The following is a 111216-nucleotide window of genomic DNA, read 5'->3' on the forward strand; positions in this document are numbered from 1 at the left end:
GTATCAAAGGGGTGTGCCACCAAGCCCAACCTACACACACCTGTTACTCTTAAAGTGAGAAGACCTCATTTGAAATTACCTCTCTTGGCCAGATGTGGTAGTGCATGTCCATGTGCATCCCTTGTGAGTGGGAGCAGCGGGTGCATGAGTTCAGGGCCAGCATGTCTCCAAAAAACCCAAACCTAGTCAGGCTTAGTAGTAGGTGCCTTTTATATCACATCGGAGGTAGAGAGCTCTGTAAAGTCAAGGCCAGCCTGTTCTAAATACCGAACTCCAAGCCAGCCAGAGCTGTGTAGTGAGAATCTGTCTCAAAAACCAAACACACATACAACCAAACCAAAAACCTACTGCTCTCACACAGTAGAAAACATTAACTAACACGGAACCCACAAACCTGCTCTCCCCTTCCTGTGTCTTCTCCTAAAAAGAACACTTTCCTGAGTATCTAGCAATCGGACGGCTGGAAAATGGAAAGCAGCCAAGAGAAGTTATAATAATAAATGTTAAGGATAGAGAGCTGCAGTCTTTGCAGAAAATACTTGAAGACTGTCATCAAAGTGTTGGGGGTCACTGAACCCCTGAGAGGGTAAGATCCGTGTAATCTAAGGTATGAAAACAATGGCAGGTGCTTTGAGAGGTGGGGCCTAAGGAGTGCATCAGTCCTTTATAGTGTAATTCCAGAAATCACTTTGAAATTCTGGCCTCTCAAAAACAAACAAAACAAACTCCAGGGTTTTTTTTTTCTATTAGTTTTATTATTGTTTATAAATACCTCTCTTTGGGCTGGAGAGATGGCTCAGCAGATAAGACCGATGGCTTCTCTTTTAGAGGACCAAGGTTCAATTCCCAGCACCCAGGTGGCAGCTCACAACTCTGTGTTACTCCAGTTCCGGTGGATCTGGCACCCTCAAACAGACGTGCATGCAGACAAACCCCACCAGTGCATATGAAATAAAAATAAATTATTTACTGGGCAGTGATGGCTTACTAATTTAATCCCAGTACTGGGGAGGCAGAGATAGGCAGATCTCTATGAGTTTGAGGCCAACCTGGTCTACAGAGCAAGTTCGAAGTCAGCCAAGGTTACACAGAGAAACCCTGTCTTGAAAAACCAAAAGTTAAGGATCTGGAGAGGTGGCTCAGAGGTTAAGTCTTGCGCGCCAGACTCGACCAGCAAGAACAACGCTGCAACAGGATCCTTCTGCACACGTTTATTGGGAGAGCTTGATTGCAGAGGCTAAGAGACCCGGAGCCCAGAACTGGTGCTGCTTATATAGGCCTAGGAGAGGCGTGTCTCACACCCGAATTGGTTATGCACTAAGCCTCATTTGCATGTTCCTCATCTGATTGGCTACTCTCTCTCTCTGTACCTCACAGAGCCTCATTATTATTCCTCATTTGCATGTCTCACATCTGATTGGTTATACTCTCAAAGCCTCATTATCATGCCCGGGCCAGGCAGTGTCTTTGCAAAAAACTTTACTGCATATGTACACATTGGTTGTTTGTCCAAACTTATGCGTGGTGGCCAGCAGTAGTCAGTGCCACTCTGCAACGGCACATGTGGCTTCCCACAGTTAAGAGCACTGACTGCTCTTCCAAAAGGTCCTGAGTTCAATTCCCAGCAACCACATGGTGGCTCACAGCCATCTGTAATAGGATCTGATACCTTCTTCTGGTGTGTCTGAGGACAGTGTACTCACATACATTAAATCAATCAATCAATCAATCTTTAAAAAAAAAGAAAACCAAAGTTAATTAACAAATCAATTAATTAAAAATAAGTCTTTCTAAGTAATTCTAGATAGTCTTTTAAGAAAAATATAAATAAATAAGTAAATAAATAAATAGCTACCTGTCTTTAAAAATGCTTGTGCTAAGGCTAGCTGGTGAGATGACGCACCAGGGAAAGGTGCTTGACTGGAACCTTAAAGTCTCGCATTCAATCCCTGGGCTCCAGAAATTGGAAGGAAAGAACTGACTCCCATGTTGCACATACACCCCCAACAAGTATAACATAAATAAAAACGTAATACAATTAAAATCTGGTGCTACCTGGAAGCATAACAAGTAACAGAACAGCCCAGTCTGTTTGTCAGCTAAAGATCAGGATTTTAGTGCTGAAGGAAACCAGCCACCTCTTTTCCTTCTCTTGCTTTTCTCGTCCTCCTTCCCTTCCTTTATTCCTCCCTTCTCTCTCCCTCCCTCATTCCTTCCATCCCTTCCTTACTTTCTCAAGTCTCACTATGTTCTAAAGCTAGCCTGAGACTGTGACCCTGTAGCCAAATGCAACGAGTTCACAGCTTGGTAAGTACAGAGCCCAAACCCACAAATTCAAAGGCAGGAAGATGCGTTACCTTGGATGAGTAAGGAGAGCACAGTTACTGCCCAAAGCAATGGCTTTGTGGCCTGGAGGTAGGGCTGCACAGGAAGCCTGTCAGTACTCAGAAAGTCACTTTAGGAACAGGCATGTCCCCGAGTGTGCTCATGTTACTAAGTCAAGGCTTCAAATGTCCCGAGAGACTAGCCACCCACTCAGCACACCAAAGAGACAGTAGTCACAAAGGACAAAGGATGGAGGCTTTTCACCAACACGATCACTTTGGGGAAAACAGAGAAATGGGGCCAGTGACTCTCAAGTCTGTCTCCAAGACTAACAGAATCAGGGACTTAACTCATCTATAGAATCCTTGCCTTGCATACTCAAAGCCCTGGTTCAGATTCCAGCACTGGAAAGGAGAGAGGTAGGGCAAGAAAGGGGACAGAAAGGAAGGTTTGGGGTCTGTTTAGGGGACAGAGATGGAACAGGTAGTCCTGGTTATGACCAGAGCTCGATTGGTCATCATCTCGATCTGGTTCTACCAGGAACCATAGAGAGGTTGCGATGGCTGTTCTCATTTGCCCAGAACAGTCCGGTTCTGATGCTACGATGCGGCAGCCTTATCGTTGAGGATAATCACCCGCACCGGTGGGGCTAGGGGTTTCTTCTGTAGATTTCTGCGGCTGCTTGGAAGCAGTTTGGGTCATTTGTTCATAAAGATATTTATCAATCATTTCTGTGATTCCTGGAACCCAAGGTAACTTCAAAAGAAACTCAGGAGAGGAAAAAACAATTTAAAGTGACAGAGCCAGAGACAACTGTATGGGATTAGGCCAGCCACTGGTGCTCCTCATTCAACTGTGTGGAATTAGGCCAGTGCTCCCCAGTCAAACTATTTGGTTTTTTATTTTTGTGTGTGTGTGTTTTGAGGATAGCGCCTCAAAATCATTGTGCAGCTGACGATGACCTTAAACTCTTGATCTTCTGACCTCCATCCCCCAAGTGTAGAGATGACTCAAGACTGTTGCTCTCAGCCTGTGGCTCACAACCCTTACAGGGAACTCATATCAGATATCTTGTATTTCAGATATTTACATTACTGATTCATAACAGTCGCAAAAATACAGCTATGAAATAGCAACAAAAATAATTTTATGAATGGGGGTCACCACGACATGAGGAACACCTGCTGTCCTGGGGAGATTGTCCAAACATGGCACTCCCTCTGCCTGCTGCCCACCAGCTTCTGGGAGGTGTTTCACTTCTGGAAATGCCCCTTCCTCTCTCCTTACCACACACATACTCCCCTCCTTGCTTTGGGGCCTTCTTTGCGCAAGCTCCTTTTACCTGGAATTCTCTTCCCCTTCTTTGCTCTGACTAGCTTTTCCTTCTCCTGGGAAGCCCTCTCCAGCACTGTCTGTCCTGTCTCCCAGACTGGTTAGATACCTTTCTGGTTTCCTAAGACACTTTGGTTTTATTTTTTTTAAGGTGTGTGTGTTTATGTGTGTGTGTGTTTATGTGTGTGTGTGTGTGTGTGTGTGTGTGTGTGTTTATGTGTGTGTGTGTGTGTGTGTGTGTGTGTGTGTGTGTGTGTGTGTGTGTGTTTGCTTCACTGTAGCCAGGATGAGGTATTAGATTCCTTGACGCTGGAGTTACACATGTTCATGAGGCACTTGGCGGAGGTGCTCCACTACAAATTCTGGCCCCTTGCTAAAGCAGTGAGTGCTCTTAGCCATCTAGACCATCTCTCCAGCCCACAGGCTAGTTTGTTTTTGAGACAAGTCTCTCTATGCAGCCCTGATCATCCTGGAACTATGTAGATGAGTGTAGCTTCAGACTCAAAGAGATCTACCTGCCTCTGCTTTCTGGGTGCTAGGATACAAGGCAGGCACCACTCCCCGGCTCCATGCTAGTTTTTATTGCACAGTTTCCACAGTCATTCCAACTCTGGGTTTCCCATTTCCTTCTATCAGAGAGACAGAGCGATGCCCTCAGGGATCAAGGAAAGCTGCCAGACCTGGGAGAGGGTTAGGGATGGGGTCGACAGAGTTCGCCTCTGGTAGAATTGGGGTGACAAGTCAATACCTCTGTCACACTGCACCATGTAAGAAGTTGCACTTTATGTGGGATTGTGAAGTTTTAAATTATACACACACACACACACACACACACACACACACACACACGAATAAACAGGGAACAGGGTCTCATTCAATAGCCCACACTGGCCTGGAACATGTCTCTTTGAATTCAGGGCAATCTCTACTCTCAGCCTTCTGAATGCTGGGATTGCTGACATGAACCACCACAGTCCACTGGTCGAGGTGTTTGTTTGTTGGTCGGTTTGTTTGTTTTAAAAATAAATTTACTTATAAAGAAAAATGGGAAAAGAGTTAAAACTAGACTGCTGTTCCCTTAACTATATCTACTGTAAATTCAAAGTATCAGAAATCATGTGTTGTCCCCAAAGACCATGTCACTACAACATAAGAATGCTAAATCATTGGCCCAAACTCTTGAAATGAAGGGGTGAGTGGAAACCAATGAGAAGACACCCTGGCAAGGACACAACATGAGCAGGTGCTTTGGGCGTCAGGCTCTGACTGATGAAAGACTCTGGTCCAACACTGAAGGAGGATAGCTATCTGGTCAACCAGCCAAGGGGAAAGAAAACAACTGGCAGGATTGAAGGACAAAGCACTGTTAGACCCTACAAAACAAGGCTCTATCCTCACTCCCAGGAGCCTGCGCTCCCACACTTCAACATGGTCTCCTTGGGAGTATGTGCTGTCAGTTGAGAAGTGATGGCACGGGAAACCTATAAGAATAGTGCCCACGATGAGGACAATCCAGTATGCCCAGCTACTTTGGCATTTTTGCTTTCTAAAGGATCCTTGTTACCACCTTTTGGTTTAAGGTCACTCGAATGGACATCACCAATGTAGTACTGCTTTAGCATCTCCCTAGCATCACGGGAGTGGCTGACATCTTCAAAGCTTTCGGCTGCAGCAGTACCAGCTTGTTCCAGCAGAACCTCTTCCCCCCCCCCTCGCCCCCATGTGATATCACCATCCATAACTCCTCCTCAGAGTTTAGACTTGTCACCTCCTCCAGCCCGTAGTAGGTGACAGAGGGGTCGCAGCCCTCGCCATTCCCACTGCTGCTGTTCCAGTGTGCCAGGCAAGCACTCTATCAACTGAACTGTAGCCTCAGCCCTTAAATGTCTTTTTAAAAGGTTTAGACAAAGTTGTAAGTCAAGCAGTGGTCAGCACTAAGGAGGCAGAGGCATTTGGCTATCTGTGAGTTCAAGGCCAGCCTGGTCTACAGAATGAGCTCCAGGACAGCCAAGGATACACAGAGAAATCCTGCCTCAAAACAACAACAAAAGTTTAGACAAAGATGTTAAGCTATCTTCTTCATTGGACTCTCTTGTCAGTGACTGGGAAATCTTTAAATTTATCTGCATAATTCTACCCTACCGGCTCTGATTTTAAGCTTGGTTTGTCTGTAGTTTTGTCCTGGGGTCTTACAGTCTATGTTAAATGTAGTAAAACCAACAGCAGCATGACTGTGTGGTTGTAATATGGCTTCCACTGTTGCATGTCCATAGCAGAGACAGAACCTTTCAGTTGGTGACCTTGAAGGAACAATGAAGAGAGGAGCTTAGGCAAGGGAGAGCAAGGGCCTCCAGGGAGTGGTACCTCAGGAGGATGGGCTGCCCCAGGGAGAACAGGGTGGGATGGGGAGTGGGGGTGGGGTGGAGGTACTGGGGACCCTGCAGGCCACAATTACTGGAATTTCTTCCTCTGTTGCAAAGAGGACAGAGCCTGCCTCTAGGCTTTCCCGAGATCTGAGGCAGCTTCATCCAAGCTCTCAGTTCAGACTTAACAGACAATGCCTACCCGTTTCTACTTCTTAGCCTTTTCACTTGATCCTATGAGCAGGAGTGATAGCCAAACTATTTAACCGCCAGTACAACCCAGTGACTGCAACTGGTCTGATGGAAATATAGTCTAAAGAGACACCATGTCTGTCAATCTTACTATTGAAGCAACGGACCCCAAAGAAGTAGCAATTTGCCCAGAAATTCCATACTGTGAGAAAGAAAAGGGAAATCTGGAAAGAGATTTCACAGAGCTTTAACAACTTGACAGCACACTTCACAGGCTGAGGCTGAAGCCTGCATGGCGGGCAGGACCACACCGCATCTTTACTGGAACTGCTTAGATGTTTGTCTCCTTGGCCCTCTCAGGATCCTGAAGACAGACTCCGAGAGCTCACTGCTTTCCTCTGCCCCTCTTTCCAATGTGGTCACCTTGAGAATATCTTTTTCTGCCTCCTAATACATTTGTATTGTTTTGTTTTGAGACAAGGTCTCACTCTGGCTGTCCTAGAACTCACTCTGTAGACCAGGCTGGCCTGCCTCTGCCTCCAGCATGGTGGGATTCAAGGTATTCACTACACCAGCTCCGCTTTTCACTTGTTTTGTTTTTCAAGACAGGGCTTCTTAGTGTAGCCTTGGGTGTTCCGGTATTTGGCCTTAAACTCAGAGATCATTCTGATTTTGTCTTTGCCTCCTGAGTGCTGGGATTAAAGGTGTAAACCACCACCCCCAGACCTGCTTTCCGCTTTTAGTTTGGCTTTTTAAATTGGCCCACTGAGGATGGCTAGACCTGAGTATATGAGTTGGGACACAAGTTGGGACCCCATATTCCATAACGGTATCACCCGGTCAGGAAGTGGGTCATATACTGCCTGACAGGAGAGTCACAGAGACTTTTGCTCATCTGAGGGCCACATGAGTCAGAAAAAGAACACTGAGCCACTCACAGCAGTGGACACCCATAGGGCCAGCACTCAGGAAACAGGGGCAGAAGAATCTCAAGTTTGAGGCCAGCTTGGGCTGCACAGTTCAAGACTAGCCTAGGGCTACATCCTGAGACCCTGTCTCAACAGAACAAGACAACCCTACAAGATGGCTTAGTGGGTAAATCTGATAAACTTAATGACCTGAGTTCAGTCCCAGGAACCCACAGAGAGGAAAAGGAGAACCAGCTCCTATAAACTGTCCTCTAACCTCTCCACAGGTGCACCATGGCACTCAAATACCCCACTGTTACTGTGCAGGGGGCTTTTCTGTGCCAGTTAGAGTTTGAAGGCAGGAAGTCTCAAACAGAACAGGTAGCAGCTTGACAAATCTCAGATAGCAAACAAAACTACCTGGTAAAGACTTTTGCTGGGCACAGAGGTGCACACCTTGAATCCCAGCACTCAGGAGTCAGAGGCAGGTGGATCTCTGAGAGTTCGAGGCCAGCCTGGTCTACAGAGAGAGTTTAAGGACTGCCAAGGCTACACAGAGAAACCCTATCTTGAAAAACAAAAACAGAAACCAAAAAACAAACCAAAACAACAACAACAACAAAGAGTGAAAGAAAGACTTTTACTACCCTGCAAGGCACACAGGAAAAAAGACCCTCAGTAAAGCAGGAGGAAGCCAGTCTCTTCCTTGGGGGGGTGTAGGTTGGTATATGAGGGGGTGAGAGACTGAGAGGGGAGAGGAGGAGTTTGGGGTGCAGTTAAGGGTCTTTGAGAGGGTCATCTTCTCCCAGTTAAGGATTGGTCAGTTTGAACAAAGACAAGAAAACAGTTCACCATTTAGAGTGAACATACCCTAGTCAGGCCTTGAACTTGTCAGACCAGTCCACAAGCTGGAGGCCCTCCAAGGAGGATAAAAGCCCCTTAGGCCTTTGTTTTTATCTCCAGGTTTTGGTCTCAGGCCAAGTCGGTGAAGCCAGCCAGCCATCTTGGAAGTTCAGCATGTTTATTATCTAGTCATGGCTCTTCTCCCTGTCTGCCTGTCAGGGAATTTACCTAATCTCACACTCTGGAAATGACAGCAGAAGGGTCAGGAGTTAATGTCATTCTTGGCTTCCAACAGTTCAGGCCCAAGCTAGACCATAGGAGATCCTATCTCAAAACAACAGGCTGTCATTTTTGTAACACTATTGAGTAATGACTTAGTGTTCCTGAATCTCAAAGAGTAACCTGCAAGGAATTTGGAAACACTGAGAAACTTGCCCTTTTTCATTGTACGCTGCAATTCTAAAATGCATCATTGTTGCTGAATAAATGTGCTTTTTTATTTTGTAACATAAAAGGACAACAGGACTGGAGAGATGGCCTTGCAGTTAAGAGCATTGTCTGCTCTTCCAGGGGAGGTGGGCTTGATTCCCAGCACCTACATGGCGGCTTGAAACCGCCAACTCCAGTCCAAGGAGATCTGACATCTCTTTCTGGCCACCTTGGGGTTTTAGATGTATATGTGATCCACAAATATACACTAAAATTAAACTTTTAAAATACACACAATAACTGCACTCTGACAGACCTATACACAAACCAAATCAAAACCCACAGACAGACATGGTTACTCATGCCTATGGGCTTAGTACTTGGGAGGCAGAAGCAGGACTGCTGTGAGCTTGAGGCCAGCCTGGGCTACACAATGAATTCTAGCCAGCCTAAGCTACACTGTCTCAAAACCAAACCAAACTACCAAACTAAACAAAAAGGGGATTGAGGAGGAGGAAGAAGATATGAAAGGTTCTCATGACAGAGAAGTGGGAGGGGCTGGAAGAAAAACTTGGACACTAAATAGTTTCCCCAAAGACTGATTGATGTAGAACATTACTGCTCTGTTATATTCAAAATCCAGTGACATACTAAACTCACTTGCAGGTTCAATGCTCCTGGGGTGCTAAGTGTACTCAGCTACAGTAAAAGAAAGTACAGAATCAGGAGACCCAGCTGCCCTGGGAAATGGTAGGTCCGTAATGTCCTCTGGAACTTTCTCCACCTCTACTCTGCAATAATCCACTTCCTACCAGGAGAAGCTAAAGTCACTTGTATTTTATGGATATGCTGTGTGGCTACCTCATGCCACTTGAGAGAAGCCTACCCGGGGAAGGCATCTAACAAGCAATGTTTTGCTCATAGTATCTTCTGTCCTTCTCCCTATGTTATATCACTTAATGCTTGATTATTACGGAAACCGAGGTGTTAGGCATTCATTCCCCAATCGGTGCCAAGAACTTTCTAGTTCTTGTTCTGAAATCTATGCTCCTTTCTCTGCTCTTCTTTTCTTAGGCTTCAAAGGCACCACTTTCCAACAAGCCACCCACTCCATAATTCAAATAAGACAGCTCAAAAGATATGTTTTTATTTTGGGGGAGGGGGAGACATGCATACCCATCCCTAATAAACTAAATGCTTGAAATACAGAATAAAAAGGGAATCCAACATGTCTTGATGAGACACAGATATGATTTCACAAAGCCAAAAAATCTTTTACAAAGCTTCTGTTATATAAATATAGTCAGTCTTTAATATAGTTGGACCAAAAAAAAAAAAAGTTTTGATGGCATAAGAAATCCCCTGGGCCTTGGATATACCATAATCTTCATATGTATTCCCAGCCAAATACAGGTGATGACTAACTACAGGATGAAATTATGTATTCTAGGACTCTATATATCCAAATAGAGATTAGACATTATCTCCTGAGCCAACTCTCTGGCCCTAAAGTTTGCGCAGACTACCACAGTCCTGGCTCAAAGACTAAAGCCGTTCTCCCTTGCAGACCTAGTGTATGTGTTCTCAACTGTATGTTCATGGTCAATGATGTAGCTCAGTGGTAGAACACTTTGCTTAACATGTGAGACACCCTGGGTTTCATCTTCAGCCCAGAAAACTAAAATTGATATACCTAAAGTCACAAAGTTGTATGCTTTGAAAGGGTGACTTATGCAGTATGTGAATTATGTGTTAGTAGAGCCCCTGAAATTATCTGAACTTGTTGAGCTGCCAGAGAAGCAACAGGTGAGCCTCTTCCTTTGGAAACCATCCCAGGAAAGAGTAAGGTAGAGGTGCAAAAAGTGCTATCATTGAATCAGTGCTGTTTGAGGATGCTTGGGAGGAAGGACATTCAATTCCAGGATGTCTGAATAAAGAAGTCCAAAGAGATAGACTTTCCCCCATGTCTTCCAGAACAGTCTAAATATCTCCTGTGATCTTCAACACAGAAAGCAGTTATTCCATGGGAAGCAGACATCTAAGAGGCTGCAGGAGACTGGCTGTGAGCTCATGGCCTGGGTGTACATAGCCACTCAAGAATATTCCCGTATGATCAAAGTGCTGAGAGCCACAAAATGAGGGACAACTTGAACTCCCAAAGAAAAGCTTCTAGGTTTGTCTAGCTATCACTGATGCCTTTGATGGCCAAAAGTCATGGCGTAGCTTCACTTCTTTCTGATTCTTAGAAGCCATCATGAGAGCAGCCATGGCTAGTCAGATGGGCAAGCCATTTTGTGGCTGACAAACACCTCAGAAATGCCTCTCTGTCTTATACCAACCACCTGTCACTGGGGGAAAGGCACAGGTGAAGACCATGGGCAACTCAGGCTTGACCAAGAGATGGCTATTCCGGTATGGAATGAAAGAGGTTCAATTCCCAGTAGTAGGGAGGAAAGTTAACTGGAAATTATTCTCTGTATTATTCTATTCTAGGTTTTCTACTGATTATAGCTGGAGTGAAAGGGAGATGGGAAGAGGAATCCCACTCTACTTGCGAGTTGGTACCTAATCTACTTTTCAGAGGGGTGTTGCCAGAATGAGGGCCAGGAGTCTTTTAGATATTTATGCACAAGTGAAATGAGAATAGGCCAGAGCCAGGACAGAGGCTTAGGAGTGACAAATGCCCCAGTTGGGTGTAGGCCTTGTAAGACATCCCTACTTTTTCTCCCTGAAGATTGGTTTGTACCTGCCTGACGTTCAGCTCCTTTCTGGTCAGTCTGCAAGTTTTTAACTTTGTTGGCCTAGCAAGTTAAAGACAGAAACAGATATGACCATAGCTGGTCCATGCCACAGTGGGCTGGAGTCTAATACTGCCCCATCAAACCTTTGGCCCCCTGTGTTCTTTCTAAATAAGATGCTCCATCCCATGATACTCTAGGCCTCTAGGACTGAGGTCCTCACAGATGGGGGTGTTTCTCACTGGCAAGCGTTTATTCCCTTCCAGCAAAGCCAATGGAAGGTATAGCTAGACTTACCTGGTTCTTTCTAGTGTCATAAGGAAATGGGAGGGATATTTGACAAAAACAGTCGTGGAGGATAGATCTATTGGACTTTGGGCAAGTTCTTGGTAAATAACTTCCTTTGCCTTTAATGAGAATATTTATCATTAAAAGAGAAGGAAATGAGGTTCCTGGTTATAAAACAAAACAAACACCCCCCCCCCCCCACACACACACAGACACTTTGCCTTTTTTTGAGTTTTGTGTGTGTGTGTGTGTGTGTGTTTTCTTACACAGGCTTCACCCACCATGCCTTCAGACTGTCCACTGCTCTCTGCTCCAACTTATTACCCAGGAGAAATAAGTCGAGGCTGCCATGAGGACTGTCCCTCAGACCACAGCCCCCTTCTAAAGACATCATGAGCTGAAAGCCTGTATCTGACCAGAAAACCTCCCAGCTGCCCCCGCCCTCACACAGGAGGCTAGAAGCCAATTTCGTACTTATTTAAAAAAAAACAAAAAACAAACTACTTTTACTGAAAACCGCTAAGAATTCTGGGTAGATGAGTCTCCCATGGGTGGACTGTGTTTAGAAAACAAGATGTAAGCAAGGAAACAGTACACGAAGTGTGGGTATATTTGGTAGGCTTGAGGCAAGCGTAGAGACAGGTTTGGGTACTCTATAAAAAACAAGGGTCTGAAATCCAAACTTCTGATAAGGCCACAATGAAGAGATTCCCAGCAGCGGGGAGCGCAGGGTTGCTGGCACCTAAACTGCCACAGGCCTGCAGGGTAGTGTGCCCAGGTGAGGAGGCAGGCGAGGCAGGACGGGCACCTCTCACATGTCCATGTCTGGGCCTCCTGAAGACGTCTTCAGCGGCACCGAGTCAAATCCATCAGGAGTCCTCTGAAAGAGAGATGGTGACAGGAGCTGCCTGCTGCACGGGGACACATTAAGGGGACAAAGAAGAGAAATGGAAAAATAGGTGACAGAGGAACCCTTCTGGACTTCCTGCTTCCGGTGGCTTTGGGGGTGGGGGGACGGGACGACGACGACACAGGAACGAGTAATCCTCTGCCCCTCCCTGCTCTCCGCAGACTCAGTCAGAGCGTGAGAGCCTTATGATTGCTGCTTTGCATCCTTGCTGAGTTCTAGAAGTTCCAGACAGCCCTAAGAGGTCCCCAGGGTTAACTATCTCTCACTGGTGGGAGAAAAAAGAAAAAAAAAAAAATCAAGGCCCACGTTGGCCAAGGGAGTCACCCTGACAAGTCAGCACAAAGGAAACAAGACCCAGGGACTGGACAGACTGCCAACTCTTCTTCAGCAGGCTTCCTGCCCCCTCCTAGCCGCTGGTGCCCTCCTCATTCACACCTGTTTGAAATACTCCCTTGTGCGCCAGGGTAGTCAGGTGTGTGCTCGGCTCGAGGAAGCTGTTCGGATGCCCTCTGCTGGCCCTACGCCCAGAGACAGTGGTGTCTGTATTGCCTTTATGAGCTTCATACGCACCTACACACCCGCACCACCTAGCCAGCCCGCCCAGTTCAGAATTACATAGCAGCCACAGTTTACGCTTGGCTATGACTCAGCCACTCAGGATGGGGCACACACACACCTTGGGGATAGCACCCTCCACTGGCTAAAGGCTCTGAGGCCCTGGCTTCTAACAGGAATCAAACCTAGAGATGGCTTCCTCTTCACTCAAGGAAAATAAAGAAAAGGAAATTCTCTCTCCTCTCTCTCTCTCTCTCTCTCTCTCTCTCTCTCTCTCTCTCTCTCTCTCTCTCTCTCTCGTGTGTGTGTGTGTGTGTGTGTGTGTGTGTGTGTGTGTGTAACCATTACACACAAATGGTTCAATACTCCATCTGGAAGTTAAAAGACCCTAACAACCCACCCACCAGAATACACACTGGCAGGAAGGAGCCTGGTCAAGAACTGGCTAGGCTCCAGGGAAGAGAGTTATTGTTGAGAGCTGCAGAGGGAAGGAGACACTTTTAGGAGAGGCAGGAGAGTTCTGGGAGTGGGGATCAGAGTACAGGTCTTGTACGGAGCAGGGCCACTCAGTATCCCAGTGTCCACGCTCCACCCCCTGACCTCCCCAAGCTGAGTTCTCATCCCTCTCTACCTTGGAGGTAAAGGATTTGATCTTCCCAAAGAGGGACTTCTTGCTGGTAAAGATGAAGTCATCCTCCACGTCCTCTCCTTCCATGATGGCACAGCTGTCTGCTGCCGGCAGGTCGCAGTCTTTAAGAGTAGCGTTCATTACCAACTTGGAGTATTTGTATTCTAATCTGTGAAACAGGGGAGGGGAGGAGGCAGGAGATGAGAGTGTGGGAGCGAGGGGAAAAGGTTGGGCTACAAATAGATTGAGTCTGTCATAGGAAGGGCAAAGCCTTGTGAAAGGGCGTGGAGGGCAGGTGAACAGAAGGGATCTTGCTTCCCAGGTTAGTGATCTTTTTTCTTCAAGGCTGCTTGTTTCTGCGATATCAAAGGTTAACAGAAATATTGAAATTATAAAGTCATGCCTTGTTTGGTTGGTTTTGGGTTTTATGAGACAGGGTTTCATGTAGCCCAGGCTGTCTCGGAACTGATATGTAGCTGGGAGATGATACTGAACTCTGAGTCCTCTCACCTCTACCTCCCAAGTGTTGGGATTACAGGCATGTACCACATCTTGCTTTTTCATTGTTAATAAAAACCACAAATTAAGAACATTCTTCTTTTTTTTTTTTTTTTTTGGACTTTGAATTCTATGCTAGGCAAGTACAACCTTGGCCCAGGGACCCTTCCTTCCTTCCTTCCTTCCTTCCTTCCTTCCTTCCTTCCTTCCTTCCTTCCTTTTTCTTTCTGTTTTCTTTTGTTTTTGGGTTTTTTTTTCTTATTTATTTATTTATTATATGTAAGTACACTGTAGCTGTCTTCAGACACACCAGAAGAGGGAGTCAGATCTTGTTACAGATGGTTGTGAGCCACCATGTGGCTGCTGGGATTTGAACTCAGGACCTTTTGGAAGAGCAGTCGGGTGCTCTTACCTGCTGAGCCATCTCATCAGCCCTTGTTTTTGTTTTTTTAATTTGAGATAGTGTCTCATTATATAGACCAACCTGGCATTGAACTCTACTTTGTCTCTGCCTCCTAAGTACTGACATTAAAGGTACACACCACCTCACCTGGTTTGATTTTTTCCTTAGAGAATCTTATAGCCATTTTTAGATAGCCATCCCTGCTCAAGAACGAAAGTAACAAAGACCTGCAGTGGATAAGTATCTTTAAAAGTCTCTGGTCAATCGCAGGGTCCATAGCCAACTCTCAGTAATACCCTGCCTGGCTCAAGGCTCCAACTCCGACCTCCCTCAGACCCCAACACCCCACCACGTACTTTTGATTCTTCTTCCAAAAGTAGCAGGTCAGGACAGTAAGCAGGATGGCAGTGCAGGTGCCAGCCGAGATGCCCACTTTTAACCAGAAATCGATCGTTTTGCAGATGGTAACTCTCTGCTCAGGCAGGGAAATGCCCCCAGAGCACAGCTTTGGTTCTCGCCACATGTAAGTAGTCTTCTGTTGGGGAGAAAAACAAGGACCTCAGAACTCATAACCCCTTGTCTCCTGGCCGTTCCCAAGCAGAGGACAGCCTACCTGGATCCCAGCCACACAGCTGCTGACAAAAGTGTGGTAGTCAGAGGCCGAGCAGAGTGGACAAGCGGCCACACTCTCCCACAGGAAGTGGAAGTTACAGCCATCACAGGTCCCATCAGAGCACATGCTAGCAAAGTAGAAAGGAGACCAAGTTGTCACATTGGATGCCTGTGACACTTCATGCCTGATTCATCTTCTCTCTCCCCAAAATGCCTCCCCCAACCTGTCCTTAACTCAGATGTTCCCTCACCCACCTCCTCCCTCCCTCCCTTCTTTCCCTGCTTCCTGCCTTCCTCCTTTCCTCCCTTCTTCCTTCCTATTTTCTTTCCTCCCTTTCTTTCTGAGAAGGTCTCACTCTGTAACCCAGACAGGCCTTACACTCACAGTAATACCCTGCCCTGGCCTTCCAAGGGCTGGAAATGGATAAATGAGCCATCCATGGCCATCTTGACAGTTTAGTCTTCAATATCCCTGCCTGCTTCTGCTGATGTCAAACGAGAGCTCAGCCTAAGATGTCTGGGCTCTAGAACCCCTAGGAGACTCCTGTTCGCCCCACGGACGTGCCATAGTTCACAATGGCATTTTGATACAGCTGCCTGGTTGTGGGATTATGGCCGAGATGGAGTTCAGGCATACATATGTGCTATGCCTGTGCTCGGGTGTGGTTCCTCAGGAGCTGTCCACTTTGTTTTGGGGGAGGGACCTGGGGCATGCTGATTAGGCTAGGTCGGCTTGTCCCGGAGCTCCACAGATCCTGTCTCTAGCTCTCCAACACTGGGATTCCAAGTGTGACACCATGCTTAGCATGTGACGTAGGTGCTAGAGAGCAAACTCAGGTCTTCATGCTTATGCACTGAGTGAACACTCTCACTACTGAGCTATTTCCTCAGCCCAGTGCAGGTGTGTGTGTGTGTGCGTGCATGTGTGTGTGTGTGTGTGTGTGTGTGTGTGTGTGTGTGTGTATTCTGGTTTGTTTGTTTTGTTTTTAAGATAGTGTCTCCTATAGTCCAAGCCAGCATTGAATTCATTATGTAGCTGAGATCAACCTCAACTGGGGCACAAACTTTGGTCTTTATGTAGAGAGAGTGAAGACCAGGGAGAGCTAGTCCAGGCAGCAATGTACTGGCCTCGCCAAAACAAAAAGACAGGGTCATCCTTCAGGGAAGGGAAGGGAGAGACAGATACTCCACATCTCTCCCTGCCCCAGTGTGTAATGGCCCTAGGAATACGCAACACTATCTTGGTCCTTCTGTCTGTACCTAAGTACTGAGGTTCCAGGCATTCACTCCCACGCTTGATTCTTGGATAAGCTTGAGCTTTCCTGTGCATGCTTTTTTTTCTACTTCCACACTATTGATAGAGCAAATATTCTGTCCCTCTCCCCTTTTGAGACAATATGTCACTATGTCATCCTGGTGGCCTAAAACTTGATCTGACTAAGCTGGCCTCACCTCAAAGATCCATTTAACTCTCTGCCTCCCAAGTGCTGGGATTAAAGGCATTCACCACCACACCCTGCTTATTTTTTTACTTTGAGTTAAGATCCAGGGACCAAGACTGTGACCCCAGGAACCCATGAATGGATCTAAAATGATTTTTTTTTCCTTTTTAAAAATAGTGTCTGTGTCTCGGGGTGGCGTGAGTCCCAGCAAGAGCAGGCTGTGGTTGGTGCAGCCTCCCGCCACAGAGATTACCTGGGTAGCCGCAGGGTGCCAGGAGCAGCTTTCATTGGATTGCATCTGAGGCGGATGGTGGTTGATCTTCCAGAACTGCAGGACTGGGTCACATCATTGGATCTGCAGTGAAAGCCAAGGCCTTAGGGGAGGCTCACTCCACTGTCACTGGGGAGCCATTGTGTGGAGTCAACATGGGGCGATTTGAGCATGAATGGACTCAGGTTCTCCTTAACAGACAGGGAGGGTACAAACTTTGGTCCTTATGTGGAGAGAGTAGAGACCAGGGAAATCTAATCAAGGGGGGCAATGCCCTGGCCTAAGAAAGAAAAGGCTAGCACAGACTGGGACCTCCCTCGGGGAAGGGAAGATCATGGCAGATCCTCCATCTTTCTCCCTGAGCCAGTGCACAATGGCCCCAGGAATATGCAAAACGCTCATGTCAAGTTACAGCCAGCTTTTACTGGGATGACTGGGTAGCCTTAGACCTCAATCTTGTTCAGGCTTGACAAGTAGGAGGTGGATTGTGGGGCGGGGTGGGAGGGGAGGGCGATTTTGTGGAAGAGTGTGAGGTTGCTTTAGCCTGGTCTTTCATACTCACCTAAAAAAGAAGACTATGTCCGGAATTCCCGAGGTCTCTGGGTGAAAAAGTTCAACTGGGGAGACGATTCCTTCCAAGGTCATGTCTGTTGACACTCCTGTCAAACCAGAGCTCCCATTAGTTCTTGCTCATAGTGTTAGCTGGTAACTACCTCAATGCTTTCAAAGCCTGTCAACAACCAACCTTTATTCCATCATATTACGGAGTGGCTCATGCAAAAGTGATGCCAGGGGCACATGGAATGAAATTGGAAAATGATCAGGAAGTTGGACCCCTCACATGGGGCCATGTATCTTCCAGCCACCAGCCTCATATTTGGTAACACACACACACACACACACACACAGAGAGAGAGAGAGAGAGAGAGAGAGAGAGAGAGAGAGAGAGACATAAAAACACACACAGGCACACAGAAATCCACACAAATACAAACACAAATACACACAGAGATATACATATACAGAGGCGTGCACACAGACAGAGATGCAAACAGAGACACACACGTACACACAGAAAGAAACACACACAGACACACATGCAAACACAGATACACATAAATACACACAGAGACACACAAACCCACACACAGAGACACACAGAGACACCTACATAAACATAAACACAAACACACAGAGAGACACATACACATATACACAAACAGACACACAGAAACACATACATAGATATACACATACACAAAGAGATGCACATACACTGAGAGAGGCACACAGACACACACACACACACACACACTCAAGCAAGCCTAGGGTAGCTGGCTTACTCACCAACAAGTCGGTCAGCAAGGCTGACGGGCTGTGAGGACACCCCGGCCTTGTAGCCCATCACCTCAGAGGGGATGATGACAACCTGGCAGACATAGGCTGTGACGGACTTAGAGAAGCCGGCCTCACCATCAGGGATCCGGAGGTCAGTGACATTGTCTGTGCACACAGCCATTTTTTTCCCCTGGTAGGGCACACGTGGAAGAAAGCAAATGATCACAGAAGAGTCCCAAAAGGAACAGGGGACATTCCCCATTCCCCCACATCTAAACGATAAGCGTCACCATCCTGTGTTGCAGTAGAGTGATGCTCACAAGAAGACTGAAGTGGGAAGAGGCGGGAGTGGAGGAGAAGGTAAAGATTTGTCCCAGTTTCTAGACACTGGCCTTGTACTTCCCTGTGGTCACCTCGACTGTGCTGGTAGCAGCTGCTTTGGCCTTCTAACCAACAGGTCAAGGGTCCTTATGTATCTGCATGCATCCTCTAGACAGAAGCTGAGCTATGCAACTGAGCCCCGAGGCCAATGGCATTTACTGGAACATTAGGGCTGGGGTTTGCTCCCTTCTTGTTTCCCTTGGGGCTGTGGTTCTGCTGTCTTGGAAGCACTGTATGGACCGACTCCCAGGGGTTCAAACAGAGGAACCCAGTAGAACTAATGATTGCCCTGCTTCATCCCCCCTCCCCAAATACGTGGGATTGCTAGGTACTTAAGGACTCCTAAGTCTGGGTAGTCTTTAGGTTTTGGGAGAATGAACCTAGGGCCTTACGCCTGCCAAAGTGTTCCGGCCTCTCAACTGTTCGCTCTTCTCTCAGCCTCTCCCTTTCTATTTTGTAAAAGAGCGACATAAAACAAAGCAAACTGTGTGCTGAGAAGGAAACTGGCTTCTCCGCTCTGGCTTTTTTTTTTTTTTTTTTTTTTTTTTTTTTGAGATAGTTGCCCTGTAGAGCCTGACCTCAAATACCAGATCCTCCTGCCTCAACCGTCTGAGGGCAGGGATTGTTTCTGTGCCACCCTGCCTGGCACGTCTGGTCTTTACTAACCTTGCAGTGACCAGCCGTGGAGATGAGTGTATACCTTGTACTTGGGAGGCTGAGGCAGGAATAGAAAGACCCCCCCACCCCCACCCCAATTTCCCAGGTTACTTCTTCTAGCTCCCTGAGGGAGGCTGGCTTCAACTATTTAAACCTCTTTAATTCTCTCCTTCCCTGGATGCCTCAGAGATTCTGTGTGTTTTTGTTTGTTTGTTGTTTTTTCTTTGTTTGTGTTGGTTTTTTGTTTGTGTTTTTGTTTTGCCTTTTTATTTTTCTCCACTTCCCAGTGCACACACACTGCTAGCTCACACAGCTTGCTTACCTGGTTTCCACAGAGACTCAGGGTGAAATGATGAAAATACTTCAGCCCCTTCGAGGTGAAGCTCGGCACCCCTGCCAGAGAGACGGTGCCTGCCAGAGCTGAGAAGTTGTAGTTGAAAATCCTGCTGGGGGTGTTTCGGGAGAAGGTGCAGTCGTTGTAGCAGAGAGAGTGGATCTGAGGGGGAGAGGATCCAGTCAGTGGCCAGTCTCAGGCTTTGAGAGCTGCAGTGGAGTAGCGGGCCCCCCCCCCCCCCACAGCTTGTGCCAGCCGGGAGGAAATGAAAGAGGAGGAAGGAAGGACTGAGGTACATTAGATGGAGTGAAGCGGACCCCTAAAGGATCTACCTTGCTATTGATTATTGGCACACATAAGATGAACATGTCTGAAGTGGTGGCCATCATGAAAGACTGACAGAGGCACCAGTGTGCAGACGCTTAAAAGGACACCCCTTGGATACACAAAGGACTTTTACAAGGACATCTGCCCGGGAACTGTCCACTCAGCCTTGGACTGATGCCGCTCTCGTGTTAATCATGGTGGCCAGTGATCCCTGTTCCAATACGGCCAACACACTTTTCATTCATGTCCGCTCAATGTCCCCTTGTCTCAGTCTTTGAATAGATCTATGATTTACTGTGGCACATGTATTCCACTTCAGGACTCTGAGGTTCCCGTGCCAGTATTCACAGGGGGATCTCTGTCTGATTTTGTTTTTAATAGGGCTAGGGACCAAACCTAGAGCCTTGTGCAGGCTGGGCATGTGCTCTGTGACCAACCCTGTCTTTCAAGCAGAAGACAGCAGAGCCTTAACTGAAATAAGGGCTTCTGAGTGGCAAGAAAGAGGCTTCTATTCTTCCCCGCCTATGCGGCGCACACATGCCCACTTCAAACACACTGAAACTTCCTTCCTTTTGCTGGAGTTCTCTGTAGGAAACCCAACTATGGAAGGAACTTTGTTTCCTGGTCCTTGTGTCAGAGACCCCAGTCAGAGGCAGGCAGTCTGACATACTGCCATTCTCCCCTTGCCCCACCAGCAGAGGGCGCTCCAGGGAAAGACTATGAAGAACGTCTCAGGTGAACCCTAAGACAGTGAGTGGTCTTCAACCTTCCTACTGCTGTGGCCCTTTAAGATCCTTTAAGACACCAAACCATAAAATTATCTTGATTGCTACCTCATGACTGTAATGTTGCTACTATTAGAAATTGTCACGTGAATATCTGATATGCAGGATATCTGGCATGCCACTCCCACTCAACAGTTGGAGAACCACTGCCCTAAAAAATTTTCAGGGGTCTGTACAATGAATGTACACCCTTTGCAGATAAATAGAGCAAGACTATATAGTGTTTGAGGTTGGTCTGGACTACATGGGACCTGGTCTCATAAATACATAAATAAATTTAAATAAATGAATAACATCTTATAGGTGTCTTTCTGGTGTGAGCAGTCAAAATACAAATTAATTCTAAATGTTAACAACTATCTAAGAGCCTTTCTTCATATGTACTTTGTTTGGGGTTTTATCTTTTTGTTTGTTTGTTTGTTTGTTTGTTTGTTTTGGAGACAGGGTCTCATGAGTTCTATGCTGATCTCAAACTTGCTGTGTAGGACAAGAGTAACCTTGAGCTCCTGACTTCCTCTCCTCTACCTCCCAAGTGAGGGATTACTGATAGGAGCCACCATGTACATGTATGCGCATGGATGCAAAACTACTTGGGGGCAGTGTCACTGTTGGGCCACACTAGATTCTTCTATCCGTAGAGCTGAGAAGCCCCTTGGATGGATGGCAGCAATGCTGATTAACTGTAGGTACCAGCAAAGGTTGGCTCACCTTCCTAAAACAGAGGGGGCAGATTACTGTGCTAATGAGCTAAACATGGGCCACAGACCCCCACTACTTCTTCCCTTCAGGTCTTTGCACAGATGCCAAACCTCTGGACCACAGGGTCACTGATCTCCACCAACTGAAAATGTGACTTGCCTGCTACAGAGGGAAGACAAGACCTCCTGCTATGGACTCACCACCCACAGACACCTCCTGGTTAGTGTCCTCCACAACAACCTGAGTGTGGGGCTGGGGGTGGGGGTGTTTAAGGGGGGCCATATGGGTTTCAGCCCCTGGAGAATTCCACTTAGAACCCGGCACCTTGTTATTCTTGGTCCCTGGACCACAGGGCACACAGGCCTGTGCACCGTAAGGCTGGTGAGCTTTCAGGATGGTGTTAGAGGGACAGAGGTGGCAGGTCCCAGAATCCCGGTTGATGTAATGGCCAGCAGGACAAGAGGTGCAGGAGGAGCCCAAATCAGAGGCTTCTAGGGCACAGGGACGGCAGTAGGAGGCCACGCCCCCCATGACGTTGGTGACATTGATTGAGTAGATCTTGGCGACATCATTAGTATACTTCCTGCCCTGGAGATGAGGGAACAAAAGCAGAGAAAGGAGAGGCCTGAAGCAGCAGCAGCCATAGGAAGAGCAGAGTTTATTTTCACTTTACTTGTGCATGTACACGTGTGTACGTGTGTACATGTGTATATGTGTATGTGAATGTACATGCACATATGTAAGTATGCATGTAGAAGCCAGATGTGGATATCAGACGTTCCTTTCATCACTCTCCATCTCATTTTTTGAGACAGGGTCTCTCACTGAACTAATTGTCTCATGTCCTGGCTTTTACATGGATGCTAGAGATCAAACCCAGGTCCTCGGGCTCCATGGCAACAGCTGGTACTGACTGAACCACTAGAAGCATCTTTCTCACTTTATTTCATGGTGGCTCTTTGTATGAAAATTAAAGATGAACGATACTAAAAATAGAGAGCTAGGTGGTGGTGGTGTGCACCTTTAATCCCAGCCCTTGGGAGGCAGAGGCAGGTGGAGCTCTACACAGAGAAACCCTGTCTCAAAAAACCAAAAGTTAAGTAAATAAGTAAGTAAGTAAATAAATAAATAGTTTAACTTTAAAAAGAACAATGGCTTTTAAGGTATATTTTGTGTAATTAACAAGACTAACCCATTTTAAGTTCCATGTTATGCGCCATGGGGAATTTATAGGAAATTCTAATATATGGGGGGGGGTCTTTGTCAAAGAAAAAAGAAAAAAAATCCACGTACTTAAAAAGAAATCAAAATTAGGACTGGGTGTGGTCTTACTACCCTAGAATCCCAGCACTCAGGGGCAGAGGCAGGAGGATCGCAAGGTGGAAGACAACCAGCCTGGATTAGAATGGCCTGTCTCTAAAAGCCAGGGACTGAGGAGTGGGGATGAAAATATAGACTTAGTATACATAAGGGATGCAGAGAGGGGCAGAGATAGACATAGAAACAAAGAATGCACACTCTCCAAGATAGTAATTGGGTTATCTCTGGGTAACAGGTTTATGGGTGATTTGGTTTTTTGTTTGTTTGTTTGTTGAGACAGGGCCCACTTTACAGCCCAGGTTGATTTGTTTTCTGCAGTACATCTGTTTGGTTTTGTTTTTTTTTTTTTGTTTTTTTTTTGTTTTTTGAGTTAAGAAAATAAAGCAAAGCTTTTCATCTTAGCTCTGGGAAAGCTAAGGCATGAGGATTACAGGTTCTAGGTCAGCCTGGGTTACAGACCAAGACCCTGTCTCAAAAATGAAAGAAAAACAGAGTGATTATTTTTAAAAATAGCTATATGTCTGGCTTCACTTGTGGTAGAGACTGTAAGGGGAAGTCATTTAGAAAAGGCTCAAGCCCTCAGAGGCCATGCTTAGCATTCCTGCTTGGCTCCTGCAGATTATGAACTCAGAAGCCAGCATGAGCTCACAGCAGGAGCCCTGTGGTCACAGTCTGCACCAGGGACAGGAGGGACAGGAGGGACAGGAGGGACGGGAGGGAGGGGAGGGAAGGGAGGGATGGGAGGGACGGGAGGGACGGGAGGGAGGGGAGGGACTCACTGTTTCATGAAGGGTGGTCCTCTGGAAGGCCCATGTGAAGCTCACAGTAGCATTCTCTTCGATGGTGTAGGTATAGGACTGCTTGCCTTTGGTGCCCTTCCACGTCTCCACAGGAGTATTGGTCCTGGAATTCATGCCCTGAGCCCAGGGGAGGCAAGTGAGGAAGGCGGGATTGCTTCGTGAGGCAATCACTATGCTGTGGGCTAACACACTGGTCAGACCTGTGTTAAGTACTAGGGAGTCCCTGGCAGTCCCTCTAGGCTCTTGATCCGTGGGATCACCATGATGGGTGTCCAGTATACTGCCTCACTGCTGGGCCATGCTGGACCAACCCTCCCATGGAAGCCCCCATCTGGCTAGGAGAAGAAACCTACCACCATGAAGTAGAGCTCACAGTTCACAGAGCAGATGGTCTCGAAGACAAATGTGATCCTGGCCACCTCTTTGTTCTCTGTGTCTGCCACCACTGACTGTGGAGGTCTGTGAGAGAAACACTGAAAGTCATCTCAGAGGCCAGGAAGTGCAATTCGGAGGGTCTAGACAACAGAAAGGGTTAGCTGTGGGTTTGGGGGACCTAGATAAGGCGTTTGTTGGAAAGAAGTGGGAACTAAGTCCAATTACGCCACCCAAGCTATATGACCTTGACCTAGCTCCGTCAGCTACCGAGTGGAGGTGATAAATGTCTTCTTTATCTCTCATTATAGTATTGATATCCACCAGTACACCATGTGTGAGTGTGCTTTATAACAGGGACAGGTCTGCTCAATCTTCTGGCCTAATCTTCAGCTGGTAAAAATGAACTAACTGTATATGAGCTGGAGCGATGGCTCAGTGGTTTAGAGCTGTTGCTGCTCTTGCCAAGGACCCAGGTTCAATTCCCAGAACCTATATGGTGGCTCACAACCATACATAGCTCCAGTCCCAAGGGATCCAATAGGCACACACACGGTGCATATACATATCCATGTAAAACATGCATACTCACAAAGTAAAAGAAATAAGTCTAATAAATAAATGCACAAAAAGTGAAATGCAAAGGGGACTGTGGCCCTGTTTTTACGTCTCTTTTTAACTCTCTCGGCTAGTGTGGAGAGGAAGGATTCAAGCGGCCTGTCAGAAGCCAGCAGGGGCAATACTGTGTGAGCGGAATATTTAGTTATTTTTCTCATTGCTGTGACAAAATGCCTGATGAAAAGCAACTTAAGAAGAAGGGTTTGTTTATTTGGCTCATGGGCTGAGGGGTAAAGCCCACTTGCTGGGGAAGTGTGGCCTCTGGAGCATGAGGTGGCTCAAAATCCAAGATAGATCTTTCTCCTTAGTCAGTCCTCTCTGGTAATGCCCTTCCTGACATACCTAGAGATATGTCTCCTGGGTGATTTCAAATCTCATCAAGTTGACATTCAAACTAATCTACCCTGGGGTGTGGAGTGGGGGATGGGGGCAGGGCTCCGGAGAGACTGCTCAGAGATTGGGGACACTGGCTGGCTGCTCTTGCAGAGTACTGGGATTTGATTCCTAGCACCCACATGGTGGCTTGCAGTTACCTGTAACTCCAGTTCTAGGGAATTCAGTGTCCTCTTCTGGTCTCTCATGGGGGCACATACATACATTTGAGCAAACACTCATACACACACAAAATAAAAATAAATTTTAAAAAAGTAACGACCACTGGTGATAACAAGGAAAATGTTCTGGCGTCCAGTTAACATGGCCACTGTTTGTGTCCCTCTGGATTGATTCAACGCTGGGGCCCTCTCCTCTACCACATTCTGGAGTACATGGGATTTGGATGCGGCCAGGTTGGCTTGGGCTTCCCTCACCTAAATCCTGGTACAACCAGAGTGAGAATCATGAAGTCGTTGTCTGAGGCACCAACAGCTGTATAAATGTGGTCACCAGCCACCTCCCAGCCTGGAGAAGGAGAGGAAAGGGTTAATGCCCCCAGGCATTGACAAATGTATATTGGGTGGCACTCTAGAGATAATAGCCCTGTCCTTCAAGGTATCCAGACCTTTCTTTGCTTATTCTGGCAACTGACTTACTTCGTCCTTTCTTCCCAGGTACCTTCCTGGCTTCCTCTCCATCTCTTTCTCCCCCACCCCCTTTCTCTCACTCTGTAGCCCGGGCTGGCCAGATCTGTGGCAATCCTTTTTGCCTTGACCCCTTTTACTTTATTTTTAAATAATTTTGTTGTTTTGAGAAGGATTTCACCCTGAGGCCAGCCTGGACCTCACTATTGCTTCCTATTTACAGTAATGCTCCTGCCTCAGCCTCCTGAGTGCTGGAGTTACAAGGCATAAACCGTCCATGTTTTTTTTAGCTGTCTCTGAAACTGAGCATCATCGGCATGTCTGCTGTAAGGAGTGGAGCTTTCAAGGGGATGGGTCACTCCCCTGTCAGTCGGTCGGTCGAGTGCAGGGTAAGGGGGGGGGGGCAGTCACCTGTCAGGCCCTTGTATTCAAAGTTGATCCCACTGAGAACCGTAGTTTCCATGTTGGAGGGCAGTGTGTTCCACCATTTGTACTCAAATCCCACGGCAGGCTCAGTTCCTGCTGGGCAGTGGGTACAATCTAGGGGAAGCACAAGAGCGGTTGGCTACCCAGGAGGAAATCGACAGCCGCTGTCTGAAACTGCTGCCAGACAGACAGGCGGCAGCCAAACAGTGGATGATGCAGTGGAGTTGCACAAAGATTTGTCAGTGGGACGCAAAACATATTTAACACGTTCCAATCAGACACACAGGCCAGTATGCCAACCGTCCTTACTTATCAAAACTTCCGTTTCGATGTCCCTTAAATCTTACTCACGTACTTCACGTGATTCCCACGTAGCCATCAACTGCATTCGGATTTGCATGTTCACAATCTCCCCCCCACACACACCCCGCCCCCCGACTCCTTTGTGTAACAAAGGTTCCGATTCTGTCCAGCCTTAGCCCCCTGAACTTTCTACCTAGCATCCACACACTGGACATCTCTGTCCTGAAGACTGAGGTGAGGCTCTTGAGACCCAGGTCCTGTTTGCAGATGGAGTGAGGAAGGAGGAGGGCAGTAGTTAAATCTGACCCTGACCTACAGACTCCTGACCCTGGTCCCCAGAACTGTTCGGCTAGCTATACTGGGTATTCAGGTGGCCCACCCGACAGCCAGCGTTAGGAAGGAGAGGATATAAGAAGCCGAGCGCCGGGGCTGTTACCCGAGCCGTTGGAGTACGAGCCGTATGGGCAAGGTTCACAGGTGCTGTTGTCGGTTTTGAAGAAGCCCGGGTTACAGGGTGGGCAGCGGGTCTTCACACCAGAGGCGGGCAGCTTCACCGCCCCCTCCAGGTCCTCACCGCAGATTTTTGGTATGGCCCATTTGTACATGAGCTGTGTCTAAAACAAATAAATAGATAGAAAAGAAAAAAAAAATGGATTCAGCAAGATTCATCACTTATAGGGTTTAGCCTATGTTTTTAGACACTGGTGCTCAACCTGTGACCCATTTGAGTTTCAGATATCTTGCATATCATATATTTATATTACATTCATAGCTATCAAATTACAGTTAGAAAATAGCCATGAATAATTCTGTGGTTGGCTATCACCACACCCAGAAATGTATTAAAGGGTCACACACAGCACTAGGAAGGTTAAGAACCACTGTTATAGACCCTACCAAAAATGCTGGAGAATACTAGAGATTTGGACCAGGATGAGAATTCTAGAAAAAGTAGAGAATTCAGTTCTGGTCACACATTTGTACACAGTAACTGCCAAATAACACTGATCAGAGGAGAAAGGGTGTATCTGCTGAGGATTCTATGATAGAGGAAATGTGTGCCAGGTGTCTTCAGACAACATGTGTGGAGTCTTTCCGGAAAAAAAAAAACAAAAACAAAAACAAAAAAACCAACAACAACAAAAAAAAAAAAAAAAAAAAACCAAAAAAAACCAAACCAAAAACCAAAAACCAAAAAAAATTTTTATTAGCTGAGCATGGTGGTGCACACCTTAAAGGAGGCAGGTAAATTCTAGGCTAGCATTGTCTACATAATAAGCCTCTGTTTCAAAAAATAATCAAAACAAAAACTCCCCACACCCCCTCAATATTTGTTGACTGTTGAATGGTCTTTTCAAAAAGGCTTTCTCAGACTCCTCATGCCTGTTCTGTTTTTTGGGATTCTCCCAGGCCGTATACATCACCTCCACTGTCTTATGGCTGGCCTCCCTGCAGCCCTTGGAAGCTCTGGGAGAACAGAGATGCATCTCTGTTTTTCTCTGTTCCTTGCCTGACACCTCAGTTCACGCCAGCACTGTTTGTCAGCCCAGAGATGGAGAAAGTACAAAGGGAAGGCTTTGTCCTGAGCCTGAAGGTTTGGTGTGGGTGGGAGCTGGAGAGAAACAGCTGGGACTGAAGCCAGTTAGGCCAGTGGTTCTCACCGTCCCTAAAGTGCATGCGACCCTCTAATACAGTTCCTCATGTTGTGATGACCCCCAACCATAAAATCATTTTCATGGCTATTTCATAATAGTAAGTCACACAGTAATTCAAAGCCATCCTGTAATTTTACTGCTGTTATGAATCGTAATATTAATATCTAAGTTTTCCAGTGGTCTTATGTCGAGGTTTGGCCTGTTGCTATGTATGGTAATACTAAATTCTGTACCCAAAGGTCTAGGCCAGCTTTTGTTGTGCAAACCTTGCTCCTTAATTTAAAACTGTTGGTTAAATAAAAATAGCTACAGCCAGTTACTGGAGGGATTAGAGGTAGGTAGGTGGGTTTTTGAGTTAGCTGGCTGAACGAACGTTTGAGAGATGAGAGAATGAGAAGCAGAGAGGAGAAGGCGCCCTGAGAGGAGATGGACCATGAGCCATGGCCAGGAGAAACAGCAAGGATTTGAGGAACACGGGTGGGAGGCGACCAGGCAGCAGTTAGAAAAGTAGATTAACGGTTACTCCCCAGTAACCATCAAAAACAAATAAGATAACCCTAGTCTGAGTCTCATTTATTTGTTAACTAGTCGGGGATAAGTTTAAATGGGATAAACTACAGTCTTTCCCTGTGAAAGGGTTATTTGATCTCAGAGGGGTCGAGACTCACATATTGAGAAACACTGACTTAGGCCATTTTCCAGAGACTTAGGGGTAGGACAAGATCCCCTCTGCTCTCCCCGGAAGCAGCTAGCGCTTGGGACTGAGTATCACTATGGAATGCAGCCGGTGTAGACGGATGGGCAAATGGGGTCTGGGATTGAGCAAACGGAAGAAACCAAGCAAAAGGAAAAGAACAGTTCTGGGTGACACACACAGGAAAAGGATGCCATGTTCTTGGCCCCCCCCCCCCCCCGGCTAGCCTGGGCTCACCATGCAGGTCTTGGGGGGTTTCTCCAGTGAGTTCACTGACCACTGGGTGTAAGGAGCGGGAAACAGGTTCTCTGAGCGTGCTACCCACCTCTCCCTGAGCATCACAGGCTGTGTGGGTGTAGAAATAGTCCTTGTCTGTGCAGGCTGGGCGCACTTTGCAGGTGGAAGATCCTTTTTCTAAATGACCACAGTGAGAAAAAAATATTTCAAGTTACATAAGAGAGCAGGGCTCTTATCGTAGCCACTGACCAGTGACCGATAACTCCCAAGCCCGTGGGTGTGTCACCACACAAACTTCCAGAAGGTGTTTGCGTTCTGTTTTCACTTATTTGCCTTCTTCTGGTCTTCTGAGACAGGCTGACCTGAGACTCACCATGCGGTTGAGGCTGGCCTCAAACTTGAGGAGATTCTGTTGCTTCATCCTCTTGGACGGCTAAGGCTACAGGTGTGAGCCACCATGGTCTTTTATTCTTTTGTCTTAAGTTTGGCTTTTTGGTTTTCTGTTTGTTTGTTGTTTTTGGTTTTGTGGTTGTTTTGCTTCTTTAGACAGGGTTTCTCTGTGTAGCCCTGGCTGTCCTGGAACTCCCTCTGTAGACCAGGCTGGCCTCGAATTCAGAGATCCACCTGCCTCTGTCTCCCAAGTGCTGGGAATAAAGTGTACACTACCAAGGAATTTTTTTTCTTAAACCTACTTTTACTTATATGTGTAATGCTGTTTTGCCTGCCTGCATGTATGCATGTCTCTGCACATGTGTGGCTGGTTCCCACGGAGGCCAGAAGAGGGTGTCGGATTCCCCTAGAACTGGAGTTAGTGAGCCATGTGGGTTCTGGAATCAAACCAGGATCTCTTGGAAGAGAAGCCAGTGTTCTTAGCCTTTGAGCGATCTCTCCAGGCCCCATCCTTAGACCTCGTCTGAGAGTTCTCTTGCCTATGACAAACGTGAAGAAGGCCATCTGTTACTTCCCCTTCTCCATGAGACCACCCCACACAGATAAAGTTGGAATTGCCATGAACTCAAGATGAAGCTGCCTCTGCCTCGCCTCAGCCTCAGCATCCTAGTGCTGACTCTCACCCAGTTACTTTTCTCCCACTTGGGGAGCACTGGGGTTTGAACCCTGGGCTCCAGGCATGTTTTACCACTGAACCCCATGTCCTTAGCCATTTTATCAGGCTTTTTGTGTTACCCTTATAATGATATAATGTTGCTTCAATACCGTGGACCTTTACAGAAGAACTAATGAACCCTCCTCCTCCTCAAAGCAATGGATGTCATATTTTTCTTTTGTTTTGATGTTAGAGACAACTATAGCCCACCCCATAGCCTGTGCTAACCTGGAACTCCTAATCTTACTGCCTTAGGTACTAGGAAAACAAGTGTATGACATCATGCATACACATATAAAGGGTGTGGTGGTGCACAACTTTCATCCCAGCACCCAGGAAGCAAAGGCAGACCAATCTGGGTTCAGACCAGGCTAGCCTGGTCTACATAGTGAGTTCCAGGGTAGCCAGGACCACAAATGTCTCAAAAGCCAAAATAAATCCTTTTCGGAGTTCGAGGCCAGCCTGGTTTACAAAGCGAGTTCCAGGACAACCAGGGCTATACAGAGAAATCCTGTCTCGAAAAAAGCAAAAAAAAAAAAAAAAAAAAAAAAAAAAAAAGAAGAAGAAAAAAGAAAAAAAAGAAATGCAGTCACTATTATTTGCCTGCAAGCTTGCATATTCTTTTTATTTGAGAACTGTCCAGGGAGATTTAATAGATTATGTGTTTCTTCACCTCCTTTCTAGTGACTTTACTTCTTAATAGGTTCCATCCCTTTCCCAGATGACTTCCTCTGTCAGAGACTCTAAAGATGCCTTGTTGGCCTGTACTGGGAGCTCAGAGACTGAATATCTCCCCATCTCTCTGTCCCTGTCTTATTAGGCTGGGCAAGAAGGAAGTGTTGGGAAACAGCTGGAATCGGCTCAGCGCCTTTATTCAGTAATAAAGGCAGGAGGTTCAATTCCTCAGAGAGGGAACTAGAAACTCCGGTTGGTGACTGACTTGGCCAGGAGAGATTTGGGGGTGGGGAGAGAGGTGCTGAACACGTGCCAGTTCCCAGGGCCTTGTGGATCAGGTCTGGCAGAGCAGAAGTTAAGTGTTAGAAAATGTATTTGGCACAAAGACCTTTGTTCTGCTAGTTAAACATTTGCTTAACCTGACACCCTAGGTCTAAGTTTTAGCAGAAATGGTCCAGCTGTTTACACACAGACCACTGTGAAAATGGCTTTAATAAATGATTAACTGCAATGTTCAGACAGACCTCACTTTCCAAGCACGGGTTTAAACCAAGAGGCTTAAGTTGGGCATTGGTCAAGTGTGAAAAAGTCACCTAGATGTTTGGTAAGGCGAGGGATTGAATGTGGGTTGAGGAGGAACGCTCGTGGGAAAACATGTAAGACGACGTTGATCTCAGGGCCCGGGGTGCTTCCTCTGTACCTACCTTCTCCTGCCGATCTGGCCCCCCTTCTAGTCCAGTGTTCTCTCTGGGGCCCATTTTATCAAAGGAAAACATTTCCTCAGCAGGCACAGGACCCCAGCACACATAAGGGCACAGCTCATAGCAGCTCAGATGCTGAGGTCTTCTCGGAACCTACCTTTCATTTGTAAATGGAGGGCTCACTCCCACACCACGCTTTGAGTCATAAATGAGACAATGTTGTATTGAGTGTAAACTTCTGTACAAGTGAGCTATTATTGTAAACTATACCGAGAACATTTTCATCCTGTAAGAGGGGTATCTGGACAGGCCTTCATTAAAAGAAAGTGAATTAGTAAAACTAACTCTACGGCCGGAGTGAGCAGGGCCAGGGAGAGAGAAGAAAAAGTGTCTGAAGACAGCTACAGTGTACTTACATATAATAAATAAATAGATCTTTTTTTAAAAAAAAGTAAAACAAAACTAATGCTGAAGGGATAAGGTGAACAGGATGGCTCAGTGGGTAAAGGTCCTTGCCACCAAGCCTAACCACCTGACTCCTTCCTGCAAGTTGTTCACATGCACACATGTTCATGCATGAACCCACACATACACACACACATACACAATAAAACAAATAAGTGTAATAGTACTTAGTGCTTAGGCTAGAGCTGAAGCTCCGCAGAGGAGAGCTGGCCTAACATGTGCAAGGACTCTGGGATCTATCCCCAACACTGCAAGAAACATTGTTTAAAACAGTGATTACACAGCACTCAGGAGGCAGGGGCAAGTGGATCTCTGTGAGTTCGAGACCAGCCTGGTCTACAGAGTGAGTTCCGTAACAGCCAGGTCTACACAGAAAAACCCTGTCTCAAAGAACAAAACATAATGAACAAAAACCAAAAAAAGCAATTACAAAATACCAGGCCCATTTCTGGATCCTTTCCTGCATTAGCCAATCCCTGTGGTAACAGTGTATGGTGGACATGATCATCATCACTTCTATTTTGGAGGTAAAGATGTAGAGACATGGTTGCTTCTCAGGCCTCCACTAAGATTGTGTATAGGGACTGCAGCACGAGCAAGCAGTGTAGCCCAGATGTCACATCTAGTGAGGGGTGAGGCTGAGATCTGAACCTGGTGAGTGTGTTCTGGAGTCCCGGCACTGTTCCCTATTGCACCGTGGAGAGTTCCTACATTTGTGTGCCCACATGGGCAGATTTCTCCTATTTGGTTCAACCTGGAGGACAGGCACCAACTCAGGCTGTAGCACCAAGGCTGGTCCTTGTAGGTATTCAAGGTGTGTGTGTGTGTGTGTGTGTGTGTGTGTGTGTGTGTGTGTACGTGAGAGAGAGAGAGAGAGAGAGAGAGAGAGAGAGAGAGAACTGGCCTTTCATCACTGTCTTCGTTCATGTTCATTCCACGCTATGTTCTTATTAGACTCTTTGCATCTTTCCCAGCCTCTCCCCTTGAAAGAGTTGCGTGTCCAATAAATGTGACTGTCTTAGTACTGAAAGTTGATGAGGTTAAGTCAGAGGGGCCGATTGAGAAATTGGTGACTGAAGCAGAGCTCTATGAATTTGGCTTCCTGATTAACAATTTCATGACAACTCTTGGATAGAAATCGGTTTATACAGCATTGACCGAAACAGGCTTTTTATACAACTACCTTGTCATTCAACCCTTGCACAGTTGCAGAACTGGAGCCAAAGCTGGACTAACAAAGGCCACCATTGATAAGAGGTGGAGCAGGGGAGAGGCATAAGGATTAAAGTGGAAAAACAGGAATTTAGATGTTTGGCTAGAAACTTCCTCTCAGATCTAAACTTTCTTGCCTGGCAAAAAAAACTACCCATGTTTGACAAGATCAGGGTAGAAAAGTAGGCCTTTTGTATTAGGAGTGTAGAAGCGAGCCACAGGTCAATGGCTGGTCCTGGGTTAACAGCCGCACATCTTAACACCTGCGTGACACATGGGGAAACCTATAGGGGTGTGAGTCTGTACACACGGGCCTGGTGCTGGGTTTGTACACGTTTCTGTATAAGAAGGGGAAGAAAGAGTTGTGATGAGGGTCCCTACGGAGAGCTCAGAGCAGAACTCTCCTATTTCTTGCTTGTTTCACAGCCTACTCTGAGGTCTAGATCTGGTACCCATCACTGGGCTGTCTCTTTGGTGACATTACCACTCTCACATGGGTGTTCTGATATTTTATTAAATAAATGACCAGGTCTTGTTTTTTCCTTCTCTTGAAAAAAAATAAGCTTAAAAAAAAAAAGTCTGTTTGTGGTTGGGTTTGTGCATGTGAGTACAGTGTCCACTGTGGTGGAAGGGTAGGGTGTCGGGGGTTCCCTAGAGCTGGAGTTACAGGCAGGTGTAAGCTGCCACACATAAGTGCCACGGGTTCTGGGGAACCCAACTCAGGTCACCTGCAAGAGCAACACACACTTCTCACCACTGAGCCATCTTTCCGTTGTTCACATCAGAATGTTTGTGGAGGCGTCTCTCTAGTTTATCTTAGAACATTAAGACTTGTCTTAACAACAGCCAAAAAATGGTTATGCTCGTACTCTGGTCTGACCGTTCTACAAGGTAGGTTGGTATTGAAATACCACACTGTATCTCATACATACTGTTAACCTCAAAGATTTAAGGAGAAAGACCACTGTCCCAAATCACTGAGGCCAAATTAATTAAAACAAACTCTTTTTTTTAAAAGTTGTGTACATGAGCTGACTCCCCCTGCTAAGGCAGGGTTCAAGAGATTGGTATTGGACATGGGCCAGATAAGGGCTTTTTATAGCTCACGGGTAGGGGGTTTCCAAGTGGGGGATTTGGCACATAGGTGAGGCGGGGTTCCAAGAGCAAAACATAACAAGGTGGTCATAATAACTTTTTGAAATAAATGTAGAGTTGCAAGGTGTTGATAAGAACCTCCTGAAACAAAGGCATTTTGGCCATTCCTGCAACAGGCAAGAACAGAACCATTTGTAGTTAAGGTTACAAGTGGGGCACAGCCCCACTTAGAGAAACAGAGATTTAATCGCAAACAGGAATGAACCTAGCTTGTCTTTATTATAAGTTGGCTTTCAAGCCCAAAATGGAAGCAGCTGGGTTCATCAATAAATATGTAATTACTATTTGTTATCGAAAATAAATTTGAAAAGTTTGTGCTTGTCAATATAGCCTCTTGGTTTTCATAGATTAAGTAGATTTGTTTTGTTTTGTTTTTAAACTATTAGGCATGATGGCATTTGCCCATAATCTCAGCACTTAGGAGGTAAAGAGAGAGGGAGCAGAAGTTCAAAGCCAAGCTGGACCTGGCAGCATGTATCTTTAACTCCTGTATTCAGGAGGCATTTGCAATGGATCTCTGTGTGTTTGAGGCCAGCCTGATCTACAGAGTGAGTACCAGGCAGCCAGGGCTACAGAGGATGACCCTGTCTCAAAGAACAAACACACAAACACCAAAACAAAAGCCAGCCTCTGAACCTCTGCCACATACACACCGAGAGTACAGCCAGTACCAAACAGCAGCAGCAGCAGCAAAGAATTATCATCTTTGGGACGGCCAATAGGATGGGCCTCCTGGTTTCCTTTGTGTGTACCCCACTACTCCCCCACACCCTACCCTCAGAAACATCACCTGAGTATTTGTCAGCATCACACGGATGGCAGGACGTTTCTCCTTTGTTTGAGTAGTAGTTGGCTGGACAAAGCTTGCAGAAAGGGGAGCCCTGCTTGGCAGCGTATGTGCCAGGCTTGCAGGGGAAACACTCGGAGGTGTAAGCCACCCCTAGGAAGAAAGAATGGTATAGACGATCAAAGCTTGAGCCCAGACACCAAGGCCCTGGGGACCAAATGCCCATCCCTCCCTAGAAGCCAGGAGTCCAGGAAGCCAGCAGCAGACCCAGATCCAAGCTGTTTTCTGTACCTGTTATGGCGATGTTTCTAACAAGCACGGGCTTGGACACTTTGGACCACACCGAGAAAGCTGTGGTTCTCCAATAGAGGACGTTATTGCCTCTATTTAGCTCAACCTTCAAAAAGGCATAAGGTAGGTGTTAATTCATCACAAAAATGGGCATCACTAACTTGCCTTTTGTAGCTTTGTGTTTTTAACCCTCTCCCACTCTTCCCTGATCCTCCACATATGATCCGTGCATCATATGCACTACAAGCATCTCTAATGGAGCGATCAGAACAGGACCAGAGGGGGCTGGCAGTAAGGGAGACTGACGATTGCTCATTCTTCTATGGTTTTCCAGAAAACACAGCCTCAAAGCTGGAACGCTCTGGCTCCTGGGATGAAGTCATAGGGGCAAACTAGCCACTGTATAGCATCATCTAGCAACCACAAAAAGAGGAATCACTTATGTCTCAGCCTGCCCCCTCCGTTACGGCCCTCGGCCTCTCCTCTGGGATCCCAAGGACGGCTGGTGTGATGCTCACACTGTGGAATTCCCATCCTTTCTCCGTAGTCTTCATCCACCTGGAGTCATCAGCACTGGGCTGGCACTGGTCATTCTGGACCTAAGGCAGAAGGGGGTTGGGAGGAGAGGTTCGGTTTCCTGAGGAAAGGAGGGCCTTATGTCATACTGTGTGATGCTCTCACACTGTTCTCACAGCAGAGGAGCAGCCAATTCCCTCCAGGCCCAAACTGAGAACAAGGAAGCTGCACACAATCATGGCTGAGCATGGGCCTCAGAGAAAGAATTTGCAGCTTAGCCCCTTGCGTGTCATAACAAGTCTGAACAGGATGAAACACCTAGGGACTTCACAGGCTCTGTCCTCCCCATCAGTGTCCTTTGCCTGGGGTCTTCTCTCCTCAGACCCCCAGGCCTGAGCTCATTTTGCTCACAGTTTTCTCTAGAGGGAAAAAAAAAATCTCAGACATGGCTACACTTGTGAATGATCCCTACAAAATGAATCTGAGCCTCGGGGAATCTCAACCTCTCCTCCCCCAACCCTCTCTTCCCTCCCTCCTGCCTGGGAGCTTACAAAAAATTCAAAGATGATGCTGGAGTCCGGGTAGTAGTACTCAAAGTTAACGGTGCCAGACTGCTTTAGGTTGACGGCATACATCAGTGTGGCGGTGCATTCATCTGTGTTGGAGGCGATGTAGTCTCCCCGGGGAACCCACTTGGACCTGTGAAAGAACAAGGACCAAGTGCTGTGGCAGCAGCACACCCCCACAAAGCTTCATGCCACGAGTTAGGCTCCTGTTAGGATTTCAGGGCGGGGGTGGGGGGATTCCAGACTTAGGAGTCAAAAGCTGAAACTTGTTCCTTGTGGTTTGAATGAGCAAAGCCCCCAGAAGCTCATATATTTGAAAGCTTGGTTTCCAGTTAGTGAAACTGTTTGGTAAGGATTGGGAGGTGTGGCTTTGTTGGAGGAGGTGTGTCACTGGAGGTGGGCTTTGGGGTTTCTGAAGCCCACACCAGGCCAGTTCTCCTACACCACCTCTATCTAGGCTTCAGATCAGGATGTAAAGCCCTCAGTGACTGTTCCAGTGTCATACCTGTCTTCTTTCTATCATGATGGTCAAGGCCTAACCAGGATCCCAATTAAATGCCTTCTTTTAAGAGTTGCCTTGGCTGCATGATGGGGGTGCGCACCTTTAATCTCAGCACTCTGGTAGTGCTGAGGCCGAGGCAGGAGGATCTCTGGGAGTTTGAGACCAGCATGGTCTACAGAGCTAGTCCCAAGACAGACAAAGCTACACAGAGAAACCTTGTCTCAAAAAGTTGCCTTGGTCATGATATTGCTTCACAGTAATAAAATAGTAACTAAGAAAGACCTGAGCATGCTCAGGTTGGAGTAGCAACATCAGGGACTCTGAGGTAGATCAAGGGGCTAAGGCACAGCCAACAAGAGGAAGAAACTGGGTGTGCCTCTGTGTTTCCCCCAGCTGGACTGGAAGTAGAAGGTAGGTAAAGTCAGGAAGCTATATATCAACCAGCTATTGAGCTACATGCTTCATTGTCATGATTTATGCTCATCAGTAAGAGGGAGGACTATTTAATAGATGAGAACACTGAGGCTTGGAGAGCACCTTGGCCAACATCAGGAACCCTTCAATTGACAAGACTAGGATTCAAGTTTCAAAACTGTTTATCCCCAAAGTTCTCAAATCTGTAAGCAAACATATCCTTGAGAACTCACAAGTTCGTCCAGTCTAATCCCACTTCTTTTTCCAGAAACATCACTTTACAATGCTACATTTTATCAGAAAGGGATGGCAAGAGAGCCAGAGATATTCAGTCTTATCCTGTCTGTTCAGGCTCACTCTATCTACCTGGCCCAACAGCTATCCTCACTCCCTACCACACTGTCTCTTGAACAGCCTTTAAATTCATTTTGTGTCTGGTCCTGTATCCTCCAATCCGTCTCACACCATGGTTAGAAACATCCAGAAGGAAAATGTGACCAAATCACTTCAGTGCTCTAAACCCTTGTTATGGCGTCCCGTTGCTCTGGGGATAGGGTCCACATTTCTGGCCTATGTTTTATACAGCAAACCTGTATGATTTCTCCCAATTCCCATGTCAAGCTTTCTCTGCCCCTGGGCTTGCCCTCTTCTTCAAACAAACTTCTTCCTTCTTCTCTTTATTTAACTATCACCCTAGGCTTGAAAGAAAGAAAGAGAGAGAGAGAGAGAGAGAGGGAGAGAGAGAGAGAGAGAGAGAGAGAGAGAAAGAAAGAAAGAAAGAAAGAAAGAAAGAAAGAAAGAAAGAAAGAAAGGAAGGAAGGAAGAGAGAAAGAGAGAAAGCCACTTAATATTAAGAAGGCAGCCTTGTGTCGAGCATGGCCATGCACACCTTTAATCCCAGTGCTTCAGAGGCAGAGGCAGGTGAAGCTCTGTGAACTTGAAGCCAGCCTGGTCTACTTAGTAAATTCCAGGTTAACCAGGAATATATAGTGGCACCCTGTCCAAACAAATAAAAGCCTTCCTTGACTTTATCTGCTTCTGCAAGAATGCCCTGAGATTTTTTTATTTCCACAATTCCATTCTACATTAAAATTCTAATATGTTGTCAACCATTTAAGAACGATGCATAGATGAAATGAGCATACGTCTGTCTACCATATAGCTTAAGACATCCAACACAGGGTAGCTTTCATAGTGCCAGAAGGTGCTATGCAGGTCGCTGGAGGAGAAAGGTCATCAGTAGTATTACCCAGAATGCCACAGTACTGATCTGCCAGGCAAGGTGTGCCCAATTGGTATGACAATGGCATGAAAGGTTATGTGGGGAACCAAACAATTTGAGATGTGAGGCCTGTTCCAACCTAGCTGTCAACCTTGGTCAGAGAAACCCATTTTGCAATGGATAAAGTCAGTGCAGAGACTCGGCCAGTCAAAGGGCTAAGAATGAGTGATTGTCCAGTGTTCAGCTCTCTGAATGGAGCATCCCTATGACTTTCTCTACCAAGAGACAGGGAACATGTGGAAGAGGGGCTAAAAAAAGAAGAACCAGAGGGTGGCAAGGATGCTGTGAAATGCTGCCCGCTGGACACGGGCATGAGTCTGGTACTCAAGGACACAGCAGTGGTTGCCTGTTCAAGATCAAGACAATCAATATTCCAGCACGGAGGAGGGTGGGGCAGGTGGAGCCCATCCCTAGCTCAGGAGCTATGGAAGGGAGTTGGTTATATGGGTGTAGCCTCTGGTAAATGGCCTCTGAACATGCAAACAACTCTAATTAAACTGAATCTTAAAGAGAAAGAGACAGAGACAGAGATAGAGATATTTGTCTCACATGTTGGGAAGGAAAGAGGTTCCAAAGAGAGTGAGATGGGCATGGAAGATGAACGTGTTCAAAATATGTTATGTACATAAAATTATCAAAGACTAAGTAAACAGTATTAAAAGCAGACCAGAGCAGTCGGGTGCAGCAGAGGCCACCCTGCGCCTTCACTAGCCCCTCCCTTTCTTCTAGCATTTCTCGACCCAGTTACCACGCGGTGTTTTGCATGTTTTGAAATGCCACATAAATATCATTCTTAGTTTTCTAAAACTAATTTAGTTGGGACAGAGATTTCTATACAATGGTGTGGAATTTATCCAAATTCATGCACATAGATCTTTTTCTGTGTGTGAGTACACACACACACACACACACACACACACACACACACACACACACACACTCATAGTGGGGATGGAACTCTAATCTACGCTCTATATGTACTCTCTCATTGACTCATACACTCCTAGCCCTTCCTTCCATCTTTCTTGCTGTCTAATATTCTTTCCGTGGTCTAGTTTATTTATTTACACATTTATTTACAACCACTGGACACTTAAAGGCTTCCAGGGATTTTATAATTGTTCACATTCTGACCTTGTTCCTGTGTCCATCCACAGTTCTGAACAGAGCGCTTGGGTTAGTTGCTGGCTCGTAGGGTATGGGAACTCCCAGCATTACCCAGTACTGATACCTTGTTCCTCAAAATGTGTATCAGTTTATCTCAGCTGGCAATTTAAGAGGGTCCCCGTTGCTCCACGTCCTCTGCAAATCTGAAACTAGCAGACTTTATGGTTGCCCTGTGATGTGGTGGCGAGTGTTGCTATATGACATAATAGGTCATTTAGTGGCTAGTTGGGCTTTAGTCTTATTTCCTTGATCACTTGTGATCTCTGAAGCTTTCTTGCAATCTGGAACTCTCTTCTGGACATACTTTAATTCTTCCTGGCTAGCCTGTAGCCTGTAGGTTTTGGGAGGACAAAATCTACCTTGTGTTACGTAATAATATATTCCCTCCAGTCCAGCACCAAGGACCTCAGGGTGATTCCAGAAAAGAACAAATTCAGACAGTTCTGATATTTCTGTTTTGTCTGAGACTAGCCCACCACCCTTAACTATTTAACATTGGCCATTAAGAACTCCCCCTGTGTCTGTCCCAACTACATAGTCTTACAAGCTTAACAGTATTTTTTGTTTATTTTCCAAGACAGGGTTTTTCTGGGTAGCTCTGGCTGTCCTAGCACTCACTCTTGTAGACCAGACTGGCCTGGAACTCACAGAGATCTGCCTCCTTCTGCCTCCCAAGGGTTGGGGTTAAAGGTGTGTGCCATCACTGTTCGGCAACAGTCAGTATTATTATCAAAATGGAAACATAACAAACCAAATCCCTCCCAAATGAGCCAGCTCCCCTGACAGCATTGATTCCCTTGTTGAAAGAGATATCTAATGCTGATGTACTCCACAGTATCAGCTATAAATAACGCTTGAAGTTTAATGAATAATTAAAGGACGCTATAAGTGGGTCACGTTTGCATGCTGGGGTTTGCTAGTGTTGTCCCCGCTGAAGACACTTCATGTTCCACAATCACAGGATGTTTGATTGATCTCTAGTGCCAGAGGCATCGCTCTAGATTCTTCTCGACTCCTTGACCAGTGTTGGGGATCTGGGATTGGACTCAAAGTCTTGAACATACTAGGCAGGCATGTGTATTACCACTAAGCTATAAACCATAAGCTAGTCTTCTTTCTTCTTAAAAATTTTTGCCAGGTAGTGGTGACAAAAACCTTTAATCTGAGTATTTGAGAGGCAGGGGCAGATGGATCTTTGAGCTTGAGGCCAGCCTGGTCTCTAGAGCAAGTTCCAGGACAACTAGGGTTACACAAAGGAACCCTGTCTCCAAAACAAAACAAGACAAAAACAAAAACAAAAAGAAATGAAAACAAAACCAACAACAACAAAGCTTCTTTTAGCTGTATTTATTTTCATGTGTCTGGTGTTTTGCTTACGTCTATCTTTGTGCACCACATGCATTCCTGTTGCCTTCAGAGACCAGAGAGGGCATTAGATACCCTAGAACTGGAGTTATAGACAGTTGTGAGCCACTCTGGAGGTGCTGAGGATCTAACTCCAGTCCTCTGGAAGAGCAAGCCAATGCTTTTAAGTTCTGAGCCATCTCTGAAGCTGCCTTTGTTTTTTGTTTGTTTTGTTTTGTTTTGTTTTGTTTTGTTTTGTTTTGTTTTGTTTTAAAAAGACAGGGCTACACTGTGTAGCCCAGTGTGATGGTTTGTATACGTTTAGGGAGTGGCACGATTAGAAGGTGTGGCCCTTTTGAAGTAGGTGTGTCAGTGTGGGTGTGGGCTATAAAACCCTCATCCTAGCTGCCTAGAAATCAGTATTCTGCTAGCTCCTCCTGCACCATGCCTGCCTAGATGCTGCCATACGTCTTGCCTTGATCATTGTGGACTGAACCTTTGAACCTGTAATCCAGTCCTAATTAAATGTTGTCCTTTATAAGACTTAGGACTTGCCTTGGTCATGGTGTCTGTTCACAGCAATAAAACCCTAACTAAGAATTTCAGGTCAGCCAAGGGTATGCAGAGAAACCCTATCTTGAACAACCAAAATAAGTAAGTAAGTAAGTAAATATATAAATAAATTGTGTTATTTGAAGGTGGCGGTGCGGAGCAGTAAAAAACTTGGGCCTGGGTTTGAGCACCAATCTCTCCAGGTTCAAGCTAGGAAATTAAGGTGGAATGCTTAACCTCACTGAGCCTCCAGTTTTTCACTCTGCAATGGAAATCACAATGCCAACTGTACTCGGCTCCTGTGTAGGTTCAAGACAAATGTTCCACGTATTCATCCAGCACAGGGCCAAGTCTCTAAAAGGCACATCTGAAATATGTGTTCAGCTGAGATTCATTCAGATGCGAGTGGCCCCAATAGGCTCATATAATTGAGATCTTGATCTCTGATTAGTAGAACTGTTTGGGAAGGATTGGGGGTGGTGGGGCTTTGTAGGAGAAGGTTTGAAAAGCCCACGTGAGGTCCAGTTTCCTGCTTGTGGATTAGATAGAAGATCTCAGCTACTGCTCCAGGACCACGCTTGCCTGCCTGCTGCGTGGAGTCACCCTCTGAACCTGTAAGCAAGCCCCAGTGACTGCATCTCTTGGCACCAATAGAAAGAAACTAAGGCATGGGGTCTCAAGGGATTTAGGGGATCTCATTCCCAAGTCAAAGCGCTCACCCGACTCCGACCTCTCCAAACCACAACAGCATCTCAGGCAAAACCAGCTCTAGAAGTTTGGCACCAAGGCCAGCGATACAACCAATACTTTATACGTTGTGTTCTAATCAGGTTGATGAAGTTTATGTGGTCACTCAAGATTCCACAGAGAAAATACAGTTGTGTGGTTTGTTTGGCTTTTTGTCTTAAAAAAAAACAAAAAACCAAAAAAACCAAAAACCAAACCAAACAAACAAAAACCCTGCTAAGCCATTAGATGCCTGTCAGCCTTCATCTACCTGCCTCTATTGCTTTCATGTTTCCTTCTCACAGACGTCTGTCAGTCAATGGTAAGCTTAGGTCAGACTAGGCCAAAGTAGAGGTCACATCCAGTAGTCCTTACTCCCACCCCTGCCTCCATGGGGTCCTCCTCCTCCCTCCAGCCTCAGCAGCATCACAGAACACTACCCAGAGTGCACCTCGGCCCCTTCCGCGGGAGACTTGTGTGCTGTTTCCCAAACTCACGAAGTGCAGTTCTCAGTGGACTCCGAGATGCTGTCATCGACCTCCAAGTTGGCCGAGAGGCTGGCAAAGCCGTGAGGTAGCTCATCCCACTCATCAAATCGGATGCCAGTGCCGAGGGAGTAGCGGCCCTCCGCGCAGGGCTTGCAGGACTGGTCCTTCATATCCAGAAATTCCCCGGCATTGCAAGAGAAGGCTGAAAGGCAGAGCAGGGACAAGGGAGGGGCGCTGAGATCGCTGTGGTCTCCGGAGGAGTGATGGCTGAAGGCAATCTAAAGCCAGGACCTCGGGGTCAAGATCTTGGGGTCTGGACTACTAAAGTTTGGGGCTAAGGGACATCTTGTATGATGATATTTGTACAGAATAGTCATAGAGACATAGGGCAGATTTGTGGTTACCATAGGTGAGGTAGTAGACTGCAGGAAGGCTGTCACTAAGAACTATCTTTTCAGACTCTTAATGCTCCCAGACTTGAGTGGTTATGAGTTGCTGCAAAGACTTGGGTGGTGGTGGCTCACGCCTTAATCCCAGCACTTGGGGAGGCAGTAGCAGATGGATCTGAGATCTAGAACAGCCAGGGCTACACAGAGAAACCCTGTTTTGAAAAACAAACAAAACAAAACAAACAAACAAAAAAGAATGGCTGTGAAGATTACAACAGCTCCAAACTTTGCTCAGTAAGGGGTGAAATTCATTGTGTGTAAGAAGTCGTGTCTGTGGAAGCAGGGGAAGGATTGTTGTGCATTTAAGATCAGTGTTATCCATACAGAAAGGCTACCCAGAGATCCTATCTCAATGAAGAAAAATAGAACAGAACAGCCTAGTAAAACATAGTTGTGTCTTAATAAAGCTAATATTTTTATAAAGAAAGGATTTAAAGTCAGGCAAGGTGACAACTCTCCTGTAATTCTAGACCTGTTGAGAGAGAGAGAGAGAGAGAGAGAGAGAGAGAGAGAGAGCAGGTTCTGCTTTGCTGGGGGACTCTGGGGCGCATCTCTGACGACCTGTTTCCTTGAAGATGCTTCAGCTATTATTAAAGCTCCAACCAGGAGGATGTTGGGCCTTCTGGACCGTGTAAGGTCCTTCACCCTTCATTCCCCGTATCCTATGGCCTCTGCCTCTTCCTTTTAGATTCTGCTGTTGCCATTGGAGCTGAGTTTCTCAGCATCTGCTAAACCATTGCGATGCCTTCCTGACTGCCTGATTTCCTGTTTTAGTTCATGCTATAGCCTTAGATATCTTTCTATAACAAGGATTTGTATTATTAGTCCCCCACCTCCAAAGATTTGTTTATTTATTATGTATACAACGTTTGGCCTGCATGTATGCCTGCAGGCCAGAAGAGGGCACCAGATCTCATTATCAGTGGTTATGAGCCACCATGTGGTGGCTGAGAATTGAACTCAGGATCTCTGAAAGAGCAGCTAGTTTCCTTAACCGCTGAGCCATCTCTCCAGACTTTCTCTCTCTCCTCTCTCTCTCTCTCTCTCTCTCTCTCTCTCTCTCTCTCTCTCTCTCTGTGTGTGTGTGTGTGTGTGTGAGTGTTTCTTTTAAAATAAGTACTTGTTTTGTTTTGGTATCACATAGTCAGATTATAGACATTAGAGATTAGACAACAAACAGTGTGGCACAGCTTTTGGGTTATGGCATCGAGCCTGGAATCCTGACTTTTACAATTTCCTGGACCCTAACTTTCTAGCCTGGCTTGCTGAAGCTTTCTCTGTGCTGAGTTCATGCTGAGCCCCAGCCCTGCTGTGTCTCCAATTTTCCATCTCCAAATGTCTGCTTTGGTCCTCCTAGCTACTCCTTATCATAAGCATCCTTAGTTCTGATTCTTTCTCACATTGTACTATCATGTTCTATCTACCTTGTGTCCTTGAGGCCCTGGGCTCCCCCAGGAACTGACTGGCTCAGAGCGGAGACTGCCATCACAGGAACACCATAAAGGTTTGCAGAAGAGATGAACTGAATATCTTTCTATGTCCTCAGTGCTTGTAGGCAGGACTCACTCAGCATAAGTACATCATGTGTGCACACAGTAGGTGCTTACATGTGCTAGGGGCTCACTAATGTCTACTGAGTCAACTGAAGATTGCTCCTTTGTTTCTATTAGTTATACCTCAGTTCTCTCCAGATCTCAGTCATATCTGTTTTTCAATGTTCAAATTCCCTGCACCAGACAGTGGGTTAAAATGGTGTTGAAATTTGAAAGTGCTTAATCTCCCTTGCAACTCTTTAAATAAACCCTCAAGTCTAGTCCCTGTTATTTATTGTTCTTCCCTTTGCATCCTAAAAGAACACGGCACTGGGAATAGTAAAGTTGTAAAGACAGTCAGAGAGGTGGGGTTAGAGCTACAAGTCACAGCCTTTCTGGTCACATTGACAGTGAGAAGGACCTAGCTCCCTGAAATGATTGATGCCCAGTGCATTTTAAAGCCCGAATCTGCACAAGCTCATTTTCTTTGGTTTTCCTTCCAAGAGCAAAAGCAAACTGGAATATTGCCTAATGACGGCTGTAGCTGGTAGATGCAGGTCAGAGAGAAATGCAGAGACAGGCAGAAAAGAAAAATGAAGGGTGTGTGTGCATGAGTATGCACTCAAGAGTGCACCTGTGTGTGTGTGTGTGTGTGTGTGTGTGTGTGTGAGAGAGAGAAAGAGAGAGAGAGAGAGAGAGAGAGAGTGCCAGAATTGTCTATATTGTATTAATTGGATCTGAATTTTTTAAAAAAGTGAATTCAGATACGAAATTTGAATTAAATAACCTTTCTTTCCTGCTTCTTCCTCTTCTTTTTCTTCTTCTCTTCTTCTTCTCTTCCTCTTCTTTGTGTGTGTGTGTGTGTGTGTGTGTGTGTGTGTGTGTGTGTGTTTGAGACATGGCCTCTCTATGTAGTCCTAGCTGTTCTAGAGCTCACGATGTAGACCAGGCTGGCCTCTAACTCACAGAGCTTCATCTGCCTCTGGCTTCCAAGTGCTAGGCTTAAAGGCAGGAGCCACCACTCCTGGCTGTATAAAATCTCTGCAGCTGTACCACATTTCAGAAGGGCTGGGGGCAGAAAACTAGGGGGGTGGAATCTGATGCCTGTGCTGTCAGGAAGAGCTTGGATGGCAAGAGGCTTAGATTAGAGGTCAGAGCTAAGTATCAGGGAGACCCTAGAACAGAAAGGCTGCTTACAGCACTCGGTGCCCTTGACGGGGTCTGGGAGGCTGGTGCACAAGCCCGGGCTGTGTGGCACGGCGACCCTCCACCTGGAACCTGTGCTGTCGCACGCTGTGTACTCAAAATGGTACTCTGACTGCAAGGGAGAGAACAGTGGGCAAACGGTCCATCATCAGAGATCAAACATTGACAGTATGAGGGCTACTGACACCTTTCATTACAGTAATGGCCCAATGACCCTGGCAAAGAGCAAGGCATCATGATACCCTGTGGTTACAGGGCCCCTAGGAAAACTACAATAATTTGGATTATTTTTCCCCCACCTGCCTGTGGTCTACTCACTTAGAACATTTGTGAGTGAGTGAGTATGTGTGTGTGTGTGTGTGTGTGTGTATGATTCTCTTTGCTGTTGTGTTTACATAATGTCCCAATGGACGGTAGGAATGGGGGTGATTAAACAACAAACTAAGGCTGGCCATGTAATTCACAGCTCAAAGTCACCCTTGGCTGTATATTGAGTTCAGGGAGAAACCTGGCTATATAAGACTGTCAAAAACAAACAAACAAAAGCAAACAAACAAAAAACTCAAAAAACTCAAAAAACAAAAACCAGCTAGAAATAGGAGTTCGTCTAGTCCAAATAGAATTTACAAACAAGGACATCCCCCTGGGATGAGATAGGGGTTGGGAAGTGGGGAGGTGGGAAAGAGTAGATCTTGGGAAGATGGGGAGGGACTAGAAGGAATGGAGGGAGGGGAAGCTGTAGTCAGGATATATTGTATGAGAGAAGAATTCAAAACAAAAGAGAACAAGGACATTCTAAACGGAGAGGTTGCCTCCCCCCCCCAAAAAAAAACAATTACAATTGTTACACAAGCTTTATTTCTAGCGCTCTCTGCTCAGACAGACTCCGAAGCCCCCATTGCATCACACAAATGTCATTTTTAGCCCAGCAGGTGAGGCGCTGCCATCACATGCACCTGTCCACGCGGAACTCCGGGGGGTGGGGTGGGGGGGGACGGGGCGGGGGGAGGGGGCCTCGCCTTCCAGCTGCTTTACCTGAACTAGAACACCAGGGAAACAGAAGTGCAGCCGCCAAATCAAGATGAAGTAAATCAAGCAAAAGCAAAAACAAAAGCAAAAGCACACTTACACACCGAAACACAGCGAATATGGCGGCGCCCTCAGCAGAGGCAGGATCCCTCAGCAGAGGCGAGCGCCCTCCGCACCTTAGAGTCGCCTGATAAACCTCAGAACCGATCGCTTTTGCTCTTCAAGTATTTCATGGTTCAAGTTTTGAGTCCACACCTATATTTTGTGTTACTGTATTTATAAGCGAAGCAAAATGTCCCCCTTCCAACAACACAAAAGAAGGATGCTGCAACATGCATAATTACAAGGAGCCTGCTAATCTGTCCTGTCAGGAGGAGGACAAAGCTTGACTTTTTTTTTTTTTTTTTTTTTTTTTTTTTAAGCACAGTCTTATCTATCCTGGGATATGTAACTTATTCACTTAACATCTACAAAATCAAAGTGTAAGGTGGTTTTTAAAGAAAAGCATTGTGCCATATTTTAACTGATTAGAACTTTTTCTTATGTGCCAAGTTTAAAACAATGGCCTGTCTCAGAAGCAGGGGGATCCCAGATTTGCTGAAATATGGATTTGAGCATAGTGTTTCCAATTCTGGGATTCCAGAAACTTAGTACAAGGAAAGAGTAACTGTAGTTTACATCTTTCTTCCGCCCCCCCCCCCCCCGTAAATATTTGCTGAATACATATTGTTAACCCAGCATGTACAAGTTCTAGATGGACCAGTAAGTTTGGCTTGGACAGTGACTTGAACTTGACAGGTCACCTTCAGGCAAACAATGAACAGAAAAAGTTGAGAGAATCGAGGCCTTTAAGTTTGTTTGTGACAGCGTCTCACACAGCCTGGGTTGAGTTTTGGCCTGTATACTTATTTTTTATTTTATTTTTGTGTATATGAGAGTTCTGCTTGTATGTTTCTCTGTGCACCATGTGTATTCTCATACCCCCCCAGAGTCCAGGAGAGGACGTTAGGTCCTCTGGAACTGGAGTTACAGAGAGATGAGTGTGAGCCTGGGAATTGAACTGGGTTCTCTAGAAGAGCAGCGGGTGATCTTAACGGCTGAACCGTTCTCCAGCCCCGGTCTGTCTTTAAGAACTCCATTGATTTGTCCTGTGTGTTTATGTGTGGGTGCATGTACTGTGCTGCATATGCGCAGGTTAGGAGACTTGCAAAACCTTTCAATGTGTGAGTTAGTTAGGGATTCTATTGCATGATAAAACACCATGACTGAAGCACCTTGGGGAGGGCTTATTTGGCTTCTGTAGCACTGTTCATTATTGAACGAAGTTAGGACGGGAACTCAAAACAGGGCAGGAGCCTGGAGGCAGGAGCTCATGCAGAGACCATGGAGGGTGCTGCTTACGGGCTTGTTCAACACTTTTTATAGAACCCAGGATGGTCCTACCCACCATGGGCAGGGCCCTCCCACATCAATCACTAATTATGAAAATACCCTACAGGTTTGCTGTGGCCTGATCTTTTTAGAGGCATTTTCTCAACTGAGAGCTCCTTCCTTTCTGATGACTCTACCCTGTGTCAAGTTGACATAAAACCATCCAGCACAAGGTCCCAGGGATTTGAACTCGGGTTGTCAGGCTCGGCAGCAGCTGCTTTCACGGAATGAGCCACCACTGGGTCTGGCCTTGGATTCTCTGTGTAGCAAAGGATAGCCTTAAATTCCTTGACCTTCCGTCAAATGCTGGGATCTACAGATGCAAATCTGTACCACACCTGTCGTCTGAAGCTTAACTTTTTACCAGAATCTGTAGCTTTGGATTTAAATGCCGGTTTCACTAGGGAAAGAAAGACCATCAGGATGAGAGTTCATTGTGGCCTGAGCTACCACCTTTCTAGGCCTCCTTTTCTTCATGATTTCTATCGTTTCCTTGTCTCAGAGATAACTAGCCTGTCGCTGGGAGGTAAGTTGGCTGACTAAGCATGTCTTGTTTTCAGTTCTAAAAATGACACTTTCAAAGGGGTCATGTTGCCAGAATGAGGGTTAAGTAAAATCCACAGTATGCATATTCAACAGAGATTTGATGCAGAAAGGATTTTATCTGTGAACCCAATCGCCCTGGCAGTTCACGTGGCGCTTTTACAGCTCCCAAACCACGGCTCGTCTGAGCTTCAGGGCTTCCTAGGAGGCCAACAGGGCAGAGGTTGTTTTCTTCATTGTGGAGTTGGCTGTCCATGGGGTGAAATGGCCTGCTTGTCTTGTCCAAGGTCACACAACCTGTAAGTCACTGAGCCCAAACTCAGACTGGCCAGCAGGAATCCTCTCCCACTTTTGAAAGTCTGACAAAACACAAACTCACATTGAGCCAAGTTTCACAGCCAAGTCTAAAAATTAAATATGACGGTATCAGTGGCCCGTCAGCAGCCAAGCTAGGTTCAATTCTGAGGCCTGAGAATTGGTGTGAAAATAGCTAATCTACTCAAGCAGATCATTTTAATTCACTCTAATTGCGTTTGGCCTTTTGAAGGCCCAGGGGACAAATCTCTCCTTTTTCATTGGCTTTTACTTGGTGTCTCCAGGTGCTATGAGGCTAAGAGATTTTCTGGGAGAATGGTTGCTCTGAGCCTTAGAAAGTTTCCCTCCTAATGAGTGTTAATTTTCTCCATGCCACTTGGGGGAGGGTCACAGCATCTGTGATGGCTAGCTCTGTTGCAGCTGCTGAAAACTGAGCTGTGCTTTAAGATCACATCGTGAAAGACAAGCGTAGGCAGAGTTAGGGCAGAGAAGACCTGGCAGGCTCTCCCAGTTCTGCTCACTCTCCTATGAGCATATCAATTCCCCGAGGATATAAGTGGCTTTTCTCGTCGCTCTGCCCAAATAGCTGACGGAAGGCAACTTAGGGGACGAAGAGTAGATTTTTGGTTTGTGCTCTGGGAAGACGTGGCAGCAGGAACGTGAGCCTGCGTGCTCCCGTTTCAATGGACCAGAAAGCACAGAAAAGGGAATGTCATCCCGTGTCTGGCTTTCTCCTTCCCCTTCTTATTCAGTCAGGGACCCCAGTCCATGTACTGATGCCAGTGTGGACATCCCCCTTAGTTAATTATTCTCTCTAGAAACATCTTCACAGATGTACCACTCAAAGGTGTGCCTCACCAATGTCCTGGGCATTTCTTTTCATTTTAGTTTTTTAAAAAAATGTTATGTATATGAAACTGCAGTCCATGTGGGTCCTGGGGATCAAACCCTGAGGATCAACAAGTGCTCTTAACCACTGAACCATCCCTCCAGCCCCATGTCCTAGGCTTTTCTTAATTCCATCAGTGTGACGCAATTCATCATCAAACAAACAATATTTCAATTACCCAATCAGCTACTTTTGAAAGTGTACAACCAGCATATGCCACAGATTAACATAGACACACACACACATCTATTCAGCACATAATCGCTTCCTCCCTCCATGCAGATGTGTGACACACATCTAAACTCCAGTGTTGGACACAAGGGGATTGATTATTCCCTGTTCCTAGGAAATCAGTGGGAGGGTTTAGAAATGATTTCTAAACCTTTAATTAATCCATGCTCCAGCTATCCCACACCACACAGCCAAGTAGCACTCCTGGGGACTCAAGAAAGGAGAGAGGAAAGCCTTTAGGTTGGAGCTCTGTCTGCTTGATACTGAACTACCTGTTGGCAGCAGTGATCTTCCAGGGTTAGAATTCACTCACACAATGTTTTTAGTCTTTGTTGTTTGGGTATAGCACAAATGGAAAATAAATATCAGCCGGTCGGGATGGTATTGGAATGGCAGTCTGCCCGTCCTGGGACAGAGATGCCTCTCAGTTGGTAAGGGTTCCTGCTCTAGGATTCTGGGTTTGACTCTCAGCACTCACGTGGTAGCTTACACAATGTGTTAACTTCAGTTCCAGACTTCTTTTGGCCTCCATTGGCATCACACACATGTGGTGTTTATTCATACATGCAGGCAAAATACTCATACACATAAAATAATTTTTAAAATGTTAAATAGTTTCTGACAAGGTTTTTAATTTATTATTTTAATAATAATCAATTATTTTAATCAATTAATCAATCAGTCGGTGTGGTGCTAGGGAATGAGCCCAGGAGCTGGAGCATGCTAGGCAAGTGTCCTACCCTAAGCAATGTTCCCAACCCCTGAACAGTTTTACAGAAGAAAGAATTGGGGTTCAGAAAGGTAGAAGTCACTTGCTCCTCATACCACATCGCCAGGAGATGACCAAGCTAGGATTGGACCCAGCCATTGGAATTGGAGTCTATGTGTAAGGCTGCCAGTGTTTGTACCCTTGCACCAATCACACTCACGGGTGTGTCCGGACCCCTACACTGCCTCTCAGGATGCTGGGGACTTGATAAGGAAAGTGTTTCACAGATCTCTCAAACAAGGGCCATAGCAATGTGGAGTGGGAGGGATGGTCACATTCTGTCCCTTTATAGGGAATCACCTCAGCAGTGAACATATGCTGGTGCAGCCTGCCGTGTCCACTACAGCCCTCTGCTCTGGAAACGGTGGCCCTTTTAGGAAGACTTGGCATTAGGTGGACAGCTTGATGGGACTGTCGAGTGAGGTGGGTGGCTTGCCTGCCATGGGACTGCACGTCAGACACTCTCCTAGGATAAGTGAGAGATGAGATGAAGGTCAAGAGTGAGGACATCTGGTCAGTGAGTAGGAGCCTGAAGTGGGTTGTTACTGAGTCAGGGGCGGGACAGAGAGGTGGAGCCGCTGTCCAGAAGCCCTCCTTACTTCTCAGGTCTGCCTGGCCATAGCCCCGCCCACCTGAGCCCACAGAGGTAAAACAATTATACTAAGGGAAAGAGCCGGGTCAGAGAGGGAAGAATGCTGGATGCTTTCACCTCTACGCTGTACCCTAAGTAGTTGGGATCAGAGAGACAGCAGAACTGCATCCGTGGAGGAACGAGATAGAGAAGGAGACAAGGGCTGTGTCATGGAGACAGTTTCACAGACAGGTCTGTGGCGTGCTGATGACAGTGCAGCAGGATGCATGTCTGAAAGCTAGTGAGCGGATCACTTGGAAACGGCTAATTTGGCGTTGTATGAGCGGAGGGTTAGCGCTCCTCTAGACAAGGACAGAAGAGGCCCTTGGGCCTAACAACACGCATACAGTTAGGGTACTGCCACCATAGTTTGTGGCGTCTAACCACTGTTTCTGTGTAGCTTGGTCTTTATATGGGCTCCCCAATAACTGGAGCAGGGGCTGTCCCCAAAGCTGTTGCCTGTCTATGGATCCCATTCCCCTAACTGGGCTGCCTTGTCTGGCCTCAGAGGGAGAATGTGCACCTAGCCCTGCAGAGACTTGATGTGCCAGGGTGCAGGGATACCCAAGGAGGGGGGGGGGCTTCGCCTTCTCGGGGGAGAAGGGGGGATGAGTGGAGGGGCTGTGTGTGTGTGGGGGGGGACAGCCATGGCAATATAAAGTGAATGAATAAACAAATTAATGGGAAAATGGCTAATTTGGGGACTGAAGAAATGAGTTGACAGTTAAGAGCACTGGCTGCTCTTCCACAGGATCTGGGTTTGATCCCCAGCATCCACAGGCAGCTTCCAGCCATCTGTAACTCCAGCTCTAGAGAATCAGACACTGTTCTGTTTCTCTAGGGACTGGGCGTAAAAGTGGTGCATAGACACACATGCTCATAAAACACACACAAATAAAAACGGCTAAGATGGTAACTTTTGCTGTGTGTAAAACTAAAAAAAAATAACCCTACATTTTAGAATAAATTACATTAAGCAACATTTATGTGACACCATGTGTATGCGCATAGAGGTCAGAGGACAATCTTCGGGAGTCAGTTCTCGCCTACCACCCTGTGGGTCCCAGGGATTGAACTCGGGTCCTCAGGTTTGGTTGAAGGCACCTGCACCTACTGAACCATCTCATCAACCCTGTACTGTAAATAAAGGGGTGGGCAGAGATCATGACTTGGTGTGGCAGCACAAACCTGTAATCCCAATACTCCGGAAGTAGAGGGAAAAGATGGCAAATGCAAGACTCGTCTGAGATGAATTTTAAAATCTTTACATTTTAAAAGGATCCTGCCATGAGACATGGAGAATATCCCAGCCTCAGAGTCAGTCTATTAAATGTGCCTTCCAATGGAAATCTGATTACCTGGCAGTCTAGAAGCAAGAGACAGCTCCAATTATTTTAGGAAAAAAATGTATTTTCAACTATCATTCAATCTACTAACTGAACTCAAAAAGACACCAAGCAGGAGCAGTGGTGACTCCCCGAGGTTCATCAGATTGTTATTAAGGCATTTTTAAAGCAGTTTTGTTGCAACTGTGAAAAAGAAGAGAAAGAGGAAAAGAGAAGGAGGAGGAACAAGAGGAGGAAGAGGAGGAGGGGGAGGAGGAGGAAAATTAACTGCTAAAAAATGTTTTGTTTTCAAGCATTCCATTCTTTTACAATTAATTCATTTAAACTCTGGCAATTTTGGTGCCATGGGCCTTGTCAGGTCTTCCACATTCTAGGGAGACACTCTCAGCAGTCAGTATGAGTCTGAAGCCCGTGATCTGAAAGAGTCCCAGTTTTCACAGAGATGATAGCTGAACTGTACGGGGTGCTGATGAGAATAAAGTAGAGAGGAGACAGGTCATAAAATACAAAGAAATGTAACTGCCACCCCACTCCCCTACCTTTTACCACACTCCCTCACTCCATCCACCATTTCCTCAGCAGAGGCCTTGATGCCTTGGACTCTGCCAAAGACAGGAACACCTCCCTAAGGCCACGGTGTCACTAACCAGTGAACAACCCTGCTTCTTTTCTGACTGAGAGAGGTTTGAAAGGTGTGGCAAGCAGGCCTCCAAAGATACTTAGCTTTGCTGCTAGAAATAGAGAGGACAGATGGCTGGCAGAAATGCCTAAGGGACAAGACTAGACGGCCTGGTGGCCGTGGGGCATCCTATGCTCTCCTCCTTCCTGCCAGGGCAATCCTCTGGCGGGACCGCCAAGAGTGCTGTCTACAGATGGCCTGGGCTGGCAGCAGAGTCCAAAGGCAGGCAGGGGGCCTGGTGTGATGACTTAATCAGTAAAGTATTCGCAGGGCAAGAATGAGGACCTGCGGCCAATGTGAGACCAGGAACCCGAGTAAAACCCAGGCACATGTATGAAATTCTCAATGAATCAATAAAAATATTATATAACATTTTTAAAAGCCAGACATCTAATCACAGAACGGGGGAGATGGAAGTCAAGGATCCCTGGGCTTGCCAGGTGCCTCGTCAGCTGGGTCAGGAAGCTCCGGGTTCAGTGAAAGACCTGACTGAGATGGAGATAAGTCAAGGAGATGCCAGTGTCAGTCTTTGGCCACGCCCAGGCATAGACATGTGCATATGCACCTGTACAGACATGTTGTACAGGTGGGTAGATACATACATACACACACATACATACACAGCCAGATACATAAATAGATACATAGATAATAGATAGGATGTAATAAAAAAATTTAAAAGAAAAAGTATATTTGCTATAAGAAAGAAATAATTCATTCCACTCCCAGTTTTACTTCTCTCCTGTAGTTATAAACCTATAATCCAAAGCTGACTTTCAGTTCGTCACAGCAAGGACCCTGTCTGAGACCCAGAAGCAGGTCATCTATCAATGTGTCAAGTTCCCTACAAATGTGCATTGCATGCTGGGTGAAAAGTGGCCTGGGAGAGTTGGTTTTGATATTTTGTTGTCTGTCTGTCTTTCCAGATTATTTTTCTGTGTGTGCATATGCTGAAGTGGTGATGGGGATTGAACTCTGGGGTCTTGCCACGTGCTCCAATCAGTGAGCAACATTTCCAGTTTCCTGTGTAGGTTTTTTTTTAAAACAAACTGAAGGTCTGGGATGAGGCTCAGCTGAGCAGATGCTTGGCAATGCTCAGAGCCTTTGGGTTGTCCCTAGAACCACAAACAAGTACAAAGTAAAGGTCCTGTCCCACACCACCTCCAGTAGGATCTGTGTGACAAGTTCCACAGACTGAGGCGATTGACCTCAAAAGGGGGAGGCCTCCTGGAACCGGTTGTGGAACTCTTCGCCGGAGAAAAATTATTGAGCCGTAGTCCTTATGGCAATCTATCTGTTTTGTTTTCTCTTATTCCTTTCCTTATTTACATGTTCCTGGGAGCCTAGGCCAAGATCTTAAGCGAGAATAATGGGAATAGGGATGGTTAAGAAACCATCCCTAGAGATGGGGCCACTAACATGACCTCATCCCCAGGGAAACTAATGCTTTACTTTCTAAATCATTTACAAAACTATTATGATAAAAACTTTCCCAACAATAAAATTCCATATGGCTACATGTGTGTCATCGGAGGTGGATTTTGGTAAATGGTAAAGAAAGCCTTAATTAGAAAGAATTAAAATAGTTTAAGTTTATGCATTGAAGATTTATTAAAAAAAATCAGGCATTAGATGTTGAATAATAATTGACCATATGGGGCTGGAAAGTTAGCTCAGCGGTTAAGAGCACTGACCATAAAGATTTATTAACCTGCTCCTGGAAATATGCCACTAGCTTTGGACGATTGCCTCACTGAATACATCCTTTTAGAATTGTTATATTTGGATGCTTTATATTAATAATGATGTTACCTGTTCTGTTTGTGATTCACTGAATACATAGTTTCAGAGTTGTAATGCTTGGATGGTTTTTGTGCTTTACTCTGCCAAATGATTTTTTTTTTTTTTTTTTTTTTGGTATTTGTGATTATTTCGCTGGATATAGTTACTAAGAGTTGTAATGCTTGGTCTTTTAATGTATAAAATCCCCTGGTTAAGAGCTGCAAAATACACTCAGATTCAGACTGCCTCTGTGTCTCTTTCTGTTTGTCACTATCAAAATCCTTACCCACCTAGGTTCGAGGAGCCTCATTCCAGGGACCCCCACACCTGACTGGGGTGGTCCGTGGCAGTCCTGCACTATGCAAATGAGGCCTTTTTTTTTTTTTTTTGGTTTGCTTTCAGGTGGTTGAGGGTGTTTTCCCATCATGTCTTTACCAATTTCTCTGCACAGTCCTTACCCATTTCTGTCACTGGACAGCGAGTTTCACCCAGAGTTTCCCTGTTTTAGGCTACACTCCAGGGACGGTACCTGAGTCTCTCTTGCTGTTTGCTTTTGGATAAGAGTCCCAGGATGGGATGGTCAGGTTTAAGACGATGAGTTCCTTTAAAACTCCTGTTCAAGAAGAGAAACTTACGGGAGGGAACAGATATCCCTTTAAAACGTTTTTGTTTTGTTTGTTTGTTCGCGGGAGTGTCTTAAGTAGCTCAGGCTGGCCTTAGACTTGTGATGTAGCTAAAGATGTGAAGACTTCCTTATGGTAAGATCTAAATTTATGATTTTGTAGGTTTGTTGTTGTTGTTGTTTTGAGACAAGGTCTTGCTATGTAACCTAGGTTGGCATCAACCTACCTCCTGATTCTTAGAGGTGGAAGTATGAATGTATGCCACCATGTCAAGCTTTTCAATATATATTTCCAGATATCAAAATAGTACAGTGGGCCCTTGGGCTCATCACTGTTTTAATACTTTCTAGTATCTGGTGTTCTCACTTCAACTACTTCCTACTAACTTCTACTCACTCCCCTGGAGAGCATTTTATATACATCCTATTATTCCTTTGCAGTGAAAATGTATATACTTACATTTGTGGTGCCTAGGTCCCAACCATGTCATTTTAGTGAATGAATATTATTGAATAAAACATTAACAGCGACTGAGAAGTGGTTGGTGAAAGAGTCTCCCCTATCCTCAGGAAGAACCTAGATCCAGGCCGGTGTCTCCCCTTCAGAGTCTTTGAATCCCAAAGCTAAGGTTGTGTGGTCCCAGTCACACTGGGAAGCAGACCAGCAGCGCCAGGGTTTGTCTTGGCGGCCTCGGGTTCTTGAGAACAAGTTCTTAAGCAAACCTGAGTTATTGCTGGAGCCAATTGTGGCTACATCCTTGTTCTGAGGAAGGATACTTCCCGTTCCTCCAACACCCAGGTCATTTCTCCCTCCTCTCAGAGTTCCTGAAAAGAAGCTCCTTAGGACACAAGAGTAAGATGGTTCAGGTATCAAGTGCCACTGAGCTGGGGACTCAGGTCCGTGGGTAGTAGTTGCTTCTTGGATCCCACGGATTACTGGCAGGTACTGGCAGCCTTCTGTTCCCTCTCCGTCCTTCCACTCTTTGTCAGGAGACTTGCTGTTTACCAAGAAGTAGGAATAAAGCCCACTCTACTCAGAAAGTTGGAAAAAAATCAGAGAAATGTCACAGTTTGAAACTTCAGTCCTCTCCAAGAGTCTTCTGGGCACAGTGCTGGCTGGAGTGACCTTTCTTGAGTGACCTTCTTTATGCTTTTCGCACTGGGATTGACCCAGCTTGAGTTGTGGTGTGTGCATGGGTTGAAGCTCTGGAGCGAGGCAACCTGAATTCTCTTATCCATTATGAAGGTGGTGGTGGGAGGGTCTTTCCATTATTCTCTAGCTTGCCAGACAGGAAGGAGGGGAGGGATGGCAGCCACCTGCCTCCCCATCCTCGCCCTTTTAGGACCACCTATACATCAGTAGTATATATGTCTGCTCATTGAAACTTCCTGGACAGTGTGTTTGGGTCTCCGTTACCTTCCCTCTTTCAGGGCTTAGTGTTCTAAATATTAACTTAAGTACTGGTGCTGGGCAGGAGGCTCAGAGTTAAGAGCACTGGTTAGAGAGGTCCTGAGTTGGATTCCAAGAACCCACATGATGGCTCACAACTATCTATAACTCCACTTCCAGGGGATCTGATGCCCTTTTCTGTCCATAGAGGGTAACAGTCATAAGCATAGTACATAGAAATACATGCATGCAAAATATTCATATGCACAAATAAATAAATGAATGTTAAAAAATAAATTATTTGTCCCATTTGTTAGATGATAAACAAATTTCCTACAGGATATGGTTCTTAGCCTGTGCTTTATAGATCACCTCTGTGCATGACAGGACACAGAAGTCAGCCATGTGTGTTTTCCTGGCCAGCAGACTCATACTTTCCATTAACTTTATTGCCACTTCCTCTCTACACAGAAAAACATGTAAACGTGTAATGACGGATTTGAAGTGTGAGGTTATTTAATATTTTACTAAACCAAGGCTATAATACTTTAACCACGAGCCCAAGGATTTAAAAGGATAGCCCCGACAAAAGGAAGTAGAAAGCTGTCTTTTTAGTGGGATTACATGTTTCTACCTTTCCTTAAGTGAAATTTGTTTACATTGAAAGTTTTACATATCAGAACAGGTAGGATAACAGAGTCTTTCTGAGACAAAGCTCACATGTAACCCAGGCTGACTATGGACTCAGTTCTGACCTTCCTGTCCTAACAGTGGTAGGATTACAGGCATGTAACGTCATGCCCATTTTAAAGTTAGATTGTATACCTCTGTTTGTGCATATGTGTGTATGTATATGTGGGGAGGGGGTGGGAGTGTATCCCTGCTATGTGGAGATCAGAGGGCCACTTGAAGAAGCCAGTTCTCTCTTCCACCCTGTAGTTTGCAGGAATTAAATCCAGTTTGTCAGACTTGGCAGCAAATGCTGAGCCCCATGCTTGGTGTTATGTGGGACTGGAGAGCATTCTACTGCCAACTGAACAACCTCATCCCAGAGTACCAGAGCCTTTACATGAAGGTTGGGCACTAAAGGAGACTCATAGGGTTAAGGCAGCCTTAGGGCTTTCCTGAATGCCCCAAGTGCAGTCTGCTGACATATAAGACCTCTTGCCCTCACAGACAGCACCAGACCCAGGAACTACCAAGCAACAGGCCTCAAGTGAGCTGGTCCCAGCCAGCTGTCCCTTACCATGTGAGGTTGCCTAGCAACATGGTACCAGGATGACTGGGCATCCCAGGTTAAGGAGTCTGGGAGAGAATCCTGGCCTTAGATTACTGATTCTTAGCATTGTTCTTTTGCTGCTCTGGGTTCCAGCTTCTCCTTTGACCCAGACCCAAAAGACATCACTCACAGGCACCCCAGAGACACGCTACGCAAAGTGTGGCTACACAAAGTGTGGCCATAGCGGCTGGCCACAAGGATTTGTTGAATGACTGAATAACAGAGCATCTCTGCAGCTGTGCAAGGTGCTGGGATTCGAGTCTAGAGGTCTGGACCCTGCTCTTGTCCTAGCACGCTACCCTGCAGGGTTGTGGGTCCATCAGATCTCCCGAGTCTATAAATTGGATATGTCACACACTCAGCTAAGAGGACGAAACAGTCCACTTCACACCTGAAAATCTGGACGGCAACAACCATCTCCTGAGGATGATTCTAAGAGTCTGTTCAGGAAAGTTTTTGGAAGCTAAAATTTTAAAGGTAGATAAAAGATGGATGAAACTCACCAGTGGTAGAACCCTTGCCCACACAGTGTGTGTGTGTGGCTTACATTCAACCTTCTAGTACAGCAAAAAGGAAAGATCAGAAAGAAATAAAGAAAGGAAGGAAGGAAGGAAGGAAGGAAGAAAGAAAGGAAGAAAGAAAGAAAAGGAAGAGAGAAAAAAGCTGCCTCTTACTAGAACATACCTGAGGGGGACCCTATCGGGCACTCAGACTTCTGGTGACCTTGTCAGGGAGCAAGAGCAAAAGAAGGAGCCCTTGACATTGCTGCCTATCGTGACGACCTGCAGTGGCAGCCTCCTCTCCCTCACTGGATCGTCCTGCCTGACTCACCCTCTTGCTAATCCAAGTCTTCTCATATGGAATGACATCTGTCCTCTCCCTCAGTTTCTCACCCCAGCAACCCCCAGAGCTAATCTCCCACAGACAAAGGCTGGTTGCTGACACTTGGTAACCATGGCCAGGTGGCCAGGTGCAAAGGGCTTTTCAGTGTCAGCCATAAAATGTCCCTGGGATTGAAAGGGCTTTGTCACCAAGAGACAAAAATGCCACTTTAGGAAACCTCATCATTTTCTGACAGGTGAGAGGAGGGCACACATCTGTCCAGGGGGTGGGGCTCTCGGACACTGTACTTCAAAGATGGGTTTCTCTTGTTTTTTAATGAGGGCAACATGTTCCATTAGATTGTTTTTGCCTGAGCTTGTAACTGGACTCGAGAACACCGGGTCAACGAAGGCCTGGCCCAAGCAAACCTGTCTGAGGACATGGTCTGTCTGGATGTCACCTGTCTGAGACTGGGAACTTCAGCATGGAGGACATGTGTCTACAGATACAAGTCAACGGGGCTTTAATTCCACTACAGTTATATCAAACAATTCCCAGCTGGTACAACCCCACAATAGAAGAGTATTTCTCATACTGGGGTTCCTACATCCCCAAGAACACCCATATATGCTTTCAAGTTTCCTCAAAACCTTTAAAAAAAAACTATTTTTAAAATCAATCATAGGTTCTCTGGGCAACAGACTCTAAACAAGGACTCTAGGCAAACAGAGTTCAGCCACCAGGGGTCATGGCAGGTACCTATAATCCTAGCAGTGGAGAGATGAAGACAGAAATATTACAAGTTCAAAGTTATCCTGTATTACACAGTCTGAGTTTGAGGCTACACTGGGCTACATAAGATCCTGTCTGGGTGTGCTAGTGCACACCTTTAATCCCTAGCACTAAGGAGGCAGAGGCAGCAGGATCTCTGTGAGTTCTAGACCAGCCAGGACTACGTGGTGAGACCCTGTCTCATAAACAAACAGCAAAGCCACAAATAAAACAATAACGAAAACAATCACAGACAAGCAAACAACAATTAGAAGTTCTCAAGCCTGAAAGGGAAATAGACATTCTGGGTGTTCCCTAGAACACCATCGACCTCCTCCACCAAAGTGGATGCAGCAATGGATGTAGCGCTACCACTCAGATCCACTGCCCGACCTCAGGGTCAAGTGGCATTGTATGTTCTGTAGCTTTGAATGTGTAGTGCTGTGTCCATTACATAGTGTCATATACACGATGCGACATCATTCAGAGTGTCCCTGTCTTGATCCTCCCACCCCTTCCTCCCAACTACCAGGTCTTCTCTATCTTCGTAGCTTCTGGGTGGACTTAAACCACAAGCTTTTGCTGTCTCACAGTTTGGGAGCCCTTGAAATGAAGGACTCGGCAGGAGAGATGCCTGAAGCTGACAGGGAGAATATGTTCTGCACTCCTGTCCTAGCTTGTGGTGGCCTTCTGCAATCTGGGGCGTTCCTGCGTTTGTTACAGCATAACACTGCGTTTTGGGTATTTTTTTAGTCAGTGTCCACTTGTAAAACCAGGCTGACCTAGAACTGATAATCCCTCTGACTCAGACAGGTGGTACCATACCTTGCAAAACTCCTATCCTCACATGGCACTTTCACCGTGTGTGTGTACCCCTAAACTCCCCAACCCTCCTTAAGAGCATCAGTCAGATTAGGTCCTGCCCTAAGGATGTCATTTGGACTTCATCTGCAAAGACCCCATTTCTAGATCAGGTCACACTGGGGTACACTCTAGATACACTACCATTTACAGAAGTATCTGGAGGACATAAGTGGCCTCAATACAATGTCCGCAAATCAAGTTCTCTATCTAGACAGAGAGAAGCAAGGTTCTTGGTCCTGTGCTGTGAGATGTAGCAATGGCTTCTTAGATAGAAAAAAAATTAAAAACGAAAAGATCAAAGCAGGGCCAAGCGTACGGCTGTAGTCCCAGCATTTAGACCCAAAGGCAAGAGGACATGCAAATTTGCTAGCCTGGAGTTGACAGTGGGCGTGGAGTTAAACTGACACAGTCCTGTTTTTTCTTTTGCATGTCCTATGCAATTACAGGATTTCCAAAAACATCCATTCTTTCTCTAACTATTGTGTGTATTTTTTAAGAATTACACACACACACACACACACACACACACACACACACACAGGATTCAGGTACTCTAAGATGACGACACACTCATCACATAGCTAGAGTTGACCTTGACCTTCTAATCTTCCTGCCTCCATCTCCCAAGTGCTGTGATCACAGGCCTGAACCAAGACACACAGCTTTATACAAAGCTGGGACTAAACCCAGGGCTCTGTGGCAAGTGCTTTACCAATTACATCACACCTCTGACTCCCATGGTTGTCTTCTTTTTTATGCTGGAAATACACTACTCCTTTATGTTCATTTGTTTGGAAACAAGATCTCACAAACCCCAGCTGGCCTCAGACTGGATATGTAGCCTGGGTTTTACCCTCCACTGTCTGTTTCTTTGTTTCCAGAGCTGGGGATAAACCCTCCACCTTGTAAACTCAGCGATTCTGCCTCTGAGATGCACCTTCAGCCACACCACAGCACTATTTTTGAAACAGAAGGGAGGGAGACAAGAGAGCTTAGAGACAGCTCCGGTCTTAATCAGAGTTTCTATTCCAGCACAAAACATCATGACCAAGAAGCAAGTTGGGGAGGAAAGGGTTTATTCAGCTTACACTTCCATAGTGCTGTTCATCACCAAAGGAAGTCAGGTCTGGAACTCAAGCAGGTCAGGAAGCAGGAGCCTATATGGAGGCCATGGAGGGATGTGTTTTACTGGCTTGCTTCCCCTGGCTTGCTCAGCATGCTTACTTATAGTTTTGGTTGTGAGCCTAGCCTTTAATGGCTGAGCCATCTCTCCAGCCCCTCAGCTTGCTTTCTTATAGAACCCAAGACTACCAGCCCAGAGATGGTCCCACCCACAAGGGGCCCTCCCCGCTTGATCACTAATTGAGAAAATGCCTTACAGCTGGATCTCATGGAGGCATTTCCTCAACTGAAGCTCCTTTCTCTGTGATAACTCCAGCTGTGTCAAGTTTGGCACAAAACCAGACAGAACAGCTCCTTAAATCAGAGCTTCCTCCAGGTTTCCTCCATAAATGTTGAGACCTCCTGGGAGGCAGTCATGAGGAGAAGCCCCATTCAGCCACAGCTTTTGCTTAGGATAAGACAGCCAGGATATGGGGCTGGAGAGATGGGAGGATCCAGTTCGAGGGGATCTGAATCTCTCTTCTGGCAGGGGCATATGTGATATACAGACATACAAGCATACAATAATACAGTCATACACATAAAATAAAACCTTAAAAAAAAAAGGCAGCGATGGTGCTTTTAAAGCTGGCATAGGCCTCAGGCTGTGGCGGTGGAGGAAGGACTGACTGGGCTCTACACAGATCAGCTATGAAGAGAGCAGCAGATGCCTGGCAGGATGTCTTATCAGTAAGCCAACAGAATGGGGCATACATGCCAGCTGTTCACTGGGCAGATGTTTGCTATGTGTTATACAGAGGGCTGGGCTCTGGGAGCCTTGACAAGAGATTTTTTTTTTTTTTTTTTTTTTTTTTTTTTTTGCTTCTTTTAGGAACCAGGAGAATATCATTTCATCATTTGCCAGGAAAGGCCTCTGTTACTGAGCTATATCCCTAACCCAGGAGCAATACAGTTTCATTTTATGGTTGCTCTTTTCCCCGTTTGTTCTTGTTTGTTCTTTTCTTTTCTTTTCTTTTCTTTTCTTTTCTTTTCTTTTCTTTTCTTTCTTTTCTTTTCTTTTCTTTTCTTTTCTTTTCTTTCTTTTCTTTCTTTCCTTCCTTCCTTCCTTTCTCTCTCTCTCTTTCTCTCTCTCTCTTTCTCTCTCTCTTTCTTTCTCTCTTTTCTTTCTTTCTTTCTTTCTTTCTTTCTTTCTTTCTTTCTTTCTTTCTTTCTTATAGACAGACTCTCATGTAGCCCAGGATGGCCTTATACTAGTAAAGCAGCCAAGGGTAGCCTTGAACTCCTAACCTTCCCCAGCCTCATGAGAGCTGAGCTTACAGGCATACACCACCAGGCACGGCCTACAACCTGAATTTTGGAAGATGCGACTTTTCTTCTTGGGAGTTTTGGGAGTGGAGGGCAGTAGCATCCAGACTGCAGGCAATGGAGAGCAGCTAGAGTCCTTAAAAGACTGGTTCAAGACCTGCTCACTGACCTCTTATGGAGAAGGGTAGGAAGTTTGCGGGGCAAATCCCTGAAAGCATCAGAGGCTAAAGCAACAGGAGGGAGCCCTGCCCCCTGCCTCACTCCACCCTCCTCCTGTTTTCCTCAGCAAACTGTAGTATTATCCACCATGCAAAGAAGAGGGACCTCGTGTGTGTGTGTGTACATGGATGCCATAGATGAATGTTGGGTGCCTTCAATAACTATCTGTTAGCTTGGAGACAACTCCACTAGGCTCCTCCCAGTGACCTAGCAAGGCTTACATCCTCATCTGCTGCAGATGCAGGTAGCATAGAAAGGACTGAGCACTACCCCAGTTCTCTTTGTTCCCATGAGTTCCCAGCCAGTTCTCCCCCCGCCCCCCTGCTTTTCTCTGCCCTCAGGACTCTGCTCCTGCCTATCTGCCTCTACCCCTTTTCTAGGCCCTCCCCCTCCCCTCCCCCTCCCCCTCCCCCCTCCCCTCCCCTCCCCCTTCCCTCCCCCTCCCCCTTCCCCTTCCCTTCCTTCGCTTCCCTTCCCTTCCACCAAACAAACCTCTTTTATACCAGTTGTGTTTGCTTGGCATAATTACTCAGGGGATATCTTGGCATGGGCCTGCCAGGTACCTCCTCACCATATTATATTTTATAACATCGTCCACTTGATTTTTTTTTTTTTTTTTTTTTTTTGGAACAGTGTTGTCAATGAACCTGGAGCCTGCTGATTTGAGTTAGACTGCCTGCTCAGTAAACCCCAGGAATTCTCTGTCTTTTCCTCTCCACCAGTTCTGGAATTAATTCATGCTCTCTGGCTTGCTGATGGAGCCATCTATCTCTCTCCAGCTCTTTTTCTCTCTCTAAGACTTTTTTTTTTTTTGAAAAGGGATAGCTCTGTGTTACCCTGGCTGGTATCCTGTAACTAACTATTTAGACCTAGCTGGTCTCAAACTTGCCTGGTCTATTCCTGCCTCTGCCTCCTGTACACTGGGATTACAAGTATGGACCACCACTCTCACTCAAACAGGAACCTGACATGAGATCCTCAACTCACCCCCTCCTCCAAAGTCATGTTCTTTGTGACTTCTACTAGCGGGTGTAATGTCCCTTTATCCTGTACTGAAGCTGGTGAGAGCAGAGAGCACACCCCTGCTGCTTCCGTGACCCATGTCCCCCTCCCACCATCTGCCAGCCCACCCATCCTCACCCCAGCCCCTTCAGGGCAGCGCATCACCCAGGACTGAGTGCACACAAGCACCTCGTACGCTGTGGGAGCACAAGTGGCTTAGGTCCAAGAGTGAAATCTGGTAGAAGGAACTAGGGCAGGACGCCAAACACCCCTCACTTTCAGGACGGTTTAGAGGGCTGCTTAGCAGTCACTGGAGAGAACAAAACAGTCAGGGCACTCCTTTATTTTATGGCCACCCATAAACAAGCCGCCTAGGTTTCCCTGCTGCTCTCATCAGTGCCAGCTTTTAGAACGGTTAATAGATGGTAATTAAGTACCATAGTCCCTTCTATTTAAATTTGAGACAAAAGAAATTACGGTGGTTTAAACGAAATGCTCCATTTCTACAGAGAATTGCACTTTTGGATTCTGATGGGAACAAAGAAGTTTCTGCCTCAGTAACAGCTGGTTTTATGAAATTAGTAATTCCATTGTTGAAACACTGATACGCTCGGCTCTCTCTGCACCTGAGATGCTCTGCTACAGCTTCAGAACTTATCAAAATTTTACCGTGTGTGTGTGTGTGTGTATGTATGTGTATGTGTGTATGTATGTGTATGTTTGTATGTGTATGTGTGTATGTATGTGTATGTATGTGTGTGTGTGTATGTATGTGTGTGTGTCTGTGCATGCATGCATGTGTATACGCATGTGCACATGTGTGCATGAAGAAGAGGTTGGATCTTCTTTAAGCCTTCTCCACTTTGTGACACTGAACCTAGAGGTAGGCTGCTCATCAGCAGGCCCCAGTGATCCTCCTGTCCCTGCTCCACCGGTGCTGAGTTCACAGGTGTGCACGATCATGTCTGACTTCATTTTTAAAAAGTTTTTATTTTTATGTGTATGAGTGTTTTGCCTGGATGTATGTATGTGCACTGTGAGTGTGTCTGTTGCCTACGGAGGCCAGAAGATGATGTCCCCTGGGACTAAAGTTACAGATGGTCGTGAGCTGCCACATGGTGCTCACCCAAGCCAGGCCCTTTGCAAGTCTGTCTCTCCAAGAGTTGCCACGCCAGGCTTCCCCACTCGGTGCAAGGGATCTAATGCAGGTCCTTCCATTTGAGCAGCATGCACCATAGCCACTGAGCCATCCCTCTAACCCTGATCTTTACCAATTAAGTCCTGAATGATCTTTTTAAAATGTCTTACTTATATGAGTTTTGTCTGTGTGCATGTGCACCACATGTGTGAGTGTGACACCTATAGAGGTCAGAACAGGGCATCAAATCCCCTGCAACTCACTTTACGGATGGTTGTGAGCTCCAGGTGGGTGCTAGGAACCAAACATTAGTCTTCTCTGAAAGAGCACAAGTGCTTTTAACTGCTGAGCCCTCTCTCAGCTCCCTAATCCTTACTTCTATAACGTTCTCTTTAACACCCTAACATAGCCGGGCAGTGGTGGCACATGCCTTTAATACCAGCACTTGGGAGGCAGAGGCAGGCGGATTTCTGAGTTCGAGGCCACCCTGGTCTACAGAGTGAGTTCCAGGACAGCCCGGGCTACACAGAGAAACCTTGTCTCGAAAAAAAAATAAACAAAACAAAAACGCTCTAAAGAAATGAATTTTTTTGGTTTATTTGCATTATTTCTCTTTTTAAAATATGTAATCCCTTAAAAATAGTCTCCTCTCTCTCTCTCTCTCTCTCTCTCCTCCCTCATTTTATTTGAACCCAGTCCTTTGGAAGAGGAGCCAGTGCTCTTAGTCTCTCCAGTGTACTGCATTTGTTTTACTTACACATATTCTTTTCTTGTTCACCCTACCCTTACACTCAGGAGTTTCCACTTTTCTGTAAGAAACCAACATTGATAGAGACTAGAAAGATGGATGGACCAGCTGTTAAGAGGGCTGTCTGTTACTTCAGAGGACCCAGGTTTGGCTTCCAGCATCCACAAGGCAGCTCACAGCCTCTTGCAACTCTAGTTCTAGGAAATTAGATGCCCTCTTCTGACCTCCAAGAGCTCCTGCCCACGTGTGGTTCATGTGGTTGTGAGCTCTAGGTGGATTTAAATCCAGGTGGGGTTAAAGGCATATGCCACCACTTCCCGGCTAGGCTAGAGAGTTAAAGAGAACATTATAGAAGCAGTAAGGATTAGGGAGCTGAGAGAGGGCTCAGCAGTTAAAAGCACTTGTGCTCTTTCAGAGAGGACTAATGTTTGGCGCTTGTGCATACATACACACACACACACACACACACACACACACACACACACACACATAAAATAAAATATTTTTTTAAGGAAGAAATTCACATTGACTTTGCTTAAAGAGGTTTTCTAAGTATCTTCCTCTGGTGGGGTTTGTTTGTTTGTTTGTTTGTTTGTTTGTTAGAGAAGGTCTTATGTGTCCTGGAACTTGGAATGTGGTCTAAGATGACCTTTGAACTCCTGATACTCCTGCCTTCACCACCACACCCAAGTCACATGGTTATGGGACTGCACTCGGAAGAACAATAAGCAAGCACTCCATCAGCCAAGGTTAATCCCCAGCCCTCATCTGCATATTGCTACTGGATAGTTCCCATAGCTCCCTCCGAGGTACTGCTGTTTCCACCTAAAACGCTTGGCCACCTGGAACTTACAATGTAACTTTAATAGAAATAGTATCTTTGAAGATATAATTAATTGAGGTTATATTAAATTAGGATGGGCCCAAATCTGTGGTTGCACATGCCCTTAATCCCAACACTCGGAAGGCAGAGGCAGGTTGATCTCTGAGTTCAAGGCCACCCTGGTCTACAGAGTGAGTTCCAGGACAGCCAGGGCTACACAGAGAAACCCTGTCTTGAAAAAGAAGAAGAAGAAGAAGAAGAAGAAGAAGAAGAAGAAGAAGAAGAAGAAGAAGGAGGAAGAGGAAGAGGAAGAGGAAGAAGAGGAAGAAGAGAAAGAACTAGGATGAGCCTTAAATTCACTGCCTGGTATCATTAGCTCTTGAGAAGATAACATCACACACAAGAAGAATACCATGGCCTAATAGAGTCTGAAAACCAAGGAATACCAGGATAGCCAGCAAACACCAGAATCAATGAAGAGGCAAGAGAGAATTCTCTCTAGCACCCAAGGATGGAGAGGACCCAAGGATGGAAAGCCCCTGCTGCCCACATCAGCTTGTGACTTCTAGCTTCCCAGAACTCTGAAAGAATTCCAGTTTTTTGCTTTTTTCTTTCAGTCAGGGTCTCACTATATGGTCCTGGTTGGCCTGGAACTCTCTCCCCAACCCCTGACCCCCCACCCCCACCCTGTGCTAGAATTAAAGGCCTGTACAACCATGTCTAGAATTTCCAGTTTTGTTTTTGAGATAGGGTCTCACTAGATAGATCAGGCTTGCCTCAAACTCATGGAGCTGCCTGCCTCTTCCTCCAAAGTGCTGGGATCTAAAGCCTGCATCTTGGTTGGTTGTTTTTAGGTTTGTTTATTTATGTACATGAGTATTTTGTCTGCGTGTATATCTATCTATACACCAGAAGACAGTACCAGACAATTGTGAGCAACCACGTGGGTGCTGAGACCTTCAGAAGAGCAACAAATGCTCTAAAACACTGAGCCGTCTCTCCACCCCATATTTGGTTGTTTTAAAGCCCTCGCTGTATAGCACTTTGTCAGAGCAACCCAGTGACTACCACAGACAATCATCATGAGCGCCTTTTCCCCCTCATTTTTGCAACGACCTTTTGAAGGACACTCATCATCTTCTTGATCTTCCTGGATAAATGAACCCTTGAGATGCTGCAGCGTGCCTGAGTCTGGTCGCCTGTTGGGCTAGGATCTGACGCTGGGCCCCAAGAGGCTGCTGTGCCTGCTGCTGGTTCCCATCTGACCCCTTTCTGTCACATCCTTCATCTCTCTTTGTAACTTCCTGCAACTGCCTGTTCCTTTGACAGCCACATACTTGCAGGCATGGAGTTCCTACCATATCTTTCTGGGCTTAGTCCATCATGTTTAGTAAATAACTTAGAGACCAGTGTGATGGAGCATGACTTTAATACTAGTGCTCCAGAGGCAGAGGCAGAGGCAGGTAGATCTCTGTGGGTTCAAAAACATCCTGATCTACACAGTGAGTTCTCGGCCAGCCAGGGCTACATAATGAAAGCCTGTCTCAAACAAACAAGCAAACAAACAAATACACACACACACACACACACACACACACACACACACAAAGGAGATAACTTGGTGAATAAATTATTTTAAAACTTTGGAAATTAAAGTTATTAAATCTGAGAGGCCAGTGAGATGGTTAAGTGGGTGAAGGTGATTGCTATCAAGCCAGATAACTTGAGTTCGAGCCCCAAGACACTTATGGTGGAAGGAACAGACTCCTGAAAGTTGTCTTCAGACCTCCACACCCATATTGTGCATAACCGCACCACCCACACACATACACAAAATATGTAATTTTTCAAAAGTTTTTAAACATCAGAGAAAGGGTAAATATCTTACAAAATAAAAAATAGTAACCCCCCACCCACAATTTCAAGAGAGAACTTGTTACTGATATTTTCAAAGGAGAAGTGCTCTGTTCTCTGGAGCCAGGTACCAATACGGACAATATTTCTTTTCTTTTTTCAAAAGATTTTATTTATTTATTTATTTATTTATTTAGCAAGTACACTGTAGCTGTCTTCAGACACACACCAGAAGAGGGCATTGGATCCTATTACAGATGGTTGTGAGCCACCATGTGGTTGCTGGGATTTGAACTCAGGACCTCTGGAAGAGCAGTCAGTGCTCTTAACCGCTGAGCCATCTCTCTCCAGCCCCACAATATTTCTTGATAGTCCAAAGAAGCCCAATAAATAAATAAACAAACAAACACAACCCAGAGCCTGTGTACTGTGGAGGAAATTAGAGCCCCAAGCAAAGGGAGCGGCGTTGAGAGAGCGGCTCTGCTGCGGGGCTGCTGGGTGAAGCCTCTCGGAAGAAAAGACCTCTCCTCCCCTGCACCAGACGTGTGGATCCCAAAGGCTCCCCCGAGTCCATGTAGCCACCTCTCCTTAATCAGGAGCAACAGGCATTAGTAGGGTATTTTAAAGGGACTCCAGCTGAAGAATGTCCACTCTGTTGTTTATTTAAGACAAGGTCCCTTTAGGTAGCCCCTGTTTGGCCTGGAACTTCCTGTGCAGACCAAGCTGAAGATGCTTCCTAAGTGTCTGACAACCTTCTCCGTGTGCTAACAACTCACAGTCACGTACTAGGGGAAATCTGCACTTTCTGATAGTGCAGTGACTAAGGAGGTTAACCACATACGCATAGGCACATATATGTGCATATTATATACATACACTTAGCACTCTGATTTCTTTTCCCAGGGTAAAAGAACCCCACCCCAAAATGTTCAGAGTTCAGGTTCTCAGTCCAGCCAAGACTTTAAGAACCTGACAGCCTATTGTTGTGGCTCATACCTATTAACACTAGCACATGGGAGGCAGAGACAGGAAGGCCGTGCCAGTATAAGGCTGTCCTCATCTATAGAGCATGCTCTAAAACAGCAAGAATTACAAAGTGAGACCCCTGTCTCAAGAGATCCAAAGGGGAAATGGGGGAGAAGGGGGAGGTGTCTGCCTATTGGACCTGAGACCCTAAATCAGATTTCTTATAATTCCACTTGGGAAGTGGAAGCAGAAGAATTATAAATGTAATGTCCACCATTGCATACACTAGCAAGATTTTATCGAAAGGACCCAGATGTAGCTGTCTCTTGTGAGACTATGCTGGGGCCTAGCAAACACAGAAGTGGATGCTCACAGTCAGCTATTGGATGGATCACAGGGCCCCCAATGGAGGAGCTAGAGAAAGTACCCAAGGAGCTAAAGGAATCTGCAACCCTATAGGTAGAACAACATTATGAACTAACCAGTACCCCGGAGCTCTTGACTCTAGCTGCATATGTATCAAAAGATGGCCTAGTCGGCCATCACTGGAAAGAGAGGCCCATTGGACACGCAAACTGTATATGCCCCATTACAGGGGAACGCCAGGGCCAAAAAAAATGGGAATGAGTGGGTAGGGAAGTGTGGGGGAGGGTATGGGGGACTTTTGGGATAGCATTGGAAATGTAATTGAGGAAAATATGTAATAAAAAAATTACGGTGTTCAAACTGCACAGAAACATATAGATGTATGAGACTATATCCTTAACTCTGACCCTGCACAAACTCAACTGTAAATAAAATGAGAACTGCAACTTAAAAAAAAATGTAATGTCATCTGAAGCTACAAAAGTTAGTTTGAGACACTGGCTCAAAAACAAAACAAAACAAAAGCCTGACCAGTTCTCTTATGATATAAGTTGGAAAATAGAGTTTTGGGAAAGTGCCTTTGATCGAGAACAAAGGAAGAGACTTTGTGGAGTGGGGTATGATCCCTTCTTGGATCTATTTGGGCTCCTCGTCTCCAATTAGAAAATTCTGCGTTCTAAATGTGAAATGTAGAAAGGAGGGGGCTTAATACATTTTGGTTCATGTACTGGCTGGTTTTGTGTGTCAACTTGACACAGCTGGAGTTATCACAGAGAAAGGAGCTTCAGTTGAGGAAATGCCCCCACAAGATTCAACTGTAAGGCATTTTCTCAATTAGTGATCAAGGGGGAAAGACCCTTTGTGGGTGTGACCATCTCTGGGCTGGTAGTCTTGGGTTCTATAAGAGAGCAGGCTGAGCAAGCCAGAGGAAGCAAGCCAGTAAAGAACATCCCTCCATGGCCTCTGCATCAGCTCCTGCTTTCTGACCTGCTTGAGTTCCAGTCCTGACTTCCTTGGTGATGAACAGCAGTATGGAAGTGTAAGCCAAATAAACCCTTTCCTCCCCAACTTGCTTCTTGGTCATGATGTTTGTGCAGGAATAGAAACTCTGACTAAGACAGTTCAAAATATTTTTAAATGTATGGGGCTGGAAAGATGGCTCAGTGGCTCAGAACACTCACTGTGCACACATGAAGACCTGAATTTGAATCTCCAGAACCCACACAGCAAGCAGGTGTAGCTGTGCATGGCTGTAATCCAGCAGTTAGGGCTCAGAGACAGGCAGATCCTGGAAGCTTTTTCACCAACCCCTCATCCTAACTGAAACAACGAGCTTCAAGGCAATCAGGCAGAGAAGGATTTGGAGGAAGATTCCAGATGTCGTCCTCTGACCTTCTCATAGACAAGCACTGATACACTCATAAACACACACACACACACACACACACACACACACACACACACACATGCATCAAGCACTTCATTGCTCAAGACCAGAGGTTAAACACTCCTAGGAACTGCACATGCCTTGTGACTGAATCTCCCCTAAGAGCTACCCAAATTCCAGACTTGTAATGTCACAATGAAAACGAGTGTGTGAGTTGAAATGAGTGTTAAGGTTAAAGGGACATGATCAGGACAATAGAAAAGCGAAGCAAAAGAGCTTGCAGCTGAGTCTAAGCCATGTGAGTTGATGGGTTAGAGGAAGGACAGGGCTCACGGGTAAACAACAAAGCAGTCCTCGGAAGGCTGCAGCTGGCTCTTGCAAAGCCGTTCCTAGGGAACACACACAGTTACATGGTCCTTTTATATATCCTTACGTCGAATCGCAACGGACTAAATTTGTTTTGTTGCTGGTTGTTGGCCATCTGGCTGGCTAGTTGGTTGGTTGGAGACAGGGTTTCACTGTACAGCCTTGGCTGGCCTGGGACTCACTAGGTAAACCAAGTTGGCCTCAAACTTATAGAGATCCACCTGCCTCTGCCTCCTGAGTACTGGGATTAAAGCATGCAGTCTGCCTGGCTCAGACTGAATTGTAAGGATGATTTCTAAGAAGCTCCTACTTATTCCAGAAACAGGAATCCACCCTAGAGCATGCCGTAGGCTGGGATTTAGATATGAGGTTGGCAAAGAAAACTGCAGCCATGTCTGGTGGCTGCTGATGATCAGAAAGCCAGTAAGTGATTAAAATCCTTGAAATTGCAGTTGGGTTGTTCCCACTGTATCACTAATTAACACACCAGGGCATCACTCACACATGCACATTAATGAAAAGTTGGACTCCTTAAAGGACCTCACTCGTTATACCAGCTCTTGCATTGTGGCTTTGATAACCCCTCCTTTTTGTGGCCAGTATGAGAGGAAAGACTTAGAAGAAAGATCTAGCTCACCCTGATTTGGGACAGAAAAAGGCTCATCCTACCTCAGGAATGTGCTACCTGTCTTATCCACAACACAGAACCAACCAAGCTGCTCCCCATCTTGGGCTCCCACTACGATCACTTTAGGGTGCCTGCTTTGCATTGTGTTGCTTCTGTTGTTTTTGTTTTGCTAAATAAACTTAAACTTTCTCTATATCTCGGCTGAACGTACTTTTTAAGAAGGTGAGAACAGAAAGGTCCCCCGCATCCATGCCCCCTCAACATCAACCTTCTAAAGGCACCGTGTAGATGATGCTCCCTAGAACAAGCAAACCTGTTGACCTCCTTTGGCCTTAGGTCTTGCACGTTAAAAATTACGAGGTTAATAAGTGCAATCAGGGTAGACAGGCAGATGGTTCAACTGGCAAAGGCATCAGCTGCTGAGCCTGAGGATCTGAGTTTGGTCCCCAGGGCTCCACATGGGGGAAGGAAAAAGCCAGCCACTCAAGGGTTATCCTCTGACCTCCACATGTCCATGGTGGTATATATACAAACATGTACAAACATATACAACATATATAAACATATACACATATACAAAGTAGTAATAGTAAGTTGGGGTTATCAATGGCTTTCCTTTTTATCTTAGATTTTAGGGTTATCTAAAAGCGGAAGGAGTGTCTTCTTTCACGGTGAGAGACTCCTCGTAACTCCAGTTTGCACACTCTGGCTGGTCCGACCTTTGCTGCTCACACCTGCGTCCACACATCCTTCATCCCCCATCATCTCACTAAGAAAGCATTATGCGATTGTCCGATTTTTGCTTTTTACTTCATGTCAGTAGAAAGATGCAGGTTTAGAAAACCTTTAACCTGAGCTGACCCAGGACGGTGGCTCAGTGTGTAAAGCCACTTGCTGCCAAGCACGACAGACCCAAGTTTGATCCCTGAGATCCACATGGCAGAAAGAGCCAACCTTCACACGTTGTCATCTGACCTCCACGCATGGGTCAGAGCACGGGGTGCTCACGTACATGAGCATGCGTACACACTAAAAGTAGAAAGCCATGCGCTTCAACCTCTTTCCTTTTCTGGATACATCCCTATATACTCCTTTAAAAATGTATGTAATGATCCGTGACAAGCAGAAGGTAAAGAATAGATGATAACCGTACATTAAGTTTCAGACTCGGAGTTTGCCAAGTGGAGTATGAAGGTGTACTTGTCTCAGACAGCTGTCAAGCCCTGACTATAATGATCTGTTCTGTTCTTTAATCTGGGACAATATACAGCAGGAACTCAAGAAAGAAAAACAGAGAACAGTACAGACTAAGCAAAACCTAGGAACTTGACATATACATTTAAAAAAATTAGCCACTGCTTAACTTCCTTGATTTAGACAACTGGTAGCCTGTTAAAGCTGACAGGCCTTCTAGCCTTGCCCTTCATGTCTCAGTAATTCCCTGAGGTCAACTAGCTCTGTGGGCTGTTCTCACAGCCAACATCTCCCCTGAGCCTGTCACTGAGAAGGCTAATGATGTCTTTAAGTCAGTGTTGCTGACTAGACATTAGACTCCTATAGAAATGTTAAGCATACTCTTTGACACAGCAGTCTTATTTTTAAAGAATTTATTCTAGAGATGGACTCAAATCTCCATCGACCTGTGAGAGGATATTCCCCGGAGCATTGTTATACATGACTGGAATCAATCACTGAGAAGTTAATTTCAATATATGACGCTCAGCTCTGGGGAGACGGCTCAGCTGGTTAACCGTCGTGCAATCCTAATGACCTGAGTTCAACTCCCAGAACCTATGTAAAGGTGGAAGGCAAGAACCAGCTTCACAAAGTTGTCCTCTGATGGCCACGCGCACATCACGCTCATACAGTAATGAGATTTATCATAATGAAAATAAAATATAAATAAGACAGATATGCTGGTGCAATTTTTATAAACTTTTTAAAAAGGCATATATTTTTCTTTGGGAACAAAATATTCCAAAAACAGTGTCTGGGTGATTGAGGCACACGCCTTTGATTTCAGCATTTGGGAGGCAGAGGCAGGAAGATCTCTGTGAGTTCGAGGCCAGCCTGGTCTACATAATGAGTTCCAAGACAGCCAGGGATACACAGAGAAACCCTGTCTTGAAAAACAAACAGACAAAAAGGATGTCATGTGGAAGTGCTGACATATGTTTGTCTTTGGAGACTTGTAGACACAATGCTCATACCATTTGACTGTTTGGATTTGGGGCAAGGACAGGCAGACAGCATAGTGGCTAAGAACCCAGCTGCCTGAGCTCCTACCCTTTCACTTGCTGCGTAACTTCTGGCAGGTTAATATCTCTTTGTACCTTAATTTCATCATCTCCAAATTGGGCTTAATTCAGGAAAAGTAAGTGAAGTATTTCCATCATGATAAGCTTTAGAAGTATAGACATGAATAAAGCATATGAAGATATTAGCCTATACAGAGTTTGCATTCTAGCCAGAAGAGATGGATAGTTAAAATATAGGCTTGGGTCTGGGATGGCTCAGAGGTAAAGGCACTTGCTTCCATACCTGACCACCTGAGTTCAATTCCCAGGGACTCACATGGTGGAAGAAAAGAACAGACTTCCACAAGCCGTCTTCTGACCTCCACAGCGCTCTGTGTTATATGCACACCCACCATAGAGACACACAAACAGGCATGCATGCACACACAGTAAAAAAAAAAATATTAAAGAAAAATAAAACTGAAGAGATGGCTCAGCGTTTAAGAGCACCTCTTGTTCTTGCAGGGGACCTGGGTTCAGTCCCAGTACCCACAAAACGGCTCGCAAGCATTCTGGTCCTCATGGGCACAAGACACACCCATGGTTGTGGATCATTTTATAGTGAAAAAAGTGACAAACCCCCACACCCCCAGCTTTGATTAAAATCTCACCTTTTGTTTTTGTTTTTGTTTTTTCTTTTTGTTTGCTTTTCAAGACAGGGTTTCTCTGTATAGCCCTGGCTGTCCTAGAACTCACTTTGTAGACCAGGCTGGCCTCAAACTCAGAAATCCACCTGCCTCTGCCTCCTGAGTGCTGGGATTAAAGGCATGTACCACCATGCCTGGCTAAAATCTCACATTTTTCATTCGTAAACTTCAACTTGATAAAAGATAAGACTATACAAGATTAATGGGAAATAAAATTGATACAATTTCTCCAAAAGAGAAATTGAGAAAAATTAAGCAATATAAACTATCCTTTGACTAGGGTATTCCCATTTCTAGAAACATAATTTAAGGACTGAAGAAATGAGCCGGCTGATGGTGGTACATGCCTTTAGTCCCAGCACTCAGGCAGAAGCAGGAGGATCTTTATAAATTCAAGGCCAACCTGGTCTACAGAATGAGTTCTAGGGCAGCCAAGGCTACATAGAGAAACTCTGTCTCAAAATTGAAGAAATGTCACACTGGGTGTGGTTACACTCCTGTAATCCCAGCACTTGGAAGTTATGGCATAAAATAAGCAGTTCTCGGCTTATCTGTCTAGCGAACCTGGCTGTCAAGTAAACCTGGGCCATTCAATAAGGAAGGGAAGGAGGGGAGAGAACAGGAGAGGAAGGGAAGGGTAGGGGCAAAGTTACCCGAATGGCGATTGAGCAAACATCTAAAACTTGTATGCACATGTTTATTTCGATATTTAACTTTATGGCTGAAATGGAAGGAGGATTGGAGGTCCAAAACCAACCCGTTCCACTGTGCTGGCTAGTTTTTGTCAACTTGTCACATGCTATAGAGTCACCTGGAAACCTCAACTGAGAAAGTGCCTCCATAGAACTGGCCTGCGGGCGTGTCTGTGGTGCATTTTCTTGATGAATGATCGATGTGGGAATACTCAGCCTACCGTGGATGGCGCCATCCCTAAGCAGCTGATCTTGGGTTATATAAGAAAGCAAGCTGAATGAGCCGTAGAAAATGAGGAGGATTCCTTCATGGTTTTTGCTCCTTTGAGTTCCTTCTGCTTTGAGTTCTTGCCTTGGCTTTTCTTAATAGTGAGCTATATATAATCTATAGGTTAAAAGACATCCTTTTCTCCTAAGTTGCTTTTGGTCTTTAAACAACAACAGAACATTACCTTTAAATGTATTTTGCTTATGTGTGTGTGCTTGGGTATATGCCGCATGGATGCTTTCTCACGACCTGGAACTCTGAGACCATAATGTAAGTCTGAGCTAGCCTGCTGGAAAATAAAAAACAAGGAAAGGAACAGAGGTGTCCCACTAACAGCCTGCCAACTGTTAGACACCTGGACACGGTACCCTAGATTAGTAAGCTCGAAACCACCAACTGACCACAGTCCTGTATGGGAGCCTAGCAGTGATTAGTCATCCTGCCTAGACCTCAACAATCAACCTGGAGAAACTACACAGTTCTGAGCCAAACAATAGTTACTCCTTTAAACCACTAAGTCTTAAGGGAGGTTTATGGCATGTCAAAAGCTGATATAGATCTTCCTCCTCTTCATCTTCCTCCTCCTCCTTTTCTTCATTTTCAATTGAAAAGTTATCTAATCAAAAGCTACATTTGAGTTGAAAATGTAAGGGTCCATCCTGCCCAAAGTAATCTACAGATTCAATGCAATCCCCATCAAAATTCCAACTCAATTCTTCACTAAGTTAGAAAGGGCAATTTGCAACTTCATCTGGAATAATAAGAAACCTAGGATAGCAAAAACTATCCTCAACAATAAAAGAACCTCTAGTAGAATCACCATGCCTGACATTAAGCTGTACTAGAGAGCAATTGTGATAAAAATCTGCATGGTACTGGTACATCGACAGACAGGTAGATCAATGGAATAGAATTGAAGACCCAGAAATGAATCCACACACCTATGGTCACTTGATCTTTAACAAGGGAGCTAAAACATCCAGTGGAAAAAAGACAGCATTTTCAACAAATGGTGCTGGCACAACTGAAGGTTATCATGTAGAAGAATGCGAATTGATCCATTCTTATCTCCTTGTACAAAGCTCAAGTCTAAGTGGATCAAAGACCTCCACATAAAACCAGAGACACTGAAATTAATTGAGGAGAAAGTGGGGAAAAGCCTCGAAGATATGGGCACAGGGGAAAAATTCCTAAACAGAACAGCAATGGCTTGTGCTGTAAGATCAAGAATTGACAAATGGGACCTCATAAAATTGCAAAGCTTCTGTAAGGCAAAAGACACCGTCAATAAGACAAAAAGGCCACCAACAGATTGGGAAAGGATTTTTACCAATCCTAGATCTGATAGGGGACTAATATCCAATATATACAAAGAGCTCAAGAAGCTGGACTCCAGAAATTCAAATAACCCCATTAAAAGATGGGGTACAGAGCTAAACAAAGAATTCTCACCTGAGGAATACCGAATGGCTGAGAAGCACCTGAAAAAAAAAATGTTCAACATCCTTAATCATCAGGGAAATGCAAATCAAAACAACCCTGAGATTCCACCTCACACCAGTCAGAATGGCTAAGATCAAAAATTCAGGTGACAGCAGATGCTGGTGAGGATGTGGAGAAAAAGGAACACTCCTCCATTGCTGGTAAGATTGTAAGCTTGTACAACCACTCTGGAAGTCAGTCTGGCAGTTCCTCAGAAAATTGGACATAGTACTACCGGAAGATCCAGCAATACCTTTCCTGGGCATATACCCAGAAGATATTTGAACTGGTAATAAGAACACATGCTCCACTATGTTCATAGCAGCCTTATTTATAATAGCCAGAAGCTGGAAAGAACCCAGATGTCCCTCAACAGAGGAATGGATACAGAAAATGTGGTACATTTTTACACAATTCAGTACTTACTACTCAGCTATTAAAAACAATGAATTTATGAAATTCCTGGGCAAATGGATGTATCTGGAGGATATCATCCTTAGTGAGGTAACCCAATCACAAAAGAAGTCATTAGACATGCACTCATTGATAAGTGGATATTAGCCCAGAAACTTAGAATACCCAAGATACAATTTGCAAAACACAAGAAAATCAAGAAGAAGGAAGACCAACGTGTGGATACTTCATTTCTCCTTAGAATAGGGAACAAAATACCCATGGAAGGAGTTACAGAGACAAAGTTTGGAGCTAAGATGAAAGAATGGACTATCCAGAGACCACCTCACCTGGGGATCCAGTCCCATCATCAGCCACCAAACCCAGACACTATTGCATATGCCAGCAAGATTTTGCTGAAGGGACCCTGATATAGCTGTCTCGTATGAGGCTATGCCAGTGCCTGGCAAATACAAAAGTGGATGTTTACGTCATCTATAGGATGGAACACATGGCTCCCAATGGAGAAGCTAGAGAAAGCACCCAAGGAGCTGAAGGAGTCTGCAACCCTATAGGTGGAACAACAATATGAACTAACCAGTACCCCCAGAGCTCATGTCTCAAGCTGCATATGTAGCAGAAAATGGCCTAGTTGGCCATCATTGGAAGAGAGGTTCCTTAGTATTGCAAACTTTATATGCCCCAGTACAGGGGAACGCCAGGGCCAAAAAGTGGGAGTGGGTGGGTAGGGGAGCAGGGCGGGGGGAGGGTATAGGGGACTTTTGGTATAGCATTTGAAATGTAAATAAAGAAAATATCTAATTAAAAAAAAAAGAAAAATGTAAGGGTCCAAACAGAGATACACTTCAGATACAACATGCCTGAGGCCCTACATTCAAAATCCACAGTATGGGGGTGGGACTGGGGGGTATTGTTGGTTGTCTTTAAATAGCAATGATACCCTTCATTATTGATCTATATTAGCAAACGTTATCCCTATTCCTTAGGGCTATAAAGTTCTTATTAATATCCTTTCTCAGGGAGTCCCTCCTGTGTCAAAGACAGTATTAAGAAGTCCCACACCCTTCTATTTCCCCTTCAGTGCTAGGAATTGAACCCAGGGTCTTGTGTGTGCTCTACCAACTGAACTATATTCCCAGCTTTGTTGAGACAGAATATTGCTCTATAGCTCAGGCTGGCAGTGAACTCAATATTGTAGCCCAAATTAATCTTAAGTTGGTAGTGATCCTCCTGCCTCTTCCTCCTAAGTGTGGAAATTATATTCTTGTTTTTAGGAATTAGGAATCAATATATGAATCTCAATCACTTACTCTCTAAAATAATTAAAAAAGAAATCATGATCAGTCCCTTTCCCTTGAGAAAACAGTGTGGCACCTCCCAAAGATGAACCTGCATATTCCAGGACCCAGCATCAGGCTTCTATAGGCTTATAGCTTTGAGAAATATGTATCTTCTTAGCAGAAGACAGATGTAAGACTGCCCAAAGCAGCATTATTAGAAATAGCAAAACACTAGAGAGCCAAATATTTTTCAACAGGAAAATAAATTTTTAGAATTGTGAACTATTTATACAAAGGAATGTTTTATAACAATGAAAATGAAGATATAAAAACATACAAATAGGGGCTGAAGAGATGGCTCAGTGGTTAAGAGCACTGACTGCTCTTCCAGGGATCCTGAGTTCAATTCCCAGAAACCACATGGTGGCTCACAACCATCTGAAATGGGATCCAATGCCCTCTTCTGGTGTGTCTGAAGACAGCTACAGTGTACTTATATAAAAACAAAATAAATATTTAAAAAAACATACAAATAAAAATATGGCAATCATATGCTATATGGTCAATAAATATTATAACTATTTGGAGTATAATAAAGTGATAATAATAGTAGAAAAATGTGAATGGGGGGCTGGTGAGATGGCTCAGTGGGTAAGAGCACCCGACTGCTCTTCCGAAGGTCCAGAGTTCAAATCCCAGCAACCACATGGTGGCTCACAACCATCTGTAACAAGATCTGACGCCCTCTTCTGGAGTGTCTGAAGACAGCTATAGTGTACTTACATATAATAAATAAAAATAAATCTTTAAAAAAAAATGTGAATGGGTAATAATTGTGTGTGATATATGACAATATATTAGGAAAGCAAATCATGCATTTTTATGAAAGTGGGAAATAGAACAAAGTAAGTTTTGTTTAGCAAGACATGTGAAGCAAAGAGATTTGAAAGAAAGAAAGAAAGAAAGAAAGAAAGAAAGAAAGAAAGAAAGAAAGAAAGAAAGAAAGAAAGAAAGAGAGAGAGAGAGGGAGGAAGGAAGAGAGAGAGAGAAAGAAAGGAAGGAAGGAAGGAAGGAAGGAAAGAAGGAAGGAAGGAAGGAAGGAAGGAAGGGAAGCAAGCAGAAGACCAACACTCAGGGAGGCAGTAAGCACTGGGGCTGGGACTGGAAGCGAAGTCTCCAGGAGGTTTTGTCCCTGTGGGTTGGCTATGTAGAAATCTGAAGGGGACTCAGAAACAAATCACACAGGCAAAACAGCAGGCCGTTGCCCCTCCTGGCTGCGAAGTGACCAGGAGGCCCCTGCAGCGGGAGAGGAAAAAGGAAAGGGGCCACCTGTGCCACAGGGGCTTCCAGACCACTGAGAGCATTGGTTCCCGTTCTAACCAGAAAAGCATTTTAAAGAAAAGATTTATCTTTATTTTATGCATATGGGTGTTTTGAGCTTATGTCTATACACCACATGGTTGCCTGGTGCCTTTAGGGGCCACAAGAGGACGTCAGAGCCTCTAGAACTAGAGCTACAGATGATTGTCTGCTACCATGTGGGTGCCAGGGATTGAACCCCAGTCCTCTAGAAGAGCAGCCAGTGTCTTAACTGCAAGCCATCTTTCCAGCTCTTGAGGAAACTGGAGCACAAGAGGACAGAAATCAGGTGAAACAGGATGTTATTGTGGAAGCAAAGCAGCTCAGTGGGAGGCCTAGAGACGGCGTCTTGGACAAGGACGAGTAGCCATCACACTCAGTATATTTTGAAAGTAGAGCTGATGAAAATTTTCTGATGAATTCTGATAGAGGAAGGATTTCGAAAGAGGGGAGTCAGGATTCGCAGCCTGGATGTTGGGAGGGAAGGGGCTGCTAGGGCCTGAGAGGAGAAAGTTCCTTTCCAGCACAGGACTTCAAAGAGACCAAGATCAGCACCAAAATGATGCTGAGGACATTATGAGCCTGAACTGCCAATCAAATGCATATCCGGATGCAGCTGGAGATACAGGTAAGAGAGTTCAGGGACAAGGTCCAGACTAGAAGTATGAATTCAAGACCCATCAATACATATGTGGCCTTTCACCACACCATGTTGCTGTTTGAAGTTGCTTAGGGAATAAAACTTGAAAAGGCTGGGGAGAGAGGTGAAGGGATAGAGGGACATTTGATGACTGACTTTTGGGAACGGACAGATTCACAACTCAAGGAGACAAGAAGGCTAAAAATCAAGCCGACAAGAGAAGGAGCCACCAGTATGTGCATGCGGTGTGTACACTACATGCGTGTGGTGTCTGCGGAGGCCAGAAGAGGGCGCCAGGTCCTCTAGGCCTGGAGTTACAGGAGCGTGTGAACTGCAATGTTGGTGCTGGGAATTGAACACTGATCCTTTGAAAGAATAGCCATGCTTTTGATCTCTGAGCCATCTTCCCAGCTCCATAACTAAATGTTTATCAGTATATATGTATAGTTTATTCTTTTTAGACGGTTTGGTTTGGTTTGGTTTTGGTGGTGGTTGTTGTTTTTTTTTTTAGACAAGTTTTTCTCTTTGTATAGCCTGTCTGTCCTGGAACTTGTTCTATGGACCAGGCTGACCTGGAACTCATAGAGATCTGCCTGTCTCTGCCTCCCATGTGCTGGGATTAAATGGTGTGCACCACCACTTGCCTGTAGCATTCTTTTTAGTTTTGGAATAAAAGAAGTAAATACATTTGGAAGTGGGCGAGAACCATCTGGGTTGGGTGTGGTGATACATGCGTGCCTCAGCCTCAGCACCAGGGAAGCTCATGTGAGGACCATGAGTTCTAAAGTGAGCCTGGGCCCCACAGCCACACAATCCAAAGATAAGTAAATAAAAGATTGGGAAGAGAAGGGAAAGGAATGACTTCAGAGGGGGGGGGGTCATTAAAAGGCCACAAGGGACAGTCACTGTGAGAATTTGCCATTAGAGACTGACCAGGCAAGCACTTCCGGTTCATCGCCCATGTGATATCACACAGGACCATCGACTGATCCTGTGACGACAGTTCGGAGGAGCTTACAACTGCCAACAAGCAGCTTTACTGAGCCATGCATGCGATGCCTTTCGCCAAACACTTTTGAGAATGATCTTCCTCCGTCCTCCAATCAACTGTGAGAAGGCAGGAACCCAGTTACCCCATCTTCCAGACAAGAAAGAAGGTAAGGGCAAGAGATGCCAAGGTTATGTGCCTGAAATAGAACCGGGCAGAATCCGCTATCTGCAGGCCAGCCATGTCCCAGAGAAATGTGAGCCTCCTACAGACTTTTCAATTTTTCTCAAAAATGTAAAGAATGAAAAGGGTGAGATTAATTTTAATAGTAGGTTACATTTACATAGTATCTATCTAGATCATATCAACTTATAGTTATTATAAACTATTGTGGTGTTCTTCTTATATTCAGTCTTCAGAATTGATAGGTATTAAGATATGGCTCATTTCGGCACCAAATATTCATCCAGAGCGTCTGGTCCCCATTTCGATTGTATAAAAACTGTAGCTAAGAAAATATATTCATGCTGGGAAGTAGTGGCGCACGCCTTTAATCCCAGCACTTGGGAGGCAGAGGCAGGCAGATTTCTGAGTTCAAATCCAGCCTGGTCTACAGAGTGAGTTCCAGGACAGCCAGGACTACACAGAAAAATCCTGTCTCGAAAAGGCCAAAAAAAAAAAAAAAAAAAAAAAAAAAAAAAAAAAACAAAAAGCAGAAAAAAGAAAAAGGAAGAAAATATATTCATTTACCCAAGTCATCTCAAACTGAGTTGAAAAGGTTTTCAGTAGTTGAGTATCTATTTTAACTTTCACTTAATTAAGATGAAACAAAATTAATGGTCTAGTTCCTTGGAGTCCTAGACATACCTAGGCATTGCTTCCCACAGCTGGGGCCACAGAGCAGAGGGCCACAGCCCCCGACTCTTTACCAAGTTCCACCACCTTTTCCCAGAATGCCTTTCGCATCTGTTTCCCTCTCCTTATTTAGTAAATGCGTTTGCTCTGCTTTCAGATAGGGTTTAACTCTGTATGTAGCCAAGGTCCCCTAAAACTCCCAGTGTGGCCCATGCTCCTGTGTAACTCGAGGCAGCTCTTCTGTCCCACGTGCTGGGGTTACCCACATTAGCCTCACGTTGTTTGTTTGTTTGTTTGTTTTTGTTTTTGAAGGCAAGGATCTCAAACCTTCTGTAATCACCCACACACCCCTCACAACCCCTGACCCGTCATTCCCTCCATCTCCCTTTCCCCCACCCTGCTTCTGCTTTCCAGGACTGCAGGTGAGTGACATCACACTCAGCTTTCAGGTCAACCCACCTCCATCACCCTTAGGTCCATAGTGACTCCTTTTTAATTTACTCTTATGTATGGGTATGTTGCCTGCATGGACGTCTGTGAGCCAAGTGTGTTCCTGGTGCCTGTGGAGGTTGGAAGGCGGCACTGGACTTACAGACGGTTGTGAGCCACATTGTGGGGATTGAACCCTAGTCCCCTGGAAGGCCAGACAATGCTCCCAACTGCTGAGCCATTACCCCAACCTCAGCACTTAACAGATTTTTTTATTACCGTAAGCCAGGGCCAGTTTGACTTTCTTTAAAACACAGTTGTAACCACTAAGAGTTATTGGATACTTACCATGCCAAGATTTGCCAAGATTTGACCTAAGCTCCGCCCATGATTAGCTGTAAATTGCTGTAGTGAAGGGAGTGTTCTTAGTATCTTCCTTCTCGTTCTCTTTCAGTGCTAGAGACCAGGCTCATGGCCTCACACAGGCCAGACAAGCGTCTTATACCAAACTGTCTCCCTGACTCCCAACACCCCCATATCAAAGAGAAGTGGCTGAGGAGATGGAATAACCTCCTAGCTACCGAGTGGAAGTGCTAGAAAGTTGAGCTAGCTTGATCTCCTCCTCACACTCTGGGCCTCTGGGAGGTGAATACGTCCCTCCCAGGTATACACCCAGCTATGGAACTTCGAGTGATGGAAGTCTAGGTGCTGGCTTTGTTTTTCTTTTTAAATCTTCTCTCGTTCTTGCCAGTGTATTTCAATTTACGTGCCCATGATATGTACCGATTTTTAAATGTCTTAAGTCTGATAATGATGATTCTGGTATGGTTTCAGTCACACAAATACACAAAATTGCTTCTTAAATGTCCAGATCCCAATGCCCTTAGTCTCTTCTGATAGCAAATAGCCTCCTCTTCGTTAGTAGCGGCAGATACTTTAAACATCCAGCCTTGGTGGCTTCTAACTGTGAAAGTCATTCTCTCTCTCTCTCTCTCTCTCTCTCTCTCTCTCTCTCTCCCCCTTTTATTTTCTAAACAAGGTCTCCTGTAGCCCAGGTTGTTCTTGAATTTTCCGCATAGCCCAAGGTTACCTTGAATTCCTCTCCCTCCACCTCCAGAATGTTGGGAATGACAGAGGGTAATGGCACTGGAGAGATGGCCCATTGGCTAAGGGCACTGTACCGCTCTGGCAGAGGACCCAAACTCAGCTCACAATAATGCCCTAAACCTCCAGCTCCAGGGGCATCTGATGCCCCTAAGCATCTATGGGAACTTACATTCACATGCACACACCCACACACAGACACACAAAAACACAATTTTCAAAATTAATTAGAGCAGTGTATAACTCACTATGCCTGGTTTATATAATGTTGGGGCTCAAACAAAGGGCTCCTTGAATGCTAGGCAAATACTCTAGCAACCGAGATATAGCCCTAACTAACCATCAACCATGCCCATGCGAATACCCCCCTGAGCAGGATGTGGTCCTGACCAGAAAGCCTTCATGGATCTTTACTTGACTTCTGACATTCTGACTTTGTTTCCTACTATCCTCACCCCACTTCAGGACTCAGCCAACTGGTCTACTTGCAACTCCCTGACTCTGTTTTTTCCATCTGTTCAACCTTCCTCCGGCTCCTCCCTCTATCTAGAAAGCATCCTGCCTTCCTTCCACCATGTCTGCCTAGTGAGCGCAATGATTACTCCAAGTAGCAGTGGTTCTGGTTTCCTTCCTTCCTTCTTTCTTTCTTTCTTTCTTTCTTTCTTTCTTTCTTTCTTTCTTTCTTTCTTTCTTTCCCCTCCCTCCCTCCCTTTCTTTCTTTCTTTCTTTCTTTCTTTCTTTCTTTCTTTCTTTCTTTCTTTCTTTCTTTCTTTTCCCTCCCTCCCTCCCTCCCTCTTTCTTTCTTTCTTTCTTTCTTTCTTTCTTTCTTTCTTTCTTTCTTTCTTTCTTTCTTTCTTTCTTTCTCTCTGCTCACCTGCCTCACCCTGCTGACCACACACGTTAACCTTAGGTCAAAGTTTATATGTTATTATTTGTGTGTATGATTTGTTTTGCGGCCAGTGTTTCTTAAGCTCTTACCATACACTGAGAATATGTACGAGGAACTTGACCGTGCTGTCTGTTTTAACTCAGTCCTCACAGCAGCCCTTCGAGATAGGCAGGACTCCCTCCATTTTATAGGACAGAAGTCGGAGGCTGTCAGAAGTTAATGATCTTGATTCCTTACTAAATGGCAAGAGTTATCACTCACTCAACAAATCGTATTCCAATCTGTGTCTGCCAGATTCCTAGGGCCCCCTGGGCCTTTCAGTATGGATTGGGAAGTCCCTCTGGGGCTATTAGCACAGCAGCCTCAGGACAGGGCAGACCATACCAGAGCCAGTTTTCTGCTCCTCTCCTTTTATTTGGATTTGTTGCACTATGTTAAAAAAAACAAAAACAAAAACAAAAAACTGTTTGGGTTTCAGTCGGCAATTAGCTGGGGCCAGCACAGCACCAAAGGAGTGACTCATGTGGACAAACAGCATCCAGGATGTTTAGTTCCACTGGGTGACCCTGATTATTGTAAACCTGAGACAGGAGTGCCAAGCCCTGGCACACCTCCAGCAGTTTCCTCTCCCTGTGCTCTGCCACCTCAATAAAACCTCCAGCCAAGTCTCCCTTCTTCCTGCTTCAATCCGGTCGGAGGGCTCAGCCTTTATAAATAGTCCATGGCAGCAGTGCTATCACTAGGAGCAGCCTTAGTTTGATAAGAGGCCCTGGCATTGATACCCTACATAGGCTCCCGAGAAATCCATAGGAAAATCAAGAACTGAGAAGAGACAGTCTCCCTCGGACTAGATTTTCACCGTTTAAGAATTGGAAACCCCCAAACTTGCTGGATCAGCTCGTATTGCTTAATGAAGAACTTTGTAATACTGCACTCATTCTCTTCCTTATTATTTAGGAGTCAAGGGTGTTCAGAGGCTGTTTGCTCAGGAGAGTGTAAACAGAGCTTGCTGATGCCCCTGGCCAACGAGCATGCCTCCAAAGCTATTTCAACATGGCAAGGGGTGTGGGCCTAGCTAAAGAGGCTGAGCCAAGAAGTAGGGGTGAAGTAACTCTATTTTGTATTTGAGGTCCATTTTTATCTTTCCATCTTCAGGACAGGCATCCCTGGGGTTGTCGTTAGCAGAATGCCCATTCCACAGCTCCCCAAACTGTGGAGTGTTGAACACCTTTCCACTGCCTTCGACTCACTTACTCGTAAGCAAATGTTTGTGGTTTAAATAAGTCTAAAGACAGAATATGCACACAACATAGAATTCTTATGTTAATATTCTTCCCTCCCTCTTAACCAGAACGGTGTCCAAGGCCTTCAATTCAATGTCTTATATGTCACAGTGGACAAAGATCTAATGACAGGCGGCAGTTGTATGGTAGAATTCTTATCTTCTACAAAGGAAATGACAGTGTTTAACACTTAGGCAAGACAACTAGGCCACAGGCCACCAAGGCCAGTGAACCAAGGTCACTGGGAAGATCATCCTGTTCACGGTCATCTTTAAAATCTATCGTGAAGTGGCTCGGTAAAAATGTAGTTGGTTATGGTCACAGCCAGGGTATTATTGGGCCTAGCAAAAGTTCTAAAAGGCCCGCTGACTGGGGCCATTTTCCAGTGATTGCAGGGTTTTTATTTTTATTTTTTTCTGTGTGTTCATACTATGTATATGGATATGGGCACACACATCCCACAGTGTGCACATGAAGGTCAGAGGATGATTCTGTGAGGCCTGTCTCTCACTATGGAGCTTCGAATGACCTTGGATTTCTGGTCCTGCTGCCCCCACCTCCCAAGTGCTAAGATTACAGACAAAGGCCACTCTATCTGGTTTACTCAGTACTGAGGAATCAAACCCAGGGCTTCATGCATGCGAAGGGAGCACTTTGTTAACTCTGCAAAATGTGGGAGGTTTGAAAACAAAAGTCTAGCACTGCAGGAGGAAAGCCAAGGGTCAAATGTAGTTGAGGTGCTGAGGGGTTCAAATAGTCCTTGTAGCTAGGTCCCAGCCATGGGGTCACTTCATTTTTAATTTTTTTAAAATTTTGTGTATATGAATGCTTGCCTGTGTGCATGAATGTGTACTGCACGCCTGCAGTGCCCTCAGAGACCAAGAGAGAGCGTCAAATCCCCTGAAACTGGAATTACAGATGGCTGTGAGCTGTCATATGCCTTCTGAGAACTGAGTTCAGATTTTCTACAAAGGCAGCAAGTTCTCTTCACCCCTGAGCCAGAGCCATTTTTTCCTCCCTTTGTGGAACATGCTATGTCCTAGAACCCGATTTGTAGATTAAGCTGGCCTCAAACTCACAAAGACCCACCTGCCTCTGCCTCCTAAGTGCTGGCGATTAAAGGGATGCAACACCAAGTCCAGTACCTATGGGCCACTCAAATATTAATGAATCCCACTTGCTTCTTTTGTGATTTGCTATGTTGTAGATAGGCTAGTGGTTAGGACCCTCCATAATTGTATTTATGGGACTGCACTGGCATTGTTAATTAACACTGGTGACTTAAAGGACTATTTTAACCCCTCAAAACCTTAGCTAGGTTTGATATTTAGCATCTCCCCTACAGTGCTAGACTTTTGACATGTTTTCAAATCTCTCACATTCTGCATAAATTTTATTCTGCCTTCCCCAATATACTTTTTGTAAATATTTCAATGTTGTCTCTACCATATGTTTTTAAGTCACTTACAGCACAAACCAAATATCGTTATTTCACTAATACCAAAACTATTTAACTTTGGTATTCCTATTGTCTTGTCATATGTCCCCCCAAAAACCAATTTTCAAAATCATTTTTGTTGTTGTGGTTGTTAGAAGACATTCACTACCTCTTTTGTGAATTATGTTGTTAACATTTTAGAGACACCTTGAAAAGGACTTGTGGCATATGCTAACATAAGTTCAAAGGAAAGAGTGGGGGGGGATATGTTGTAGAATTCAAAATCTAGAGAAGGTGGGACATGTGCTAAACACTAACCAAAGTGTGCAAGGGAACAGGCAAAGCGTTCCAGGAGGGCCTCAGCCAGCAGCTGCGAGCAACTGGATGTTAACACAGAGGGCACTTACTAGGTAGGATCCTACGGCTGGTCTCCCGAGCTTCCCACCCTCAGACCCAAGGGCTTCTGACCCCAGTCTACTACCAGTCCTTAACTTTACTTTTATCCCAGTTCCCTCCTTTCCTCTTTCTGTTTGGTCTCTCGATGTTTCCAATCACTCTCTAGGTAATTTCACCCATCTGGGAAGCAGCTACTGTCTTCTTTCTCTTTCTTTCTGAGAACTGTCACTCTTTCGGACCTTACTCCCTGAGCCAGAGCTGCTGAGAGCTCCTGAGGGTGATCTATTTTAGGAGTCCTCCGATGGGCTGGCCTCCCCCATGACGACACCAGCCTGCTTCCCTCGCTCCAGCTCCTACTCATCCCTAGAAAAAAATTGAACTCTATGGCCCCTGAAACTGTGACTGGATCTCCAAGGTCTCTATCTGGATCTAGGCTTTTTAGCTCTTTTTTTTTTTTTTTTTTTTTTTTCCCAAAGTGAGATCAGGTCAAGGGGGTGGAGTGGACAGTACCTCTTTGCAGGCGTGAAGCTCGGGTCCGGTTCCCAGGGTCACCTGGAAGGTGGTCCCAGCCCAAAGCAACAGCCACAGAAGCCGGGGTGTGCGCCTTTCAGTTTTTCCTCCGTCTCTGGCAGAAGGATGGGGGTTGTGACCAGGCTCTGCCATAGCGCTGTCCTGAGCCAGCGGCAGTAGCGGCTCAGGTGCTGCGGTGGCTGCTTATGCTGGCAGAGGAGGAAAAAAAAAAAAAAAAAAAAAAAGAGGAGGGAGGTACACAGGGGGAGGATGCAAGGGGCTGGACTCGCTTCAGTCACCTCCCTGCGGCTACGCCAAGGCAGCCCATCCTTCTTCCTCCCTCGGTCCTCTCCTCCTCCTATCCATGTCGCCTTGACAACCGCATCCTCTTCGCTCAGCGCGGGTGGGGCAGGGACCACGCGCGCCTGTGCGGCTCACCTGCCGGTCTCCATGGCAGCCGCCACCGCTGGCGCGCGGCGTGGGAGTGCACGAGCCAGGGTTTGCAACTAACCGAACAGGCTTACGTAAAGCACGCAGTAGAGAAACCCTCCAAAACATCTGCAGCAGCTCATTTCGCACCTATTACTCTTCCGGGCAGGGGGCTATTTCTAAGCATATCTTATTTTGTAAACATGGCATGTAAAACGATTAGGGGAAGACAGGCGTCTTCGTTATCTTCCAGGGATGGTCTCCTAGAGTGGCCCCAGCACTAACTGCAAAAACTAGTTCCATCCTTCCTCCCCACCAAATCCATCCACGTTTTTACAGCCGTCTCAGTGAGCAACCATGACGTCTGCATAGTTAAACAGCAAGGAGTGTGACCTAATCGACAGTTTTGCAAGTAGGACACGTGAGATCTTTGAGATATATATATATATATATATATATATATATATATATATATATATATATATATATATATATATATATTGACATTCTCTTACTCTCGTTGATTTGAAAATGGGGAAGCTCTCTTTTAGGTGAAAGCGAGAAGGAAACATTTGGGTCATCTTTTAGTGTTTCTTTCGTCAGCTTTCGCAGAAATCCCATGCCTTGGGAAGCCAGCGTTTTCCAACAGAGGCTCCAGAGTGCGTATCCAGGTCGCCTTCCCTCCATTCACAGCAGCCTCCTCTCAAGGAGCCTTCTTAGTTGAACCGCCAGGTGGCGCATCAGAATACATCTGTCATAACTGGAGGGATAGCTGCCTAGCAACTAAAAATTGGGCGTTCCAAACAATTGGGACCCGGGATCCTCTGCGAACCAGGTCGTGCTGAGGCTGCACTAGTCTCCAGGGAGTAAGCGTGCGTCTCTGGGCCTTTAAACATGCTTCAGCCTCAGGAAACTTTCTCGAACCCTGCCTTACGCGACGAAGACAAACATTTGGGAAATCTGTGGGCTTCTAAGGTACATTGAGGTTTCCTCAGCAAATTCCCAGTGGGGCCTGCAGGAAATTCTTGGTAACCTAACTCTGATGAGATCACCAAGTATCAAAGAAATCTGTTTTCTGCCTGTCTCCTAGGTCCGCTATTTGCGTCTGATAACGTTTTGGAAGTGGTTTTGAGCAGAGGGAAGGGAACTGAGCTCTAATGTAGAACAAGGTCTGTCAAAGCAGTGATGGGGAATATAAATGATGGGGAAATATAATAATAGTCAGGGTTCCACCAAGCTACCCTTTTGTCTTGGCTTGGCATGTGTACTCCAAAGACAGATGAGAGGTAGAATGGAAGAAAATCTCTGAAAGACACCAGGTCATACTTCAAGCAAGTCTTCATGGTACCTCTGGCCTCTGGCTGATGCAAGAACACATTTGTATACGTGTGTGTGTTTAGTTATGTTCAGTGGAAATATACACCATCTTTTTCCTAGTCTGAGTATTTGGGATATTTGAAGAGATGCACAATAAAGCGAATTAAGTGGTAATTTGAGCTTGATAACAACACCAAAGAATTTCCTTTTCTTCAATATTTGCGGCTTATGTGCCAGGCATGCTGGGAAACACTGAGAAAACATAGCCTCAATTTAGATATAGTTACTGTCCGGTTAGCTTAGTAAGGAAGACAGGCCAGCCCCTGCATCAGTCACTTAGTGGGTAGCACAACTGATCCTCATATTTGGTGGGTGAAGGGGACGACCAGGAACTCTCAGCCTGCCTGAGCTATGAGAATCTGTTTACAAACAAACAACCAAACCCACAGACATAACAAAAACCAAAATGCACTTCCCTCAGAGGCACATGCACTGTGGTGGAGTCATAGGTAGAGTGCCCAAGAATAGGGGCATAAAGGAGGGGTTTCTAAAAGAAAGTGAGTGACATCTGTTGAGTTACCTGAGACACGTGAAAAAGGTGTGCGTGTGTGTGTTTGTGTGTGTGAAGTTAGAAAGAAGGAAAGAAATATCAGCTACTGGGGATAGGAAGCAGTAGGTGCAGATACATTCGAAGGAGAGACAGAGCATCCTGGAGAACTGCTAACTCCAGAAAAGTCGAATGTCAGTGCGAAACAGCGACACTCAGACTGGTGCTAGAGACGACCTCGGTGGCTGAATGCTGTGAGCATTGTGTTAGTGGGCTAGGAGCCATCACAGAGCTGTTGGGAATCACGAGACTTCAAGTACTAGAGTGTCACAGAGTGTTAGAAATCACACACAGCTGTGACATGTCTTTCAGTAAATGTGTGTTCAGTGTATAAGTATAAGCCAAATCGAGGGCCTACAGGCTTGACTACATAGCAAGGTCGAGACTAGTCTAAATTATATGAGACACTGTCTCAAAAACCAAAACTGGTGGCCTATGTGGATAAACTTGATCAAGAGAGGATGCTGTTAACATTTATGGGATTGGTCTTACGAGTATCATATGCTCAGCTCCATTGAGTTAATTGTAAATAAGTCACTGCTGCTAGACACGTACTTTGATTATATCCTTGACAACTATGAATAGCTGCATGTAGCTGCAGTGAAAGAGAAATTAGAGTCTCAAGATAGCTTGCTGTGGAAGTCCTGGATACCCAAAGGAATTGAGTTAGCAGAAGGATGCCTACACATGTAGGTATTTACTATGGCTCTGATAATCACAGTCCCCAATTTAAAAAAAAATAGCCTAGGTATCTGCCCACATGAATGGCTATATGTGAGAGACATAAACAACCAAGTATCATTTAGTCATAAAGGACAGTTATATTTTCCAGGAGTTGGATGCAACATAATAAGACAGATGAGGCAGATTCAGAAAGGCAGATGTGGCATATGTAAAATCTACTCTTATATTTAAGGATGTGAGACAGTATCTAAGGGGTTGAACTTGCCTAGCCTGAGTTTGACCCCTAACAAAGCAAGTGGGAATGAGACATGAACGTAGAAAGGGGACTAATTGGAAGAGGAATGAGAGAGGATAACAGGGTTGGGGGGCGGGGAAATATGGTCGGAGTTCTCTGTGCTATCACGATGAAGCCTGTTTTGTATAGTTAGTGTGTGCTAATATTAAAAGATTACATTTGTCAATGTTCAGAGACTCCTATTACAGAATTGGTGACCAATAAATAGAGGCTCTTCTGGCTTGAAAAAGAAAAGGGAAGAAATCACATGGAGCAGTGGACTGGCTAGGCTGGGAGCGAGACAGAAGGGCACCTGCTGGGAGGCAAGTGCAGTGGTCATTGGGAAGCAGGTGCAGTAGTCAACCGGTGGGCAGGTGATGAACAGAAGAGTAACCGACATCAGTGACAGGTGATAAGATGCGAGTTTGAGAAGGATGCAAAGGACCAGGCAGTGGGATTTGATGCCTGACTCCACATGGGTATAAGGAAATGGATAAATACAAGATAGACTCCTGGATTTCCGGGGGTTCAATTAACACCATTACTGAAATGGAGCATCTTAAGGAAGCAGGTTTGAACAGAAAGATGTTGACATCAATTATGTAGGTGCTTGTGTGGTGCCTCTGAAATCTTTAAATGATTGTGTGTTATGCAGGCTTGAGAAGGTAGGGTTGAAAATGTATGTCTAGGAGCTACACGGCTTATGTGCTGTTTAAAAGTGTAGTAGAAAAGCCGCCTGCCCTGTGAATATAAGAGTAAGACATGAGGGACTGGAGAGATAGATGGCTTAGTGGTTAAGAGCATTGACTGGTCTTTCAGAGGTCTTGAGTTCAATTCCCAGCACCCACTTGGTAGCTCATAAGTGTCTGTAACTCCTGGCTCTGACGTCCTCACACAGACATGCATGCACCAATGCACATAAAATAAAAATAGTTAAAAAAAATAAAACAAACAAAAAGATACTCTCTTGAGAAGCCTGAGCAGAGAAGGAAAGTGTAACAGCCAGAGACCGGAGTTAAACCGGATGGAGTTGGCCTACAGGATGGAGAAGTATTGGTGGGGTTTCAGAGTTACGGTGCCAGAAGTGTCTCAGGAACCAAAAAAAAAAAAAAAAAAAAAAGAAAAAGAAAAAGAAAAAGAAAAAGAAAAAAAAAAGATGAGGGCTGGAAAGATCCTTCTAGAAGCCACAGAGGTCATAGGTCAATAACCAGTTTCAATGGACACTGGAGGAGAGGCAAGAACATAAAGGGTTGGAGACAGGAATGGGGAGGAAGGGGAGTTAGTAATTGTTGACCCTTGAAGAAGGGTGTTTCTGTGGAGAAGGTGACAGGGTGGTAGATACAGCACCATAGGTCAGATGGTACAGAGGGTGGGGTCAGAGGAGGGGGTGGGGAACAGTACATATGGAAAGGACTGGGAAGGGCTGGGTCTAGAGAAACTTCCTCCTGAGTAAAGAGACTTCTCCTCTTGATCAAAGGAGAGAGAGTCTGCAGATTGGCATCAGTGTTGATAGTTGGATTTTTTTTCTGTTTGTTTTTGTTTGTTTGTTTTGGACAGGGTTTCTCTGTGTAGCCCCGACAGACCTAGAACTTGTCTGTAGACCAGGCTATCCTCAAACTCACAGAGATCCACCTGCTTCTGCCTCCTCTCATTTATACTTATATTCAGCCTTTCATTTTTATTGTTGTTGTTTGGTTCTGATTTTGAGGACAGGGTTTCTCTATGTAGCCCTGGTTGTCCTGGAACTTGCTATGTAGACCAGGGTGCCTTCTAATTCAGAGATCTGCCTGCCTCTGCCTCTGCCTCTGCCTCTGCCTCTGCCTCTGCCTCTGCCTCTGCCTCTGCCTCTGCCTCTGCCTCTGCCTCTGCCTCTGCCTCTGCCTCTGCCTCTGCCTCTGCCTCTGCCTCTGCCTCCTCTGCCTCTGTCTGCCAAAGGCATGCACCACCACCACCTGGCCTTAGTGAAAGGCCATCTCCTTGTGCCAATAGAGAAGATGTTGAGCCCTGTATAGCTTTTGTAGAGTGTGGCAGAGCCACTTGGAGACACAGCAGAGCAAAGGCAGTAGCTGAATCTGTATTTGCATCACGTATACATATTTTACATTCTTGTCTGATCCTGCTGTTCAACTAAGATTTATCTGAGTTAATCATACAGCAGTTTGCTATGTGATGGGAGAGGAGGCTAGATAGTAGGCTATTGGTAGAGTTCGGCCACTGGTTTGATCAGGCCCTAGTTTTTAAGTACCTGTGTTAGGTCATTGTCCTTGCTACTGAGGACACATGCAGTGGTGAAAATATTCATTTTCTATATACAAGAAAAATCAAATTTTTTCTCACAATGTCTGTGGTGTTTATAGAACTGAGTGTCTGATGACTTCTTTTATGATGTTCCTTTCCTCCGTGAGTTATTCTTCCTTGAATAATCTTTTTCTCACCTAGACAACACACATTCTTTGTTCCCCTTCGCCTCTCATGGGACTCTTCCTGCCCTAGTGAAAATAGAGCCTTTTAGTTGAGTTCCTCTTCTGCACACCTCAACTACTACTGCATGTGGACAACTTGCTTTATCTTATTTGTTTCCAGTGCTCCAGCAAGCCATACACTTCCGGTTTTCTGTTCATTAGAAATCCAAACTTGGGACTTATAAACATGACCATATCATCGTCATGCCCGGCTCCCTGAGCCCCCTTCTTTATTTCCAGGTTCCCGACCCACCGGTTTCTTGTTTCCAAGGCCCACTTCAATGATTTCTCACTCAGAGAGCTCAGGGAGTCGTCGCCCCTGCTACTGTGCCTCTCCATACAACGGGATGAAGCACATGAGCCATACTGCGTCAGCAAGGTGTCTGGGAACTAGGTCCTGTGTGTGGTTTCTCTTGCAGAAATCGCTGTATAAGAACCCAGCTCACCTTGCGCAACAGCAGGATCCCTGGAGTCGGCTCAGCTCAACCCCCACAGCCACGTCCAGAAGTCGAGACACCTTTTTTGATTCTAAGGTACTCAGCATTGAAATACAAAATACTACTTCTTTTTGCATCTACTTAGGCCTCAATAAATTTATTTTCTTTCTTTCTTTCTTTTTTTTTTTAAGATAGAGTCTTGCTACATGGCCAAAGCTGACCTCAAACTTAGTATTTAGCCCAGACTGGCCTGGACTCTCAATCCTTCCTGTCTTAGCCTCTTAAATCCTGAGATTGCGATTGCAGGCATATGCCAGCACACCTGGCATTCATATCCTTTTCTAAAGATAGTCTGAAGTGCCTCAGCATCTCTCCATTCATTCCCAATTCAAGATCTTACCATCCAAAACCAACCTATTAAGTCACAAGGCTTGGTCCAAGTCATTTTTATCAAATTTCTTCTCACATAGTGTATCAAATCAAAGGCTGCTCCAGGCTGTTGTGATGCACACTTTTAATCCCAGCACTTGGGGGGCAGAGGCAGACAGATCTCCAAATTAGAAGCCAGCCTGGTCTACAGCGCAAGCTCCAGGACAGCCAGGGCTACACAGAGAAACCCTGTCTCAAAAACCAAAGACAAACCAACAACAACAACAAAAACCTTCCAAGGCTGAATATAACTGTAAATGAGGTAGGGTTTGTTAAACCCAAATCAAAGACAATTTTCCCATGTCACCAGAAACAGCCTTAACCAAAAGAGACCCTTCCTATTGACAAGAAGTCTCATCACACACAATGCAGTGTTGAGAGCTGGTGGGCTTCTGGGGGATAGGAGAGCTGAGTCCGATCTGAATACAACAGCTGGATGCAATCTGGCAAGAGGCAAGGCACAGAGCAGCAAAGTTAACTCCGGGAGGACTGATTCCTCTCTAGATACCAAAGGATGACCTGGACTTCCGCTTAGCAACCTTGTATAACCACCACACTGGGGCATTCAAGAACAAAACTGAGATATTGTTACACCAGGAGACCATTGAGGATATCCAGGGGTAAGTGATGAAATCAGAGCCCCTCCACCCTGAGGATGTGCGGCATCAATTACATAAGGTAAAAGGACACCTGGTGCTGTGAACAAGTCCATAGCTGTTTGTTTGTTTTGAGGGGTTTTGTTTTTGTTTTATCTGCAGCATAGTTTTTTTTGTTTTTTGTTTTGTTTGGTTGTTTGTTTGTTTGTCTTGTCTTTGTTTTACCTGTGCTGGGGAGCGAGCCTGGGGTTTCATGCATGCTAAGCAAGTGCTGTACCACGGAGCTACATCCTCAGCTCTCATTTCTTTATTTCATTTTTAAAACATGACAAGTCCTCATCTCGATAGTTCGTCTCTATCCAGTTAAGTTCATGGAGATAAACAAACACATGCTTTGATGATTATAGAAGAGCAGTGGGGCCCTGAGGTCTTATGAATGCCTATTTCCCCTCTCACCACCTCCTTTCTGATTGACTCTCTCTGCTCTCTTTCCACCATTGTCTAGAACCAAGATCCAGTTTCCTGGAGAATGTTTCCACGCTCCTTCAGCCCCCATTACTTCCCGGACCACCATCAGGCACTGGATCAACCCTAAGAAAGAGTCCATCCATAGCATTCAGGGATCCATAGGTGAGGATTAGACGACAGCGTGGGCTCATGGTGGCGGCGGCCGTGGGGTTGCTAGAGGATGGCCAGGATCAGAGGCTCCTTGTTACTGGCTGATAGAAAAGATCAGAGACTATAGAGGGTAGGAATTAGTGATTAGGCTGTCACCTATCATACTAACACTAGGGGACCTGCTGATGGTAAAACTGGGGGAGTTCGTGTCTTTAGATTAAGTCTAGGTGGCATTTTGATCAGCAAGCACTGGACATGAATGTGGAAGTGAAGACCTTGGTTCACTTCCATCAGTCTGTCATATCTCAGTTTCCTACCTTTACAAGAATTTTCTCAAGGTATCGATAAATGCATTGATTAAAGGATTAAAAGGGGGCTGGGGCAAAGGGTCTGAAATCCCGGCTCACCCCGTTCTCTTTTCTCTACAGTGTCTCCTCACACTGCGGCCACCAATGGAGGTTACTCCCGGAAAAATGATGGTGGCTTCTTCTCCACCTAGTGGTGACAACCAGGCTAATTTCAACATGGTGGAACATCCAGCCACCCATCTTCATTAAATAGGTTTGTTCAAGATGAAGCCCCATGTGTCTGCTGTCCAGGACATTTTTGACCATTCTTAAAAGGAAGAAAATTCCCCAATTCTAGAAACTAGTCCTGTTGGGTAAATTTGCACCTTGGAAAGTCTGCTTGCCAGATGTAAGGGTTTAGTACAGAAGCACAACTGGTTTGGATGGGACACAGTATTTAGTGTACAAGTTTGTAAACTAAAGTCACAGCTACACAGAGCCACATTTGGCAGTAAGTCAGGGAAACAGGAAATAGACACAGCCTGTTCTCTTAATGAGCCAGGTATCACTATGGTACTACATACTCTATAGCTAACTGCTAGCATCACATTATAGATGGTAGGCCTCTTGGGTTTCATCATCTGCTTTTCTTTGAGAGCTCCATTTCCCTGGCCTTACTCCTTGCTATCATTCAGCTCTGACTCTGCCACTTCCTGGAAGTCAACGGTCTTTTCTGTGTCAATTTTGCCTGTGACATATAGACCCGATTCTCATAACCGTCATTCAAACATATATGTATAGTTGTATACTATGTATATATATATATTCAAACATGCATGTATAGTGTTCAGATTTCAAGGTCCCTAAAATGTGATGCAGTAAGATGGTTTCTAATCTTATAAATCATGGGGTTGGGGGATTGCTCAGTGGACAAAGTGCTTGCTGTGCAAGCATGAGGACCTGAGGTTTGGGTCCCCAGCACATCTGTAATTCTGGGGTTATGCAGGCAGGGATGCAGGCACAAAGGCAGATCCCAGGGCCTTGCTGGCCAGCCGGTCTGGCTGAATTAACTTAGTTCTAGGCTCTGTGAGAAACTCCATCTCAAACAAACAAAAACAAACAAACAAGCAAACATACAATAAGTCAGACAGACAGACAGAGGAAGACACCCAACTTCAACCTCTGGCCTCCACAAGTGCACACACAGAGGCATGTGAATCTGTCCAAAAAAAAAAAAAAAGATTGGGCAAAAAATGGCCCGGCCCAATGGCCTTTTGAATACTGCACTATAAGGTATGTATAGTGGTATACAGCTTTAATCACAGCACTCAGCAGGTAGAGACAGAGGAATTGCTAGTCCAAGGCTGGCCTGAGTTACATAAACATTGTCTCAAAAATATTTTAAACAAATAAAAAGCTTGTACTATCAAGTTCCATTTCTAATTAAGTCTGACAGTATTACTTTATTTATAACTCAAATACAAAGGGGGTTCTTCCAGGATCTGCTGTATTCCTTTATATAAATCTTCCAGTCTCCTCAGATAGTATCTGCTGCCATGTGGCAATATGAAGTTTCCACACTTGGGAGGCTGAGGTAGGAATATTAGGAATTCATGGTCATCCTTGTCTGTATAGTGAGTTCGAGGCCAGCCTGAGATATCTTATTTAATGCACTGTCTAAATAAAATCTTAACATTATTCTGAAAAGTTGAACAAGAAGCAATTCTTACAATCTCTTTTCTCAGGGCAGCATTAGCCTGACACCAAAACCAGATATAGACACATATATACTTACACACTCACACTTATACATATACACCTACATTGCTCTCACACATATATACACACATAGGCTCACATTCACACACTTATGCACACTTAAATACATATTATACACACACACAATTACTTAAACATGCTTTTTAAAAATCAGGAAAAAGGAAAGGCCTATATTTGTAATAAATGTTATGGTGGTCTGAATAAAGACAGGCTGGGATTAAAGGTGTGCACCATCTCTTCCGGCTAGGCCCATATATTTGAATGTTTCCCAGTTGGAGAACTGTTCTGAAAGGATTAGGAGTTGTGGCCTTGTTGAAGGAGGTATGTCCCTGGAGGTGGCTTTGAGGTTTGAAAAGCCCACACCAGGCCCAGACTCATCTCTTCCCTGCTTCTAACTTGTGGGTCTGATGAAGCTCTCAGCTGTGCTCCAGCACCATGCCTGCCTGCCTTCCTGCCTGTCTGCATGTCTGCATGTCTGTCTGCCTGCCTGCCTGCTTGCCTGCCTGCCTTCCTGCCTGTCTGCATGTCTGTCTGTCTGTCTGCCTGCCTGCCTCTGCATGCCTCTGCCTGCCTCTGCCTCTGCCTGCCTGCCTGCCTGTCTGCCTGCCTGTCTGCCTGCCTGCCTGCATGTCTGCATACCTGTCTGCCTGCCTGCCTGCCTGCCTGCCTGCCTGCCTGCCTGCCTGCCTGTCTGCCTGCCTGCCTGCCTGTCTGTCTGTCTGTCTGTCTGCCTGCCTGTCTGCATGTCTGTCTGTCTGCCTCTGCCTGCCTGCCTGCCTGTCTGCCTGCCTGCCTGCCTGCCTGCCTGCCTGCCTGCCTGTCTGCCTGTCTGCCTGTCTGCCTGTCTGCCTGCCTGCCTGCCTGTCTGCCTGCCTGCCTGCCTGCCTGCCTCTGCCTGCCTGCCTGCCTGCCTGCCTCTGCCTGCCTGCCTGCCTGCCTCTGCCTGCCTGTCTGCCTCTGCCTGCCTCTGCCTGCCTCTGCCTGCCTCTGCCTGCCTCTGCCTGCCTCTGCCTGCCTCTGCCTGCCTCTGCCTGCCTGCCTGCCTGCCTGCCTGCCTGCCTGCCTGCCTGCTGCTCCTTACCATGATGGTCACGGACTAACCCTTTGAAACTTCAAGCAACATTTTAATCAAATGTTTTCTTTAAAAGGTTGCCTTGATTATGGTGTCTCTTCACAGCACTGGAACATTAATAAGACAAACATAAATGTAAAACTCAGCAAGGTAACCAAGTCCAATGGCTCATTAAAAGGATTATTTTATGTGATCAAATGAGGTTCATACCAAGGACAATAGTTGTCACAAGTTGTCACAAGTTGACACAAGTTGACACAAGCTAGAATCATCTGAAAGGAACTTCAACTGAGAAAATAACTCCATAAAATCCAGCTCTCAGACATTTTCTTAATTGGTGATTGATGGAGAAGGGCTCTGCCCATGGCAGGTGTCCTAGGTAGCTCTATCCCTGGACTATTGGTCCTGGGTTCTAGAAGCAAACAGGCTGAGCAAGCCTGAGAGTAAGGCAGTAAGCAGCATCCCTCCATGGCCTCTGCATCAGCTCTTGACTCCAGGATCCTGCCCTGTTTGAGTTCCAGTCCTGACTTCCTGTTCAATGATGAACAGTGTGCCAAGGAAGTGTAAGCGGAATAAACCCTTTCCTCCCCAAGTTGTTTTGGTCATGGTGTTTTACCACAGCAATAGAAACCCTAAGACAAAGGATAAGACCCCAACATTAAGCCAGGCATGGTGGCGCACGCCTTTAATCCCAGAACTTGGGAGGCAGAGACAGGCAGATTTCTTAGTTCGAGGCCAGCCTGGTCTACAGAGTGAGTTCCAGGACAGCCAGGGGAACACAGAGAAACCCTGTCTTGAAAAAACAAACAAAAACAACAAAACAAGACCCCAACATTAAGTTTATATATCACAAGTCCACTCTCAGTATTTTACCAAATAGGAGACAGCCGAAACTTTCCTTCTAAGATCTTGGGCGAGGGAAGGACGACCACCACGTTCACCCCTTACATTCAGCATGGTAACAAGAGAAAGCCAGAAAGAATGAAGAGCATTCAAACTGGGTGGTCTCAGGGTGGGTGGTAGGATACCCAACTGTCATTGGATGCAAAACACATGGTCTTCTTTTTCTTTTCATTGTGTGTTTGTTTTGTTGTTTGCAACAGGGTTTCTTTGTGTATCCCTGGCTGTCTTGAAATTTGCTCTGTAAACCAGGATGGCCTCAAACTCAGAGATCTGCCTGCTTTTGCCTTCCAAGAGCTGGGATCAAAGGCGTATGCTGCTACCACCCACAGATATATGACCTTACAGGTAGAAAACATCAGAGATTTTACCAAAATCTATTAGAGCTAATAAATTCAATATAGTTTCAGGATAAAAATCAGCATGAGGGCTGGAGAGATGGCTCAGCGGTTAAGAGCACAGACTGCTCTTCCAGGGGTCATGAGTTCAATTCCCAGCAACCACATGGTGGCTCACAACCATCAGTAATGGGATGTGATGCCCTCTTCTGATGTGTCTGAAGAGAGCAATGGTGTACTCATATACATAAAATAAATTAATAAATCTTTTTAAAAAATCAGCATGAGAGTAGCAACCAGCTACTCGGGAGGTTGAGATAGAAGGATTATAATTTCAAGACTTTCCTGGGTTATAGAATGAGTTCAGGCTAGCCTGGGCATTTTAGACCTTGTCTCAAAATAAAAAGGGTTGGGGATGTACCTCAGTGATAGAACACTTGCCTAATATGTACAAGGCCCTGGATTGATCTTCAGTAAGGAAGGCTAGGGTTGGGGTGGGGGGGAGTAGCTTTTCTGTGTACCAATAGGAAATGTGTGAACAAGAAACCAAGGAAACAATCCACTTGTGATAAATTTAAACCATGATGGGAATGATCTCTATCTGCCTGCCTGTCTGCATGTCTGTCTGTCTGCCTCTGCCTGCCTGCCTGCCTTGAAAACTGTAAACACTGAGAAACTGCAAAGGGCAGACACTCATGCAAAGGCATCCTGTGTCCATGCACTGGAAGAGTCGGTACTGTGGAAGTGTCCAAAGCATTCTAGAGTCTATGCAATCCCTATCAAAACACTAATAACGTTCTTCATAGACCTGGGAAAGACAATGCTATCACATGGAACTACAAAAATCTCCAAATAAGGCTAAAGAGAGGCCTCAGTAGCAAGCTGCTTTACAAAACCAAGGACCTGAGTTTAATCTCAGAACTCACATTCGAAAAGCTGAGGGGGCCCTGGATAGATGGCTCAGTGGTCAAGAGCAGTGACTGCTTTCCCAGGACCAGGGTCTGATTCCCAGCACTCATGTGGCGGTGGACAGTTAGAACTCAGGGGATCTGAGACCCTCTCCTGGACTCTCCATGCCACACACCTGTGGCACACAGACATTAAACAAATAGAAGTCGAGTGTGGAGATGCATGCTTTTTATCTCAGCCCTGAGGAGCAGAGGCAGGCCATCTCTGAGTCTGAGAACAGCCTGGGTCCACAGAGTGAGTACCAGGACAGCCAGAGTTTCACAGAGAAACCCTGGCTCAAAAAAAAAAAACCAGACAAAACCAAAAGATGTTGAAAAAGAGAAGAGGCGGAAGAGAAGCAGACAGTGTCTCTGGCCTCCACCATACACATGTACACACACCCATATATGCACTGCACTCATGTACTCACAGCATAGCTGTCTTAGTTAGGGTTTTACTGCTGTGAACAGACACCATGACCAAAGCAAGTCTTATAAAAAACAACATTTAATTGGGGCTGGCTTACAGATTCAAAGGTTCAGTCCATTACCATCAAGGTGGGAGCATGGCATCATCTAGGCAGGCATGGCACAGGCAGAGCTGAGAGTTCTATGTCTTCATCCAAAGGCTGCCAGTGGAAGACTGACTTCCAGGCAACTGGGGTGAGAGTCTTAAGCCCACACCCACAGTGACACACCTACTCCAACCAGGTCACACCTATTCCAACAAGGCCACACCTCCAAATGGTCCAAGAATATACAAACTATCACGATAGCTAAATCCTGAGCTTACGGTACCTGTCTTAATACATCATGAATGTATAATAGAAACTGCGTGTATTGACAAAAATGCACCTAGACCCATGGGGCAGAATAAAAAGCCTAGAAATAAGACACATCTGTAGGATACTTTACTTTTTGAGACAGAGTCTCTTTTATTATGTAGCTCTAGCTGTTCTGGAACTTGCTATGTAGACCAGGCTGTCCTCAAATGCAGAGCGATCCATCTACCTGTGTTTTCCAAGTGCTGGGATGAAAGGCGCATGTCTGGCCAGTAGGATGATATGGGAAGGCACAGCCTACTGTGGGCAGTGCCACTTCTGGGCAGTCAGTCCTGGAAGGTTTAAGAAAGGTGGCTGAATACACACCTGGAGAACAAGCCGGTAAGCACCATTCCTTCATGGTCTTGGCTTCAGTTCCTACCTTCAGGGTTCTGCTTGGGCTTTTGTTGTGACTTCCGTCAGGCATCACTGTGACTTACAAGTGTAAGGTCAATCCTATCCTCCCCAGGCTGCTTTGGGTCGTAGTGTTTATCATAGCAATAGATGGCAATATAGACAACATACAACTGGCCAGTGAGTATATGAAAGATGGGAATCACTAATCATGGAGAAGTGAAGACGGAAACCACCATAGGATATCACCCCACTTCAGTTAGGACGGGATTAAGACCATCAAAATTCCAAGTCCCAGAAGCAGGTCTGGGGATGTAACTCGGTGAAGTGCTTGTCCGGCATGCATAAAACTCCAGGCTGGCTTTCCAGCACCGAATAAAATCTAGGAGTGGTGGAAGAGCATGTTCATAATCAGATCTTTGGTGGCACACACCTTCCATCCCATCACTTGGGGAGCAGAGGCAGGCTCATCTCTGAGTTCAAGGCTCTACATAGTGAGTTCCAGGCCAGCCAAGGTTATAACAGTGAGACTTATTTCAAGAAGGAAAAACAAGCCAACCAACCAACCAACCATCCAGCCAGGATTGGTGGCTTGCTTGAGGCCCTAGCTATTCTTGGGATTCCAAGACAGGACTACATCAACCCTGCAGCACAGAGATCTTGTCTCAAAAAAAAGCCAAACCGTAGGATCCATCCTGCAGGCCTATAACTTGTTATGTATCAGTGAAAATGAAATCAGTATTTAAAGAGATAGCCACCTCTCCATGTTTACTGCAGCACTATTCACAACAGCTAAGAAATGGAGTTAATTTAAATGTCCATCGATGAATGAGTGGATAAAATGTTTTATACATGGGCTGGCTGGGATGGTTGAACAGGTAAAAGCACTTGCTGCCAAGCCTGGCAGTTGTAACAGGGCCCCCAGATCTTTGCACAACTGACTCCATGATGCAAGTGCCATTCAGGATGTAAAACCCATGTAGACAGCACCACCCACCAACAATGGAAACAGTCTATCAAAGTCCATAGTTCTGGGGAAGTCTCGAAATGTACTACCCTTGCTTTGCGACTTCTGTAGTTCTGCTGCTGGCTACCTGTTCTTGTTAACTGAACTCTGCCAATCCAGGACATCGTTTTTGTGCTTACAAGCTCACCTTGAGAAGGGATTCCAGACCTCAGAGTAGTTGTTAGCCAGCGAGTAAAGACTTTCTGTTGGCTTAAACCCACATCTAAGCAGTCATCTCTGGTGAACTACCCAGCAGCAACCTGTGCTTGATCCCTGGAGCCACAGATGGTGGAGAGAAATGACTTCCACAGACTATGGGCTTCACATGCCCATAAGCACTTGTGTGCACATAGAAACACAATAAAGTGGGGGGAAAAAACAGTTCAGTGGGAAAATGTTTGCAAGAAGAAAATGTGCTACATGTACACATTTGTCTCAGGATTTGACCAGGAATTGTTTTGGTTTGATGAAAAACCAGGACCAAAGCAACTTGGGAAGAGAAGAGTTGGCTGACATTTCCACACTTCACTGGAACTCAGGACAAGAAATCAAACAGGGCAGGTTCCTGAGGCAGGAGCTGATGCAGAAGCCATGGAGGGGTGCTGCCTAGGGACTTGCTCAGCCTGCTTTTTTACGGAATGCAGGACCACCAGCCCAGTGTGGCACCACCCACATTGGGTTGGACTCTCCTCATCAATCACTAATTAAGAAAATACCTTACACTAATCCCAGCACTTGGGAGGCAGAGGCAGGCAGATTTCTGAGTTCAAGGCTAGCCTGGTTTACAGAGTGAGTTCCAGGACAGCCAGGGCTACACAGAGAAACCCTGTCTCTGAAAAAAAGAAAGAAAGAGAGAGAGAGAGAGAGAGAGAGAGAGAGAGAGAGAGAGAGAGAGAGAGAAGAGAAGAGAAGAGAAGAGAAGAGAAGAGAAGAGAAGAGAAGAGAAGAGAAGAGAAGAGAAAGAAAGGAAAGGAAAGAGAGAGAGAAAGAAAAGAAAAAAAAAGAAAAGACCTTACAGGCTTTCCCATAAGCCAATCTTCTGAAAGCCATTTTCTCAGATGGGTATCCTTTCAGATGACTCTAGCTTCCGTAGACATTAAACTAGCCAGCACAATAGATGAGTACATGCCCATAAAAAATGAATGAAATCCTGCTACGCAATTTATCAGGAACTGAGGACCATTAAATAAGCCCAGCACAGAAAAACACATAATCTTACTCATGTGGAATCTAAACAAATTGCTTTCCTACAGTTTTCGGTATAACAGTAAATTACCAGAGGCTGGGAGAATAGTGATCGGGTATGGGGGAAAGGTTGGCCAATTGCTGTGCATCAGAAAAACTTCTGACGATCTATTGCAAGGTGAGGTGATTACAAACAATAATGTATCCTTTATGGAAAATACACACACGCACATGATATTTGAGACAGGTACTTTTACCCTTATGTAGACATTATGTAGACATTACACAATGTACCAATGTGCCTAAAACCTCTTAAGTACATTTGTGTGCCAATTAAAATTAGTTTAGGGTGGTGGTGACACACACCTGTCATCCCAACACTTGGTAGGCAGAGGCAGGCAGATCGCTCGGAGTTCAAGGCCAGCCTGGTCTACAGAGTGAGTTCCGGGACAGCCAAGACTACACAAAGAAACCTTGTCTTGAGAAGAAGAAAAAAAAAATCTAATAATAAAATCTATTTTAGGGCTAAGAGAGTGGCTCAGTGAATAAAGTGCCACAAGGGTGAGGATTGGGCTCTTAAATTTCCAAAACTATAAAGGCCAGTGGGTGCACCTGTAATTCTGGGATAGGGTGTGTGTGTGTGCCTGTACAACCGGCTTGTCATTCAAGGAGAGGTTCTGCCTCAGAAAATGATGTGTGTTGCGGGGAGGGGGTGTAGGAAAAGACATGACGCTAACCTCAAGCCATCACATGCACACAATCACCTATACTCTCACAAACACCACACACACACACACTTGCACAAGTTTTTTTCTTTTAACTCAATGTGTTAATAAAGTGGCTGTAATCGCAGCCCGGGAGGTAGAGGCAGGCATTCAGGAATTCAAGGTTATCCTCAGCTACTAACCAAGTTCCCAGCCTGAGGTAGAGAGAGTCCTCGCCTTAAGACAAAACAATACATCCACTCTTAAAGCCTTATATCGTACACAGCCCACAAGTCCCTGCATCCAGTAGTTTATAAATGTATGCTCTGTAACGGACACATTCCTCAACTGAGTCTGTACAGGGCATGGTACCTTTTAGCCCTAGGTGAAACTCTGTTAGTAGAAAGAGATCAGGGCTGGAGAGATGGCTCAGTGGTTAAAAACACTGTCTGCTCTTCCAGAGGTCATGAGTTCAATTCCCAGCAACCACATGGTGGCTCACAACCATATGTGTGTCAGCAAAACAGGAGGCTCATATACATTAAACAAATGTGTGTGAGAGATCAAACAAGCCCAGACTAAAAGGACAAACAACTAAAAGAACACACAAACATACACGGTGAGAACACACGCACGCACACGGTGGGGAAAAAAAAACTGCTGCGGGAACAAAGCCTCCAAAAGGGGCGGCGTGACGTCTGCCCTGGGCTCTTTCACCTTGAGCCTCTTGAGCTTCACCAGCACACGAAGCTATAGACGTGAGCCGGGGCTCGGCGGCCGGGCCCTGGGGCCGGGCTCAGATCAGAATCGCTCGGTAATCAGCGGCTGGGACGGACCCGGCCTCGTCTATCTGATCAATTCATCACTTCTGAGCGCCGGGCCCGCAGGACCGATCCCGGAACCCCGGGAACCGCGACGCCGCCACCGCCCAGAGGGCCTCGCTGCACAGCGCCCCACCGAGGGGGCTTCGCAGGAGGGCTGCTTTTCATTTCGGGGCGGCCCGGCGGGGCGGGGGTCACGACCCGATCAAATAAGATCAAGGTGTAGGCGAGGGGAGGGGAGGGGGGGTACACACACTCGCCTTGCACCTCCCAGTCGCTCGCACACACACTCCAATATCCATACTCGCATTCAGCCCAAAGGCACCATTCACGTCACACAATACCACACACAGACATCCACAGCCCCAGCCGCACTCCCACTCGCGAGGAAGTGGCTGGGGCACCCTCTTTTAAACACTCGGTCTTGCCTCAAAGGATTCTGGGAGGAACCACAGAGCGATCAGGCGGCTTCCGCATACCTTGTTTATCCAAAGCATTCTCTTCTGCCACCTAGTGGCTCGGAGGTCCCGGGGGACACAGGATTGATTTCCATAAATCAAGTTTTGTTGCATTTTGTTTGAAAGTCTAAGTTATCCAACCTGGTATCCCACTCAAGATCCTTCCCACTTCAGCCTCCGGGTGCTGCGATTACAAGTAGGCATAAATCCCTGCTTCCTTATTATGTACTAGTTTTATATAAAATGTAAAGAGCATCATAGGAACACTCTTACAGACGTTTATCGTTTATCATGTGTTTTTACTTATTTATTGGCAGAGTCTGAGCAGTGTATCATGGTGCACACGTGAAGGTCAAACTTGCTAAGGTTGGTTTTCTTCTTCCACCATGTGAATCTTGGATTGGAATCAAACATGGACTGGTGGCTTAAAAACAGGCACCTTTAGCCGGGTGGTGGTGGCGCATGCCTATAATCCCAGCACTTGGGAGGCAGAGGCAGAGGCAGGCGGATTTCTGAGTTCAAGGCCAGCTTAGTCTACCGAGTGAGTTCCAGGACAGCCAGGGCTATACAGAGAAACCCTGTCTCGAAAAACAAAAAATAAACAAACAAACAAAAAACAGACACCTTTACCCAACAACTACTTTGTAGCTCAGTAAGTATCATTTAATTGAAGGATTTTTGATTACTTAGAGACAGGGTATCTGTAAAACGGGGACCGCATAGCCCTAGCCTCACTAACAGAGCCTCCTGGTTGCCCAGAACTTGATGCTAACAGTCATATTGCTAAGCCTTCATTTGCATTCATTCCATTAAAATATAGCCGACTTTTTGCAGGCTTGATGGTGCAATCCTTTAGCCCCAGCATTTGAAAAACAGAGGGAGGTTGGAACCCTTGAGTTCAAGGCTAGTCTAGTGTACGTACTATAAATTCCAGGCCAGCCAGGGTAAGGCCCAAATTAAAAAACAAAACAAAAAAACCTAACTTTCAAGTTCCATGAATGAAATAACAATTAGATAGATGTGCCTCTCACCATAGAAAGCTCGTTAATATTCCACCCCCTCCTGTCCCTTTTCCATAAGGGGTGATGGGTGGCAAAGTAAAAAAAATAATAACCATTAGTAGAAAATTTCTGGAGCTGTAATTTGTATTTATCCCAGTCCTAATTGGCTTTCAATAAACAAATACTGAGGAAAGTCCCCCGCCTGCTCCAGAATCCAATTGGCTCAGACATGCCCTCAGGGCTTGAGTGGTTAACCTGATAACCTCAGAATGAAGAACTTCACCAAAAATGCCAAATGACACTTTTTTTTTCTTTTTTGTTTTGTTGAGACAGGGCTTCTCTGTGTAACAGCACTGGCTGTCCTGGAACTCTGTAGACAAGGGTGATCTCAAACTCACAAAGATCCTCCAAATGCTGGGATTAAAGGCGGGTGCCACCATGGCTGGGACACTTGTCTTTTAGCAATAGGCCTGTTGGCTAAGTGTCCTAGAGCTCACCAGAATGGCAGTATTTACTCCAGTGAGCCAACATGCTATAGCATGGGGAGAACCCAAGAGAGCATTGAACAGTTCAATAAACACACATGACAAAGCAGGCAAAAAACACAGGGAAAAAAGTTTATTTCCAAGGATTGTGCCAACAATGGTGAATAAAAAAAGGTGCTGATTCCACTATAAAATAGGAGCTGGGTTCATCTAACCCTGGTGCACAGGGTTGGTGGCCACGCCAGCCTGAATCTGAAGTAATATTGTTACCCTCATACCTCCACCCCTGAAGGACCTCCCCTACAACAATTTACCATTTTGTCTTTGCCAAAAAAAAAAAAAAAAAAAATGAAACACGTCAGCCTAAGTAATAAGTACACCAGGTTTCTATTTGCCTGGTTACAGAAAGCCAAAAATGAAATAGGCCATTTGTTTCTTCCTGTACTTTTTAATACATTCTGATAAGAAAACATCTCAAAATATAATAATGCAAAAACATTTAAGCCAAGAGGATCCACAAGGAAGCTGCAGAATGAAAGCTGTTTAAGAAGGGAAGCTGTTTTCTAGACCAGAGTCAGAGAAGCCAGCCCTATTTGAAAACAAGACATTAAATATAAAGTAACTCGTGTTGTGCCTACTTCCCAAGAGACACCCAGTTGGTCAACAGGTCTCAAACTCCCATCCACAAGATCTCTCCAGACCCATTAAATTTTTCTCTCTCCTGAGGAAGGATCCTTAGGAATGGCCAGAAAACAGCAATCATTGCAATTTGCCTGTGGACCAATTCCTAGCGAGCCTTACACATGCATCGTGTGCTTGGTGACTTTCTACACTGCTGCAGACCCTCACAGCAGTCAACTGCATCAGGACCTGCGATTCCCAGCAGCCTGTTCTGGTGCAGTGTGCAGACAAAAGCGAATTTCACTTCTGGGAGTGAGCCCCTGCACTTGTTCTGTCAAGCTTTATGACACACAATTCCACTGAGCATGTGTGGCTCGTGTGTACTATAATATTAGACCTACTTTTTGTTCCACTGTTGTAGACTTCACATTTACAAACTGAGTCTTTTTCGGGTGTAAG

At 45.5% G+C, this 111216-nt stretch overlaps 3 protein-coding genes and 2 non-coding genes across 12 annotated transcripts in view; 2 read left to right on the forward strand and 3 right to left on the reverse strand.

The window, feature by feature from the left end:
- Positions 1-9508: 9508 nt before the first annotated feature.
- On the reverse strand, positions 9509-90575 carry Elapor1 (endosome-lysosome associated apoptosis and autophagy regulator 1). 8 transcript variants are annotated; one of them, NM_001346518.1, is made up of 22 exons: positions 90126-90371; positions 45829-45949; positions 42660-42852; positions 36161-36308; positions 35612-35692; positions 35094-35199; positions 34806-34955; positions 28791-28879; positions 26553-26730; positions 25799-25927; positions 25178-25268; positions 23732-23837; positions 23358-23495; positions 21583-21846; positions 19436-19609; positions 18085-18265; positions 17300-17396; positions 16720-16821; positions 15026-15152; positions 14769-14947; positions 13515-13680; positions 9509-12298 (listed from the first exon to the last, which is right to left on the reverse strand). In NM_001346518.1, exons 1-22 carry the CDS (start codon positions 90276-90278, stop codon positions 12230-12232), a joined length of 3042 nt encoding a protein of 1013 aa, NP_001333447.1. In that variant the 5' UTR covers positions 90279-90371; the 3' UTR covers positions 9509-12229. The 8 variants fall into 8 exon arrangements, with proteins under 8 accessions (NP_001333447.1, NP_001344992.1, NP_001344993.1 ...); NM_001358063.1 differs by having other exon boundaries at positions 9509-12329; NM_001358064.1 differs by having other exon boundaries at positions 9509-12593.
- On the forward strand, positions 51948-52070 carry Gm23336. The gene has a single exon (XR_003954828.1). It is a non-coding gene; the product is annotated as a U6atac minor spliceosomal RNA (small nuclear RNA).
- An 838-nt stretch (positions 90576-91413) lies between the features above and the next one.
- 1700013F07Rik (RIKEN cDNA 1700013F07 gene) lies at positions 91414-98527 on the forward strand. The gene is made up of 5 exons (NM_029314.1): positions 91414-91529; positions 96318-96431; positions 97269-97384; positions 97866-97990; positions 98407-98527. Exons 1-5 carry the CDS (start codon positions 91449-91451, stop codon positions 98475-98477), a joined length of 507 nt encoding a protein of 168 aa, NP_083590.1. The 5' UTR covers positions 91414-91448; the 3' UTR covers positions 98478-98527.
- A 9644-nt stretch (positions 98528-108171) lies between these two features.
- On the reverse strand, positions 108172-108232 carry Scarna2 (small Cajal body-specific RNA 2). The gene has a single exon (NR_028538.1).
- A 2022-nt stretch (positions 108233-110254) lies between these two features.
- Tmem167b (transmembrane protein 167B) overlaps positions 110255-111216 on the reverse strand; it is a 6042-nt gene continuing 5080 nt past the window's right edge. Inside the window, exon 3 of the mRNA NM_026198.2 lies at positions 110255-111216. This exon is cut by the window's right edge and continues 1574 nt beyond it. The gene's annotated coding sequence lies outside the window, so the exon portion shown is untranslated.

Source organism: Mus musculus, chromosome 3 (assembly GCF_000001635.26).
Source record: "Mus musculus strain C57BL/6J chromosome 3, GRCm38.p6 C57BL/6J".
In the NCBI taxonomy this organism is placed as follows: Eukaryota; Metazoa; Chordata; class Mammalia; order Rodentia; family Muridae; genus Mus; species Mus musculus.

Bases quoted from the DNA above. Each gene is read 5' to 3' on its own strand.
- Elapor1 (NM_001346518.1), bottom strand. From the start codon at position 90,278: ATGGCAGAGCCTGGTCACAACCCCCATCCTTCTGCCAGAGACGGAGGA. The intron at 45,950-90,125 runs GTACTGTCCACT...TCTCCCTTGCAG, and splicing joins AGCTTCACGCCTGCAAAGAG to TCAGAGTACCATTTTGAGTA. The intron at 19,610-21,582 runs GTGCCGGGTTCT...TCTCCCCCTCAG, and splicing joins CAGGGACCAAGAATAACAAG to ATCCACTCTCTCTGCTACAA.
- 1700013F07Rik (NM_029314.1), top strand. From the start codon at position 91,449: ATGCTTCAGCCTCAGGAAACTTTCTCGAACCCTGCCTTACGCGACGAA. The intron at 96,432-97,268 runs GTACTCAGCATT...ATTCCTCTCTAG, and splicing joins ACACCTTTTTTGATTCTAAG to ATACCAAAGGATGACCTGGA. The intron at 97,385-97,865 runs GTAAGTGATGAA...ACCATTGTCTAG, and splicing joins ACCATTGAGGATATCCAGGG to AACCAAGATCCAGTTTCCTG.